Raw genomic sequence first — 144,179 nt, 5'->3', positions numbered from 1 at the left:
TGAACCCTTATATCAGCATTTCCTGTTGACGACACTTGAGTGCCTAGCGTCTCATGTTGAAAGGTTTGTGTATCATGAGAAATTACAGTATTATCTCAAATCTTTGCCACTTTGAATGGGTTTGGATTCCTGATCATATGAGGGGTACGTAACTCTTTGGCTACAAGATGTTATACTAGTGATAGTAAAAAGTGAGAGTGGGTGTCTGCTGCGAGAGAGGTTGTTAAATGGTCGATGAGGGAGAAGCTTCGATGGCTGACGTGCCGAATGCCGAGTGAATTTCTTTTGAGATGCTCCCTGGTGTAAGTAAGCATAGACAATGATTTTAAAATGATGTCATAGAGAGGCGATACATCTGGAAAAACATAACTGGAACATACAGGGTGGTGCTCGAAATATGTCACCATACTTTTGTGAATAAACACTTTACCGTCAAAACAAACTCAAAAGTACATGTACCACCACGAAAACCACTCTTCGAGAACTGTCGTAAATCAGCATATGATCAGTATGTCCACCATTTTGATTCCTAAGTTGCTTCACATGGACACTAATGTTAACAATAGCCCTACGGCATATGTCTTCCGTGATTTCGCTGCAAGCTTGAAGGATAAGGTGTTCCTGCTCCATTAAATCATGTGGGCGTTCCGGGAAGAGCTTTTGCTTTAGGTACCCCCAAAGAAAGAAGTCACATGACTTGAGGTCTGGACTACTGAGGGACCTAATTTTCCGTCATTAAAACGACCTGGAAATCTGAGTGAAGTGACACGTAGTCCAACACAGTGTTTGCATTACGTGGCCTTTCTCCATCTTGCATGAATCACTACGTGTTGAAGAGCAACACAGTAGTAAGAAGCTGCGGAATGAAGCTACTGTAGAACATGCTCAAATAATGCGCACTATCCACAGTTTCTTCAAAGGAAAAAAATATCCAATAAGTCTAAGACTAGAAATTATGATCCGCACTGTAGTCCTCGGAGCACTTGCAGATTTACAGTAGCCCAAAAGCGTACACTTTTGTTTGTTAATGGCACCGTTCAAAAAAAAAACACGCCTCGTCTGAAAACCCAACGTTCTTGAAAGTTTTTTCTCCATCCTCTGCTCATCAGGCAAGCATCAGTCTCTGCCGCTTGCGTTCTGCTGTGAGCTTCTGAGCAGAGGTCACTTTTAAGAATCCGTCTGGATATGCCCAGTTGGACTGCTGCCTTTCTGTGTGATTTGCCAGGGTTTCTTTGTAGAGCGACTCGTGCCACTTCAGTACTCTCCGGCGAACAAACGGTCTTCGGCAGAGGTCGCTTCGCTTCCAAAATTGATCCTTCCCGTACCCACTGCTCATACAGCCAGTGAATCTCTCTCTTGCAGGGGGCCCGCCGTGTGTCTAGCTGTTGTAGAAAGCGCCTCTGAGTCACAACAGGACTTCTCATTTCGTGAAAAAGTAACGCAACTGCCGATCGCTGCTACGTTATTAGCCGTCCATTGTCGGCCATGTTGTAAACATTACCTTTTAGCGACGGTATCGTAAATTATGCGTTATTTCGTAAGTAATTTGTTTTTAAAGTTCTATTGCTACTGCTATTGATATACTCAACGGGGTATCTAGTGCGACTAATAAACTATGTAAGAAACAACTGGTGACCCGTTTCGTGCGCCATTCCACACCCTGTGGCTATTATTTGCTGCAAGCGCTAATCACGAAGTATTGTAGTGTAAGTATTACTTCTGTTTAACAATGTCTACGTTTTAGTATCTAGGGCGAATTATCAGTCATGTGTTGACGAACTTAATTAGTACTCGTCACATTCTACTTTTAGCTAGAAGCATGTTAAAGGAAAAGTAAAGAGAAAATTTGTAACTTAAGTACTGTTTTTCTGAATCAGTTTCATCGTTTCTGACACTGGAAAGAAATAGTATAGTCTGATGTTTGTACGAATCACTTGCGGATTTACAATAGCTCAAAATATATATCGTAATATAATTTCAATTTATGATTTTTATTCATTTTCTAACAGTTCATTAAGTTTATCCTCACCGTTGGAATGCGCATTGTAATGTTAGTGCCCTGTCACACTTTGAAAAAATGTGTAGACAGTTGCATTTCTGTAAATATACGAAACTTCTCATTGGGAAAAGCAGTCTAAAATACATTCTAGGCCAATTAGCTGCACAGTGATCTATTTCAGGTACATGCAGTTCTACTTTTCACTTTATGCAGTTTAGTATTACATACTACAGAGTAGACCTGAGGGTCGGCTCTGCAGCTAAGAAACATTTGTAGTTTATAAACGAACTTTTTACGATTAAGTTAGGAATCTTATTCATTTGTAAAACCTTTATGCCGTTCAGCAGATAAATTTTCCAACAGTTTAAGTACATAATTCTTAGCCGCTGGGCTGTGATTGTTTGATGAGGAAGCCATTCTGTGTGCTGTTGATAGCCATTCTTTGTATTCAGTTTCATTCATAGATATTCAGGTAGAATTGAGAGCAATTGCTACCACACACATTGAAAGTAATTCACATAGTTAATGTTCGTGTCCAAAAGTATGGTTGTAAATCCTTGTATAGATGAGAAAACATGGGCGAAACTGTAATCGGAATATAAAAGTCACACAATCTGAATTAGAAGTTTTCTAGTTAGTAAGGTTTAACCTAATTTGTTACAAAGTGCCCTTTATGTGTGTTTAGCGTAGCGAACTGACAAGTACGTGTGCAGTGTGACATGATGCATCTGTGTAGTTTATAATGAAGAAACATGGGAGAAGTTGCGGCACACTATCTGCTTCTCTCGAATAGCACGAAGTGGACCTCCGAGCTTAACGGTCACACACGACGTACTGATCTCCGTCAGCTGTGTCACACGTTTTCAGCAGTAAGGCAGTGAATTGAATCTAGGAGACTGGCGCAAGCTCTAGTGATCAAGAACTTTATGTCACTGCCCCTCCTCCCCCTTCACCGGTCGGCAGCGAAACTTTCCTCTGACAACACGATTCGAACCGCACTGTTGTAGAATGGCATTAGTGGCATTAGCTAAGGAGACGTCAAACAAGCCTCAAAATAAACTACGTGATAAAATCAAAATAGCAGTTGCTTTGATACAAAGTATAAGGAATAGGGAATATTAAGACAGGTAAATTCGCCTACTATATAATTTAAAATTTTTTAATATGTTTGGACACAATACAAAATCTTAACTAAGTCGTTATATGGTGAAGATGCGCTGCCATTTGCACGCCGTGTATCGACTGTAGTTCGTCTAATGTTTTGAGACAATGAAGAATCGACTGTATCACGCTCAATTCATTTTCTGGCTACATGATAGACTAAATTAATAAAGAATAAGTGAAATGAAGCGTCAACACTTTCGGTATGGAGAAACATTTAAAATGATACAATTAATATTAAATTCTGTAGTTGCACGACGAAAGTAATACTGATCGGCTAACCAGTAATATCTCTCAGGGTGTGTGTGCGTTTGTGTGTTTGTGTTTATGTGTGTGTGTGTGTGTGTGTGTGTGTGTGTGAGCCTGTGTACATTTGCCGGCCGTATTTACATTTCCATGTGTTGCACAGCAGTCCACGCAAATCACGGCAGTTGCAAATTGATTTTCTAAATAAATAAAACTAATAACGCTTGTGACGGCCGTAAGCGACGCTATTATGATGTGCTTTCAATCCCGGATTAATGCGACTAACCGTATATCAGACTAGCTCCCGAGGCCAGTAAACGTAACGATTCCTGATTATTTTTAGTCCCGTCAATTTCGTTCAGTTGCCCAGGTTGCGTTCGGACAGTTTACAAAATTCATCACCTGCATATTTAATACTTGTATCTAGGTACCTTAATTGTCACCTTCATAACTTCCTACATGCAGATCAGATTGCCTTGTAATTGTACATCTTTACAAATTATAGCATTAGATTGGATCGAGATTTGATCTCAGAGTGGGATCGTGTGTGGGAAATGCTGTTAAAAACGAATCCATCCCATCGTGTACCGCTGAGGACATGACGAACTTTCAGCTTGAAAATAATGTTTCATTGCTTTTCCATATTCCAGAGCGCCTCTCCTGTATATTATGTCTGCGTTTTCTCCACCGTAAGAAAAGATTCGACTGTGCGTGCTCATTCCGGTACTTGCATGATACTATTTCCTTAAGATAATGTCTTTACTTTACGCAATGGTTAGTGTAGTTCAACAACTATTTTGACACTGATCCACAGTAACACTGTTGTTTGCATCAAATATTTCGTATTTGCATTGGCTTTTATACAGAGACAGCCAATTTTTCAGACTATCCCTTATTTGAAATTTCTGCCTTCTAGAGAGTGAACAGCGCTTCAGCAACGCTGGGATGGAGGGAAGGGAGGCGTGCCACGAAGTGTCAAATGCATGCCTCTATTTCCTCACGTATGGTTATCAATCATAATGCCACATGGTAAATCCATTCACTTCTGAGCATTCTTCATATGCTTTGTTTATTATTACAACGAGCCAGCACCAATAAAGAATTATTGTCTTAGATTTAAACTTCAATCTATGGTTTTCAGATGATGATTATTATGATTATGTTTATTGTTATTATGATTATTTTTATTATTATTATTATTATTATTATTATTATTAACAATATTATTGTTATTATTCAACCTCAGTTTAAGTTAATTTCAACCATGTAATCTGCAACGAATTGACGCATGGTGCATGGAATGGCAATTGAATCTCAATGTAGCCAAGTGTAATGTGCTGCGAATACATAGAAAGAAAGATCCTTTATCATTTAGCTACAATATAGCAGGTCAACAATTGGAACCAGTCAATTCCATAAATTATCTGGGAGTAGGCATTAGGAGTGATTTAAAATGGAATGATCATATAAAGATGATCGTTGGTAAAACAGATGCCAGACTGAGATTCACAGGAAGAATCCTAAGGAAATGCAATTCGAAAACAAAGGAAGTAGGTTACAGTACACTTGTTCGCCCACTGCTTGAATACTGCTCAGCAGTGTGGGATCCTTACCAGATAGGGTTGATAGAAGAGATAGAGAAGATTCAACGGAGAGCAGCGCGCTTCGTTACAGGCTCCTTTAGTAATCGCGAAAGCATTACGGAGATGATAGATAAACTCCAGTGGAAGACTCTGCAGGAGAGACGCACAGTAGCTCGGTACGGGCTTTTCTTGAAGTTTCGAGAACGTACCTTCACCGAGGAGTCAAGCAGTATATTGCTCCCTCCTACGTATATCTCGCGAAGAGACCATGAGGACAAAATCAGAGAGATTAGAGCCCACACAGAGGCATTCCGACAATCTTTCTTTCCACGAACAATGCGAGACTGGAATAGAAGGGAGAACCGGTAGAGGTACTCAAAGTACCGTCAGGTGGCTTGCCTAGTATGGATGTAGATGTAGATGTTATATTCAATGTCACTCTACATAGAAACTGCGGAAAGAAACCTGAAATTAATTAACGCCACAGCGATGGTCCGGAAGGTCTCGTTGATCAGCTGCAAAACTGTTAAGGATTGCTCGGCCGCCTGAATTAACAAAAATGATCGTTTACTTCCGTTTTGGAACTTTCGGAGACTGCCAGACTGCAGTAGACTACAGTTCACAAAAGAAACATGGGTGTCCGTCTGGTAGCGTAGAAAATTCACAGAAAACTAGTCACGAGTTAATAAACTTCTCAATGTAATGACTGTGTCTGCAGATTCGCCAAGGAGCACCCAAAAATCATTTCCGTAACATTCTATAGCAGCAGTCGTTGCCCACAATTTTATGTATGCCACTTAAAACGAATAGAAAGTGTTCTTTAGCTTTGACGTAAAATGCTGTGTGTACATAATTATTACAGTCGGCTGCAATGAGAATCTATCATAATTAACGTCCTAGAATAGCAAGTTAAATTCGTTACACTCTGATGGCTGCCACGATAATAAGCATAATTTCTCCACAAGACCATGGACGTCCTTTCGTCTTCACGTCTCACAAGCAACAACTATAATGCAGTCGTTGCACCTCTTAAGTACAAAACGGTGCTCTCTGCAGAGAAACGCAAGTCAGGCAATATCCACAGCGCACTTGCTGCCGCTTTACAGGCAATACCATACCAGTCAAGGCTTTCGCTGAATAATGTAAATTAGCGCCGTCCCGCAGCTCTTAATACGCAATACCGTAAGTAATGGTGTCTGAATAACGAATAAAGACAAATACATAGAAAGATGTATTACAAGTGGAAGGACAATATATTAACTTTACCTGTTTTTATTTTTATCACTCAGTAATGATAATTTACTTCACTATAGACCAGGAAGCTAAAATGAAAAATTGCATTTTATTTAATACTGATAGCGCAGCCCACATTATAATTCTTATATTATTCTTATGTGTTTACAGTACATAGTGCGAACAATCAAGCGCTTGGAATTTACAACTCTTCAATGAAATTTCTCACTTTGAAAATACTGTATGTGATATAACAAGCGATGTATATGTAAACATGGCCTTTTGCACAACGTGCTTTATGTTATTAAATGCTTTAGTTACTATATACCTTTTATAATATGCCGATTTTCATCCGCATGACGACTTGGCTTGAGCTCCAACTCAAAATGAACACGTTTCACAACAAAAAGGTTTCTAAGACCTGAAGATGACACCAAAGTCTGTCGAAACCTGTTGTGTTAAATAAAGAAACTTTTTTTACGATCTAGGCTGTTGAATGGTTTTACAACTTTTGAAGTAAGCGACTGGGTATCATTATTGCTTCTGTATATTTTTATTGTGATTTTACGGTACGCGCGGGGTATCCGCGTGGTCTTGGGCACCATGCCACGGTTCGCGCCGCTCCCCGTCGGACGTGCGAGTCCTCCCTCGGGCATGGGTGTGTGTGTTGTCCTTAGCGTAAATTAGTTTAAGCTAGATTAAGTAGTGTGTAAGCCTAGGGAGTGATGATGTCAGCAGTTTGGTCCCACACGAACTTACCACAAATTTCCAATTTTACGGTACACTAAGTTCGGCCCGTCTTAGCTGAGACACGCTTCAAAATACAGAGAGAACAATAATTAAAACGTTAATCAGCAACAAATATTAAAAAAGACACCAATCTGGTACATTTCTTGCTAAAGCCATTGGGACTAGATCAAGGGAGGTATGCTGACTGTCCCCCACACTGTTTTCAAATCACGCCATTGGAAAAGTACGGCATGGAGGCAGGCCCCCGTACGAAGTTCTCAAGGCCTGAGTTGCGTTTAAAACGCACAGTTTACAACACGAAAAGATTGCAGAGTATTGCTTTGAAGCCTGTGGACATGGAGGTCGTAAGAGATGGAGTACACCGTCGGATTACTCACAGACGGAGAAGAAATCCGGCCATTTTCCTGAAGTGATAGAAAGACGCTCGGTGTTTCTACGAAGGAGAATTTTATCCTCTTTTCTGTGAACACCGCCTTAACTGCTGCGTTATTGCTCTTGATGGCGTGGTCACGTAGCAAGCCATTACACCCCTGACACAAGAAAGAAATTGGTCTAATGAGGACATAGAAAGTGCCGTAAGCTGATTTCCCAGAAGCTTCACTCAGTGGGGGAAGGGTCAAAGTAAGAGAACACGTGTCTCAACTTTACTTGACCGTTTCTGGGGAAATCACGCTCAAAGTTTTCGAGGTACATTCAGTGTCTTAAATGGTTCAATCGAAGCCGTTTCACGATTTTCACGATTTTGCGCCCCGTATTACTATTTTCATTTCGGTTTTTCATTTATCAACAAATGTCCGTAGAAGTTTACTACACTGAAGTTCTCCAATTTATATTGAAACGACGTTGTCCTTATTCGTCGACTAATTGTATGTCTGATGAATGAACTTAAAAAAAAAAAAAAAAACAGTAAATTGATTAGAAATTTATTTGAATCGTTTTCGATGAAATTTCTGTAGTGTATCTTGAACCGTAAAAACTAATTGCAAGCGCCAGCTTTCGGAAAAATTATCCGTTTGCCGCGAAATTATTACCAACGGGTGAAATCTTCAGCAATGTTAACGACCTTTCTTTACCGAGAGAGATTCATACGAAGAAATGCCGCTGTGGTAAATCTGTCTTCGCGCGATGCTCATGATGTTAGGAATTTCTATGTTTCAGATGTTTCTACGACGCTACCACACAAAGAAATCCACCACATCTTCCGAAGAATAAACATACGAATGAAATGTAGGAATTAAATAAGAATTAATGTAAGAATGAAATACAGGGTGTTACAAACCTCTAGGACATGTCGAGGGGAGTGAGTACATGATATTTCGAATAGGAACCCATGTCCTGAAACGTACCGCTTATATACTACAATGGCTTCAATTCATATGTTTAACTAATCAACTTCTGCTTGAGGAATTGAATTAGGCGTGACGGAGTACAATTATTGTGTAACAGCTCGAAAGGAAACATAACGAAACATCCATTTATCACTGAAGCACATTTGTTCTTATTAACACTTAAACATTACGCCCTGATTATTATTTCAGAACAAAAAAGAGCCCAGCATACTGTGCATACAGAGAAGCACTGATGCATTACAACAGCGGCTCGATGTGGCGACCACTAACTTTGTTACAAGCAGTGTACCCAAGAAGCAAGTTCTGATACTTACTCTCAATCCAGCGTGGTGTCTCTTCTTCAATTCCTAGTGCAGAGCCCATAGCTCGAGCCGTCAGGTCTTCCTTCCTCTGTCTCTACAGGAGTCCCGTAAATTAAACTTTGCGTACTACCCCACAAGAAGTAGTCCATAGGAGTTAAATCCGGCGATCGCAGCGGAAACACTTTCACCATGTCGTCTGCTGAGATGTCTCCGAAGCGCAAGTGAGGAGTGAGGCGATGTACCACCATGCCGAAACCACGTTTCCTGACGGACATTCAGTGGCAAAATTTCCATGAGCGGATCCAATACATTTTATAGGAAGATCGAGTATGCAGAACCAGTTAGTTTGAGTGGAAGCAGACGTGGTCACGTTACACATCTGAACTGCAACTGTCGTAATACGGAAACGGTACGTTTACAAACATTGGTTCCTGCTCAAAGTATTATGTACTCACATCCCTCTATAAGTCCTAGAAGTATTTGACGTGAATTTCCGAACAACTTGTGTAATAATACGAGAATTTAAAAGACTGGTACTTCCGAAAATACCATACACGTACATATCAAACAATAAAAGTATTACACTTATTGCGAAACCCAGTTGTAATATTACAACGAAAATAATGCCATGAGTGAAATTACTGGGAAATCGGGTTATGGCACTTGTCCTGTTCTCTTTGTAAGTTTATTCGATGGCTCTCCTGACAGCTTGCACGTGGGCGACGGTGCCTGCTAGGCAGTTCGTGTTTTTTGGTGATAGCTCCGGTGTTATTTTCCTTGTTATTTTCTTTGAATACTACTAGCGCCGCCCAGTCAGAATACCTGTCGTCTGGTGTCACTGGGTGGCTGTAGCAAGGAGGCACTTACTGGAACTTATTCTGAAAGTGCCTCTGTTACAGCGGATGGTGTCTCAGGGGTATAAAAAAAGCATTAAAATTTTAATTTATTTAATTTATTTGTGTAGAGAAGAATAGGGCTCTTATGCTGAGCAAACACAGAATTATTACAGCCGTCGTTGTACGCTTGTGACAGATATTTTGCCGCTAAACAACTTGCCGCAGACCTTGCGCCGTGTGAAGCCGGCACGCCAGCGAATCGTCCGCGCCTCCTTCTAACCATAATTCATGCGCACCGTCAAGCGAACTTACGGAAACTTTTTTTCGTGTACCACGGTCTTTAGGGTGTTACAGGCAATAGGTGGACCTGTGAATGATACCTGATGTAAACCAATTACTTGAACCACGCTGGTAGTGCTCAGATCCATGATGAAAGTAATGGACCAACAAAGTCTTGTACCATCACCAATCAGCTCAATTTCAGTAAATTGTTGCTTAGTGCTGCACATAAATACAACAAATAGTATGAATACCTGTGTTAGCTCACATCATTTCCAATCCAAAATCTGTGATTGGCAGCACACGACTTCGATTTTACACAATGAATTGCTCAGCAGCAATTAGACCCTTTGTCAAACGATATGATCTCTGAATAGTAATCGAAACGTCCTCAGTCCCTGGTTTGAATCCAGCCAGTTATAAAGGCACATTTGCATGCCGAGCGTGAGTTTCCTCGGAAACGCGAAGTATTAATTAAATAAATAATCAGTGACAAATAAATAAAGCCTATGGCACACAACTGCAGCGCTGTGTCGCTGATAAAACAAAAGCACAATTACGTTACTCGTATGTTTGATTAAGAAAGGAGAGCTCTGATTGAAGTGGTGCGAGAAGCACGTATTTTATTTTATTGTCTGGCACACCGCCATATTTCATGTTATAGAAAATTACTGCGAGTTGCAACCACACTAGGCACTCGATTCTGTAAAGAATTTATATTTATAAAAGTAAGTAGGATTATGAACTGTAGGCTTATTCATTGAATATATCTGATTTAACTAACAGTGTAACTTTTTTATGTTTAGTAGACAATCACCTCTGTACGACGTTTTGGCATGGCTGGCAATTTATTGTATTATTGAGATTTAGATTATGAGTCCGCACCTACCGCAGCAGTCTTTGGAAACGATTTAACTACGAAGTCCGATTATTTCAATTTTATTTCACGGTCAACTACGAGTAACATTGCCTTTACGAAAAAGCCATTGTCAAGCGTCTGATACCGAATAATTATCCAGATAAGCAAATATCAATTACAATTACAATCACCATCATACAGAATAATTAACATTAAAATAATTAATATTTTATTTGATTTTATTTTATTTATTTTATATTGGCGACTGCGTGTCGGACTTGTTATTTTGTCATTTGTTACATTGTTCTCTTTGTTTCATGTAAAAAATCAACTTTCTGGACCTGGACGTCAATGTATGAGAGATAACAAAATTTGAAGACATTGCAATTCTGAAATTTTGCCGGAAGACGCAAAGAAGCTTCCAGCAAAATAAGGTAAGACGCAGCATCCTTGCATTGGCAGGCTTGACCAGACGTATAATTCAGTGTATTAGCTTTTCAGTAAATTCTGTAGTGTTTCTTTTCCGCATAACAGTTTCAGTGATAAATTTCATTCTCAGTACTTTTCCCTAAACAATAACGTATGCAACAATACCAATACACGAGTGTACAATATGGCCGACTTCTGTACGATACGTAGTAACATGGACAGCAGCCGTTACCAATAATCTCAAATTCAGTTTATATTTTTAAATTAATAGACAGCCATTGTTGCTACGAGCGATTCATGCTCAACTGCATTTTATTTTAAAATCAGTGTCAAATATTTTCTTGAAACATATTTCACGTGTGGCATGGTAATAACTAGAAAACAATACGCAAAAATGGAACAGCAAGGACGTACTATTCAGACGCAATCCGACTCGGACGTGAGACAAGTGTTAGAAAATGACTTTACGACAGCAACCGGTAGTGACGATTCATCAAACATTGACGCAAGTGTTGACGAAAATTTTGACAATAGGCCGTCCACCACAAAAATTTCAAAGTCTCAATCAGAGCCCATGTTAATGCATGACGTCACGTCTAATGACGCGGCGGGGGCAGAGACCTTGCAAACGGTAAACATTGCCGACATGTTACAAATGTTAATCAAACAGAACGCCGAAAACATGGCAACCTTAAAGACACAAAATGACGCAATTAAATCTGACCTCATAGCACTCAAGACAGGTAATGACACTTTATGTAAACGTGTGGAACTTATAGACGCCACACTGACCAAACAGATGACTGAACTCAGTACTAAATTTTCCCAGCTTAATACGAGACAAGAAAAGACTACAACTGACGTAGCACTTTTACAGACACAAATAAAAAACCTTAATGTCACGTGTGAAGTTCTTACTGAACAAATTCAAACATATCCTTCAGTACATGACAACCTTGAAAAACGAATTACTGACGTACAGAATAAATTTGACAATGTTGAACAACACCTGACTGACATCTTACAATCTGATGCCACGGCTCATTTTGAAAATATTAATAAAGAATTTAATGATTGGGTAGTGAACAAAGACAAACATTTTGATACATGCTTACGTGAAAATTTACCAACAATTGTGCACGACTCCGTAGCGCAATACATTACTAATAACAAACAGCTGATCAGTGACGCAGTACAATCCGTCACTGCACCCATGGGACAATTCACCGATCGACCACAGTCTGAATGTAACGAAAATATCAGTCAAAATGTACAGTTCAGAAACCAATATACATTCGAGTATGATACACACATTCCGCACACGACAAATACACAAGAACAAAACGCACCACGAATACAACACATACCACGATGTGCAAACACAAACACAAGCTATTATCATGGTAAACCACAGCAACATTATCGTAATTACTCGCCAGCTGGACATAGCAGTAATTACAGTGGGACAAATCCATATCATAATGCAAAGGAAGACGAAAGCTTAATGAAACACAGGCAATTTCAGATTTTTATCCCAGAAAAACGAACCATTCATCCGGTGATTTTTCTTAAATCTTTTAGTAACGCATTTCCACGCACTTGGAGTGACCGGAAAAAGATTTCATATATTGTCGGTTACATCCAAGGCGATGCAGCTGTCTGGGCATACAGTCAAGCTGACGTATGTACCACGTACAGTGAGTTTGAGCGTGCTTTTCTGAACAAATTCTGGTCGCAATCCGTCCAGGAGCGACTCAGAAGACAAATTTTAGAACCTGAAACTTTTAACAGTAAAAATGGCAACTTACGCAGATATTTTGAAAAATACTTGAACATGGGACACTTTTTAGACGAACCAGTCGCAACGCGTGATATACTCCGTGCGTTGAAGGCCAAATTGCCTTTCAACATTAAAGAAAAACTTCTACATATCCCGGATGACGATTCAGATTATTTTTTAACAGCTTTAGATTCGGTTGACATGTTACTTGAAGACCAGCGCTTCGCGCGGCAAAACAGCAGCCACAATGTTTACACTAGTGGTATGCAAAACATCCAGGCTTGCCAACACAATTCTGGCGCGCCCACAGTTGGATACGCGGTACAACAAAAACAGCAAACTCACATGCCGTCTCAGTACGGAAATCAAAATCAACACGCGTATTCCAATACAAACAATAGTTACAACAGTAATAACACTTCATGCGGCAATCCATACAAAAGGCACCGCGGTAATAACTACAACGGTAATAACGGATACAAAGGTAATAACAAAAACACAAACAGAAATAGAAATAATAATAACTACGAGCCAAGACAGCATCAAGGTTGGACTCGTAACGATCAGTACTTTCATTCAAACTCTGCTTTACCACAGCAGCCACCAGGACAAAATTGGAGCATACCTTACGACCGACAGGTAAGTTATAATGCGCAACAGCAACAACAACCGCAAAAGTTTGGAGATCATAATAGGCAATATCCGAATGTGAATATAATAGAAATGACACCTGATGCACAACCTCAATCTGTGTCAGTACCTAGTACAAATGCTAATCCAACAAGCTAGAAACAGTCACTACTTTGCCCCAGGTCGTGGCTGAAGAATTCTTGGGGGGCGGCTTCTATGTTAATCAGTTATTTGACACCACACTTGAACAACAGAATAATGATATGCCGAGTAATTCTAAACAAAAACTACCTGTTTTATTTATAAGATACAACCACAATAACAATATATCAGATGAACTTTTACAAGACAGTACACAATGTCGTTTAAACACAAATGAAATTGTTTTAGCATCCACTACTGGTGTAGTAGGTGGGATTCCAACTACTATTGTCCTAGATACAGGTGCAGCTGTGAGCGTTTTATCTTTTAATTTTTATAAAAAGATGTGTGAATTGGAACCTGTGCCTGAGTTTCCTGCCCAAAACTGTAAAATAACTACTGCACTAGGTAATAAGTCATGTAGGGTTACGAAGCAAGTTTTTGTAAACGTTAAAATAGGTAATGGAACCGTACAATGGCCATTCCTGGTTGTACAAAACCTTGTGACTAATTGCATATTAGGAATAGATATTATGAGCGAGAAGGACTGCATTATAGACTTCTCCAAAGGTAAATGTATTTTAAATGATAAAAGCAGGGTAATTATTATTGATTTGGACAGGAGAACTCTAAAGCATGACAAACACTGTACAGGGTACAAGGTTCAGTTAGTACTTGACAAAGACATTCAAGACATGCAAACACACTCATCTGACGCAGAGCTAATGGACTTGAAAACATTGCTTGATCATAAGATAAGTGAAGCTACAGCTCTCAGTGTACATGAACGTATAAAACTACAGGAAATGTTATCCAAATATTTACAAGTTTTTACCAAACGATTAGGTGTTATCAACACGTATGTGTACAAGATTGAAGTTAAGCCTCACAAGATCTTCTACCACAAGACATATAACGTACCGTTATCTCAACGACCTGCTGTGTGGCAAGAATTAAAACAAATGTTAGACTGGAAGGTCATTGAACCATCCACCTCACCTTACTGTAGTCCTCTACTTGTTGTCAAAAAATCAAATGGAAGCATTAGGTTAGTGTTAGACGCACGAGCTATTAATGAAATAATTTTACCGGTTCACACAAAACCTGAAAATTTAGAAGAGCAATTACAGAAATTTCTAGATGCAAAATATTTTTCCACAATAGATCTCGCTAATTCGTTTTGGCAGGTGGGTATCACTCCTGATTCTCGGAAATATACTGCATTTATGTTCGGGGGGCGAACCTATCAGTTTTGTGTTCTACCCTTCGGACTGAATGTCAGCTCTGGGGTATTCATTACAGCCCTGGATACCGTGCTTGGCGACGATTTAGTTGAGACAGTCACACACTATGTAGATGATATACTGATAGCTACACAGTCTTGGAATGAACACGTTGACACACTTCAAAGAATTTTAGAAAAATTTGCACAAGCTAGAGTCACAGCCAACCTAAGAAAATCAAAATTTGGTTGCAGTGAGATAAAATATTTAGGACATATCATTAATTCACAGGGCATACGTCCTGATCCCAGTAAATTAGATGCTATCGGAAACTTTCCTAGCCCTCGAACTAAAAAGCAGTTAAAATCATTCCTTGGGCTATGTTCATTTTTCAGACGTTTTTTGCCACAACCACTTTTGAACAGTAAACATCTGCTAAATCTACTCAGAAAGAATCAAGTTTGGATCTGGTCGGAACAGTGCCAGAATGACTTTAATACAATTAAACATGCTTTAGTGAATGCTAACATATTGAGCCATCCAGATTTCAATTTAGATTTTTGTATGACTTGTGACGCTTCACGTACTGGCTTGGGCTGTTGCTTATTTCAAGTTGTAAAGAATAAAGAAAAGGAACAGATAAGAATTATTGGGTTTGCAAGTCGTACTTTAACTGAATGTGAGCGTACATACTCGACTACTGAGTTAGAAACACTTTCCATAGTATGGGCATTCAAGAAATTCAATTATTATTTATTTGGAAAACATACAGTAATTTACACCGATCACCAGGCCCTGACATTTTTGTTAACTTGTAAACTTGTACATCCTAGACTATCACGATGGGCAGTTACACTTCAGAACTACTCTTTTGAAATTAAGTACATAAGAGGTAAGGACAACACCATTGCGGACACTTTGTCTAGACTTCCACAAGGTATGAATGATACCAACAGTGACTTAGAAAATATAAATGACTACAGGATTCTCTTAATGCAAGACAAGCAGTATCACCAATATTATATTGATATGTGCAGAAACATGGCTGAATTACAAAAATCTGATCCTCACTGGTATAAGATAATAACATTACTGGTAGAAAAACAAAATCATCCTTCGACTAAGTATTACAAGTTACACAATGATGTGTTATTTTATCGACGACATCCAAATGCTACTAACTGGTGTGTATGCATTCCCGAAGAGTCTGAACGTAATTTAATTTGGCACACACACTTAGTTTGGGGTCATTATGGGACGAAAAAGTGTTTGGCAAAGCTCAGCACATACTGTTATTTTAGCAATATGAGAAGAAAAATTTACAGGGAACTGAAAACATGTGTCATATGTCAAAAATCAAAACCTCAGAATTTATCCACAAAAACAGATTTACATTCTATTTTACCCAGTAAACCCCTGGAAATTCTGTGTACTGACATCAGTGGTCCGCATCCAGCAAGCTCTGGAGGCGTCAAATATATCTTAGCTTTTTACGATGTATTTTCTAAACATGTAAAACTTTATGCTTTAAAATCCGCCACTGCAAGTGCTATAATACGAAGATTCTCAAGTGATTACCTGACGCACGTGGGAAAACCTAAAGCAATTCTGTCAGATAATGCAGCATACTACTCTGGGTACAAATGGAGAAATTTCTTGAAGGACAATAACATTAAAAGTATATTTATTTCGAGGTTTAGTCCACAATGTAACGCGACTGAGAGACTTTTCCGAGAATTAAATCGATTCATGAGGACCTATATTTCATCAAAACATACTAATTGGGTGTCCTACCTAAGTCTTTTCGAAGACGTACACAATAACTTAAATATTTACGATACAAATTACACACCTAACGAGATCATGTTCAATTGCAACCAGAACGATCAGTGGATAGAACCATTACCTAAGTTGTCAGACAAGGAAATCACACCTGAACAGAAAATAAAAGAAGTATTGACTACATTGACACATCACGCACAAATACGAAACAAACATCACAGAAACATAATAAAAAGAAAACAAAAATTCGAGGTAGGAATGCTTGTACTACTTCGTACTCATCATAAATCTGTTGCACTCAAACGACGCAACGCTAAGTGGCGTCTGCTATATGAAGGACCTTATATAATTGTTAACATACCGCACCCTGGTGCGTATCTGTTACAACATCGTAGAACTAACAAAATTATTGGGCTATACGCACACCGAGATCTTAGAGCATTTCATGCTGAATAATGTCAAAGTCATACCCATCAAAACATTGCTAAGCAACTCGTTACAACACAGATAATAAGTAGTATAGAAATTTTCATTTCAGCGTTCCAGAGTCGCAGTTGAAGACAGAAGAACTTTTCTTTCAACGCCGCGGCTCCACCGAGAAGACTGAATATTAAAGTAAAGTTTATGATTACGTAGCAGTGAATGATATATTAATTTTTCACGGAACATTTGTGACTGTAGGTACCACTGACTTGGTATGACACCTGACGAACTGACAGACGTCATCTGTGAAGCGATCTTTTACTTTGAGAAATAGATTAGACGCACATCTCTCAACACGAAAAGCATCTACCAGTAGTCAAGGCCACACAGACACTCTACACACACGCACAAAACGCGAGGAATCGAACATTTTCTCTCTCTTACTATTTTGAATATTTATTGAGTAGTGAAAACGCCTGGTCTTGCCTACTGATGTAATGAATGTTGTGTCTAACCTATCTTAATTTCAGGTGACATCACAAAACCGATAAAGAGGACGTAAATATCTGCAATTCATGTAATCAAATGTGACACAATGTAATAACCTATAGCGATGTAATGATGATGTAAACATGTTTATGTGCAACTGTATTATGTTTATACTAAGAAAATATGTGACGTGTGTATGTATAATTACTTTTTTTTTTAACTGATGTATCATGTAAAAATTTGAACAAAACGAATGCCAAAAAGACATTGCATAGTGAACCTCTGTTCACGGACATTAACGAACATTACTAACTCTGCAACTACGCAGAAACCTATGTGAAGGAAACGGTTAATGCCATTCATTATGCATTGTACCTATGTAAACGCGATGAACGATTTCCTTGATTAATAACTACGAACATTTAGGTGAGCTATATTCAGCAAAAAACTGAAAATGTGAAGTGCTTAATTCGTGCATCGTCTAGTGACATTAACACAGTACCTAATTTCAAGATGTTAACTGGATTATATGGACACAAAGTGCCTGTCCAGAAAACAACACGACGGGTGGAAGAATTTTGGTTGGAACTTCAGGGAATGAAATGTTCTCGAAATGTGACGGACACTCTTACCTGGACTGTCCAAGGATCGACGCCAGCTATGTGCCGTCCGAGGTTCTGCAACCAAGCTTCCACGGAATGTAAAAAACGAACTGCACGTGGACCAATTACTCGACGGGTCACGTCTGATCTGTAATAAGCAATGCTTTTAGTCACAAAGAACTGCATCACAACGACTATAATGGAGATGAGAAATGGACACGCTTATGTATTAATCACGTTGTTATACAACGATGTTACTGTGATCAAAAAACTTAACCACGACGATACTAACCTGTAAAAAATTATTGTGCAGCAGATGAATATGAACTGTGATAACGACACGATGTGTATAGGTCAACGCACCTGAAACATACGGACATTTTTCTTTGAAGTATTTCAAAACAATACTATGTAACTAAGAACATTCAACAATCTAAGTTGTATTGTGTTATAACGAATATTGTAAATTTAAAACTAAGTTACCTGTCATGGAATGTAGTCTTCATATGTAATCTTGGTTGAATATTTTCTTGGTGCAACGACTGAGAGACGCGCGCACACGAACAATATGAACTGCAATACTGTGCCGCGTGATCTAACTGTACGCACTCTATCTGCCAACATAAGAACTTTTACGGCGCACCCGCGTCATTCAAAGTTTGTATATAATGTGTATAATGTAGGTGATGTAAATAGTTGTAGATAACTTAGATTTTCTTGTGCCTTTAGGTGAATTGCTCGCCTGCAGGTGTGTCCTTTCGCCTCGCAATTCAGGGGGCAATATAAAGGCACATTTGCATGCCGAGCGTGAGTTTCCTCGGAAACGCGAAATATTAATTAAATAAATAATCAGTGACAAATAAATAAAGCCTATGGCATACAACTGCAGCGCTGTGTCGCTGATAAAACAAAAGCACAATTACGTTACTCGTATGTTTGATTAAGAAAGGAGAGCTCTGGTTGAAGTGGTGCGAGAAGCACGTATTTTATTTTATTGTCTGGCACACCGCCATATTTCATGTTATAGAAAATTACTGCGAGTTGCAACCACACTAGGCACTCGATTCTGTAAAGAATTTATATTTATAAAAGTAAGTAGGATTATGAACTGTAGGCTTATTCATTGAATATATCTGATTTAACTAACAGTGTAACTTTTTTATGTTTAGTAGACAATCACCTCTGTACGACGTTTTGGCATGGCTGGCAATTTATTGTATTATTGAGATTTAGATTATGAGTCCGCACCTACCGCAGCAGTCTTTGGAAACGATTTAACTACGAAGTCCGATTATTTCAATTTTATTTCACGGTCAACTACGAGTAACATTGCCTTTACGAAAAAGCCATTGTCAAGCGTCTGATACCGAATAATTATCCAGATAAGCAAATATCAATTACAATTACAATCACCATCATACAGAATAATTAACATTAAAATAATTAATATTTTATTTGATTTTAATTTTATTTATTTTATACAGTGCTTAAATATTTAATTAAAAAAACATCTTCAATAGCAGCATAAGACTTCCGGTATAACCAGTCACCCTTCTTCTGCCAATGATCTGGAAAACCGCCCAAAAGAAGTGGAAGAATCAGCAATGAATAACGGTATGAGGATGCAGCAGGCAATGGAAATCACTGCATTAACGACACTGTGTGTATCCACAGGAAATGTGACCTGTAATTGAAAAAGCGTCATGATGATCTCTCCACTGGCAAAACATTCAAAATTAGTCCCCCATTCGGATCTCGGGGACAGGACAGTCACTCACGGGGGAGATGGCCGTGACCAAAATATGCAATAACGAACGACAGGAGAAGGTTTACCGGCACGACTGTAGGCCGTCAGAAGATTGAACGAGATCGGAAAGATTGAAAATCTTAAAAGGGAAATGCTAGGGCACAGTCTATTTATAGCGGGGGTCAGTGAAGTGAAATGCAAACAAGAAAAAGATTTCTGGTCAGACGAATATAAGGTAATACCAACAGCAGCAAAACTAGTACAACGGGAGTAAGATTCGTTATGATGAGGAAGGAAGGGCAGAGAGTGAGGTACTGTGAACAGTTCAGTGACAGTCATACGACTGGAAATCCACCCCAGAAACAATAGTTTAGATATACACTCATGTTCAGAAAAAAAAATCAGATCGCTTTGAACGACTAGATATAGAACGTTTATATCCACAGGAATGTATGTTAATATGTTCTGCAAAAACGATTAGCATTTCAGTCACCTCGGTTCACAATGAGTCCTGTTGCTTTGCAGACACATCCACCATGGGCCATTATAACTTTTTCCCTGCGTGATGGTACCGATTCATATAAGGCGCGAATGGCGTCCTGTGGTATACTCATCCAAGCTGCGTTCACCTGGTTCCCAATTTCATCGGTATTGCTTGGCATTGGGTCACAGCGCTGCACCCATCGTTTCACCATATCCCACGCATGTTCGTTTGGCGCCAAGTCTGCAGATCTGGCCAGCTAGGGAAAAAGGCTGATATCCTGTAACACCAAGAAGGCACGTGTTCGTGAAACAACAAGTGGTCGTGCATTGTCCAGTTGAAAAATGGTGTCTAGTGTGTGTGGAGAAGGGGTATGGCTATGGGTCGCAGGATGTTATTCACGTAGGTCACAGTGGTCACAGTGCCCTAGACACGCAGCAACTGTAATTTGTGATTGTATCCAATAGCACCCCACTCCATAACGCCTTGAGTGTGCTCTCTATGTCTTGCGCGAATGCAGTCACTGGGATGCCGCTCTCCCTGCCTGCGGCGTACGGAAATGCGGTCATCATTAAAACAAAAAAAAAAAAAACAGAACCTGGATTCGTCCGAAAACCATGCCATTCCTGTCCCCAGTGACGTAATTCCATACACCATTTGCCGTATAGCATGTATCTGCACATTCGTCAAAGGTAGGCGGAGAAGCGGACGATGGCACGTAACCTGTGCCGTAACAATCGGCGACCGGCTGTCACGCTGATAGTGTGCGATGTGTTGCACTGTTCCACTGTTACGCCAGAGCCGAGAAGGACGCAGATCTGTCCCGCAATGCCATTCGGATAAGGTGTTGATCTTCTCGGGGATTGTCTGCATAGTGTTATACAGCCTCCATGAACCATTCTGCACACTTCCGTTCCACTGCCGAAACACATCGTCCAATAAGAGCAGCTATTTCCTGGGTAGATGCATCACATTCTCTCATGCCAATAATACGCCCTCTTTCAAACTCGATGATTTGACGGGACGGTTCTCGCATACGTCTGCGAGGCATCCTGCGTGTCTTCCAAAGTCACACTGATACATTGGCTTCGGTTTATAGGGACAACGACAGCCTCAGACACATTTCATCAGTAGGTGGTGTTGCGCCCCGATATCGATGTTGACCTCGAATCCGTCGGCTGACGTGGTTCAAATGATAATCATTTCTGTCATTTTTGAGGTGCCATATCACGGATTGCGCGGCCCCTCCCGGCCGGAGGTTCGAGTCCTCCCTCGGACATCGGTGTGTGTTGTTCTTAGCATAAGTTAGTGTAAGTAGTGTGTAAGTCTATGGACCGATGACCTCAGCAGTTTGGTTTCTTAGAAATATATCCACATTTGAACATTTGAACATTTCTGCAGAGCATACTAATGTACATGTCTTGTGAATACGAACGTCCTATCTCTGGTCGTTCAGGATTTCTGTTTTTTTTTTTTTTAATCTTGAATGTACAAGTGACGTCGCAAGCGGAAGAACTGCGGAAAATAAGTGGTTTCGAACGAGCCACTCAGCACGTAAAGCAAGATGAAAAAGTAATAATCAATGGAAAGTGGAATCTCGTTGTAGGGGTCGGAATAGAAGAAAGAGTTGTGGGAGAATATGGGGTTGGTAATAGGAATAAGAGACGAGAAACAAATGTCAGTTGGTAATAGCGAATATTCTGTTGAAGAATCAAAAGAGAAGGAAGTATATGTGGAAAATGCCTGGAGACATGGGAAGGTCTAAATCATTTACACAAAGGTCAGACAAAGATTTCGACACCAGTTACTGTATTGTAAGGCGGAGCAGATATAGACTCAGATTACAATTCAGTAGTGATGAAAAGCAGACTGAAGCTTAAGAAAATTGTATGGAAGGATCATTGTCGACGGACCGGGATACTGAAGTAGTGTGGAAGGATAAGACATATTGGAGCTTCGCTAAAGATGTGGATACTGCATTAAGGAATAACACAGTAGGCAGTTCAGTTGAAGAGAAGTGGTCGTCTCTAAAAAGAGCAGTCACAGGTACTGGAAAGACGAATAGAGATATAATGAAGAAAACTGCGAAGAGACATTGAGCAGCAGAAAAAACAATTGATCGACGAAAGAACAAAGTACGAAAATGCTCAGAGGAAGACAGGAATACAGCAATAAAAATCGCTTATAAATTAAATAATTGAGGACGTAAACTGCAAGTGTTACATGTATTCGGTGTATGTCCTTTCGGATACGTCCAAAAGCACAATTTTGATCCAGCAGCCATTAAGAGTTACAACATTGACTGCGAGGGAGCATTTAGTGAAATCAATGGGGAAAACTGGAAATTTGTGCCTGACCAGGAGGCGTGCTATGATAGTCCGTACAGTTGCAATGACTACTGTATCAAGATTGTTCAGAGCATCTGCCTAGTAAGCAGGTGACACGCATCCCGGTCCGGCACAAATTTTCAACTTCCCCCGTTGATTTCAATCAGAGACCGGTCGCATTTGGTGTCTGTAATTCCTTTGTGCAGTTGTTACTATGAGGTGATAATATTGGCTGTTGGCACGGAATATGAATTCGTGGCGAACCACTTCACACGTCAGAAGACTGATAACTGAAAAAAATAGGAAGACCAGGGAAACTGCGCTGAAATGCGCACCATGACCCGCCGACGGTCAAGCGCTGAAATAGTTATTCGAGCTAGTGTGTAGAACCAGTGATACTGGCGACTTACCATCGCACTTTCGGAAAAACGTCAGCCACACATTTCCGAAAATAACTAAAGCTGATAAATCTGAGGACTGTATCGCAATCAGCTTAATAGATCATGCATCCAACTTGATGATGAGAATAATATATTCAAGAAAGGAAGAGTAAATTGAGGATGTATTAGATGACGATCAGTTCGGCAGTGGCGTTGGGATTCATAACGAAAACAAAAGTGCAGGAAAATCAAGACACCTTCATAGATTTATTTGATTTTCCCAAAAGCGTTTGGCAAGTTAAATTGAATTAAGATGTTCAAAACTCTGATAAAAACAGGAGTCAGTTATAGTGAAAGACGGGTAACACTCTGTGTAACGGTACAGATATTAGTCATATACCTTTTTTTTTTTCTTTGAGTCATTGGTGTTCTGACTGATGTGGCCGGCCACGAATTCCTCTCTTGTGTACACCTTTACATCTCAAATTAGGACTTTCAACGTACGTCCTCGGTTATTTGCTGCGTACATCTCAGTCTACATCTTCCTCTACAGATTTTCCCCGCTATATCTCCCTCTGGCGGCATGAAAGTTACTTCCTGATGTCTAAACAAATGTCCGACTGTCCTGTCCCTTCTTCTTGCCAGTGTTTTCCACATATTCCTTCCCTCGCCAATTCTACGGAGAATCTCATCATTCCCTATCTTATCGATCTACCTAATTTTCAACGTTCTTCTGTAGCACCACATTGCAAATGCTTCCATTCTCTTCTGTTCCTGTTTTCCCACAGTCCGCATCTTCCTATCATACCATTCTGTGTTCCAAGCGTACGTCTTCAGGAATGTCTTCTGAAACGAAGACCTATGTTTGATACTAGTAGATTTCTCTTCAGAAGAAATGCCCGTTTTTCCAGTGCTAGTCCACGTTTTATGTCCTTGCTCGGTCGGTCACGGGTAGCAGATCATCTGCTTCGTGATCATCAACCTTGATGTTAAGTTTCTCGCCGTTGTAATTTCTGCTACTACTCATTACTTTCGTCTTTCTTTGATTTATTCTCAGTCCATACTCTGTTATCGTTAGACCATATCATTCATCACATCCTGTAATTCGTCTTCTCTTTCACTCAGAAAAGCATTGTCATCAGCAAACCTTATCATCGATATCCTTTCACCTCGAATTTTAATCCCTCTCTTCTACCCTTCTTTTATTTGCGTCATCGCTTCTTCTATGTACAGATATAACAGTAGCGGAAAAGAACACATCCATATCTTACACCTTTTTAACCCCAACATTTCGTTCTTACTCTTCTAGTCTTATTATTCCCTCTTGGATTTCGTTCATGTTGTGTATCACCTGTTTCTCCCTATACCTTACTCCTCCCTCGGAATGTGTAATATCTTCCACCATTTGACGCTGTACAACGCTTTTTCCAGGTCAAGGAATCCTATGAAGGGATTTTGATTTTTCTTCAGTCTTCCTTCCATTATCAACCGCAGTGTCAGAACTGCCTCTCTAATGCCTTTAACTGTCCTAAAGCCATAATGATCGTCGTCTAACAAATCCTCAACTTTCTTTTCCATTCTTCTGTATATTATTCTTGTGAGCAACTTGGATGCATGAGTTGTGTAGCTGATTGTGCGATAATTCTCGCATCTGTCAACTCTTGTTGCCTTCGGATTTGTGTGGATGATATTTTTCCGAAAGTCAGATGGTATACCGACAGACTCGTACATTTTACACAGCACCGTTAAAAATCGTTTTGTTGCCACTTACCCCAGTGATTTTAGAAAATCTGATCTGACTTATTTGATTTTAAGTCTTCCATAGCTCCTGGAAATTGTGATTTTTGTTCGGGATCCACTGTCTGTTCCACTACGGTTCTTCTTTCTTCTTCTATCACATCATGAGATAAGTCGTCACCCTCACAAAGGCCCTCAATGTACTCTTTCCACCTATCCTCTCCCTCCCCTCCATTCAACAATAGAATTCCCACTGCACACTTAATAGTACCACTCCTACTTTTAATTTCACCGACGGTTGTTTTGAATTTTCTATAAGCTGAGCCATTCCTTCCGAAAACCATTTCTTTTTCGATTTCTTCGCATTTCTCGTGTAACCATTTCGACAAATTATTTCATTCCTATGTGATTTGTACTACCGTATTCCTGAATTACCCTCAACGTTTTTGCATTTCCTTCTTTCCTCGACCAGCTGCAATATTTTTACTGCTACCCTTGCTTTCTTCACTGTTATCTTCCTTGTACCTCTCCAACTTCCGTGCTTGTACTTTTTTTTAGAGATATCCATTCCCATTCAATTGAACTGCTTACTGGGCTCTTCATTACCACAGTGTCTATTCTTTTCATTTCTTATTTTATTTATTTATTTTTTGATTCATCAGTCTTCAGACTAGTTTAATGCGGCTGCCACAAATTCTTCTCGTGCGTCAACGTCTTCATCTCAGAAGTAGGACTTGTAACCTACGTCCTCACTTATTTTCTGGATGTAATTCTGTCTCGGTCTTCCTCTATAGTTTTTACCTTGTACTCCTCCCTCTAGTATCATTGAAGTTCTTCGCAGATGTTCTAACACATGTCCAGTCATCCAGTCGCTTCTTCTTGTCAGTGTTTTCCACATATTCCTTTCCTCTCCGATTCTGAGAAGAACCTCCTCATCCTTTACCTTACCAGTTCACCTAATTTGCAAAGTTCGTCTACAGCATCACATCTCAAATGATTCGAGTCTCTTCTGTTCTGCTTTTCCCACAATCCGTGTTTCACTATACAATGCTGTGCTCCAAACGTAATATCTCAGAAATTTCTTCCTCAAAGTAAGCCGTATATTTGATAGCAGTCAACGTCTCTTGGCCAGGAATGTCCTCTTTGACAGTCCTAGTCTGCTCTTTATATTGTCGTTGTCCATCCATCACGTCTTATTTTGCTGCCTATGTAGCAGAACACATTAATTTCATCCACGTCGTGATCACCAATCCTGATATTAAGTTTCTCGCTGTTCTCGTTTCTGCTACTCCTCATTAATTTCGTCTTTCTTCGATTTATTCTCTATCAGTATTCTGTAGTCATTATACTGTTCATTCTATTCGGTAGATCATGTAATTCTTCTTCACTTTCACTCAGAACAGCAATGTCATCAGCGATTATATCCTTGACATATTTTCAGCCTGAATTTTAATTCCGCTTTTATTTCCTTATTACTTCTTCGAAGTACAGACTGAGCAGTAGCGGCGAAAGACTACTCTCATTTTAATGCGAGTATTTCGCTTTTAACCTTCCAGTCTTATTATTCCCTCTTGGCTCTGGTACATGTTGTACATTACCCGTCTCTCCGCCATAGCTTATCTCTTCCTCAGACCAGCCTTTGTGGTGTGTTTACCTTACTTAAAGACAAACTTATCGTCTTGTAACAGATCCTAAATTTTCTTTTTCATTCTTCTATATATTATTCTTGTCAGCAACTTGGATGGATGAGCTGTTAAGCTGATTGTGCTATAATTCTCGCACTTGTTGGCTCTTGCTGTGTTCGGAATTCAGTGGATGGTATTTTTCCGAAAGTCATATGGTATGGCGCCAGACTTATACATTTTACACACCAACGTGAAAAGTCGTTTTGTTGCCACTTCCTCCAATGCTTTTAGAAATTCTGATGGAGTGTTATCTACCCCTTCTGCCTTATTTGATTTAGTGTCTTCAAAAGCTCTATTTGATTCTGCTTCTAATACTGGATGGCCTGTCTCTTCTATATCGACTCCTGTTTCTTCTTCTATCAATTCATCAGACGAGTATTCCCTCTCGCAGAGGCCTTCAGCTTACTTTTTCCACCTACCCGCTCTATCCTCTGCATTTAACAGTCTAATTCCCATTGTCCTCTTAATTTCACCACAGTTACTTTTAATTTCACCGATGATTGTTCTGACTTTTCTGTATGGAGAATCAGTTCTTCCGACAGTAATTTCTTTTTCGATTTCTTCACTTTTTCATGAAGCTATTTCGCCTAATCTGCCGTGCACTTTCGATTTAATTCAAGAGTGACTTGTATTTCTGTATTCCTGAATTTTCCTGAACGTTTTTGTACTTTCTTCTTTCAACGATCAACTGAAGTATTTCTCCTGTTACTCATGCTTACTTCGCAGTTACCTTTTTGCACCTGTATTTTTCTCCCAACCTCTGTGATTGCTCTTTTTAGAGATGTCCATTCGTCTTCAACTGAACTTCCTACTGAGTTAATTACCGCAGTATCTATAGTCTCGATTCCTTACCACTTTTGAATCCCATTTCTTTGATGAACATTGATTATTCCTGATTAGCCTCTTAAACTTCAGCCTACTCTTCATCACTTCTTAATTGTAGTCTGAGTCTATTTCTGATCCTGTATACACCTTACAATCCAGTGTTTCGGAATCTCCGTCTAACCATGATTAATCTAACTGAAATCTTGTTGTATCTTCCAGCCTTTCTCAAGTGTACCTGCTCCTCTTGTGATTCTTGAACATTCGCTACTAATATCTGAAGTGTGTTACAGACCTCAATTATTCTTCATCTTCTCTCATTCTTAGTATTAACCCCATACTTTCCCTGTAACCATTTCTTATACTCCTTCCCCCACTACAGCATTCCAACACCATAGACTATTAAGTTTCATATCCCTTTATGTAGTGAAAAACCATCATATCAATATCATCATATACTTTCTCCTTCATATATCTTCTCTATCTCTTACGATGTTGGCATGTATATCTCAACTGTCGTTGTCAGTATTGGTTTGCTATCGATTCTGATGAGAAAAGCTCTCACAGAGCTGTTCACAGCAACTCACTCTCTGGCCTACCTTCCTATTCCAACAGAATCCTACTCCCATTATACCATTTCCTATTGCTGTGGCATTACCCTATACTCATCTGTCACTGCTATTTTTAAGTTCAGTAGTTTCATATTCAGGTCCTACCTTTAGGTTCACATATCGGCACTATCAACCTTCGAAGAAAACCTCAGGCGAGCACACGTTGGGGGACAGTAATTCTCTACAAATCTCAGTCCAGCACGATACCAACAGCCATTGGCAAGCCCTGTAAAACTCCAATTGGATTCCGTCAGACCCTAGCTATTCGTTAGCAGACCCTTTATAGATAGTGTCGCGTTCTTCAATAATTCCGTTGCGACATCCAGTGGAACTGTGGCCACCGTCATACAATCTGCGCCCTCTGCCACGTAAAGCGGCGAGTAATTCTACAATGTCCCTTTGCATTTCCATGTGTTGGCCATTGTCTGTAATCAAGCTATGAACTAATGAACTAGTGGTCTCGTTCGCTTTTTACGCTCCAAGTTAATGTGGTATATTGAAGGCTGTTCCTGAGGTACCTTGTCATGAGTTCGCACCCTTTTTGTGGAACTATGGAACTGAAGGGTCACCAGGGCGACGCTCTGAGCCTTGGCTCGATTGATCAGCATCTGGCGATCTGATGAGGATGACCTAGTGGAACATTCTGGTATGACGGTATAATTAAAGTCGACTGTGTGTCGTCTCCACATGCAGCGTCCCTGCCATATGTCATCATACTTGGCACATTTGATCCACCAAGTTAATGGTAATTCAAAGTGAGCGCGACGCCCTCAGCTTGGTGCCACGTGGTTTCCACTGCATCGGTGCATACCTGTGAGGCGAGATGGTTGATGTTCACCTTCCAGGCGAGTCGACTTCTCCATATGCAGAGGAGACGGAGGGCAATAGCACATATATATGACATATGGTCGGTATGGTCGGTCGGCGAGTACGGAGGCCTATTCTTCCAGTGTTTTGCAGCAGAGACACAGTAGTACTGCTCCTGTAGTCGTCAAGGTGGGAGCCGTCGGGTATGGCTTCAAGTCACGGCTGTTAGTGATTCAGGTAACAACGGTACGTCAGGGACATCGTGGATCCTTAGGTGTTTACCTCTCATGCGACCCCATGGAGGTGTCAATTTCAGAAAGATCCCCACATGTGAAATCGTCTTGGACCTCAACTCTGTCCCAGTGCCAGTATCTGGAATATCAAGGTTCAGTATTACAACAGTTCTGGGGCCAGCTTGCCTCGGGAGAGGATACGAGTGTATATCTTCCCACCCTCCCTCAATCGAATTAGTTCATGCATCTAGGCCAAAAAGATGCAACATTTTACTGACAAGTACGCTCATGCTGCCAAGTTCTTTATGACATTTGACCCGATTACGTTATCACTGAAATAACATAGCATACTCTCTCGATGCGTGAAGTTTCATTTTCCTTCTTTCTCATCTTGTGGATCCTTCATTACTCCCTCTCTCTCTCTCTCTTTTCCTTTTTTCCAAACGGTGTACAATCAGTGGAACAATACTGCAATCGCAGCTCAAAATATGCGAATATGTTTCTGTTTATTTAAAAGACTGCCTAATCCTACATTCCTCAGTACCTTTAAAAATTTTCCCAGAAATCTTGACATGCGAACAGATTTGCGCTTTTTCTCTTTTCTACATGGACCACTCCCATAAGCCCCCGTAACAGTTATTGACTCACACCCACTACTCCATCGCTTATACCAATCCACGCCCAGGTGCCCTTTCTCACTCACTCATTGAGCCCATTTCATTGTCATTATCTCTTTGTGTCGGTCATTGATTCCTGTGACACACCCACAGTTCCCCTCGTTCTGTTCTACAACTACAGTCTCCTCTCCCTGTCACTGACTACATTTTACCTTCTCTTACTGCTAATATCTTATTTCTTCCTTCCTACTGCTGCTCTCTATTCTCACTGTCACTACCTCTCTCTTCGTCATTGTCATTGTCATACACTCTTCCTCTAATTATTACTGGCTCTCACCCACTTCCACTCTCTCTTTCTCTTTCTTCCTCTGCTGGTTTACTTTTTTTCTCTGCTGCAGCAGTGCATGTAACTCATTTGAAAAGAAATGTGTTGGGCAGAAAAATTTAGACGGTTTACTCATGTGAAACTGAAATGACACAAAACACCTGACACCGGATTTTAAGTGCAAAAATTTTTCATGTGGTTCAGTACTACAAGGAGCCCTAGATGATAACGGACACACTTCACAGCATATTTCTCCGTGCTATGTAACTTTATAAACTACGTATTAGCCTCACACCGGATTTTACGTGTACATGCAGGGTAAATTTGAACTCCTGTAACTCGGAAACTGATAAAGGTGTGAAAAAAATTTCACGTTCGTTCGAGAAAGGGATGTTAGAAATCCATCGTAACAATTTCATCCATATTCTACGCATGCCCGTCTTGGAATCCTCTGCTGGGTCTTGGTCCGCTGGTGGCATTGGAAACACAAAAAAATATGAAACTTCCTGGCAGATTAAAACTGTGTGCCGGACCGAGACTCGAACTCGGGTGCTTTGCCTTTCGTGGGCACTTGCACACAGTTTTAATCTGACAGGAAGTTTCATATCAGCGCACACTCCGCTGCAGAGTGAAAATCTCATTCTGGAGACAAAAAAAAAAAACTTTTTTTTTTTTTTTTTTTTTTTTTTTTTTTTTTTTTTTTTCGGGAGAATAGGGGGGTTCCGAGGAACCACCCATGAACTAACGATGAATCGTAAGTCCCATCGGGTCCATCGTAGACCAGACAAAATAAAAAAGAGCCAACCAATTTGCTCCGATTGGTGAAGCAGGAGGAAATCTGCAGTATTCATACTTTGACCCTGTACTGTAGGATAGTGACACTAAGATGACCCTTCAATTGGGTGTACAAATGGTCCCTAGCCGAAGGTCTATACGTAGCCCAAGGACGGTCTAAAGCACTTGACCTCGTCAGTCGCATGCATACCGATACGTGCAAGCTGGCCTACTACAGACGTAGATCCTCCACAACACACGGTACTTGCACTGCAAGGCGCCATCACAGGAGAGAGGCTAGCTCCCTCTGGAACAGGAGAAGACTCTGCTGGGCTTTGTGGTGGCGGTTAAGCGCGGAGCAGATCAAACAGCTGTCGCCGCTCCCGCTGCCTGCTGCCTGTGTACACAGATAACGATCTGTCCCGCGAGGGCTGATAAGCGGCGGCATCTGGGCGCGCCGGCCCTCGTGGGGCCGGGCTTACCGACAGCTCCGCAGCCCGCTGGGGGCCCTGCCTTCTGGTGGTGGTCCCTTGGTTCCGACGTCACGAGACTGATTCGTCTCGGCAGGCTCCTCTCTCCAGCAAGCAAACAAACTGCATCGTCTGCCGAACAGCCCTGCGCACGACCAACGTTTGCCTGTGTAAATGAAAGCCTTCTGCCGTCAGGGGGTGAGATATGGAATGGCGTCTCGCTGATTGCCTGAGAGTCAGCGTGGGACTCAGTTCTCATACATCCGCGTTTATCCTAAATATAGGAGGTCGTCCGAAACAACACGGTCTGTTGTTAGGTTGGTGTCCAAGTTCGCAACGTTTTTGTTTTGCGAATTGGTATTGAGTCTTTTGTTTGTAGTTTACTGTTGCTACTTGAGTTTACACATTATCATTTTGTCATTTGGAAATAGTAAGTGGACCTGTAGAGCTAGAAAAAGGGGTTGTAAGTGGAGAAATATTCTTATGAGTGTAATATAAGAATTACAGCAACGGAGGAACCAGAAATTTTGCTACGTATATGGGGATAACGCGATTGGACAGAGCACGGTTAACGAGGATCGTTTTGACATTAGTGAATCTCCAAGTTTAGGAAGACTTTCGGGATCTGATGAAAATCTTTTAAACGTATTGACCCACAATTATCCATGTCATTGCACTCGAGAACCACCAACTGTGATGAACTGTGATCATTCCACCATCGTGCGGCATTTGAATGCAATGGAGAAGGTTAAAAAACCCGCTGTATGGGTAATGCATCCTGTAAGTCAAAATCACAGAAATCAGCGGGTGTCCATACGTGCATCTCTGCTTGCTTGTCATCAGTTGACTCGTGAACAACACCGACCGTTCCTATCCTGTATAGTTGCTTGCGACGAGAAATGGTGTATTTATGCTAACATAAGGATAAGAAAGGAGTGGCTGAGCCTAAGCAAAGAAGCAACTTCCTGTACCAAGATCTGCGTGCATCCACGAAAGATAATCTTATGCATCTGGTGGCTTATTACGTATAGATGCCCCGAGGTGCAACCATCACTGTTGACATTTATTGTCAGCAACTGAGACGTCCCTGCAGACATAGTCCAAGAACAACGACCACAATTGCCTGCATCTCGTAGTCGTGCGGTAGCGTTCTCGCTTCCCACGCCCGGGTTCCCGGGTTCGATTCCGGGCGGGGTCAGGAATTTTCTCTGCCTCGTGATGGCTGGGTGTTGTGTGCTGTCCTTAGGTTAGTTAGGTTTAAGTAGTTCTAAGTTCTAGAGGACTGATGACCGTAGCAGTTACGTTCCATAGTGCTCAGAGCCATTTTTTTGAACGACCACAATTAACCTGATATTGCTCTCTGAGCTATTAACCTTCCTGTGTCACATTTTCACCTTTTCCGCATTCTAACCACCAACTTGAAGAAACTTCCTTTCCTGAAGAACTGGCGATCTAGAAGATACCGAGTAGAGTCGCCAAACAACAATCTTCTTTCTTATCATGAAGTTTCTTATTTGTGACGGGCGTAGTCTATCCCACTACGGCGGCTACTAAAACCTTGGAAAATACATGTTTTGTCCTTAAAACCTCGTCTAAGTCAAATATACTGATTCATCAAAAAGGAGGGGAGAAGTTGCTAACGTTCTTTCTTATGATTCTCACCCACTATGTGTGCAATGCCGCTCGAGCCAGCAGAAATGTTAGTTGTGTGGCCCACAAGTTTAGAAACATCTCTCTATTCTTATCACTAGCTTTGTTATTTAGGAAGAACATAATCTGTCCCTTTAAGACGACTACTAAAATCTTGTAAATTACCTGTTTTTTCATATAGCCTGCTTATAATTAAATACATTATCCATCAAAAAGGAGGGGAGAAAATGCTAATGTTCTCTCTTATTATTCTCGCCCACTATTTATGAAATGCCCCGAGAGGCACTATAAATACACTACTGGCCATTAAAATTGCTACACCACGAAGATGACGTGCGACAGGAAGAAGATGCTGTGATATGCAAATGATTAGCTTTTCAGAGCGTTCACACAAGGTTGGCGCCGGTGGCGACACCTACAACGTGCTGACATGAGGAAAGTTTCCAACCGATTTCTCATACACAAACAGCAGTTTACCGCCGTTGCCTGGTGAAACGTTGTTGTGATGCCTCGTATACGGAGGAGAAATGCGTACCATCACGTTTCCGACTTTGATAAAGGTCGGATTCTAGCCTATCGCGATAGCGGTTTATGGTATCGCGACTTTGCTGCTTGCGTTGGTCGAGATCCAATGACACAAGAATACGGAATCGGTGGGTTCAGGAGGGTAATACGGAACGGCGTGCTGGATCCCAACGGCCTCGTATCACTAGCAGTCGAAATGACAGGCGTCGTATCCGCACGGCGGTAACGGATCGTGCAGCCGCGTCCGATAACTGAGTCAACAGATGGGGACGTTTGCAAGACAACAACCATCTGCACGAACAGTTCGACGACGTTTGCAGCAGCATGGAATATCAGCTCGGAGACCATGGCTACGGTTACCATTGACGCTCCACCACAGACAGGAGCGCCTGCGATGGTGTACTCAACGACGAACCTGGGTGCACGAATAGCAAAACGTCATTTTTTCGGATGAATCCAGGTTCTGTTTACAGCATCATGATGGTCGCATCCGTGTTTGGCGACATCGCAGTGAACGCACATTGGAAGCGTGTATTCGTCATCGCCGTACTGGCGTATCACCCGGCGTGATGGTATGGGGTGCCATTGGTTAAACATCTCGGTCACCTCTTGTTCGCATTGACGGCACTTTGAACAGTGGACGTTACATTTCAGATGTGTTACGACCCGTAGCTCTATTCTTCATTAGATCCCTGCGAAACCCCACATTTCAGCAGGATAATCCACGACCGCATGTTCCAGGTCCGGTACGGGCCTTTGTGGATATAGAAAATGTTCGACTGCTGCCCTGGCCAGTACATTCTCCAGATATCTCACAAATTGAAAACGTCTGGTCAATGGTGGCCGAGCAACTGGCTCGTCACAACACGCCGGACACTACACTTGATGAACTGTGGTATCGTGTTGAACTACATACGCCATTCAAGCTCTTTTTGACTCAATGCCCAGGCGTATCAAGGCCGTTATTACGGACAGATGTGGTTGTTCTGGCTACTGTTTCTCAGGATCTATGCACCCAAATTGCGTGAAAATGTTATCACATGTCAGTTCTAGTATATACACTCATGGAAATTGAAATAAGTACACCGTGAATTCATTGTCCCAGGAAGGGGAAACTTTATTGACACATTCCTGGGGTCAGATACATCACATGATCACACTGACAGAACCACAGGCACATAAACACAGGCAACAGAGCATGCACAATGTCGGCACTAGTACAGTGTATATCCACCTTTCGCAGCAACGCAGGCTGCTATTCTCCCATGGAGACGATCGTAGAGATGCTGGATGTAGTCCTGTGGAACGGCTTGCCATGCCATTTCCACCTGGCGCCTCAGTTGGACCAGCGTTCGTGCTGGACGTGCAGACCGCGTGAGACGACGCTTCATCCAGTCCCAAACATGCTCAATGGGGGACAGATCCGGAGATCTTGCTGGCCAGGGTAGTTGACTTACACCTTCTAGAGCACGTTGGGTGGCACGGGATACATGCGGAGGTGCATTGTCCTGTTGGAACAGCAAGTTCCCTTGCCGGTCTAGGAATGGTAGAACGATGGGTTCGATGACGGTTTGGATGTACCGTGGACTATTCAGTGTCCCCTCGACGATCACCAGTGGTGTACGGCCAGTGTAGGAGATCGCTCCCCACACCATGATGCCGGGTGTTGGCCCTGTGTGCCTCGGTCGTATGCAGTCCTGATTGTGGCGCTCTCCTGCACGGCGCCAAACACGCATACGACCATCATTGGCACCAAGGCAGAAGCGACTCTCATCGCTGAAGACGACACGTCTCCATTCGTCCCTCCATTCACGCCTGTCACGACACCACTGGAGGCGGGCTGCACGATGTTGGGGCGTGAGCGGAAGACGGCCTAACGGTGTGCGGGACCATAGCCCAGCTTCATGGAGACGGTTGCGAATGGTCCTCGCCGATATCCCAGGAGCAACAGTGTCCCTAATTTGCTGGGAAGTGGCGGTGCGGTCCCCTACGGCACTGCGTAGGATCCTACGGTCTTGGCGTGCATCCGTGCGTCGCTGCGGTCCGGTCCCAGGTCGACGGGCACGTGCACCTTCCGCCGACCACTGGCGACAACTTCGATGTACTGTGGAGACCTCACGCCCCACGTGTTCAGCAATTCGGCGGTACGTCCACCCGGCCTCCCGCATGCCCACTATACGCCCTCGCTCAAAGTCCGTCAACTGCACATACGGTTCACGTCCACGCTGTCGCGGCATGCTACCAGTGTTAAAGACTGCGATGGAGCTCCGTATGCCACGGCAAACTGGCTGACACTGACGGCGGCGGTGCACAAATGCTGCGCAGCTAGCGCCATTCGACGGCCAACACCGCGGTTCCTGGTGTGTCCGCTGTGCCGTGCGTGTGATCATTGCTTGTACAGCCCTCTCGCAGTGTCCGGAGCAAGTATGGTGGGTCTGACACACCGGTGTCAATGTGTTCTTTTTTCCATTTCCAGGAGTGTATTTGTCAAATGAGTACCACCGTTTATCATCTGCATTTCTTCTTGGTGTAGCAATTTTAATGGCCAGTGGTGTATTATTTATTAGGTGCAGAAGTTTAGAAAACCTTCTTCTTTTAAGAGCACAGTGGCTATCGGAATGGCTTTGCTGTGATTACTTACTATTTCCACAGTGCAGTCGCCCGACATTGTTAGTGGAGAGAGAGCAATCTGATATTTCGATGCACATTAACTTTTTTGTAAAATCGTTACTAACCAAGATCGCATGTAGGAAAATAAATAATTATTTTCAACCGTTCCCAGTGTTCTTCATACCAGAATTAAAAAGCCCTCCCATAGGAGGTTCGAGTCCTCCCTCGGGCATGGGTGTGTATGTTGGTCTTCGCGTAAGTTAAATTAAGTTAATTTAAGTACTGTGTAAGTCTCGGGGCCGATGACGTCAGCAGTTTGGTCCCTTAGGAATTCACACACATTTTAACATTTAAGACAAGAGGGCACTTGGTCAGTTGGCTGTTGTTAATAGGCAACAGGCAAAGTGAAACTACTTTTTATATTCTGATATTAAAATGACCGGAAACAGTCGAAATTACAATGGAGAGCCAAAGAAACTGGTACACCTGCCCAATATCGTGTAGGACACACGCCCCTCCCTCCCCCGAGCACGTAGAGGTGCCGCAACAGGACGTAGCTTGGAGTCGACTAATGTTTAAGTAGTGATGGAGTGGATTCACACCATGAATCCTGTGCGACTCTTCGTAAATCCTTAATAGCACGAGGGGGTGGAGATCTCTTCTGAACAGAACGTTGCAAGGCAACCCAGGTATACTCAATAATGTTCATGTCTGGAGGGTTTGGTGGCCAGCGGAAGTACGTAAACTCAGAAGAGTGCTCCTGGAGCCTTTGTGTAGAAATTCTGGACGTGTGTGGTGTGGCATTGTCCTGATGGAATTTCCCAAGACCGTCGGAATGCGCAATTGGCATGAATGGATGCAGGCGATAAGACAGAATGCTTGTGTACGTGTCACCTGTCAGCGTCGTATCTAGACGTTTCATGGGTCTTGAAATCTGCAGTAATTTACAAAAGGGTTGCACTTTTGTCACGCTGAACGATTTTCTTCAGTCCTCCTAGGTCCCATTCTTGCATGATCTCCTTCCGGCCACCGCGATGTCTGAGATCTGTTGTTTTACCGGATTCCTGACATTCACTGTACACTCATATCAGTCGGCTCTCAGCCGTGGCAGCGTGCGGACGGCCCAGCGCCGGCCAGTGCTCCGCTGCAGGCGTTGTTTACTTCCGCGTCGTAGCTTTAAGGCTTGTGTCCGTCCACCGTGAACAACATGTCGAGCGCTTACCGCCGTGCGACCCTTAAAGTTTCCTTCCCAGCTGAACATGCGCGACCTCGTGCACATGAAGTTGAAAGGTTCATACGTGAAGAAGTTCGTTTAGATCCTAACCACGTTATCGGAATCCATTTTTCGATCATGAGTAGTGTCGTTTATATTAAAATGACAAACACCAAGGTGTGTGAAGATGTTATTCGCCGCCATGCCAATGGACTTAAATTCAAATACTCTGATGGTCACGTCGTAGCTGTAACACTTGAACTCGCAGAGTACGGTAAACGCACGATTAGGGTGTTTGAACTACCTTTTGAAGTGCCGGAGGACGAAGTTGTCTCTGCGTTACCACCATACGGTAACGTCATTGGTTACGTAGAGGAGAAATAGAAAACCTTCACGACCTACCACGTCCTTAATGTTGTGCGTCAGGTCAAAATTGAACTGAAAAAACGTATACCATCATATCTGTCAATTGGCGGGGTGCGAGCTATTGTCATGTACGACGGCCAACCCCGAACATGTGCGGGTTGTGGACAAGAATGCCACGTTAGATCCGCCTGCATGCGACGCCGCCTGATCCAGACGCCGGTCGGAGAGGAAGCGTCCCCAGCGGTGATCACTCAGATCCCTGTCACATATGCCAAGGTTGCCAAGGAAGGTAGCACCTCCCCACAGGGTCTTCCTGCTTCGTTGACGTCGTCTGGTCAGGTAGATGCAATCGCAACTGAGAATCCTTCTGAGGTGCCACAGACGCCAGATCCTGACCTGCCGAATCTTCGCAGCAATGTGACTGAAAATGCTACTGAGATGAACGTTGATCCGGGAGTGGTACCTACTTCTGCTTTCCTTCAGACTGGTCCGGAGTCAGACGAAAGCCACCCGCAATCAGACTCTGAACGACATGTTCGAAAACAAGGGACGGCACGAAAGAGAAAGAAACGTAGCCGTACACCCCCTGATGAATCCATTCTACAGATGGATACCAGGGATGCAGACCTGAAGATGGACAGCAAACCGCTCTTTGATGACCAAAAATCTGATGCGAACGACCCGCCACAGGCGACCACTGGCAACGACCACCCCTCCGTACTGGCACCGTCGCCCCCACAGGTCGACGTTGAAGTGAGCCTATCCGATGAGACGAAAACTACGTCTCCTCTCCACGTGGATGATGTGCACAGCCGATGCCCTACCGCAGACTCAGTCTCCTGGGCAGACGACGTGGAGATCGACGGGACTGGGGTGGACGGTGCTGATGATGGGGCGCCCCCATCGGTTGCCCCCGCGCCCGCAAACTCTCCACAATAGCAGCCTCTTCAGCGGACCGGCAAGATCGACGACCTATCGCTCCTGAAGAACCAGCCCCACCTGTGCCTGTGGGACTCCAACACAAGCATTATCGTGTCGCAACGATTAACCTCGCGACCATTCGTGCGCCCCATAAACTAGCGCTGCCCCGCGATATGATTTATGATGCGGACATAGATATTGCGCTTTTTCAGGAAGTGCATGTCGCCGATTTTTCACCACCACATGGCTTCACGGCGCATCTCTCTCCCGCTTCGGACACCGGTAGTGGTGTTGCCATCATCTTACGCGAAGGTCTTCCTGCCGAAGATGTCCTATACCTCACCAACGGCAGAGGTATGGCCCTTACTCTCTTTGGTGTACGCATCTTCAACATTTATGCGCCGTCGGGCTCCAGCTACCGTCGTGAACGCAATGCCTTCTTCGCGAATGAAGCTACACCCCTTTTTATGGGACCACACGATGACTGGGTCATGGGTGGAGACTTCAACTGCACCCAGCGACCTGAGGATCAATTGCCGCGTCACTCACCATGCGCAGCTCTGGAAACAGTCGTCACGCGGCTACAATCTGTTGACACGTGGAGACATGTTCACGGTGATCTTTTGGGCTTTACGTACTACACTGCGCATTCCTCTAGCCGACTGGATCGCATCTACATCTCGCGATCCCTAATTCAACACACTCGACAGGCTGAAATCTGGCCTGTTGCTTTTTCAGATCATGAGGCCTACTTCTGTGATGTTGTTCTCACAAGACAGGCAGTATGGCACGGACGTGGTTTTTGGAAACTGAACACGGCACTTCTTAATTCACCTGACTGTCGACTTCTAATAGAAGACACTTGGATCACATGTAATTGACGCCGACCCACGTATCCGTCTACCATATCCTGGTGGATTCAGTGTGCAACACCTGCTTTTCGAAAAACTTTGATCCGGTATGGCAAAGATGTTGTCGCCTGGAGGAAGAGCACTATGGACTTTTATTACAGGATCCTACGAGAATGCTCCACGATGCCAGCCTCCTCTGAGCGCCATACAAGGATGAACCATGCTAAGGCCCAAATCTCCAATCTCATGGTAAGGCATTTGGAAGGATCGATAGTAAGATATCGTACTGCTGATCGCATGCCTCATGAACATCCGTCGATGTACCATATCATCCAAGAACGCCAAAATCGACGCCGAAAATTGATTCACGTCCTAACAGATCAAGAAGGGCGTCGCTACGTAACCCAATCTGCAATAGGGAATGTGCTTCACGCCCACTACCAGCAGCTATACGCCGCAATTCCACATTCCCCAGAGTTGATCAAGGAAGTCACACAGCTCAACTTCGATAGTATCCCAGGAGATGCGTCAATTGACTTGATGTCAGAGGTGACTGATGAGGAAGTCCGCGATGCGATCCGGGCAGGAACCATCAATCGCTCCCCAGGACCAGACGGTCTTCCCCTCGAATTTTATCGCACCTTCCGTGATTTGTTAGAGTCCACCTTCACCTCCATCTGTCGGGAACTGATGTCTCCGGAAGTACCTGTGCCGGACGCTTTCATGGAAGGAATTATTATTCCTGTACATAAACCGCATGGTGGCAACAATATCAGTGATTATCGGCCCCTCACACTCCTTAACAGTGATATGAAAATCTTCACTCGCCTTTTGGCGGCACGACTTAAAAACGTTGCCCGATATGTTGTGTCGCCAGACCAAGCATCTTTGGGAGGGGATAATAATATCCGCACGGCTTTATGCCGCTACAGGGATATGATCGCCGTTACCCAGGCACAACGCCTCTCTGGGGCACTTGCGTCTTTGGACTTTAGTCAAGCTTTTGATAGGGTTGACCATTCGTTCCTTACGGCCGTTCTCCACCATATGGGTTTCCCAGACGCCGTTATCACGGTAGTGCTGCGCCTTCTGCGGGGTGCCTCGTCCAGGATTATGTACAATGGCAGACTCACTCCACCAATAAAAATAGGTCGATCCGTACATCAAGGTTGCCCTCTATCAGCAATTTTGTACGCCTTTTCCTTGGAATCCTTGCTATGTGGACTAAGACAACTTTTGGTAGCGTTGTCCATAGATCGCTACCGATTCTGTTGCACGACCTATGCTGACGATGTAGTCATCTGTTTACGAAATGCCGACGAGGTTCGAGCTGTTTTGACGTGGGTAGCGACTTATGGTGAGGCGTCGGGTAGCTCTTTAAACGTACGTAAGTCACAAGTTATGTTCATTGGCACGGGACTTCCCGTGGAGTGCGTTACACCTCTCACCACCGTTGATACCATTCGCTGTTTGGGAATATATTTTTCATCTGATCTCCGGCGTTCAGCCACCATCAACAGCCGACGCCTCCTTTTAATGATCAGAGCAGGTCTTATGGACCATCGCCTTCGATCCCTAGATATTCTCCAACGAGCTCGATATGTCAATATATATATCGCATCCCGAGTTCCCCATGTAGCACAAGTTCTACCTTTCCCGCTTACTGTGGCACGTCGCATGTTGGCAGCGATGGCATCTTTCGTCAGCTGTGAGCTGTTGTTCAAAGTTAACTATGCATCCCTTACTCTTCCCCGTGAACGAGGTGGGATAGGTCTGTTTCACGTGCCGGATAGAGCTCGCGCCCTATTTGTTAGCTCCCAGATGACGGTATGGACACGTTGCCCAACGAGCCTCACTGGTCTCCTCCTGTCGGCATATTCGCCGGTCTCACTGTCAGCCCCAGTGATGATCTCGGATGTTCCGGCCCAGTTCCATTATATACGGTACTTCTTTCTTGAACTCAGTTATCTACCCCTCACCTTACCAAGACCGCTTTTACTCAAGACAAAGGAAGTATACAATGTCCTCCAATTAGGTCGTCCACCTAACCCGATTGAACAAAAGTTCCCCCAGGTTGACTGGCGTCATGTATGGCGCGCGGTGTTCGCCTGTTACCTTGACACGAATGTTCAATCTGTCTGGTAATTAACTGTCAATGGTAAGCAAATCAACCAATTTCGCCTTCATCGTATCCACCTCGCCCAATCACCTCTATGTTCCACGTGTGGAGTGCCAGACAATGATGAACATCGGTTTGTTTGCGGACCGGCGGCGGGGGTTTGGCACTTGGTTCGACGTATTGTGGCTTTTCTAACGCGGGACATTCCGGATCGGATTACTCCCCTTTCATTATTAATTCCAGAACGTGACTATTTTCCTCGGACAAAGACCAATGCTGTGAATTGGATTCGCGGACATGCCATTCACTACCTATTTGGACAAACTGTAGACTCTGTACTCGATTTTTGGACATACCTCAATGACCGTCATTATGTCGTTGTCCGTCACCCAAAATACAGACAATTTTTCTCGAACTTCCTTGGGAGTGCTTTCCACGAGCCGCCTCGCAGCTGGAATGTGTTAAGCCAAGAGAGAAGAAGGTTTCCTGTTTGAACCAATGAACAATTCAACGGAACACATCAATTTCGAGAACTCAACATATTACCAGCGGGGCGCAGAAGGCCTCTGATCAAATACATAACAAAACTACACAAAACAAAATTAAAAAAATTAAAATAAAATTAAAAAAAAGGAAGATTTTGTTGTTTGTAAGGATAGCCCAAACCTTGATTTCCCATATTTCCCCTGGTATATAGGCAGCTCTCTGGAGTAGGTTTAGCCAGGAGCCAACGCCTGAAGTGGACCAGATTTTTTTGTTATAGGATGAAAAGTGGCGGTGGCACTTAGGTTTTTTTTTGTTAAGGGGCTTTCAAAATAAAAAAAGTGGTAATCGTCGTGAATTCCAAACGCATAGTCGCGTGTTCGCGTCCAACTATAAGTTTATTTTCTTTTTTTCTTTTTTATTTTTTATTTTTTACCACATTACGGTCTAAAAAAATAAAAAATAAAAAATAATTAAAAAATATAAAAACATTAAAAAAGCTGCTACCGTCGAGGCTTCAAAACTTTGCGCTGCGAGTTCGAAACCCGGTTGTTACTTTTATTTTCTCCCCTCACTCTGAGTTATCTACGAATGTTTACTTCAATTTAGGTTGAAACAGTGTTGTCGTTATTCGTCAATTGATTTACTGTGTAATGAGAGAAGTTAAAAAAAAATAAACGAATGGGAAAGTGATGTGAAGTGTTTGTGAATGTCCTTGCAACCTTACAGGTTGTAAGGAGGTTCAAAAATGTTTCACATTATTTTCTAATTCGTTTATTATTTTTTTAATTCATTAATTGCACGGAAGGTTGATTGACGAGTAGCGACAGCATTGTTTCAACATAAATTGAAAAAAAAAGCATTCGTAGATGGTTCTGATAGAGGAGGAGCAAAAAAAATTAAAAACAAATATGGTCTCGAACTCGGGAATCAAAGTTAAGAAGGAACGAAGATAGCCACTGAGGCACCGCTTCAATTGCATTCTCGGGCGGAAAAGTTATCTACTCTATAGTAACAGCGCGTTGATGACTTTGACCGTCGTTTCCTCGGAAACGGTCGAGTGTCTGAATCAGCGTATAGCACCTGGCGAGCTCCCCTCGTTCGTCGAGTCGCTTATTACAAAAAAAAAAAAAAAAAAAAAAAAAATGTAGCGTCTTTGATTCATAATCCAAACGTCTTCTGTCCCGGGTTCGATCCCCGCCACTGCCTAAATTTTGATAAATAATCAACATTGGCGGCCGAAGGCTTCCGGCATATGAAGTCAGCCTCATTCTGCCAACGGCCTTGTCAAAGAGGGCGGAGGAGCGGATAGAGGTTCAGGGCACTCTATTGTCCTAGGGGTGGGAAATTGCCCCTAAAGGCGGAAGAATCAGCAATGATCAACGACATGAGGATGCAGAAGGCAATGGAAACCACTGCATTAAAGACACGTAACGTGTATCCACAGGACATGTGGCCTGTAATTGAAGAAGTGTCATGATGATCTCTCCATTGGCAAAAGATTCCGTAATAGTCCCCCATTCGGATCTCCGGGAGGGGACTGCCAAGGGGGAGGTTACCATGAGGAAAAGACTGAATAATCGACGAAAGGATAACGTTCTACAAGTCGGGGCGTGGAATGTCAGAAGCTTGAACGTGGTAGGGAAACTATAAAATCTGAAAAGGGAAATGCAAAGGCTCAATCTAGATATAGTAGGGGTCAGTGAAGGGAAGTGGAAGGAAGACAAGGATTTCTGGTCAGATGAGTATCGGGTAATATCAACAGCAGCAGAAAATGATATAACAGGTGTAGGATTCGTTATGGATTGGAAGGTAGGACAGAGGGTGTGTTACTGTGAACAGTTCAGTGACCGGGTTGTTCTAATCAGAATCGACAGCAGACCAACACCGACAACGATAGTTCAGGTATACTTGCCGACGTCGCAAGCTGAAGATGAGCAGATAGAGAAAGTGTATGAGGATATTGAAAGAGTAATGCAGCATGTAAAGGGGAACGAAAATCTAATAGTCATGGGCGACTGGAATGCAGTTGTAGGGGAAGGAGCAGAAGAAAAGGTTACAGGAGAATATGGGCTTGGGACAATGAATGAAAGAGGAGAAAGACTAATTGAGTTCTGTAACAAGTTTCAGCTAGTAATAGCGAATACCCTGTTCAAGAATCACAAGAGGAAGAGGTATACTTGGAAAAGGCCGGGAGATACGGGAAGATTTCAATTAGATTACATGATGGTCAGACAGAGATTCCGAAATCAGATACTGGATTGTAAGGCGTACCCAGGAGCAGATATAGCCTCAGGTCACAATATAGTAGTGATGAAGAGTAGGCTGAAGTTCAAGACATTAGTCAGGAAGAATCAATACGCAAAGAAGTGGGATACGGAAGTACTAAGGAATGACGAGATACGTTTGAAGTTCTCTAACGCTATAGATACAGCAATAAGGAATAGCGCAGTAGGCAGTACAGTTGAAGAGGAATGGACATCTCTAAAAAGGGCCATCACAGAAGTTGGGAAGGAAAACATAGGTACAAAGTAGGTAGCTGCGAAGAAACCATGGGTAACAGAAGAAATACTTCAGTTGATTGATGAAAGGAGGAAGTACAAACATGCTCCGGGAAAGTCAGGAATACAGAAATACAAGTCGCTGAGGAATGAAATAAATAGGAAGTGCAGGGAAGCTAAGACGAAATGGCTGCAGGAAAAATGTGAAGACATCGAAAAAGATATGATTGTCGGAAGGACAGACTCAGCATACAGGAAAGTCAAAACAACCTTTGGTGACATTAAAAGCAACGGTGGTAACATTAAGAGTGCAATGGGAATTCCACTGTTAAATGTAGAGGAGAGAGCAGATAGGTGGGAAGAATACATTGAATGCCTCTATGAGGGTGAAGATTTATCTGATGTTGAAACGTCCCCTTTGAACATTTATACATGACTGTGCTTAAACTGACACACAATATTTTTAGCGCAACGTAATCTGACTTTCAGAAATCCCAACAAAAGAATGGCCCTGACTAAAATTAAACTATACCTTTCACAAATCACTTACCTCACAAAAATCTTCATTACTCGAACTACTGCAATACAGCGAGCGCCACTACTGCCAGCTAAATAAAAGATTCAAACTACGGAAGGCACTAACTACTGATAGGCATAGTTAACAAAATGAAAGATTTTGATAGAGAACAAACAATGTATTTACCTTAATAGTGTTGAAAAATCATAATATACATAGCAGTTCATAATATCCAGTATTACAAATTTCAAAACTCCGCCATCTCTCTCCCCACATCCACCACTGCTGGCGGCTCACCTCCAACTGCGCAACGCTACGCGCTGTTAACATCCAGCTGCCCCTCTACAATGGCAGACAACAATGCAAACTAGCCACAGACTGCACACAGCACAGCCAGTGATTTTCATACAGAGCGCTACGTGGCATTACCAATATAAAAATCTAAACAGCCTACTTACAATGTGATAGAAGAAGAAACAGGAGTCGATTTAGAAGAGATAGGGGATCCAGTATAAAAATCGGAATTTAAAAGAGCTTTGGAGGACTTACGGTCAAATAAGGCAGAAGGGATAGATAACATTCCATCAGAATTTCTAAAATCATTGGGGGAAGTGGCAACAAAACGACTATTCACGTTGGTGTGTAGAATGTATGAGTCTGGCGATATACCATCTGACTTTCGGAAAAGCATCATCCACACAATTCCGAAGACGGCAAGAGGTGACAAGTGCGAGAATTATCGCACAATCAGCTTTACAGCTCATGCATCGAAGCTGCTTACAAGAATAATATACAGAAGAATGGAAAAGAAAATTGAGAATGCGGTAGGGGACGATCACTTTGGCTTTAGAAAAAGTGAAGGGACGAGAGAGGCAATTCTGACGTTACGGCTAATAATGGAAGCAAGGCTAAAGAAAAATCAAGACACTTTCATAGGATTTGTCGACCTGGAAAAAGCGTTCGACAATATAAAATGGTGCAAGCTGTTCGAGATTCTGAAAAAAGTAGGGGTAAGCTATAGGGAGAGACGGGTCATATACAATATCTACAACAACCAAGAGGGAATAATAAGAGTGGACGATCAAGAACGAAGTGCTCGTATTAAGAAGGGTGTAAGACAAGGCTGTAGCCTTTCGCCCCTACTCTTCAATCTGTACATCGAGGAACAATGATGGAAATAAACGAAAGGTTCAGGAGTGGAATTAAAATACAAGGTGAAAGGATATCAGTGATACGATTCGCTAATGACATTGCTATCCTGAGTGAAAGTGAAGAAGAATTAAATGATCTGCTGAACGGAATGAACAGGCTAATGAGTACACAGTATGGTTTGAGAGTAAATCGGAGAAAGACGAAGGTAATGAGAAGTAGTAGAAATGAGAACAGCGAGAAACTTAACGTCAGGATTGATGGTCACGAAGTCAATGAAGTTAAGGAACTCTGCTACCTATGCAGTAAAATAACCAATGACGGACGGAGCGAGGAAGACATCAAAAGCAGACTCGCTATGGCAAAATAGGCATTTCTGGCTTAGAGAAGTCTACTAATATCATATACCGGTCTTAATTTGAGGAAGAAATTTCTGAGGATGTACGTCTGGAGTACATCATTGTATGGTAGTGAAACATGGACTGTGGGAAAACCGGAACAGAAGAGAATCGAAGCATTTGAGATGTGGTGCTATAGACGAATGTTGAAAATTAGGTAGACTGATAAGGTAAGGAATGAGGAGGTTCTACGCAGAATCGGAGAGGAAAGGAATATGTGGAAAACACTGATAAGGAGAAGGGACAGAATGATAGGACATCTGCTAAGACATGAGGGAATGACTTCCATGGTACTAGAGCGAGCTGTAGAGGGTAAAAACTGTAGAGGAAGACAGAGATTGGAATACGTCAAGCAAATAATTGAGGACGTAGGTTGCATGTGTTACTCTGAGATGAAGAGGTTAGCACAGGAAAGGAATTCGTGGCGGGCCGCATCAAACCAGTCAGTAGACTGATGACAAAAAAAAAAAGCTTAGAGAGCGAACGAAGACCTCAGCAGTTTGGTCCCATAACACTTTACCACAAATTTCCAATTTTTTTCCAATCAGTACTGCGCCGACTAAAACACCACGTTCAGATTCACTTCAGTCTTGATAACCTGCCATTTTAGCAGCCGTAAACCATCTGACAACTGAGTCAGACACTTGTCCTTTATAGGCGTTGCCGACCGCAGCGCCGTATTCTGCCTTTTTACATATTTTGTATTTGAGTACGCATGCATATAAAAGATTATTTGGCGCTTCAGTGTAGTTGTCTATTTTCCTACATGCGATCTCGTGAAATAAATATTTTACAAAAAATCAACAGTCACGCGTGGACCGGCCGCGGTTGCATAGTCTGCGGCAGTGAGATGCCTACGACTGAAATCTCGGTTTCTTTTGGCCTTTAATGCTACGTATCGATCCTCTTGCTGTGTGGTGATTCGTTTACAACCATCGAGATGCTTCCGCACATTTCTATCTTCAGCGGCCCTTTACAATCGCGAAATACCAAAAATACATCCATTACTGTGGCCACAGCAGGGACACTTTGACCTACTTCGAGCTGTCCAACTGCTCGTCCACCATCGTAAGCACTCAAATGATGCCTTGCAGACATGTTGCCGTACCACTAATCGGTTTCTCATCAACCTTCGTCAATTATCGTATGTCGAATGCATACAGATCGTACAGAGAGTTCGTGTACTGGCTTTGCTGCAGTTAACATGTCCTGCCCTGGCCGGCCGGTGTGGCCGTGCGGTTAAAGGCGCTTCAGTCTGGAACCGCGTGACCGCTACGGTCGCAGGTTCGAATGCTGCCTCGGGCATGGATGTGTGTGATGTCCTTAGGTTAGTTAGGTTTAATTAGTTCTAAGTTCTAGGCGACTGATGACCTCAGAAGTTAAGTCGCATAGTGCTCAGAGCCATTTTGTCCTGCCCTCTACGTTTACTTTTACTACTATTATCGTATGATCCGTAGGAACTATCCGTTGTTCCGTAGCAGTTGGCTGTTGTAACTTAGCAAGTGTCGCTTGTTCCTTAGCATCTTTCAATCAGCGTAAATAAATTGATTAGAGTGCAGATATGCAAGTGGCCCCATAGTGTGAGTCAAAACGTAAAATACAAAGACTGATATGACTTGAGGTCACACCACACTGGCCGCCAGAATGTAGCAAATTAAATTAAAAATGCTACATACATCGTAAACTTACGTTTATAAATATTATAATTCGCAGATCAAGAAAACAATAATTCCTCAGGGCCAATTTGTTTGGTCATAGAGATGAGTAAGTAATTAGGAAAACAGGGCAGGGGGAGGTATTAACCACTTCACTTCCTCAGTTGATGTAGTCAATGTTGTGTAGAAGTTTGTGAGGCGGTTGAGGTGCCGGCACGAAGTGTCGCTCTCCTCTGTTGTCGTGTGGCTACCAGTTGACATCCAGTAATCTTCACCTTAAAGGTTCTGTGGCGATCTGTACACTATACCTTGTTCCTTTTGTCTCTAGTTGACGGACCTCTCAGTTCCCCTTCAGGCAGATGCTACAGAGCTGTCGATGTGGTGCTACTGTCCACGCTCAAGGAGTATACTGTATGCAGCGATTTATCTCATCGAGGTGGTATCAACACAATATATGGAAGTTTAGGTCCGATGATGAATTCACTGTCGGATGTTTCAAGAATTCGACCACAAGAACGATCATCCGACATGGAACACTTCATAAAGCGATGATAGTCATCTGAATCAATGGAAAACCTGAGCCGATATAGTATGACAAGACTCCAGATGGCAAACTCAAAACACGATTTGTATGAAACAAAATGCAACGCTCATCACTTTGCGTGGTGCCTGACTGTTACGTGACGAAACACGTTTACTCAGTGCTCACTGTCCTCTAACTGATCGCTTTCACTGCTCGTTCTTCTCACGCTGATCATACCAGTTGTTTCTCAAGTCTTCCTCTCACTCTTCTTTTCACTAATCGATGCCTAAGTTTCCCTTTTTTGACTGTTTTGTCTATTTCTCTCATGATATCCTCCAGATCTTTGTGTTTCACATCATATTATCTTATTCATTGGTGGGCTCAGTTTGTATCTACATATAACTTCTTTGAACGACTGTAAAGCGCATTTCAGAGCGTATGTCCAACTGTGCCAGTTATTAGGACTTTTTCCCGTTCCATTCACGTAAGGAGTGCTGGAAATACAATTGTTTAAATGCCTCTGTGCGTACTGTAATTAATCTAACCTCCTCTTCACGATCCTTATGGGAGCAATTTGTGGGGGTTGTAATATATTACTAGAATCATAATTTAAAGCCGGTTCCTTAAACTTTCTTATTAGACCTTTTCAGAATAGTTTCTGTCTGTCTTCAAGAGACTGCCAGTTCATTCCCTTCGACATCTCAGTGACACCTTGGAGCGTGTCAAGCAAACCTGTGACCATTCGTGCTGCGCTTCACTCTGAACTTTCAATATCACTGCTAGTCCTCTTTGGTGCGGTCCCACACACTTGAGCAGTATTATAGGATGGGTCGCACGAGTTTTTTTTTATAAGCGATCTCCTTTGTAAACTGATACCATTTCCCCACTATTCCATCAAAAACCGATGGCTCCAACCTATTTGCGTCCCTATTGTTACACCTAGTTCTACATCTACATCTACATGAATACTCTGCAAATCACATTTAAGTGCTTGGAAGGGGGTTCATCGCACCACCTTACTTGTTTGATTTAACAAATTACAACTGTGACTCATTAATATTATATGTTATATGATATTGTGTTTTTCTCGTTTTGTGAAGTGAACATCATAACATTTTTGAAACTTTTAAGCAGGGTCTCAGTCACTGCACAGCTTTGAATTCTTACCAGTCTCTGAATATTTGTACAGCTTCATTGAGAGCTTCATTGAGACTGCACTTCGTTGTACATAACGGCATCATCTGCGAAAAGTCTGAGGTTACTGATAATATTGTTCTCAAGCATCAAGCGGGTTTCCCTGGGGTACACCAGAAGTTACCCCCCATCCAACAAAACACGCAACGTCTTTCCTACCAAGAAATCCGTATTTCTGTCACATATTTTTTCTGATAATCCACTTTTCATAGTAATCGTAGGTGTGGTACTGAATCAGTTGCCTTTAGGAGATGAAGCGAGTGCCTTGAACCATGGCTTTCAGGAGTCACGTGCGAAAGGTTCGAGTTGGGTTTCATACTATCTTTGTTTTACCGATAGCCATGCTAGCTGGCATGGAGGAGGTCGTACTTTTCGACATACCTCATTATGTTTGACCTCAGAACATGTTCTAAGATCCTGCAACAAATGCACGTCAAGGATGTTGGACAGTAGTTCTGTTGATCTCTTCTGTTACCCTTCTTGTAGACAATTGTGACCTGTTCTTTTTGGTTCGAGGGATCTACAGTAGATTATAGGTAACAAAGTGGCTTTTTCTCTAGGTCCCTTTTCCTTGATAGTCGCCTTCAGTCTTTTAGGGGCAGTTTCCCGCTCAAAGGTCAGGATTTTGCCGTAAACCATTGTCCACTCTTCCGCCCTCTTTTACAACATTGCTGAACATGGGTAACTCGTTGTAATAGATGTCTTCGGCCGCCATTGCTAACGATTATTATTGGAAATTTAACGAGCTGCCGAAATCGAACATGGAACCAAAGGCGTTTTCGATTATGAGCGAAAGACGCAATCCCTTCTCCATACTCTTTCCTCTCTTGAATTCTTCCTGTCTGTTGCTTCGTCATATCTCGTAAGCAACTCTGTGCGTCTGTGGCATTACATCTCACAAGCATCATCAATGAAAGTATTAGTTTCTTTTTAAATTAGTGCAGGGAGTTACCAGCCCCTGACCGAATACGCTGAGCTACCATGAAGCTACTGTATCCGCAGATGCAGCAGCAAGTGAGGTACCTCATACCCTGTAGACGATTTACCCACTCATTTTAAGGGACTTAAATTCCCAAGTAAGGATTCGTTGTCAATAAAAATAAAAGAAAGAGCTCAAAGTCAGACAGGGGCATTGTTGGGTTCACCAGTGTTTCAATACTTGCGTAGCAATTTCAGTATCTGTTATGGTTCCATAACTTAAGGAGATGCCACTACTCTTCATCAAGAAAGAGAAGGCTTTCACCGCCCTACAGTATTAATACAGTACGATTACCGAGATTTTTATAATGTCACTGAATAGATACTTGCGAAAGTCTTTCTCTAATTCTGGTTCATAGAATATTTCAGAGTTTGTGTTGGTAGTTGACAACTCAATGAAAATAATTATGATAAACGGCAGATATCTGAGCTACGCGGATGGTTGTCGATAATTGCGGCAGGTTACACTGAAAGGGTCTGAGATTACAGATTCGCTGAGCACTTCAAAGGCACTGTTACGTATCGCTTTAATCAGTAACCTGATGTTGCTACACGGATTACACATAATTAGTTTGCACAACAACATTATTGCAGTGCCGGCCTGCAGGCGGAGATTACAGAGCGAAAGCTTAGCCAAATGAAACGGTGCGGGGATTCCTGGAACAGCGACCCACGTATACTAAGTTCAAACCTATAAATGTCCTAAAAATTCTACGGAGTCAAATACCGTCCTGTTCAACATTTCTGCGGGGTACCTCAAGGAGAAAGTAGCTTGTTTTTACCCACGACGTTGTTGCGCAGATTCTTTATTCCTCACAAACACATAGCTATTGAGGCTGACACTACCATAAGCCGGAGCATAATCAAATATAAAACCCCCTTCCATTTTTCCGCAATAACGTCTGCCCCTTCACTTTTTTTAGGTCTACAGACATTTCGTACATCGTTTTGTTACTGTTTCTAAATAAAATTTAGAATACACAAGAGAATCATAGAAACCCGTTGCCCCGATGTAAATCTGTTTAAGATTGAATGAATTCACCACTCTCTCCCCTTGTGCTAGTTGAAGCTTTAATACGCTCTTTGGGAAGTACTCGTCTAGCGTAACTGGTATGTGGGGTAGTGTCCGCCAGAACCAGGAATCGGGAATCGAAATACGGCGTACCACACAGTTTATCATTACTTTGTTTATTTTTATTTCGAATAACCCTTCCATGTGGCACGATAAATCAACATTGTTTCTGTTTCTTTATTTTCAGCTGAAGATTCCTTCAGGCTCCCACATCTTTCATTCTTTGAGAATATTGTCCCTTTTATTTTTACGTCCATTTTCTTTTAGTTCCTAATTTTTTACTGTCCAGACAGCCTGCCTTTTCTGTTGATTCTTTCAAAAGTTCTGTTTCTTACAGTGTGAACGTCAAGACCACAATTTCGATATCTCTTCCTATTTCATTCAGTCATGTGATTTTGGATTTGGAATACTTCATTAACTAAAAAATTTGTTTAGTTATTCTGTTTCTTTAGTTATTCTGTTATTCATCCTGCATCAGTTTCCATATACTTTTACCTGCTTACTCCATCAATCTGTTAACTTTTCAGCTTTCAGATATGATTCTCTGCTGCTCTGGGTCCTAGTATTTCTCTAAGGAATCTTCTTTTATTGTAATTTTTTGAGTTCTTCTTGGGTACAGTTCAGTAGTTTCACTGCGTAGGGTTTGTACGATACCGAGCGAGCTGGCGCTGTGGTCAGCACATTGAACTCCAAATAACCGTCCAGCCATCCAGGTTTAAGTCTCCCATGATTTCTGTAAATCGCTCCGGCAATAAAGCTGTATAATTCATGTGAAAGGGCGTGGCCAATTTCCGTCCCTAGCTTTGAAATTCTCGGAGCTTCGTACACCGTCTCTAACGACCTTGATACTGATGGGATGTTAAACCCTAAGCTTCCAGCCTTTGGTATTTTTGGTCTGATCATTATTTCATAATGTTTCAGGATAAAGATATTTTAGTGTACATATTTATTGTAGGTTGGAAGATCATCTACATTTTATGTATTATAATCTCTATGGCTGTCATTTTTTTCACGTTGTTTGGTATCAATTCTCCTACATGTTCATTGTATGTCCTTCAGGTATTTTGTGTAAAATTTTTAGAACAGTTTCAATATTTTCTGCTTTATGTTGTTGGCTTTTTGGTGCAGTTAAAATGTGGACTGTTTGCTTTCGCAATTTCATGCGTGTTCTTTAATCCTGATTCCCAAATTCCTGTGTGTCTAATCGATATAAGTTTATTTCAATCATCACAAGAAAGTTTATAGACGCATAGATTTCAAAAAGTGGTGACATTATTTTTTGCCGAACTCATTTTGTTCTTCTAGCTATTATCCGTACGAAATGCTAAATTTGTTTTGTGTTTTTAAACAAGTTGTTCATCGTTTGCGGTATTTGGCCAGTGTACGGTGCTGTAAAATAAGTAGTTTTGTTTTTGTTTTTCTTCTCTTTTTTATGTTATTTCTTCACGTATGTTATCTGTTTTGGATTTTGTATGCTGCTCCAATAGTTTTTGCACTATTTTGGGGTTGAAGTAATTTCGTTGGGCAATATATTGTAGTTTTTATTTCATTTTGTGTCGCATTACTATGCAGAGGTAAATTTAAAATTATATTTATCATTGATTTCAAGTGTGTGTATTAATGTGAAGTTGGATGATAATAATTTTTATTTATGGTAAAATCTGTCGTGATAGCTTTTCCATATATTTCGAGTAGGTGTTGACTGTTTCTGTTGCTTATTTTTTGGTATAAAATGTGTATCGGTTTGTTTTGTTATATTTCCATTGCAAATTTTTTGTTAGGGCGCAAGCTGATTAGTTGTTGATGTTTCATTTATATGTTCTGGTCATCTCCATATACTTGTAACAATATGTCATCTACATATCTGTGGTAGTAGATAAGTTTGTTGAGAACTGAGCGAAGTGTATTGGTTCAAATGGCTCTAAGCACTATGGGACTTAACATCTGATGTCATCAGTCCCCTACACTTAGAACTATTTAAATCTAACTAACCTAAGGATATCAGTTACATCCATGCCCGAGGCAGGATTCGAACCTGTGACCGTAGCAGCAGCGCGGTTCCGGACTGAAGTGCCTAGAACCGCTCGGCCGAAGTGTATTGAAGAATTTCTCTTCCAACGTATGAATAAACATGTCTGCTGTGGTGCCTGTGAAAAATTTCACACTGCTACTCCATGTGATCGCGTATGAGTTTCATTTTCTAATTCAAAATTGTTTTGAGATAAAGTAAGTTGTAATAGATTTATTATTTGATAAGTTTCAATGACAGATACTTTTCTGTTGTGTAGGATGTTTCTCTTAATGGTTTCTATTGTTCCTGATAGTGGTATATTTTTATACAGATTGGTTACGTTAAACGGCATGAATTTTTCTGGTAGTCGGGTTTTTATGGGATTATTTTGGGTTAAATACTCTCGAGTTTCTTACTGTGTATATTTTGTTATACATGCTAGATTGTGGTTACAGGTTTATTTAGTTTTCTGCTGAAAAGATATGTTAAACATTGTGTTCAGTTAATTACTGGATGAATCATAATCGGTTCTTAATGTATTCTTGGTTTTGCATGTAAAGAGGAATTCGGGGATTCGTGACAATGAAATGATTTCTTATCTCTTTCTTTAAAGGTAGCATTAGAATTTTCAATTGTTTTCTTGACTTGCGTATTGAATTTATTGGTAAGGTAGTGCTTTATGTGTGTGATATTGTTATCCTGAAATAAATTTAGTACTTTTTCTACATAATCTCTATGTTCTATAGCGGCTACACTCTCCCCCCTGTCTGCCTCAAATGCTGTTGCGTTGTCTGTTACTAGTTTATTATCCATACTTTTGAGGGTACTTTGTTCAATACATGTATTGTTGTGGGACGTTTCCTGTTTTATTACTTTGAGTTTTGCTATGTTTTGCTCACGTATACACAATTTTGCCATGTCTATTGCTACTTTCGTTGTGGCTATCACGTGTTTAATAGTTATGTTATGTAGGCAGGAATTTTGTAGTCAAACTTAAAGAACACACTCAAAATTGAGAAAGCAACCAATCGAAAATTTACTTGCATTTAAAAATCCAACAACATAAAACAGAGAATTTGCCTTAAAAATTCTCCTAGTTTCTGAAATAGTCTACTTCAGATACTGTGTTGTTTACTTTAAGATTTTGAGGTACATTACCCATTTTTCTCTTAAGCTGTGTTTCTCAAATGTTATTTTTAATCCCATTTTTGTTCTTGACATTTTAGTTCTGTGATTTTCTCTTGTGCACTTACAAGCGAATCTCTAATAAAAGCCATCTAATCCGCAAATGTTTCTTCTATGGTTGTATTCAACTTTCTTCCTAGTTGCTTGCCTTTAGACTTTATGGCCTTCCCCATTCTCTAACCACTTTGTCTTATGCACAGTAGTCCATTTCCTTGCCTACTCAAACTTTTCTCACGGTTCGTCCATAAATCTTACTTTTGTTGTTGTGTTGTTTTAAGTTGCTTTAATTGTAACTGTTTTTTGTTGTCTAGTCCAAACTCTTTGAAGATATTAGTTATCTTACTTTTGTTGTTGTGTTGTTTTAAGTTGCTTTAATTGTAACTGTTTTTTGTTGTCTAGTCCAAACTCTTTTAAGATATTAGTTAATGTATTTCTATCAATGTAATGGTATGCTTGTTTAAAATCCGCAAATTTTCTCACGAATTTAATGTCTCTGAGTCTCCTAATTTCTGATATTTGCCTTAAGTGTACCTCATGTTCTACACACGATCTGCTCTTCCTGAACTCTCCTTGATACTCACCTAACGCTGAATCAAGTATTCTTTTTCCTCTGCTTATAAGTGTCTTCGACAGCATCTTATAGTTCACAGTCAAAAGAAATATTCGCCTGTAATTGCTAGGATCCGTTTCATCTTGCTTTTTTACGAAGGTGATGTACGACGGGCGTACAATAAGTACAAAACGTAAGGCAACACACTTTCTTCTGAAAGCAGGTTCGTTTTCTTCAGTATTTCAATACACTATATTGCGATGGCATTATGCAACCTTAACGGTACAGCATGTGAGACCCTCCTGGCAACACTCCACTCTTCGACGCCATAGCCAACGTCCTGTTGCATCAATAACCTCCCCACTACCGCCGTAGTGCATTCTTCATTGGGCCAAACAGATGGAAGTCGGAAGGTGTGAGATCCTAGATGTAGGGTGGATGAAGAACAGCCCAAAGACGTTTTGTGAGCTCCTCTCTGGTGCGCAGACTTGTGTGAGGCCAAGTGTTGTCATGGTAAAGAAGAAGTTCTGTTGCATTTTTGCGGCGACAAACACGCTGAAGTAGTTTCTTCAATTTCCTGTGGGTAGCACAATAGAATTTCGGATTAATTGATGCACCATGAAGGAGGAAATCAAACAGAATAACTCCTTCAGAGCCCCAGAAGACCGTCATCATGATTTTACAGTCTGAGAGTGCGGCTTTCAATATTTTAATCGGAGGAGAGGGGATATGGAGCCACGCCATTGACTGCCGTTTTATTGGCGGTTCAAAGTGATGAACCCATGTTTCATCACCTGGGGCGATGTTCGACGATCAGCCTCGTAACGCGCAAGCAATTCCGCACAGATGCTCCTCCGTTGGTCTTTATGGTCTTCTGTTAGACGCAGAGGAACCCTGAGGACACACACGTTGGAGCACCCTAACTGGTGGACGAGTGTGTCAGCACTGCCGTCAGAGACGTCCAGTTGAGAAATGTTGGTTTGTGATCCGTCGCCCACTTGGGAATGAGAGTGCTCGCGCGTTCCTGCATTGCAGGAGCCACAGCTGTGTGCGGACGGCCGGCACGCGGCGCGTGAATATGCTCGCCCCATTAATCACAATGCTTTTTTTCACTGCCAGATGTCCTTAGTCATTCTGCGAGTGCCTATGAATAACTGCAACGGTCTGGTATTCCGCAAAAAAATAAAAAAATAAAAACTCCCTCAATGATAACTCTCTCCTCGGAACGCACATAAGTCACAGACGATATTTTGAAGGCCACGTATAGCGGCGTCACCTATCGAAATTTCATGAAACCATCGGCGCTGATGCAGGAATGTTCCACGATACTTCACAAGAAATATTTCACTTTTCATCCGAAACTGGCCGAGAAAAGTTATGTGATGCGTTATTTGTTGAATGCCCATCGTATATAGAGGCAAATGTCCATCCCGCTTGCAGGGTATTTGTTCCCCGATTCCCTGACTATTCTTATTGGATATGCTGTCATGTTGTCACTGGAGTGTTTCCATAAGTCTGCAACTATATTGTCTTTCCCAGATGCTTTGTTATTTTTAGTTGACTTATGACGTTTTTTAATTATTTTCACTTCTTGTACCTTTGAGTGAAGTTCATCCGATGCTGTATTGTCAAAAACTGAAATTTTCGTATTCTGAGTCGCAGATGTGGTGGCACTGCGCCATCTCACTATGTCGCAACTGTTCGTGATTGGTTTGAAGTCGTGTTTTAAAAAAAGGTGGCGATTCGTGGAGCACATAAAATACACGGAAGTCATCGATAAAAGTTAAAAGTAGGCCACAGTATTTAAAACACTCCAGAACTAAGACACTTTAAAACCGCTACATAGACACTCGGTGAAGAATAAAAGCTGGCAAGAGAGACCTACCAAGCGAGGGGAGGCCTGAGAGTATGGAAAAAGAGGGGAAAATAAAATGCTGCAGGGAAGGGGGAGAAGGGATTGGATGAAAAGAAAGGGGAGTCAGGGGACGCACTAAGGGGCAGGAGATGGGCGCGGTGGACGATGGAGAGGGAAGGTAAGTCAGGAGGAAGCACACAGACACAGAAGGGATGCACTGAAAATTAGGGGTGGAGGAGGGAGCAAAAACGCTCAGGAAAAGGGAAGTGGAATGGAGAGGAATACCAGAGGAGGGGGAGAGGGGAAGGAGGGATTAGAGTTGGTAGAGAGTAGATAAGGCGAAGCTCATCAACCATGAGGAATAGGTGCTAGAAATTGCGTTGCGAGAGGGGGTGGAGGATGTGGAGAAGGAGAGAGGATGGGAAATCAGGATAAGGGCATGGCAATGGGCTGAAGTAGAGAGGACAGAATACATCACGGGGTGGGGGACTCAAGTCTGCAGATGATGTACAGGGTGTGCATGTATTCAAGGAAAAGGAGATGATGTGGGAAGTGGATGAGGTTGTAGAGGATTCTTATGGGGCACGGGAGGTCGATATGGAAGGCGAGGCGAAGTGCATGCCGTTGGAGATTTTGGAGGGCTTTATAGAATCTGAGAAAGGGGGAAGTCTAGGCGCCGGCCAGAGTGGCCGTGTAGTTCTGGGCGCTACATTCTGGAACCGAGCGATCGCTACGGTCGCAGGTTCGAATCCTGCCTCGGGCATAGATGTGTGTGATGTCCTTAGGTTAGTTAGGTTTAATTAGTTCTACATTCTAGGCGACTGATGACCTCAGAAGGTAAGTCACATAGTGCTCACAGCCATTTGAACCATTTTTGAAGTCTAGGCAACGCTGGTATAACAAAGGATGTCATGGATCAAGGATTTGTATATGTGATGGATGGGAGAAGGATGCAGCCCCCAAGTTCGGTTGGACAGGAGTTTCAGTAGGTGGAGTCTATTGTAGGTTTTGCATTGAGTCATAAGGAGATGGGGAGTCCAGATGAGGTGATAGTCAAGGGTGAGACCGAGGTACTTCAGTGTACGAGTGAGGTGGATAGGACAACCATAAATGGTGAGGTAAAAATCGTAGAGCCAGACCAGGTGGTATGACCTGCAATGATCACCTATGTCTTGGAAGTGTTGATGCGAAGGAGCCAGTGGTTGCATCCGGCAATGAACTGGTCGAGATGAGTTTAAATGGTACATTGGCACCGTTGAAGGGTAAAATAAAGCGCCAAGAAGCCAGTGTCAGCAAATTGGAGGAGGTGAACAGGCAGGTGGGTCTGGACGTATCTGCAGTTTACACAAGATAGATAGGAGGAGAAAGGACGAGTCTTGGGGCAAGCCAGCTGTGGGACAGGAATTATGGGAGGTGGTATTGTGGACAGTGACATAGGAGAGACGACAAGAGGGGAAGGAAGCAACGAGATGGACGAAACTGATGACGAGAACATACATCTGATGTTTAGAGAGGAGCCTGGAATTCCAGATACTGTGGTAGGCATTCTGGAGGTCGAGCGGAACAAAGACAGTGGAGCAACAGAAGTTGGAGGAAAACAAGATTAGTAAGGTTAAGCAGCACGTGATTCACTGAGAAGAAGTGCTGGAAGCCATGCTGGGTAAGGGGAAGGAGGTGGTGGTGATTAAGGTGGTGATGGATACGGCCAGAGAGGATGCACTCGACGACCTTACTAAACACGGAGGTGAGGCAGATGAGATGATAGGAAGAGGTGTCAGATGGGGGTTTGTTAAGTTTAGGGAACAGACGGACATGGGAAGTCTTCCACAGTTCAGTGGAGAGGAGGACATTATACAGGGTCACAAGGAAATCAGGAAGGAGGGGGGGATTCTTTGAGTTAGCAGTAGGTGACACAATTGTGACCAGGGGTGGTGTTGCGTTTGGATTAGAGGATGAGTTTGATATCATGTGCAGTAATGGTAGTGGTTATGTCTGAGGGATGTAACTGATCCAAGTAGCAGAGACTGGGGGCAAGGGGCAGGGCAGCTGTATCAGTGCATTCAAGGACTGTGGTGAAGAGGGAGTAATCAAAATGGGGATCATCTGGAATGGAGAAGACCTCAGAAAGGTCGGAAGGAAAATGTATAACCTTACTGAGATTTTCAGGGAAGGTGCAGTTGTCATGGAGAAGGGAGTAATGCAGGATGGGATGGCTACTGGTAAATGGTGGAAGGAGACCAGTGTTTGAAGGAGTTGACAGTGAGAGTGAAGTTGAGGTGTGTAGATGTTTGCTGTTAGGAGGCTTCAGATGTGTTGTTGTAATTGCCATTGGCAGAGGACTGTATCCCAGTCACAGGTGCAGAGGAAAGAGTAGTAGAGCCTGCTGGGATTCAAGGAGAAGAAGAATGGCCTGAGAAGGAAGAGGATAGATTGGTAGGAACGTGGGCCTCCATGGATACTGCGATGGTCTTGTGGAGGAAGAGGGAGACATGGGGGATGTCAGTGGGATGGTGAAAGGCAAATGGGCGGCTTTTGACCTATGAGGCAATGGATTCCTGGTAGTCATCCCAGTCAGCACAGCAGTAATCATAGACTGAGGAGCAGTGGGGTGAGAAGTGGGAGGAGGGCAATGGAGGGGGCGATGGGCTGAGGAGATGGTGAGAAGAACTGGGAGGTGGTCGCTACCAATGAGACTAGGACGTATGCGATGATACGACCATGGAACTTGGGGGAAGTGGGCTAAGGTGCTGTCAACATTGGAGATGAAGTCATAGGGGAGAAGAGTTGTGGGATGGACATAGATAGTGGCACAGGCGATGGTGAGGGAGGCAAAAAAGACGCTGAGGATAAGGTGTATGGTAGGATCATTGAGCACAGGTTGTGGCATGATAGGATATGCTTGAGGTGGCCAGTAGCGAGCCTACCTAATGCGAGGGGAAGGGGGCTGTTGATGTTGTGAATGAGATAAGGAGAGGTGCGGACAACATGGTGAGGTTGGAGGAAAGTTTTGTTAAGGAGGAAGGGGACGAGCCTGGTGCTGGAAGAGGTATTCATTGGGAGGGAGGGAGCGAATGTTTAGGCATTGGAGACCATACTGCTAGCAAGCCAAAAGGTGGGAAGGGAGTAGAGAAAGGAGGTGAGAGAGGCTTAAACGAGGGTGTCTAGGAGGGTAAAAGTCAAGTGGGCCTAGTTGTGGGAGTATGTAGCACAGGTATTCAAATGTAAGGCACAGTGGGTGACAAGGAAGATCTGCTGGAGGGTGTGGAGGTGTCAGAAGAGGTGGATATTCTGCAGGGCGATAGTCAGGAATCAGATGTTGTCTTTGGCCTATGGATCAGAAAGATAAGTCCAGAGTTGCTGGAGATAAGACAGGGCAAGCATATTTCAAGGGTAGCGTGGGCATCCATCTCCGCCATTACTTCCACCTACATGACCACAGTGTTGAGTTCTGTGATCATGGCAGCGAGGGCTGGTGGACAATGTGGCATTGGGGCTGATGGGGAGAGGAGGAGGTAAGGAAAAGTGTGAATGATACATGTAGGCCAAAGGCTACACAGAGAAGTTTCCAGAGGAGACAAGTGTGAAAGGAGGGAGAGACTAGGATTTTATAATGACAGAGACTCTGTGGGGAATAAGTTGAGCAATGGGGGCACTGGAGATGCACTTGTGGGTTTCAAGGATGAGGGTGTGGGCATTTAGGATAAGAGTTGGAAAAAATAAAGTTATGCTGGACAGGGCTGTGGATGTGGGAGGAGTGTAGTGTCCATAGGAGAATGAGAAGGAAGAGGGGCAGACAGTGGTTTTTTGGAGGAGGCCTGGAGGCGAGGTTGCCACTTGGGCACTAGGGTGGTTTTGGGAGAGGGTGGCCTGGGAGGAGGGGTGAGTGAGTGGTTTGTTTGGTGGGAATGGAGGGTGGGTACTCTGTGGTGGCGACTGTGGCATGGCAGGTGGTGACACAGTTGATTGAAGCTGAGGTGGTCGTAGCAGCATGAATGAGGAGTGGAGGAAAGTCTTCCCGAAGCGTGATAGCAGCAGGAGGGGGCAGGAGCAGGAGCAAGTAGATAAGGAGGAAGAGGAGGAGAAGGAAGAGCAACAGCATGAGCAGGTAGATGAGCAGGATATGGCTGGGGGTACAGAGGAGGGGAGGAGATAAAAGGGGAGGGGACACTGAGGAGGGGAGGTGGAGTAGACAGAGGAAGCCTGGAGAAGGTACTCCAGCAGGCAACGGTGGGTGTAGTGGGAAGGGGAGGTGTTTATATATGATAGTGTTAGTGGGGTTGTTGCTGAAGTGGGGAAACAGAACAAAGATGGGGTTGGCGGCGGCGCCAGCGAGCACCAGGTGGCTGCAGCAGCGAGCACCGGGACGCAGGTGGTGGCCAGCACTGGGCGACAGATGGCGGACAGACAGACGGAGTGACAGAAGCAGCATTAGATGGCGACGTATGGCGATGGATGGCAGCAGCAGACAGCAGTAGCAGATGGTGAAGGGGTAGGGGTTCTTCCAAAACTTCGATGTCGCCCTGTGTGTAACCCAGGCGACAGAATCTTCCTATTTGGAAGATGTCGGACTCCAACCCACAGGATTTGGACACTCAAGTTCCTGCCGTCGGCTTTATAACAAAAACTGGCGTGGAAACGCATGTGCATTGGCGGCCATTACAGGTGTGTCCTCTATCGAAATCCGCGCTCCCTGCCAATTCTGTTCTATTTGTGGCACGCAGGCGCATACGTAAAGGTGAAACTAAATGTCCGCCTTCTCTCAGAATGCGCCCTCGCGTCTCTAAAACCAGTCAGAAAACGCCAGATGTGTTATTACGAATAAGCTGTTTTCTCTCAGGAGAAAGCCATTCGATACAATTTTGTGCTAAACGTATTTCCACAGATTCTTTAATTACTGAATCCCAAAAATCTGTAGCTGAGGCCAAGATTTTTGTGGCAGATAAATTCAAGGATTGTCCTGTAGTAATATAATGCTCAGCTACGCCGATTTACTGGGCTCCATAGGGCGAGTGTGGCTCTCAAGTTCAATACACCTTTCATGTGCTGTGCGTATCATCTCACCTATGTAAGCTTTACCACATTAGCCATGAATTTTGTAGATACTGCCATTCAGCAGATCCAGACCGTCTTTTACTGATCGGAGAAGGGCACTAATCTTTGCTGGTATATGGAAAGTTACTTTAAATTGATGTTTCCTTAGGATCCTGCCTACTTTAGATGAAAGATTGCCAACGTTTGCCTGGCCAAAAACAGCTCCTTATCTTCCTGATGTTGTGAGTGGTCACGTTTCTTCCTCCTTTGCGCTGTGCTAATCTCATGTGCAGAGTAATTATTATCTTTGAACACTGACTGTAGATGTTCTAACTCATTTGTAATGCTGCCTCCATTAAACAACATGATCCCAGCACACCAACGTTCTAAGGATGCCGGTAGTATGTGAAGAGTGATGGCAACTCAAGGCTTGCAGGTAAAGGTCCGCATGTATGGGCTTACGGTAGAAAGGGCTCTGAGCACTATGGGACTCAACATCTTAGGTCATAAGTCCCCTAGAACTTAGAACTACTTAAACCTAACTAACCTAAGGACATCCACACACCCATGCCCGAGGCAGGGACGCTCGATAGAGGACGCTCTTGTGACAGCTACCAATGCGTATGTGTTTCCGCGCCAATTTTTGCTATAAAGCCGACGCTGGTAACTTGCAGTCTCCAGTGCGAACACTCACATGAAGATGGCTGGATGGTTGCCAGCCGTATTCTGGTGGCAAGAAGTCACCATAATAAGGCTGCAATCCCGAAAGTTCATCGAATACTCAGTACACCGTGAAAACTTCAAGAAACACATCAGATACTTCTTCGGGGAGGCTACAGCATTAGATATCCTGAGGCTGGACAAGGCACGCAATAAGCGAGCGAGATTGTTAAGTCCTCTGCGATTTTGCTGGAATCAGACATTTATCCATGCCGCCTCTGTGAACTTCATTACACGAAAGGCGAGACTAGCATTAGTGAAGGAGAGGGCCCAGTTTATGCACTGTGAACTGGACGCCATATCGAAACAGATGTTTCATCTACACACGGAGGTTGCATCCAGCCTGCCATCACTTTCCTGAGGATGGGTCGACAGCATGACTTGGGCATAATCGGACTGGGTCCATAAGGAGTCTACAAAAGACAGTTTTCGAAGTTCGCCAAGCTGTCAGCAATATTACTGCTAGAAGATCTTTTCAACGGTTTGCGGTATACTTAACGGATAAGGTTTTGGATAACGTAACACTATCTGTGCTTGTGAAAGGCTTAAACTTCCCTCCTACGCCGAGAACCCTGCTTCTGACTGATTTTATTAGTGCTGTTGAGGAAGATGTTAGACCTCTTCCCAGTTATGCTGCAGAAGAAATAAAACGTGAAACATGTCGTGCACTGACAAAACTCCACCTCAGAAGAGCAACATTTCTGCCATGGAAAGGGCTATGAGAGATCCTTAGACGGTGGTCTTACCAGCACATAAGGGAAACGCCACCGTGCTGTAGCTATGTGAGGTGTGAGAACAGAAAATTTAAAATTTGCAGAGAGAACCAATGTATCAGAAGACTGACAAAGACCCCATAGTGAAACTGGAAAGGAAGACATCATCACTACTGAATTCTTCTACTGTTCCACAAGAAGTAGCCAGTAGACTAAGACATCATAGTTCTGTGCCATCCACATTATATGGCCTTCCAAAGGTTGATAAAAAACAGGTTCCATTACAGCCGATCGTCTGTAACATCGATGCCTCCACGTATTATTTGGTGATACATCTAGCCTCTCTACTGAGAGTTTTATGGGGAAGAGTGTGCATCATGTTTGCAGCTCAGCTGAGCGAGCGAGAATGGAGTGAAGTCACTAGTAGCAGGGTAGTAGGGGTGTCAGCGCAATTTTGGTATCAAATTGATAAGAAAATTAATTAAATTGATCAATTAATCACCTTCATCCCAGCTGGCAGCCCAGGTAATCAAAGCCAATACATGCTACCACATCTGATTTAAAGTGCTTCTCTATCCTAATTACACTCTGAAATTCTCATGAAAAAGTCAGTACTCATAATAAAGTGGTCATAAATCAAAACATGTACTGGGGAAAGTGGTCATCACAAAAGATTGCAGAGGGGGCGGTAGTTGAATGTGCATTCCTTTCTATGTATGGCCAGCAATTAGCGAAATTATAGGCACTGTTATCTTCCCTCATCCCTCCATCTCCCTGGCTCTCACCTTCCCTCCATGTAAAGTGAGGACACAGGGCTTTTCAAACACTCTAAACTTTTGCACACCTCACGCATGTTGTGTAGCCTACCATCCTATGGCTGCTGATAGAGTAGCGCCCAGAAAACCTAGAGGCAATGGTCCAAGCAATGATCATTCACCAACAAAAAAGAATGTAAAGTCAGCTAAACAATGAAAGATTATCTAGGGGCATAGGGGCACCCCAAGTGCATCTTGTTTATTCATTTAAAGTGTAATGGCATTACCCCCCCCCCATGCCACCCTTGGCTGTGGCAGAGGTGTGACGGTGACCTCATACACACAGGAATGAGGGCCACCCCAAGGGCACCTTGTTTGTTCATCTGAAATGCAGTGGCACTGCAACCCCCCTCCCCCCATGCTGCCCCTGGTTGGGGCACAGCCACAATGGCGACCTCACACACACAGGTCTGACCCCACACTGTCCCTGCAAGTGCCCACCACTTTGAATGTGAGAACACTACACTGTAACATTTCTATTTAACATCAATACATCTGTTAGAATCGAGCATCTATTAAAAAGGAAAACGCAATCAGTACGAGAGTAAATAACCTGTTTCCACTAAAATAGGCGCTGTCCACCTTCTATTAGTGTTGTGAGCAAAATCTTTATAAAACTTCCTGGTAGATTAAAACTGTGTGCCCGACCGAGACTCGAACTCGGGACCTTTGCCTTCCGCGGGCAAGTGCTCTACCATCTGAGCTACCGAAGCACGACTCACGCCCGGTACTCACAGCTTTACTTCTGCCAGTACCTCGTCTCCTACCTTCCAAACTTTACAGAAACTCTCCGCGAACCTTGCAGAACTAGCACTCCTGAAAGAAAGGATATTGCGGAGACATGGCTTAGCCACAGCCTGGGGGATGTTTCCAGAATGAGATTTTCACTCTGCAGCGGAGTGTGCGCTGATATGAAACTTCCTGGCAGATTAAAATTGTGTGCCCGACCGAGACTCGGCAAAGGTCCCGAGTTCGAGTCTCGGTCGGGCACACAGTTTTAATCTGCCAGGAAGTTTCATATCAGCGCACACTCCGCTGCAGAGTGAAAATCTCATTCTGAAAATCATTATAGTTTTTACCCTTGACTGCCAGATACTATTCACATCTCATTATTTAGCGACTTCCAATAAAGTGAGAAAAAAAATTAAAGCACCCTTACGATTACAGATGACCAGACTGCAGAGGCCAGTACATGTCCACCCTCCATAAAACACGGAAAAGATCTTCCACTATGTTGCTGCGGAAACTACCGATCACCACAGAATGCCGTCGTATTTGAAAAACATCACTGGAGTAAAGAAAAAGCGAGAATTTAAACTGAGAATTGAAAACATGTGTTAAATAATTTCTGTCAGCTTAATGGACAAGTTACACAACCTGAGAGTGTCTCTCACATTCAGTCAGTATCTGTAAATAAACTGTTATGCATGTGTCTATTACAGACATTTCTGATAGTGAAAGAATATTACAGAATACAGCCTTTCAATCAATATGGTCACATCTCAGAAAAAAACACAATCATTTTACTTTCAACAACAACAAGCTATAATTTTAAGAGGACATTGCTGTAATGTATTCTATGGCAGGTCACATTTTACCAGTGCAGTGCTATATCACACTGGCATTTGCAAAACAAATTATGAGATTCTGTCTAGTAATAGAACCTCCTATTCGATTTTATCACGTCTCTCTCTTCCGATACATCGAAAAACAAATACTGTCTGTATGTTGACATCAAGCATATTACATAAAGAAGTAGCACTATATTCGAGCAGGTGGTCAGTGGTCGAAGTTGCTTGCACAGCGTGCATAATGTTTTGTGGACTGTAATGGAGGAAGACCATATCCAACATACTATCAATCACAAGAGTAGGTTCCAGTATTGTTCCTTCATAAGCAGTTACTGCACAGTTCTTTCTGCTATAACACATCCAAGTAGTGTATGACTACAGCTTTGTACACTACTATACACTCTGTTTTTCTACCATGACTTCAGGGTCTGTGTCAGTTGCTAAGCCGACATGAACATGTTTTGATCCACTGGAGCTCACAGAAAGCTGAACATCACATGGTGTAAACTATGCAGCTCCCACAACTAACAGGTTTGTAGAAATAAAAAATAAAGGCAATATTTCACATTTACAAAAACGAAGAAGACATCGCAACATATGGAAACTGGAAGAGTTTGCGACACTGTAGCGCGTTTACAATAGCTATGTGAACGTGATAACCTATACAGTAAATCTCATCTTCCACAGCAATGGTGTACTGGATGTCTCAGTTTCCTTTTCAAATAGTATTGTTTCCTCAATTTGCAATCATGTGCATTGTTACTCTTCCACTATTGACCATCACCAGAAGGTGCTGTTCACAACATGCATGAAGTAGTGTTATCTTACTGGTGAGAAAAAGAAAACATGTGAAGGGTATCACAGCTTATGAAAATTGGACAAATCTGCTGCATTGAGGTATGCTTCCAAACAACTGACTGCACTTAATCCCATGTTCCATAGCCCCAAGTAGCAGATATCCAGTGGCTGCCAAGGCTCTCTCCTTCTCAGCCAAGTGGTGTCAGTAATCATTATGTTTGTAATCAACAGCATATCAGTTGCTGTACGGGATGGGAAAGATGCCACTGATAAGGGTCGATGTACTGTGAAATGCACCACAGTTGACAGCATGATCAATTTTAGCAATAGTACCAGTTGTTCCGTAATTTTAACACCAGCCAATGATTGCTTCCCAATTTCTGTATAATCGCTAAATCACCTCTCCACTACTTTGCAAGAACCATATACAAATTACGAATGCGGATGCATAGCTGTGCAGTATGGCCATTCGGCCATATACACCATATAGTAGATTGAGAATTCAGATTGATGGCTGTGCAGTACATCTACTTGGCCGTATACACCAAAATATACCTGTTGTTCCGGAATGTCAACAACAGCCAATCACACAGCAGAATCCTTCCCAATTTCTGGATCGTCACTAAATCACACCTCCACAACTTTGCAAATAACATATACTAGATTGCAAATGCAGATGAAGATACATGTCCATTTGGCCATATACACCAAAGTATACCACACATCATCTTATAACGATGCAATTAAGTCATTTACATATTTACACCAAATCTAGCATACTGCAGAAATTATGATTACGACTGGCCATCTTTTCCTTTGTGGACATGCTCGCTGAGTATTCACACATTCATAGGATAATGTTGGAAATCGACAGATTGTTCCCACATTGTCCTTGATCAGTCCTCCCTGCAACGTGGTCGCCAATTTAATCTGTAACTGACCAGAAGCATAATGGTCCTACACCCACTTTATTCCACATCTCGTGAAGGAACACGGTGAACTGCTGTTCAGATAAGATTGTTCCCCACCAATCTTACACGCAGCACTAATACAAATGCAACAGATCTCTACAGATAAGTGAATGTGGACCTGGTTAGCGCCTCTTATCGGCATATAGTAGACACGAAAGTGCGGTGCTAGTATAATGGACAGTTAAGAAGAAATGTGTGCTTTGTACATGAAGGAGCTCCAGATGAGTGGAATTTGAAACATTTCAAAGTAAATCAACTGTGATATCAAGTGGTCGTGCGGTTCTAGGCGCTGCAGTCTGGAACCTCGAGACCGCTACAGTCGCAGGTTTGAATCCTGCCTCGGGCATGGATGTGTGTGATCTCCTTAGGTCAGTTAGGTTTAACTAGTTCTAAGTTCTAGGGGATTAATGACCTCAGAAGTTGAGTCCCATGGTGCTCAGACCCATTTGAAACTTTTTTTTTCTGTGATATCAGTTCTGAAGTATTATCCCACTGTCTGGATTCTGTACCAGGAAGGCACTGGTGTGAAAGAAATGACCATAGAGTGATAAACACACAATTATATGATTACATGGTTCTGCAGATAAAAATGCTTTATTGTTGTTTCTGAAATATTAGTTCTGCAGAATGCAATACACTTAATATGCGAATGCAGGATATATTTGTTCTACATCACACATACAACCACCCTTTAAATTTCCTACCCGAAACTCTACTGCGACAAACTTCATAATGATCAAACTACTTCGATCTGCACTATTCTGGTGTTCTAGTAAGTCATTGTCAGTCTCTCTGGCTGCTTATAAACCAAAAACAATAAAGTGAGGCGACTGCTGTTTTGTCTCTTAGTAAATTAATGGAGCTTATACAGCTTATTAAGTTGGAAATGTCTTACCCTCAGTCACACTTCCACATCAGTCATGCTTATCATTAGTAGTAGTGCCGGTTTTTATGGATGCAGCTATGTGTCACTAGGAAAACTGACTTGAATATTTTCGATAGCTGATACATTGAGGTACCACCTTCGCCCTGCTGCACGAAAGTGTACACGAAGAGAAAGACATTTCTTACAAGCGAGTAAGCAAAATATGAATTTGAACCACAAATTTTCGCCACTGACAGCTATACACACCTACATATAGAGACTATGCATGCATATTACCAATCGTGAAGTCTCGAAGCCTCTATTTCAACTGCTTGTGCATTATTTTAGACTGTGCTACAGCCCTGCACACAGTGAATAACTCTTCACAAAACTATTCTGTTGGGGATGTAAGCACATTTAGATTCATCCTGCTAAAGAGCATAACATCCTCGATGTAAGCTACATTACCAATATTTCGTAACACTATTGTCGAGATTCTCCATCAGTAACAACAAACCAAGGAAACCTGCTGCATCTATCACCCCCCTCCCCCCTTCTATACTCTTAAAGATCCATGGTGGAAGTTCATGATCATGCCAATTCCGCTATTTTGTGTGCTAGATGTCCACTGGAAGGCTGGAGACTGTCTTTCGTGATTATTATTTTTATGTACAAGATAGAACGGCACATTATTAGGATGGTATAGTATAGCACTCTACTCGAATGTTCCCAGTCACTCACAACCAAATATTCTACAGATGTAATGCATTTGCTCCATTTTTGTGTGTTTACCCATGAATGTGTTGCAAATGGCTTCAACAAACCCGACCAAGTTTTCCCCCTAGTATATCCGCAGCACTTAATGGTGACTGGTGGATGATCTATGCCTGGGATAGCGTTAGAAGGTGTATCCACTAGCCAGAGGACTGGGAGAGGTTTATTGCAGCCAGCCATGACACTAGCATGTAGAATATATGGTTATGAGTGACGGTGTATGCGAGTACAGTGCCATACTACGCTGTCTGACTAATGTGCTATTCTATCTTGTACATAAAAGTAGTATTCACGAAGACTGTCTCCCTCCATCCAATGGACATCTAGCACACAAAACTGTGGAACTGGGGTGATCACATGTCGTCACCGTGAATCTTTAACAGTACAAAAGGAGTTGTGATAGGTGTAGCAGGATGCCTGCGCTTTTTGTAATTACTGTAGATTCTTGACAATATTGTTACGAAATACTGGCAATAGAACTTGCATCGAAGATGTTATGCTCTTTAGAAGGATGAATTCATATGTGCTTACATCCCCCACAGAATAGTTTTGTGAAGAGTTTTTCACTGTGTGCAGGGCTGTAGCACTGTAAAAAATAACGTACAAGTGGTTGAAATCGAGACTTCGCGATTGGTAATATGCATGTATAGGCACTATGTGTATTTGTATAGAGCTGTCAGTGGTGGACAGTTGCGGTTCAAATGCAAAATTTACTAACTGTTCGTCTAAAATTTTCGTTTCCATCGGTGCATACACTGTAGGTACAGGAGGGACAACTCCCATATTCCACGATGCTAAGTGCAATCGACACATTGTCAACTAATAAATAATACTAGGTTAAAAAAATATACAGCTGTTTATAGATGTCGTGACATGGTTGTGGGGATGTATTAGAATGTGTAAACAAAAGTAGCGAAGATCATCTGGTAAGCAAAAGGAGCATGTACTTATGGGGAAAAATATCAGAGCAGTAGCAGAATCACACATGTCGAATTCCAGTCGCAGATCCCTACATGGTAGAATGGGAGTCAGATGAACATGTAGAACTGTGCTACACTTAGGGTTTACATAAAGTGCATCACTTTATGGGTCTGCAGATAATTTATCTGATGTGTCATAGCGGTACAAGGATTTGAAACTTCCCGGCAGATTAAAACCGCATGCTGGACTGAGACTAGGCCTCGAGACCTTTGTCTTTCATGGCAAAGAGTTCTACCGACTGAGCTACACAAGCATGACTCATCACCCATTCTCACAGCTTCAGTTCTGCCAGTGCCTCATCTCCTACTTTCCAAACTTCACAGAAGCTCTTCTGCCAACTTTATAGAACTAGCACTTCTGGAAGAAAATCTGTACATGCTTTCGCTGATCAGCTATTAATAGGCTCTGAGTAACCAAACCACTGGGATAGTTTGTGATCTCTCAAAGGGTTTTGACTGGGTAACTCACGAAATTCTTCTACATAAGCTCAAGAATTGTGGTATGAGTGGGACAGTGAACAAATGGTTTGATTCCTGTTTAACTGTAAGAATGCAGAAGGTTGAATGTAACACTACAGATCATCTGAAAAAATCAGCAGAGTCCTCTAACTGGGGAGGTATCAGAAATGGTATCCCACAGGGTTGAGCCTTGGGTCCCTTATTGTCCTTAATATATATTAATGAATGTCATTCTCTTTCCAGTCTGTATTTGTGAAGATGCAAAGCTAGCTCTTTTCGCTAATGATACATTTATAGTAATCACACCCACAAACAAGAATCAGCTGAGGAAATTGTAAATAATGTCTTTTGCAAAATTATTAAGCTGTTCTCTGCAAATGAACTTTCACTAATTTTTCAGAAAATACAGTACATACAATTCTGTACAGTAAATGGCATAACACCATTGATAAATATGAACTTTGAACAGAAGTCTGCTACTGAGGAAGAATATTAAAAATTTCTGAGAGCATGCATTGACGAGAAAATCAGTGGAAGAAACACACAGATAACCTTCTGAAGCAGCTAGGTTCAGCTACTTACGCTATTAGGGTTGTTGCAAATTTTGGTGATAAACATACCAGTAAATTACGCTTCTATGCCTATTTTCATTCATTGCTTTTATTTGGCATTGACGTTTTGGGGTAATTCACCACTAAGAGAGAAAGTATTCATTGCACAAAAGCGTGGAATCAGAATAATAGCTGGAGCCCTCACAAGATAACGTTGCAGACAGTTATTTATTGAACTCAGGATATTCACAGTACTTTCAGCAATACATATATTCACTTATGGAATTTTGTATTAATGACATATCCCAATTCAGAAATAATAGTGAAGTGCATAGCTAGAACAGTAGAGGAAAGGATGATCTTTTCTATTCTGGACTAAATCTGACTGACAGAAAGAGCTGAATTATGCTGCCACAAAAATCTTTGGTCATTTGCCAAATAGCATTAAAATACTTACAGCTAACCAAAATTTAAAAATAGATTAAAACAATTTCTGAATGACAACTCCGTCTACTTAAAAGGTGAATTTTTAGATATGAGGTAGTACCTGTAAAAGAAAACTAATTATATTATGTCAAGAAAACTTATGTTAAACCGACACATTCCACATAATTATAAAATACTATATTCATGATCTATGAAACAAGTATTAATGTAATGTAATGTAACAGGCCGTGATGATCAAATAGCTTACAAAACTAAAAAGCAAGAATCTGCTGCTATTGCGGATGATTGTCTTCTGTATGATATAAATTTGATAGACAGGTCGTTAGTAGGGAGTGAAGGAGTAAAAATGTCAAATATAAGCACACAAACGGTATTCACTTTCGATATACCGAAAGAGAGAGGCATGGTAAAACATTGTCGGAGGTTCTGTTACAAGACAGGCTCTCAAGATTTATTTCGTAAACGGTGGTGTGATGTAGCATCACACTGGTAAAATGAGACCTGCCATACTGTGCAAACCAGCAACGTCCTCTTCAATTATAACTTGTTGTTGATGAATGTGAAATGATTGTGTTTTTTCCGACATGCGACCAAATGGAGTAAAAGCCTGTATTCTGTAATGTTATTTCACTTGTCAGAAAAGTTTGTAATGGGCATGTCCATGACAGTTTATTTACAGACACTGATTTAAACGTGAGAGATGCTTCCAGGTCATTTAATTTGTCCCTCAAGCGGAAAGAAATTGCTTAACATAGAAGTTTTTTCATCTGAGTTTAAATTCTCGCTTTTTCTTTACTCCAGTGACGGTTTCGAAATAGCGAGGGCATTCTGCAGTGATCGGTAGTTTTCGCAGCAAAGCAGTGGAAGCTTTTCTCTCCTGATTTTACACAGGGTGGACATGTAAAGGCCCTGTAGGCTGGTCATCTGTAATCGGCGGTGGTGCTGTAGATTTTTCACTTCATTGACTGTCTCAAAATAATGAGATGCGAATTGCATCCTGCAGGTAATCATAATATCTAATTCGAATTTGTTCATAAAACTAAAAGAAAATGGACTGCGCCTATTTTCGTGGAACCAGGGCATTTATTATCACCAGGATTGTGTTTTCCTTTTTAACAGATGCTTAATTATAGGAGATGTATTGATGTTAAACACAATTGTTACAATGAAGTCACATTCAGAATGGTGAGTACTTGTGGGGGCGGTGTGAGGACAGTCCAGTATGTGTGAGGTCACAGGGGCAACTGTACCTCAAGCAGAGGGCGGCATGTGGGGAGGTGACGCTACGTTTCAGATGAACAAAAAAGGTGCACTTGGGGCTGCCCTCATTTACCCAATATTGTTTAGTTGGCTTTACATCATTTTGTGTTAGCAAAAGGTCGATGCTTGGACTGTCACCTCAAGGTGAGCTAGGTGCTGCTTGTCCACTGGCAGGAGGACGGTAGGCCACAGAAAAACCGTGACGCACACAGTTGCAGTTGACCATTTGAAAAAGACTGCATCATAGGTTGAAGGGGAGAGGGAGGATGAGGGATGTGGGGAGGTGGGAGTGCCTATAATTTCTCTAGTTTCCAGCTGTTCATTGAGGAGAATGCACGTTCAACTGCCGGCCCCTCTGCAATCTTTTGGCATGACAATTTTCCCCAGTATATGTATGGCATTATGACATATTGATTACGAGCACTGGTTTCTTTTCACGAAAATTTTGATGTGTAATTAGAACTGTGTTTCATTACGAGTACTGGTTTCTTTTCACGACAATTTTGATGTGTAATTAGAACTGTGAAGCATTTTCCATCAGTTGTGGTGGTGCGTATTGGCTTCAGTTAAGACAGCTGGAGTGGCCGAGCGGTTCTAGGCGCTACAGTCTGGAACCGCGGGATTGCTCCGGTCGCAGGTTTGAATCCTGCCTCGTGAACGGATGTGTGTGATGTCCTTAGGTTAGTTAGGTTTAATTAGTTCAAAGTTCTAGGCGACTGATGACCTCAGAAGTTAAGTCCCACAGTGCTCAGAGCCATTTGAACCTTTTTTTTCCTTCAGGTACCTGCGTTGCAGGGTGATTGTCGAATAGGCGTCTATGGCGATCACTGACATCAAACAGCGATAGACACAGTTCTCAGCTGTGTATTTACAAGTAATACACTTATTAAACACCTCTATCTCCAACACCAGCATCTTGTCAGTTGAATACAATTCCCTCCAAAAATAAAGGTACTACCGTCCAGTGCTTGTAGGTGAAGGGTAGAGTCTGAATACGTGTGCCACTAGTTTCGAGTGGTAATGTGAATTTTTTTCCTAGCAGGATAACGCCAGTTGTATAACATAGTCAATTTTTAGTTGTATTGCGATTTTAGGCACTCCTTTTGCCGTGGTATGCATTTAGTTGTAAAATTAGGACCGATTTTTATGATTATATACGTAATTAGGACCTATCTTTACTTTAGTTTCCCAACCAGAATAAATACAGTACGCTATCCTAATCATCCTCTTTTGCATCTCGACAGTTTCCATGTGTTAGGGGAGTGCACTTGAGCTCTCCATCCTAAAATGCCTTTATTCAAGTCCCAAAAAGAGCACCACCATTTTTAATTTCACGCGCATTGCCAGGGGGGAGGGGACGTGGTATGTCAGCACAGCACTGGGACAAATAAATTCCCACCAAAATTCGAAATTTCCGCCATAATTCGAAATTTCCGGGATAATTCGTAATTCTGGTCTATAGGGGGAGTGGGAGAGGGCTGGGGAGTGGGAGGGGGATGGAGTGGGGACACTCGTGCAGGTTGTGGAAAGCACATGACATCATCTGGGGGTGGGGGTGGGTGTGGTGTTGGGGTTCAGGATGGGGTTAGGTGTGGGTTTAATTAATTGATCAATTTAATAAATTTTCATATCAAAATTGCGCTCGTGCTGCCATCTCCTTACTACTTATATCTACACAAAGATCACAAGATACCTTATTGTTTTTTGTGGAGGATATTTTTGTAACAATCACTTCTTCACCTTAGTATTTTTCAGTTTGGAATGGTGTGCATGACGAAAGACTAGATATCGAAGGTAGACATTCTTTAGATATTCCGTATGAGAACCCATTCAGGGCGATTGTGCTCAAGGTTATCAAATTCCAAAAGAGACTGTCCATATATGCAGACAGATGAGTGTATAGAAATTTAACCAAATTCTTTGTTCGATTTTACATGATCAGAAGTACACTGAACATTCTTTCATAGATAGAAATAGTTTACAATTTTTTTGAGATGTCCAAACAAGGTGGTCGATAAATTTTTAACAATGGGCTGGAAGCCGTCCACGAACGTGGAGTCACACTGCCTGCTCCACCGCCTACCATCATGGCATAAATGGTCTGAGGATGGTCACACTCTGGCCAAAACCGGTAACCATTACAAATAAATATTTTGTTGCGGTCAAGACGTTTTTCATTCATTTTGAAGTATTTTAGCCAGGCCCATGTTTTTCTCCACGAGAATTGTTCTAACAAATTGCGTTTCCAATAATCTATAGGACGATAATGACAAGTATTTTGCTATGTCCCTAAAAACTGTGATACCAAAGCAGCTATGAATATGGAATGAACTAATGCTACTGAAGAGCAATACTATCGTGCATCGGTCGTTAATGTTTGCAGTAAAACCTCTCCAACATCATTACAAATCCTCTAAGTATGCGGTAAAAATCCTCTAAGTATGTTGCACAAAACAACGATACGACCTCACGTACACGATGATTACTTCTGAACAGATGTGGAAGTTTGTTGTAGTGCCAATTCCGTTGTTCATCTGAGTACACTTCCAGAATAATTTTAAGTTAATCTTCGCTTCAGATAATAATGATCATTTCATTAACATTTTGAAAGTCAGGTGAAAGTCCAAAGGTACTTCGTCACATGGGTAATGGAAAACCAGAATACGATACCACCAATCACTTATACTTCTGACATGTGGATTCAGTGTTTCTCTTTTGTAAGGAAGCCGTGATATTGTTAAGCTTTTACTCCAGTCTTGAAACAAATGTATGTTGGTCCTGTACCTCACTTCAATCTTATGTCAACGCACACAAGGGAACAGAAGTCTTAACTGATTTCAGCGAATTCGATGAATAGAGTTTGGAGCTATTAAGAGATATATCATTTATTCACGGATATGTACGTATGTTCTATGAATTTTATGTACCAAATTGAACGTCAAGGGATGTAATAGTAACATGGATGCATGAATTAGGATGCCATCGATACACGTCGATTGTAAGTCGTTTGTAAATCAAGGCTGTGGACGTTGGTATAGTTCTTGTGACTGTTGTGTCATCCGTTCATAGGTCTTCGTAATTGAATTCCATTGAAAAGGTGCTACTTATAGGTTACGGATCAGGAACCAACGCTATTATTTCCCAACGACATTAGAACATCAGAACATTATCATGCTACAGCTCGATGATCACTGGTAGAGAAAGAACATATAAATTTCCTCGTAAGCAGTATCTGACAAGACGTATCTCTCTAATTTTGCAACTAGGCGACGTACGCGTTGTAACACTGGTGTAGAACTCTGGGTCTCACCATTGCGTTCTGGCTCTACTTGTAATCTGTCTTAATAGAAAACTCTACGAACATTGAAGGCTGTGCAGAGTATTTCCTATCTGTACATTGTAATGTCAATTTACAATTGGCTCGTTTCATTTATACCGTTTAGGAGGTAGTGTTCGTGATGCTATTTGATAAAAATGGGAAATTGTAACTAAATTTTGTAAAGCGGCTGCTCTAAGAGTATTTGGTGAACTACAAGTACAATCAAAAAAATTAAATCCTGATTTAGTAAAACTGTGCTTTAATATAAACAAATTTGCGACCCGAGCAAACAAATCTGACTTCGCTAACGTAAAAGGAAATTAAATGAGTTGCTCTCACTTATAAAACACGGAACTTAATAAATGGCAGCATAGCATGAATAATTAAACATCAGTGACTGTGAAAACTACTCGTAGGGTCCTATCAAAATTCCTAAAGTGTAATAGCGAACAACTTATAGCTGATCACCGTGCAATGAGGATCGAGTCCCCTTTTGTAATTACAATAGTCAAATATGAAAAGTGAATAACTAGTACCTACACATCTCAAAATCATTTGAGTAATGTACAGTTCGAAAGATTTGAAAAGTCAGAACTACACTATCCAGTTACATTAGTGTAACCTCCGGCTAAAAGCATGAATAACCACCTTTTGCAGCTCGGATATGCAGTAAAAGAGTCAACAAGGTTTTGGAAGGTATGGATAGGGATATGGAGCCCGGATATGCAGTAAGAGAGTCAAAAAGGTTTTGGAAGGTATGGATAGGGATATGCAGCCCGGATATGCAGTAAGAGAGTCCGCAAGGTTTTGGAAGGTATGGATAGGGATATGCAGCACGGGTATGCAGTAAGAGAGTCAACAAGGGTTTGGAAGGTATGGATAGGGACATGGAGCCATGCCGACTCCAGTGCAGTGGCCATCTGCGCTAGGTTCCACGATTGAGAATTCGTGAAGCGAATATCCACATCTAGGTGGTCCTACAGATTCTCGATTGGATTTAAATCCTGGATGACTATTGGCCACGTGATTACGGTAATCACGTCATGGTTTTTTTCTACCATGTATGTGCACAGTGAGCTGTGTGACAAATTGCATTGTCCTACTGGAAGATGCCATCGTAACGAAAAAAAAAAGGAACTGCATGTAGAGGTATAAATGATCCCCAAGGATAGACGCATACTTGTGTTTATCCACTGTGCCTTCCAGAATGATGAGATCACTCAGGGAATGTCATGAAACATTCTCCAGCCTTAACGCTCCTTCCAGTTTGCAAGCTGTTTGCTTACAAGGGCCAACGGTTATCTGTGACGCATTTAAAAAGGCCAGTGGACTTCCAGTTGTGGTGTTGGCGGGCCAATTCCAGCCTCCGTCGCCTATGAACAGCAGTCAGCATGGTTGACAAACCATGTGACCTCCGCGGAGGCCCATACGCAGCAACGTTCGCTGCTTTCGTTGGGAAGACACTGTTGGTAGCCCTTTGATTCATCTGGACTGTCAGTTGCTCAACAGGTGCACATGTACTCGCCCGAAAGCATCTCTGCAGCTATTGATCTCCAGAGTGATCTATGGCCCGTGGTGCAACACAGTTGCCCCTACGCCGGTTTCGGATAGAGCACTGTACACTTTTAGCAAGACGGCACGCGAACGGTTTATCAACTTAGCCATATCGAAAATGCTTCCGCCGTTGGCCCGAAAGCCAATTATCATGCCTAACTGAACTTTCGAAAAATTGCTCCTTTTCTGCATTACGACAACGTCTACAATTTTTCCGACTGCGCTGTTTTTCTCCCCCCCCCCCCCACCTACCCACACACACCACGCTTTACATACTCTCCGCTGCTAGTGCTGCCACCCACGTAAGTTCGTTGTCAGCAAACACATAGGCGGTGATAACATTAATGAGACTGGAGCGTGTACAAGGCATATCAGCGTGACACTCTCTGTAATGTAGTTTGTGGGATACGAACACACACTTTATACACTCCTGGAAATGGAAAAAAGAACACATTGACACCGGTGTGTCAGACCCACCATACTTGCTCCGGACACTGCGAGAGGGCTGTACAAGCAATGATCACACGCACGGCACAGCGGACACACCAGGAACCGCGGTGTTGGCCGTCGAATGGCGCTAGCTGCGCAGCATTTGTGCACCCCCGCCGTCAGTGTCAGCCAGTTTGCCGTGGCATACGGAGCTCCATCGCAGTCTTTAACACTGGTAGCATGCCGCGACAGCGTGGACGTGAACCGTATGTGCAGTTGACGGACTTTGAGCGAGGGCGTATAGTGGGCATGCGGGAGGCCGGGTGGACGTACCGCCGAATTGCTGAACACGTGGGGCGTGAGGTCTCCACAGTACATCGATGTTGTCGCCAGTGGTCGGCGGAAGGTGCACGTGCCCGTCGACCTGGGACCGGACCGCAGCGACGCACGGATGCACGCCAAGACCGTAGGATCCTACGCAGTGCCCTAGGGGACCGCACCGCCACTTCCCAGCAAATTAGGGACACTGTTGCTCCTGGGGTATCGGCGAGGACCATTCGCAACCGTCTCCATGAAGCTGGGCTACGGTCCCGCACACCGTTAGGCCGTCTTCCGCTCACGCCCCAACATCGTGCAGCCCGCCTCCAGTGGTGTCGCGACAGGCGTGAATGGAGGGACGAATGGAGACGTGTCGTCTTCAGCGATGAGAGGCGCTTCTGCCTTGGTGCCAATGATGGTCGTATGCGTGTTTGGCGCCATGCAGGTGAGCGCCACAATCAGGACTACATACGACCGAGGCACACAGGGCCAACACCCGGCATCATGGTGTGGGGAGCGATCTCCTACACTGGCCGTACACCACTGGTGATCGTCGAGGGGACACTGAATAGTGCACGGTACATCCAAACCGTCATCGAACCCATCGTTCTACCATCCCTAGACCGGCAAGGGAACTTGCTGTTACAACAGGACAATGCACGTCCGCATGTATCCCGTGCCACCCAACGTGCTCTAGAAGGTGTAAGTCAACTAACTACCCTGGCCAGCAAGATCTCCGGATCTGTCCCCCATTGAGCATGTTTGGGACTGGATGAAGCGTCGTCTCACGCGGTCTGCACGTCCAGCACGAACGCTGGTCCAACTGAGGCGCCAGGTGGAAATGGCATGGCAAGCCGTTCCACAGGACTACATCCAGCATCTCTACGATCGTCTCCATGGGAGAATAGCAGCCTGCATTGCTGCGAAAGGTGGATATACACTGTACTAGTGCCGACATTGTGCATGCTCTGTTGCCTGTGTCTATGTGCCTGTGGTTCTGTCAGTGTGATAATGTGATGTATCTGACCCCAGGAATGTGTCAATAAAGTTTCCCCTTCCTGGGACAATGAATTCACGGTGTTCTTATTTCAATTTCCAGCTACAGTATTTGTTCATTTATTCGTTAAGACCTACCGTCACAGCTGAAATTCATATAAAGAAGTTAAAATATTTGGTAAGGTTGGACAGTACCTCGCAACATGTGAACACGAAACTGCGGTAGACAAAGCCCACTCCAAAACGAAGCTTGGAACATTGAACGATGCTGTGTGTATAGTTCGAGAAATGAACATATTCACTGGTCCTTGCTCACTCTGTGAGTATGAGTCACCTAGACACATATCAGTACACTGGACGAATTTCTTTTTGTATAGCCAAACGTCTATTCCATTCCTGGAAACCAACGCGCATATTTCATCGAACACCCCTGCGTTATCCGACGCCTGGTGAAACGAACTGACGCCCTTACTCGACTGCAAAGATATAAAGTTTCTCGCGCATCTGTGTGTCCTGTTAATATTTTTCGAGTGGAACATTGCAGTATTTCCCAGAGCTCGGTCTGCATCTGCACCTGTCGTTTACAAAAACCATTAGTTCCAATTTACCCCTCATTAATGGTACACGTTAATGCTAAGACACGGACATAGATGAATACGCCTTACGAATCATTCACAAATCTGTTTCCTACATAAATTCTAAAACGTTTCCTTACATGACATTGAAGATAAAGGAATTTGATAATTTATCTGAATGTGTGGACTCGTTAGTTTAGCTCTCTTAGGAACACGAACGAGGCAGAGTTTGAGGTATGACTTCCCTCACATCGACTGCAACACAGCGATTATAACTAAGATTTTCTCTGATTGATCGAATGGAAAATCACGTCATGTGAGAAGCTATCACGTGAGGTGAAATTCCGAATCAGTAAACAGTCACAACAGCGCACAGTCAGATATAGTATCAGCTTTACTACGATATATGGCGGACGAGACAAGACTTCACGACCACGTTTTACAGCGTGAACAGGTCACATATGCTACAGCAACCCACCAGTTTGGTTTGACTCTGAACGCGGGTAACTGCTCGAATGTTGGAGCTCCGTAATTTTCGGTCTACATTATGAAAATGTAACGATTATAAATCTGAAGACTGGACTATACTGACGTGAAACAGGTAGTAGCGAATAACTCACCTTCATACAGCTGTGCAGTTTTGGAAGCACCTTATCATTCTTGATTTTCTTAATTGTTATAATTCTTCTGATATTTAATTGGTTATTGAGTGTTAAGTATTTTGCATAGTTATTAGAAACACTAAAAGTTTTGATGGGAAAACTCGATAACGACTTATGTACGCTTGTACAATATTGTGTGGTATTTCACAGAGTAAACTCTTCGAATCGTTCTATGTTCGCTGCATTCAAAACAGTGGCTAATCGGTAAGCGAACGTAATTCATCCTGTAGTTACCCAAAAGCCCATCCAATGTTCCGATGCTCACTGCAGTAGCTCCAAAACATTATTTAACCCTTTATGAAAACGAATCACCTTTCGTCTTCAGATGTCAGAGACTCCATCATAACCCACTATAAAATAAGCATGTCAGTGTTGAGGGACAACAATGATGTTCACTTTTCGACCAACTGCATTCAGATGTCGAGATTACACAAGGAGTAATTGGCCCAGGCTTTACTGACTGCTCGGAAAACGATCTCCATCCGTCAGTATTTTGCAATTTAAAACCATAACGCCACTGCCTGACTTTTTTGGAGCCAACGACCCTCTTTACCCGAGGTTTTAACTTCAGTTTTTCCCGCAGACAAAGATTATATCGACGCATATGGTCTCTTGCTATATTTTCCAAAGAGGAAATTGGCGCAACTGATACACCAGTGCCTTTCTTCTACTTCTAGCTATTGACATGTTCATTCTTTTCAACAGCAGTATCATTGTCTATCCAAATACACAAGACGATAAAATTGACGTGGACTCACACGTTCGATAACGGCCGAAACAGGTAAATGCCTATGTTAAATAGCTGCTGTGACTGAAGTAACTGATCGCCTATAGGTTTTAATATTTATTATTTATTAAAAGATTGTCTTACTTAAATTGAGACATACTGATTAGTTATTAATGTGTGTTCACGCAAGGTTTTAATTTTTCTCATCTATTCCGCTTTTACGGCCTCCAGCCTATTTGAACCATTTACAAATGAATCCATTACCGGAGAAAATATTGCAGAGAGATTTATATCTTGTTTCAGCCATTACGCCTATGAATTTCCGTGGCTTACCTAAAAGCTCTGGATGAACGCCCAAATCACTTCTGTCTGGGCTATCTGACTCTAATTCATGGATACGCCGTTTGGATTATCGATTCGTACTGATGTTCAGTTGTCGACAGGAACTTCGAATGGTATCCACTTCCGCCGTTATTCACTTCATCGTTTAGGAAATCTTGTAACACTATACAGTCCATCGTTTTCTCAGTTATTGTGATGCTATAGGGATGGAAGCTGTTCCTCGGCGGTTGTGATATGAGCTCTTAAATCACTTCCTAGTCTCCATCACGGAGTCACAGTTCCCCATAAGTCGTAAATGATATGTCGCTTTTTGTTTTCCGAAGATTCAGACATGTTTACAAGTCAAGTGCGAGATAGAAAAGCCTGGAGTTACGATTTGAGTGATTATCTAAATATCGGCCGTTATTTAAGAAGATAAAAGAAACTTTTGAATTGTGGTGCTAGAGAAGAATGCTGAATATCAAATTGACAGATCAAACAACAAACGAAGAATGAAAAATGAAACTGAGTAAAACATAAACTTGTCGTATAACTGGACTGAAAGAAGAATTCGGTTGATAAGGCATGTCTTCATACATCAAGGGATCGTTAGTTTGTTAATACAGGAAAGTGAAGTGGTTACAGATTGTAGAAAGCGACCAGTGCTGAGTACAGTAAGGTGAATGAAACAAGTGTATGTTGCGGTACTTATGCACAGGTGAATAGGCTCAAACAGATTAGAATAGAGTTGCATCAGACGTGCCAGAGCATAACAACTATTACAACAGTATCATTTTTCTCTTTCCTCTCACCAGTGTACACAAGGCATCCTCAATTCGCCGCTACTTGGAGACTGCGGAGTTGTTATTGATGCTCATCCTTAATCTCCGACAAAAACAGCCTGCTATTGCGGATATCTTTGCGGTGCCGGAGGAATTCAAGGAGTTGTTCACACTATATAAAAACCACTCGTACTTATTATCAGACAGCCGCTTAGTATACACTCACATTCTCACATTGGAATATGTTGTCTCCCTTACTTGTCTTGTGACAGCCATGGCGAGAGCACCAGCAGCAGCGAGTACTGTTTGTATAAAGCGTTTATTTTGCATTTTGTTTACGACCTTCCACTAAGGAAGGGATTCTATTTGTGTTTATCTGCTCTGCATAGTAACTAACAGTTCTTGATAAAACTTTACGTAGTTTTCGTGTTAGATTTCTTAGTGTTTTCTTGATCGTTTAGAACAGAAAGCGCTCTAAAACCGTCTTTGTTTGTTTCGCGGCCGTTAGCCACTAGTCACTTGAATCAGCAGTTGTCTTGTGACAGCCAGAGCGAGAGCACCAGCAGCAGCGAGTAGTGTTTGTATAAAGCGTTTTTGTACTTATTTGCTGCGCTTAGCTTTTAAATAGTTTTTCTGGGAAAACCTAGCGTAGTTTTCGCGTCTCGTATTTCAGTGAGTGTTTCTTGATTATCAGAGTAGCTCATCAGAAGATTATCTTGGGAATTTATCACCGTATAGGGTAGGGTAAACATAGTCATGTGTAGGGACTGTGGTTGTTGTGAGCGGACGCAAGGAGAATTGGCCACTCTTCGGGGGCAGGTGGAGGCTTTGTCTGTTAGGCTCATCGAGCTCGAGGCGCAGGCGTCGGCTCGTAGTGGCGTTGGGGCAACTGTGGTGAGACCTATGCCTACTTCGGTGGCCTTGGAATCACATGGAGCCCCTGATGTCGCTGCGTCTTCCGGCAGTGAGCATCTTACCGGTCAGCCATCACTCCAGGGTGAATGGCGGACAGTGGTGGGCTCGCGCGTGCCTGGCCGAAAGGCGAAGGTGGGATCTGGCCGCGTGGCAGCTGCCTTACCCCTTTCCAACAGGTACGGGGTGCTTCCTAGTGGTGATGACATCGTTTCCGAGCCACCACAGGATGCCTCGCCTGTTGGGCCAGTGGCCGATTCTCCGGCAAGGTCCCGACAGTCACAGAGGGCGGGCCTATTAGTTATAGGGAGCTCCAACGTTAGGCGGGTTATGGAGCCCCTCAGGAAAATAGCGGGTAGGTCGGGGAAGAATGCCAGTGTGCACTCGGTGTGCTTGCCGGGGGGTCTCGTCCGTAATGTGGAGGAGGCCCTTCCGGCAGCTATTGAACGCACTGGGTGTGACCGGCTGCAGATAGTAGTACATGTCGGAACGAATGACGCCTGCCGCTTGGGTTCTGAGGCCATCCTTGGTTCCTTCCGGCGGCTGGCTGATTTGGTGAAGACAACCAGCATCGCACGCGGAGTGCAAGCTGAGCTTAATATCTGCAGCATAGTGCCCAGAGTCGATCGCGGTCCTCTGGTTTGGAGCCGTGTGGAGGGTCTAAACCAGAGGCTCAGACGACTCTGCGACTATAATGGTTGCAAATTCATCGACCTCCGTTATTGGGTGGAGATCTGTAGGGCCCCCCTAGACAGGTCAGGCGTGCACTACACACCGGAAGCAGCTACTAGGGTAGCAGAGTACGTGTGGCGTGCACACGGGGGTTTTTTAGGTTAGAGGGACCCCCCCTTGGGCGAAACGATAAAATACCTGACGGCTTACCAGAGAGGACATTATCATCGTTGATAAAGAACGTCCGTCCTCAGAGACCAAAAACAGGAAAAGTTAACGTAATATTGGTAAACTGCAGGAGTATCCAGGGCAAGGTTCCTGAATTAGTATCTCTTATTGAAGGAAATAGTGCGCATATAGTATTAGGAACGGAAAGTTGGTTAAAACCGGAAGTGAACAGTAACGAAATCCTAGACACAGAATGGAATATATACCGCAAGGATAGGATAAACGCCAATGGTGGAGGAGTATTTATAGCAGTAAAGAATTCAATAATATCCAGTGAAGTTATTAGCGAATGCGAATGTGAAATAATCTGGGTTAAGCTAAGTATCAAAGGTGGGTCAGATATGATAGTCGGATGCTTCTATAGACCACCTGCATCAGCAACCGTAGTAGTTGAGCGGCTCAGAGAGAACCTGCAGAACGTCGTGAAGAAGTTTCGTGATCATACTATTGTAATAGGGGGAGACTTCAATCTACCAGGTATAGAATGGGATAGTCACACAATCAGAACTGGAGCCAGGGACAGAGACTCTTGTGACATTATCCTGACTGCCTTGTCCGAGAATTACTTCGAGCAAATAGTTAGAGAACCAACTCGTGAAGCTAACGTTTTAGACCTCATAGCAACAAATAGACCGGAACTTTTCGACTCCGTGAATGTAGAAGAGGGTATCAGTGATCATAAGTCAGTGGTTGCATCAATGACTACAAGTGTAATAAGAAATGCCAAGAAAGGAAGGAAAATATATTTGCTTAACAAGAGTGATAGGGCACAAATCGCAGAATATCTGAGTGACCACCATCAAACGTTCATTTCTGAGGAAGAGGATGTGGAACAAAAATGGAAAAAATTCAGAAACATCGTCCAGTACGCCTTAGATAAGTTCGTACCGACTAAGGTCCAAAGCGAGGGGAAAGATCCACCGTGGTATAACAATCATGTACGAAAGGTACTACGGAAACAAAGAAAGCTTCATCATAGGTTTAAGAGTAGTCGAATCATAGCTGATAAGGAAAAGCTGAACGAAGCGAAAAAGAGCGTAAAGAGAGCAATGAGAGAAGCATTCAACGAATTCGAACATAAAACATTGGCAAACAATCTAAACAAGAACCCTAAAAAGTTTTGGTCATATGTAAAATCGGTAAGCGGATCTAAATCCCCTATTCAGTCACTCGTTGACCACGATGGCACCGAAACAGAGGACGACCGAAGAAAGGCAGAAATACTGAATTCAGTGTTCCGAAACTGTTTCACTGCGGAAAATCGTAACACGGTCCCTGACTTCAGCCGTCGCACGGACGCCAAAATGGAAAATATTGAAATAAACGATATCGGAATTGAAAAACAACTGCTATCACTTAGTAGCGGAAAAGCATCCGGACCAGACGAGATACCCTTAAGATTCTACAGTGATTATGCTAAAGAACTTGCCCCCTTTCTATCAGCAATTTATCGTAGATCGCTGGAAGAACGTAAAGTACCTAGCGACTGGAAGAAAGCGCAGGTCGTTCCCATTTTCAAGAAGGGTCATAAATCAGATGCGAATAATTATAGGCCTATTTCGCTTACGTCAATCTGTTGTAGAATAATGGAACATGTTTTGTGTTCTCGTATTATGACGTTCTTAGATAATACAAATCTCCTTCATCATAACCAACATGGATTCCGCAAACAGAGATCATGTGAAACTCAGCTCGCCCTATTTGCCCAAGAAATTCACAGTGCCGTAGACACTGGCGAGCAGATTGATGCCGTATTCCTGGACTTCAGGAAGGCATTTGATACGGTTCCGCACTTACGATTAGTGAAAAAAATACGAGCTTACGGAATATCGGACCAGGTTTGTGATTGGATTCAGGATTTCCTAGAAGAAAGAACACAACATGTCATTCTTAACGGTTCAAAATCTGCAGATGTAGAGGTAATTTCGGGAGTACCGCAAGGAAGCGTGATAGGACCTTTATTGTTTACAATATACATAAATGACTTAGTTGACAACATCGGTAGCTCCGTGAGGCTATTTGCAGATGACACGGTTGTCTACAAGAAAGTAGCAACATCAGAAGACTCGTACGTACTCCAGGAAGACCTGCAGAGGATTAATGCATGGTGCGACAGCTGGCAGCTTTCCCTTAACGTAGATAAATGTAATATAATGCGCATACATAGGGGCAGAAATCCATTCCAGTACGATTATGCCATAGGTGGTAAATCATTGGAAGCGGTAACGACCGTAAAATACTTAGGAGTTACTATCCGGTGCGATCTGAAGTGGAATGATCACATAAAACAAATAGTGGGAAAAGCAGGCGCCGGGTTGAGATTCATAGGAAGAATTCTAAGAAAATGTGACTCATCGACGAAAGAAGTAGCTTACAAAACGCTTGTTCGTCCGATTCTTGAGTATTGCTCATCAGTATGGGACCCTTACCAGGTTGGATTAATAGAAGAGATAGACATGATCCAGCGAAAAGCAGCGCGATTCGTCATGGGGACATTTAGTCAGCGCGAGAGCGTTACGGAGATGCTGAACAAGCTCCAGTGGCGGACACTTCAAGAAAGGCGTTACGCAATACGGAGAGGTTTATTATCGAAATTACGAGAGAGCACATTCCGGGAAGAGATGGGCAACATATTACTACCGCCCACATATATCTCGCGTAATGATCACAACGAAAAGATCCGAGAAATTAGAGCAAATACGGAGACTTACAAGCAGTCGTTCTTCCCACGCACAATTCGTGAATGGAACAGGGAAGGGGGGATCAGATAGTGGTACAATAAGTACCCTCCGCCACACACCGTAAGGTGGCTCGCGGAGTATAGATGTAGATGTAGATGTAGATGTACTCTTTCGAATATTACTCAACACGAAGCGATTCAGGAAGTACCAAAGAAGGTTGCTCTTCTTCATTTCGTGCGAGATGGCAAGAAAACGAAATATTCCTAAAATGTCTAATTCTGCTCGTGATTCTAGCTTTTATGTGGCAAATGTACATTAATTGTTATTTAATATTCTGCACAATAGACGAGCTTTCTCAGTTGACAGCTCGAGTAAAACACAGCTCCCGCCGCGTATTTCTACAATCATCCCAGTATATTAAACAGTAAAAATGACTTGCTGCTGAGGAATCGTAGTTCAATGGGCGTAACTATAGGGTGTAACAAAAAGGATGACCAAACATTCAGGAAACATTCCTCACTTGTAAAAGAAGAAAATATGTAGGTTTTCATGTTAGGGCTCAGTTTCTACAACTGTTCAAAATATTAGCCATCTACTATGAAACAAAGCCTCATACATAAAAAGCACGTCTGCACTGAAGTTAGCTGTGACACACTGTCGAATGAACCATTCACAGAAGTTCACCCATGGAGGAAAATAAGCTGCTGTTAGTGCTTGCATACGCTGTACAAGGTATGGATACAGCACTGTCTCATGTAGCACTGCCCAGACAGTCATGTGATCACCATTACTAGTTACAGTAAATTATATCACACAACGACTATGGTTGTTTTCAACTGAACGAAGAAGCTATTCCTTGAGTTTAGATGTCCTCGTACTTCAGTATGTAGCGGCACCGCCGTTTAAGATAGGAAGAAGTTAGATTCGGTGCAATATTTCTAAGTGCACAAGTTACAGCCAGGCATGAGCCTGTTGGCAGCAAGTTACACTACCAGCCGTTGTGAAGTAGAATGGAGGCCACAGGGCCATGGGCCCACTGGAAAGAGTAAATGCAACGGTTTGCATGGCCATGGCGCAAGTTACAGGCAGAAGGGGTATGTGCCTCGGAGTGGCGCGTTAGCAAAACAGAGGTGCCCAGCTGTGTATAAATAGGCGCCGGTTAACTAACAGGACATTCAAGTGTGACAGCTCTCCTGGACGGCAGGGCGTTGTCACACCACCAGATACATGCAGCAGCAGATGGGGCGCCAGTGTTTCAGTCCATGGCAGGGCGCTGGTTTGTCCCTCTGAGGCCAATGCGGGGTCTGCAGTCAACCAGGAGTGGGCCACTTCTCAGCTAGCTACTGCGGGCAGTCTTGTTGGCTCCCAACACTGCCGGAGGCATCCCAAGGTGAGGGCCACAGATTCGGAATCAAGATTTCGGGATTTTGTTGTTGCCACTATCTTAGCCATGCTGGCAACGAAGCAAGCTGCAGACCGCCTTGCAGCTCCCCGCGAGTGGTGCTGAGGTGGTAGGGACAGAGACTGCTGAGTCGACTGCCAGCGCATCCTGACGTCGTCACAACACCCTGGCCGTACAAGACCGACACAGCAGGGCGTTGCACGGGTCGCTGAGGCAGCCATTCAGCGCCAAGCCGTTTTGCAGACAGCAGAGTGGTGTCCTCAGCATTACGGGACCCAGTGACGCAGACTGAGAGGAATGGGGGCACTCTAGCTGGAAATAATAAATCACTTGGGAAACTCGGTCGACTTTTAATACGGCGCATCCTGAGAGTTCCCACAATCGCCCAACATCCATCTACAAGTAGGTTTAAACGTCCTATGCTCCCTAAGACGTCAGTCGGTTGCCTCAAATGGTCACCTGCTGGGGCCATGTCGTTCTGGAAACCTCTTGCGGTACATATGTTGAGCACTATGATCATTACCATCTGCTAATTCATACAGCGAATAGACATATGCCAACTCCGCATTTGAGTACACTTACATTACAATGCACTGGAAGCCAAATCTGTGACAAAGACTGAATAGTTGATGCTAGCTGCTCGATGACAGTAGAGCAATGAAGTTGGTCGCCTGTAACACAAGGAATGAAATGAGTTACAAGTAAGTATTACTTTGTTCTATTAGAACAATGAATACTGGTTGTGAAGCTATTAGTTACAACTTATAGTACATTCTAGCCAAACTTGCGTCATTTTGAAAAACATATTTTGAACGTTTCATGTTATGCTGTTTCTGTGTGATTAATGTGATTATGAAGAGAAATAGAAAATGAGCTCTATCATCGAAATAAAGAGAATCCGAACCCATGTCCATATACACTGATGAACCAAACAAACTGGTACACCTGCCTAATATCATGCAGGGCCCCTACGAGCACACAGAAGTGCCACAACACGACGTGGCATAGATTCGACTAACGTCTGAAGTGTATATTGGAGAGAACTGATGCCATGAGTCCGCAGGGCTATCCATAAATCCTTAAGAGTACGAGAGGTGGAGATCTCTTCGGAACAGCAAGTTGCAAGGCATCTCAGATATGCTCAATAATGTTCATGTCTGGGGAGTTTGGTAGACAGCGGAAGTGCTTAAACTCAGAAGAGTGTTCCTGGAGTCACTGTGTATCAATTCTAGACGTGTGGGGTGTCTCATTGTCCTACTGGAGTTGCCCAAGTCCGCCGAAATCCATAGTGGACATGAATAGATACAGGTGACCAGACAGGATGCTTACATACATATCACCTGCCAGAGTCGTGTCTAGACCTTTCCCGACTCTATGTCACTCCAACTGCACACGCCCCACACCATTACAGAGCTTCCTCCAGCTTGAAAAGTCCACTACTGACATGCGGGGTCCATCGATTCATGAGGTTGCCTCCATATTCGTACACGTCCATCCGGTCGATACAATTTGACACGAGACTCGTCCGACCAGACAACACGTTTCCAGTCATCAATAGTGTCAATGGCGGGCCCAGGCGAGACATAGCTAAAGCTTTGTGTCATGAAGTGATCAAGAGTACACGAGTGGGCCTTCGGCTCCGAAAGACCACGTCGATGGTGTTTCGTTGAATGGTTCGCATGCTGACAGTTGTTGTTGTCCCAGCATTGATATCTGCAGCAATTAGCGGAAGGGTTGCACTTCTGTCACGTTGAACGATTCTCTTCAATCGTAGCTGGTGCCGTTCTTGCAAGATCTCTTTCCAGCCTCAGAGATGTCGGAGATCCGATGTTTGACCGGATTCCTGATATTCACGGTACACTCGTGAAATGATTGTACGGGAAAATCCCCACGGAGATACTGTATCCCATCGCTCGTGCGCCGACTATAACGCCACGTTCAAACTCACTTAAATGTTGTTAGCAGTAACCGATCTAACAACTGCGCCAGACACCTGTTGTCTTAGATACACGTTGCCGATCGCAGCGCCTTATTCTGCCTCTTTACATACCTCTTTATTTGAATACGCATGCCTATACCAGTCTCTTTTGCGCTTCAATGCAACGCATTTTATTTCTCTATGTGTGAGGAATGTTTCCCGAGGATTTTACCATACGTCTTTGCTACATCCTGCAGAACTGCCTTTTAAGTAGATCCTACAGCGGCATTGTGTCACGACGCCGCTTCCATGGTTACTCGTCTGCTGCCTCCTCAGTCAGCTAGTTGACAATTTTGTTCCAGGCAGCCAATCAAGAGCAGCATTAATTTAAACAAATTTAATTATGGAGCTCGGTGTTCATAGTGACTTAAAATATTTACTGCAGTTGTGAAATGACTCACTCTGCAGCATTTATGCGGAATTCTTGAATGGAGCCACAACTGTCTGACTTGCGTGTAACTTCTATTTTATTACGCCGGTTATGCCTACCGCACGTGGTTAAGCACAGCCATTAACATGCAATAATTAACCAAGACCCACAAAAAATTGCCAGTGATATGCACCCTGTGTTGTAAGCCCTCGTTACCAGTTTTGCAAAAGCCTCATCGCTACTGCACTACATGTAGGCCGAGTTTGTGAGTTCGTGAAACAGCTTCTGGTGCAGTACACCGATAAGACAATTTCTCGCTGCCACTGTTTCACAGCTATGCCCCAGGGTCACGTAACGTGATAGGACAACGAAGGTTCTACAACACTCCAACCAATTAGTAACAAAGAATCGCAAATGAGACCGCGCAGAGTCGCCGCACGATTTGAGGCGCCATGTCACGTATTGCGCGGCCTCTTCCGCCGGAGGTTCGAGTCCTGCATCGGGCATCGTTGTGTGTGTTGCTCGTAGCATAAGTTAGGTTAAGGCAGTTTAAGTAGTGTGTAAGTCCAGGGACCGATAGCCTGAGAAGTTTGGTTCCATAGGGATTCACACACATTTGAACATTTGAACACAAATGAGTTAAAAAATTTACTTATCCTTGTGGCTAGTTGAATATTGATGTCTGCAACATTGTTTGTATTATAACACAAAAAAGACCCTAATAGCTAAGTACAAATAGTCGTAAGTAAACTTCACAGCACATACCAAATGCAATTTACAACAGGTGTCCCCCTTCACTTCTAAGAGTTCACTAAACGACTTTCCCCGTTTAAGTCAGCCATGGACGATGATCTACAAGCAAGTGGGCGAGAGCTGCTCTTCTATCTTCCGAGTAGGCTTCTGTCCGTTGTCGTCCGACTGGCTGATTGTACTCGGCCGACAATTGGCCGAGCCGAGTTCGATATCCTCATCCTCAGCGCCGCCCGTGGGGCTGGTGGAACCAGCACTGGCACCAGCTCGCACCTTTGCACCTGTGGTGCTTTTTCCCTGGCTGTGTTGTGTTCGGACGTCACAAAGCACTCGAAGATGCCTTCTGCCTATTACGACGATATTTCTGCATAGTTCTGTGTTCTCTGAGATCAATTTTCTACATAGAAATAAATCATTTACAGTAAAAAAAGATTTACATTTTGAAATGCTTGGTGCGTGGTTTCTAACGTTTTTAATCTATGCTAGAAGGACGTTTTAATACCAAGAGGCACTGTCCGCAAGCAATAACAAGATGCTGACACCAGGTATAATATTCACTGATGCTGTTTTTGCTACCCTGTCGTCATTTGACCAGCAGTACCTGTATTATTTGAAGCTCAGTTCCCTATTCCCCACACATTTTTAGCCCGCTCATCTCGCTTCAAAGACTCTGTAGTATTTCTAGAACATTCAGAGACCAAACATTCGTCGCTTCGACATGCACAACAGTAGCGCCATTCTTTGCCTTGATAACCCTTCGTGGGAAGTACCCTGCCGGATATATGAACAGGGGACATTTGGAAGGGAAGTGATCATCCTGAGATTATTTCAGAAGTATGCGTGTCCTGTGGATAAGTCTCTGACACAGTTGTATCCGTTGGCTCCTGCATTGTCATTTCTTTCATTAATTGATTCTTTCAGCATTAGGGGCAGTTCGCATAATAAAGACTTGAAGGTGAGATTTCGTAGACTTTGCCGGCGTAATAACTACTGATAATCTTCACGGGTTTTCAGCCGGATCATGTCGTCGTCAAGACACACACTTTTAATATCATATTTCCTTAAAATTCTTGAAATTTTGGATGACATACTCCCCGCAAAGGGTAAATAAGCAACAGCCATTTATGACGAGGAGCATCTGAAAGAAGAACTTGATCATTTGAAAAACGTTTTTAAACAGATTGGATATATGGAACATCAAATATGCCGTGCTCTTCAGTTTGGTCCGTCATGCGAGCCAATAGAGGATACTTTTGAAGCTGTTGCTTATTTACCCTCTGCGGGAAGTAAATCATCCTAAATTTCAAGAATTTTCAGAAAATATGATATCAAAAGTGTTTTTACGCCGGCGGCCAGCATTAGAGCCCTTCATGGCTCAGTCAAAGATAATTTGGGCTTGAGGAAGCCCGGGGTTTATGACAGTCCGTGTCACTGTGGAAGGAAGTATATTAGTCAAACTATTCGAACTATTCAGGACCGGTATGTGGAACATCATCGGCACACTCAGTTGTTCCAGCCTGAGAAGTCGGCAGTGGCGGATCATTGCCTCAACGAAGGACACAGGATGATGTATGACAAGACACAATTGATCTCTCCTGCTTCTCGCTATTGGGAATGTGTTGTTAAAGAAGCCATTGAAATTAGATTGTCAAGTAATATTATTAACAGGGATAAAGGCTTTCCTCTAAGTGAGACATGGAATCCGATTTTGTCCAACATTAAACAACAATGGTCGTCTTTTCGATCATTGGATTCTTCTAACTAGTGCTGTTGCGATTTATCGTTTCTGCCGTCCTCTCCCACCGGAGCGCTGCGTGTCTACTTGCCGCCAGGAGGCGCTACCCATCATCTCGCGCACGCGCGGTGCTCTGTCCGTAGTGCATAAAGGTTTTCGTCGTTGTGGCTGGAATAAGATGGTTTCCGCCTGCTCCCCCTCCCTGATGATGTCCTCCTCCCCTCCATCTACCCCTCCTATCAACTTTGATCCTCCCCCCACTTCCTGTGTCCTTTCCTTTAGGCACCCTCCCACCCTTCTCTTTCCTTTTCCCCCGTCCCCTCCCTCCACCCCTCTTCCCCCAGGCTTCCCCTCCCCCTTCCTCCCTCCCCATATCTCCCATGCCCCTGGCGTCTCTGCTCTCCCCTCTCCCTCTCCCACTCCCCTTCCTCCTCCTCCTCTCTTGGCAGGTCCCCGGACTCGCACACACTCAGTGAACATTCGCGCGCCAGAGATCTTCGCCATCAGTGTCTCGTGTGTGTGCCATCGTTTGTGTTTAGTGTTTGTTCGCCGTCACACCACCACTGTTCATGTGTGCCGTTGCCATCATCCATGTTATGTGCGCCGTGTCAACTAGTGTTCGTGATGTTTCTCGTCCAGTGTGAACGGCTCCATGTTTTTTTTGTTTTTTAGTGTCTACATTTTTTTGCCCGCCATTTTGATTGTATTCTCTGTGCCACCTATATGTACTACGTATTGTCAAACTCAAGGCTGAAGAGCGGCGTACTGTGCTGCTGACAGCCCGCCTTTGTATAAGGTGTTTCAAATCACAATAAAGAAAAAAAAATGGCTGGAATTCAGTTCCGACGAGGCAGTGCACGAGCATTAACTCACCTGAAGATGGCGGCCAGCTGGTTCACCGAAATATTGTGTCATGACGACGACATGATCCGGCTGCAAATCCGTGAAGAATATCACTTAAAGGTGACTTTTAACCACTTCTTTGCTCTTCCATTAGCAGAATGATAAGTAAGTGTTCGGTTGACAACATAATGAAAGGCACATCTTCGAAGCCCCATGCCGCTCATTGCAAGACATATTTGAAATTTGGTTCAAAGGTGCCAATAACCTTCCCTTGAAATTGTGCAAAAGCTCGGCGCCCTGTGACGTCATCGTCGGGTATGGCGGCGCTTCAAACAGCAAGGTGTCGGCTCATGTGAAAAAAAGGCCCCAGCTTGGAAGTTCATGCGAAATGTAAGGTGGGTTAACGATACCATATTGGTACTATAACTTTCATCTCAATTCTGCCAGGCCACCGTAGACGTGTAACATCATAGGAAGGTCAACACAACCTCTCTTACCCAAATTTAACCCCTTGTTCTTACTCCTCTACGATGGAAGTCAGAAGCGCGACGGCCACCATTGTAATCACTCGGTTTTCTTATGAGTGGCCGAGAAAAACATTTCAGACACAACGCCGTTCTGAATCGAAATGAAAAATCCTCATGGGATGCATAAAGGTCCGACTGAAACCACCCATTTCCTTGGCGCTTCGATTCCCACACATTTCGCGACCTAAAACGAAAGTTTGCAATGCGATGAGCAAAAGGACGACGTTCTTGACAGCCTTTGACACCCAAAAGACGGTTCAACCCATCATTGGCCAGCAATACTAGAGAACTTGATCACCCTCCTTTGGAATGTCGTGTGAGTGCAATTTTTGCTCTGGTGTACAAGGTGGAACCACTGAAGATCGCCCAAAGCCATTCGAATAATTTGAACTTGATCCGAAGTAGTAAAGGATGTTGATGGTTTTTATGCTCTCCTGTTTCGCGACCTACTGTGTCGCGATCGCGATAGATAAGGGTTCTTCTGTTGTGTTCCTTATCTCTGTTTTAGTCAATCGCTTTGAAATTCTCAGCAATCTCCTGTTCATTTGAACTTATGTAGATGTCATTTCGTTAAATATCTGTCTTTCTACAATTTCTTCCGTTTTATTCTGTAGCTCATAACCTATAATTTATGGTCAGAATCCACGTTTGCCCTTTGCAAATGTTTTGCTGTTTAAAAGCTCGTTCCGAAATGTATTATGTTTTCTGCTGCAAGCTTACTGTGCCTCGAGATATCTTCCATTTATACATTTTTCTTCCATGTTTTTTAAACAAAGTGTCATCGATGATTAAATCATGGTTTGTTTAAAATTATAACCAGTGGCTTTCTCTTTCATTCCTTTTCCCCTGACCAACTTGTTCTGCCGGCCGGGGTGGCCGAGCGGTTCTAGGCACTACAGCCTGGAAACGGCGACCACTACTGTCGCAGGTTCGAATCCTGCCTCGGACATGGATGTGTGTGGCGCCCATAGCTTAGTTAGGTTTAAGTAGTTGTACGTTCTAGGGGGCTGAAGACCTCAGAAGTTAAGTCCCATAGTGCTCATAGCCATTTGAACCATTTTGAACGAGCTTGTCCTACCGTTTTCTTCTCTTCCTTTTCGTACTATCGAACTCCAGTCGCCCATCACAATGAAATTTATCTGTGAATATAAATTTCCGTCATTACACCTATAGTCTTCTCTCCTTGCTTTAATGAAAGATTATTTGTCCTCCCTTTAAAAAAGTAGTGCTTCCAGTATCGTAACACATAAAAGTAACTTGCCTTGACAAATACAGAATGATACTCAATCGTTTAGACACCATCATGTGCTTCGAAACCATGAAAATTATGAGTGTAGACATATGAGTACAGAAATGCGCCCGGGTTTCCGGGTTCGATTCCCGGCGGGGTCAGGGATTTTCTCTGCCTCGTGATGGCTGGGTGTTGTGTGCTGTCCTTAGGTGAGTTAGGTTTAAGTAGTTCTACGTTCTAGGGGACTGATGACCGTAGTAGTTAAGTCCCATAGTGATCAGAGCCATTTGAACCATTTGAACAGAAATGCACAGCTGACTGCTAGCGGGAGCAAACAAAGCACCATCAACAGTTCCAGCGGAAAACGTGAAGACTATGAATTGCTGTATCATCTACTGCCAATGAAGTCGTCAGACGCCAGTATGGAAGCCCCCGTCGTTTCCAACTCTTAATGATAGCTTTTCCAAACCATACCTGAAACTTTCCCTTCATTCTCTCTTCAGTCGCTCTCCCGCGTCTGTCCTTTCTTTTTATAGTTTATCACTGTTCCGACTGGTTTAGAGACGCGCCACGACTTGCTCCTCTGCACCAATCTATTCTCAGGCTAGAACTAACACTCAACCTCCTAAACTATTTTCGAGATGTAGTCCTATCTCTGTCTTCACCCCATAGTTTTTGCTCATTAATGGTCAGCACATAAGTCATTCTCTGATGTCTTAGCACACTTCCTACCAGACTGTCCTCTGACATAATCCTTTACTCGCCGATACTGCGATATTGCACGGAAGCTTTTCATTTTCTTTTCAGTCCCTTACATTTCCAGCATCTTTCTACATCATCAACATCTCACTTCCCTTAACAGACATCTACATATATATTTACAGTGCAGTTTCGTTTCCATGCAAACGAATGAATTTTCCCTGCATATACAGCATTTGATCCAAAGGGTCCAAATAGCCCAGTCGCAGAAAGAAACACTCGCGACTTCCAAAGTGCTATCAGTATTCCAGCTACCACAATGACTGTGCACAGGGAATTAAAAAAATGGGGTACAATGTTGGAGCAGCTCCTCATGAGCCACACACATCGTAGGCAGTGCTAATTGATGCTTGAGGTGGTATATAGAGCGACGCTAGAAAATAGTGATTTATAGTAATTAATCATGCTGTACCTGGTGGCAATCCGATGGAAGAATTTGGTTTGGTCTAGGACTGTAGACTGTTTCCTGCCATCATGTGTAGTGCCAACAGTGAAACACGGAGCATGTTGTCTTGCGGTGTGGGTGTGTTTTTCGTGGTTCGGGCCTGACTCCTTATTGCGGTTGAGAAAATTCTGTATGCAGATGGATGTTAACACCAGCTATGAGGTAGTGGTTTGTGGATAGGGACATTTCTGAAATAGGCTATCCTACCTAGAGTCCCGATCTGAGCCCAACACAAGACCTTTGGGATGGGTTAGAACGTCGACTTCGCTCCAGGCCGCTGCGTCCTACGTCAGCTTCCCTGGTTTCGGCTCATGAGGAAGACTGTACTGTCTTTCCTCCACAGACATTTAGAAACGTGTCCTCAGCAGAGTTCTAGCTCTCATAAAGGCCAAGGGCAGACACGCTCTATCTTAACGTTCACTAATAGATGGCCAGATACTTTTGGTCAGGGTGTTAAAAAAAGTGTAGAATACTTTGAGAGGTGGTAGTACTCATCGAAACAAGAAAAATAAGTCCAATAAACATGGGTATGGAAACGCATGCTTTCCAAGATAAAGACGTGTTTATAGGAAGGGTCGTGCGATGTTTGGTCACGAATATCAGCACAGTTGTTTCATTGGCGCTCCGTCAAATGTGTCGACAAGGTATTATTATGTCTTAGTCACAGCAACGTCGATCGGATAGTATGCAGTCAGTTGTGTGGCTCGAATCGTGTTGCAGGCGACTTTAGTTTCCGTCGTGTTTGCTTGCCTCATTAGACAGTTCTGTCAACCCTATGTACGTATAATGCTGTTTTACCTTCTCCCGAATGCGGATTCACTTATGTGTTTACTGTTAGCAAGGGAAGCCTACTACTCGACAAGTGAAATGGCGGATCTGATATTCTGCTATGGTTTATCAAATGGGCGTAGCCTCTGAGCCCGTGGCATCTACGCTGAAAAAAATCCACAGCCCAGAGTGCCCTCTTATAAGCTGTTCGGCTCACTTTTTCAGCGTCTGAGGGACACAGGTACCCCTGCAGCTCGGTAGACTGACAGTGGAAGGCCGCGTACGCCTGACATGGAGGAGTGTGCGCTACGTTTGGAGGAACAATCCCCTGGGACCAGTGAGCGACGACTAGTAGCTGCAGACGGCCGGTGTGGACGTGCGGTTCTAGGCGCTACAGTCTGGAACCGCGTGGCCGCTACGGTCGCAGGTTCGAATCCAGCCTCGGGCATGGATGTGTGTGATGTCCTTAGGTTAGTTAGGTTTAAGTAGTTCTAAGTTCTAGGGGACTGATGACCACAGTATTTAAGTCCCATAGTGCTCAGAGCCATTTGAACCATTTGAAGTAGTAGCTGCAGAAGGCCTTCCTATTTTGCGAAGGTCGAGGGGGGGGGGAGAGGTGGGGGCGCTATCTCATGAACAATGCTGTACCCATGTCATCTACATCGCGTTCAGGCTATAAGGCCATAGGATCTTCAAGGTAGATGGCGGTTCTGTAAATAGCTGTTGCAGACTGTGCCGCAGATCCACTGCTCACATCCAATATTTTATTCATTGAAGAGTCAGGGTTCATAAGTGACGGTGTTGCGAATTTCCATAACCCACATTTATGGGCAAATGTAAACCATCAAGCAATTCAGGAAACAGGGTACCAATGTCGATTCTCAATCAATATTTGGGGAGGCTTACTTGGCGACAGATTAATAGGGCCATACATGCAACCACAAAGGTTAACTCGGGGAGGGGAGGAGGGCATTATTTCGACTTAATCGTTAATGTATAACCTACCTTGCTGAAGGTGTACCATTGCAGCAACAAATATCAATGTGGTTCACACATGCAGGCGCACTAGCACGCTTTCTTCACAATATGCGCGAGCATCTGGCGCAAACACTTCGCAGGGGCTGCATACCTTGGCCTGCTCGATCCCCAAACCTGAATCCCCTAGATTTATGGTTTTGGGGACTCATGAAAGAATTGGTCTACGGCACGCCAATCGATGAACGAGGACAATACAGGGCAGCGTCCTCTATACGTGCCAGCAGGTACAACAACCGGAAATGCATCATTCCTTACGTCACAGATAGGAGGTGCATTGCATTAATGGACGTCATGTAGAACACCTCCTGCCAACACTTGTTTATCGCAGAAAGTACCCATATTTATTGGACTTACCTGAGAAAGTATGTATTTTCGAACCCCCATTTATTGGACTTATTTTTCTTGTTTCGATGACTACCACCACCTCTCAAAGTACTCTAAACTTCTTTTTGAACACCCTGTTCATTCGGTGAGCCCACTGTACTTACGTAATGGTAATAACATCATTTCTTTGATATTCCATTTGCGTTTTGACAGAGGGAAAATTGAGTTTCGCAATAATTACGCCCTGCTGTAACGGGAACTGAACTCTTGTCCTCCACATATCAGCCAGCAATGGCGAATACCTGGGCTGCAGTAGAGTTACGAGCTCACGTACGACGTGAAACAATCAATATGCTTTTTTTTAAAGAAACTGATCCTGCATTTCTCTCCTTAGTCATTTTGAACACAAACGCTCTCCTCACAGCGACGCTGACCTGCGATGAAGACGGTTCTTTCTTTTTTTTTCCCCTGTCGCTTTTCCTCCTCATGTAATTCCGATTGCCTGCCAGCTAGTTTGCCCACAAAATACGAGCCCATTTAGCGCGCCATAACGGCCGCCACATGAAGACGGCCGCTCCCGGATCCGCGCGGCGTGGATTTAACGGCCTGGTGGCCAGAGCCCCGCCCCCCCCCCCCCCCCCCCCGGCCGCCATCCAACGTTAATCGATGGACGCGACGCGCCGCGGCTCGGCGAGACAGACGAGCTGGAAAAAGCCGTCGTTCCCAGAATTAAAGCGGCGGGCTGAAGAACCGGCGCCAGGCCGGAAAATGTTGTTTACAACGTCCAGCACCGACTGCGCCACATCAGCTGCCCGAGTGGTAGCCGAGGGCGAGGCTCTTAATTTTTTTCCCCCCGTGAGAGGGTGGCGTGCGAGAGATGCAAGATGGAGGAAATGTGGCGTGCCATCAGTGTCACCGCATTACTGCGAGTGCTGCGTGACCTTCAAATCCCTCGAGGATCCCACACTCCCACCCGCTGCTTCCAGCTCCCTTCCCCTACCACTGCTCATCACCCAAGGAACGTGTCACCCGGTGTGTGTATTAAGGGCTCGCTGTAATATCTCTTTATTTTATTAGTATTTGCTCTTTAAAAACCATTTAGACTTACTGGTATAGCTTAAAGCGCAGTTCGATAGCTTGCGGTAAAGCAAGATGAGGCCGAACTATATCGGTTTAGCAAATGAACGTAGCCTGTGAGCCCGTGCCGTCTATGCTGAAGGCGCGGCTTTTTAACAATAGTAGTTTTCGTACACTGCCCAGCCTGAGTGCGATTTTAGGCGTTTCTCTGATTCGCTGAAATACACTACTGGCCATTAAAATTGCTATACCAAGAAGAAATGCAGATGATAAACGGGTATTCATTGGACAAATATATTATACTAGAACTGACATGTCATTACATTTTCACGCAATTTGGGTGCATAAATCCTGAGAAATCAGTACCCAGAACAACCACCTCTGGCTTTAATTACGGCCTTGATACGCCTGGGCATCGATTCAAACAGAGCTTGGATGGCATGTAAAGGTACAGCTGCACATGCAGCTTCAACACGATACCACAGTTCATCAAGAGTAGTGACTGGCGTATTGCGACGAGCCAGCATTTCTGCCACCGTTGATCAGACGTTTTCAATTGGTGACAGATCTGGAGAAAGTGCAGCAGTCGAACATTTTCTGCATCCAGAAAGGCCCGTACAGGACCTGCAACATGCGATCGTGCATTATCCTGCTTAAATGTAGTGTTTCGCAAGGATCGAGTGAAGGGTAGAGCCACGGGTTGTAACACATCTGAAATGTAACGTCCACTGTTCAAAGTGCCGTCAATGCGAACATGAAATACCCGAGACGTGTAACCAATGGTACCCCATACCATCACGCCGGGTGATACGCCAGTATGGTGATGACGAATACACGCTCCCAATGTGCGTTCACCGCGATGTCGCCAAACACGTATGCGACCATCATGATGCTGTTAACAGAACGTGGATTCATCCGAAAAAAAGACGTTTTGCCGTTCGAGAACCCAGGTTCGTCGTTGAGTACACCATCGCAGGCTCTCTCGTCTGTGATGCAGCGTCAAGGGTAACCGCAGCCATGGTCTCCGAGCTGATAGTCCATGCTGCTGCAAACGTCGTCGAACTGTTCGTGTAGATGGTTGTTGTCTTGCAAACGGCTCAGGGATCGAGACGTGGCTGCACGATCCGTTACAGCCATGCGGATAAGATGCCTGTCATCTCGACTGCTAGTGATACGATGCCGTTGGGATCTAGCACGGCATTCCGTATTACCCTGCTGAGCCCACCGATTCCATATTCCGCTAACAGTCATTGGATCTTGACCAGAGCAGCAATGTCGCGATACGATAAACCGCAATCGTGATAGGCTACAATCCGACCTTTATCAAAGTCGGAAACGTGATGGTACGCATTTATCCTCCTTACACGAGACATCACAACAACGTTTCACCGGGCAACGCCTCTCAACTGCTGTTTGTGTATGAGAAATCGGTTGGAAACTTTCCTCATGTAAGCACGTTGTAGGTGTCGCCACCGGCGCCAACCTTGTGTGAATGCTCTGAAACGCTAATCATTTGCATCTTCTTCCTGTCGGCTGAATTTTAATTCTGTAGCACGTCATCTTCGTGGTGTAGCAGTTTTAATGGCCAGTAGTGTAAATGCTGGATTACCCTCAAATCAGCACTGCAAAGGGTACAATACACAAACATGCTGCCAGAGAAAAATTAGTATATCCTTTTGAAGATATCTAATTCATTCAAAAAAAATTTGTTTTAACAGTGCATGAGGAGTACATTAAATGATCACATTTTCAGATCAATAGCACAATGTTCTATGATACCAGGTATCGACACCTGTATTAGCTACGTGGTATAGACTCTACGGGAAGCATTGCAGGCATCGAGTCGTTCGTACGGATGACGAACATATGTTATTCTAAGCCTGCTCGACTTGTTCACTGAATTGTGTAAGAGCCGTATATCCGACATGTGTTCGATGGAGACAAGCCTGGTATTCGTGCCGCCTGGGGAGGTCGCTGCACGTCTTGCAGAACACGTTGAGTTTCACAGGCGAGCATTATCTTATTCGAACAACACATGGCCTTCTGGTCGCAAGAACAGGAAAAGAACAGGTCTAACAAAATTCTGTACGTACCGAGCGCTGGTTAGTGTCTCCTCCAAAACACTAGGGTGAACGAGAGTTATAGCTTATCGCGCCCCAGACCATGAGCCCTGGGATGGGACCGGTTTGTCTTGGACGAATGCATTTTATGAGACAGCGCACACTGGACCTATGTTGTATGCACAAATGAGCATCACTTTAGTGTCGTCAGAATCTGCTTTCTTCCCTGAACACGACAGGGTGCCATTGTATCTTCCAAGTGATGCTCCGTCAGCACCAGTTGAACCTTGCACGTCGATGCTGTGGCGTGAGTGGAAGACGGGCTAGAGGTCTGCGTGCCCGTTATCCCACTGCTAATAACCGGTTCGCAACAGTTCGCGTTGACACGTCTGGGCTCACAAGGCATCATATCTATTCCGTCGCAGCTGTACGATCTGCCACTGCTGCCCTTACAATAAAACGATTCTGGCGGCCATCTGTCTGCACTGATGTCTGCAGTCTTGTGTGCCGTTGTGAGATTGTTCAGTGACCACAGGTCCCAGCACCGTTGCAGAAATGACACTCTGCACCCAACTTGTTTTGCAGTTCTCCGAAAGGACCATCCCGTCACTCGAAACGCCACAATTTGACCCATTCCAAACTCGCCCAGTTGGATGTACAAAGCACGAGTGCATCTCCGTGACATACACTCCTGGAAATGGAAAAAAGAACACATTGACACCGGTGTTTCAGACCCACCATACTTGCTCCGGACACTGCGAGAGGGCTGTACAAGCAATGATCACACGCACGGCACAGCGGACACACCAGGAACCGCGGTGTTGGCCGTCGAATGGCGCTAGCTGCGCAGCATTTGTGCACCGCCGCCGTCAGTGTCAGCCAGTTTGCCGTGGCATACGGAGCTTCATCGCAGTCTTTAACACTGGTAGCATGCCGCGACAGCGTGGACGTGAACCGTATGTGCAGTTGACGGACTTTGAGCGAGGGCGTATAGTGGGCATGCGGGAGGCCGGGTGGACGTACCGCCGAATTGCTCAACACGTGGGGCGTGAGGTCTCCACAGTACATCGATGTTGTCGCCATTGGTCGGCGGAAGGTGCACGTGCCCGTCGACCTGGGACCGGACCGCAGCGACGCACGGATGCACGCCAAGACCGTAGGATCCTACGCAGTGCCGTAGGGGATCGCACCGCCACTTCCCAGCAAATTAGGGACACTGTTGCTCCTGGGGTATCGGCGAGGACCATTCGCAACCGTCTCCATCAAGCTGGGCTACGGTCCCGCACACCGTTAGGCCGTCTTCCGCTCACGCCCCAACATCGTGCAGCCCGCCTCCAGTGGTGTCGCGACAGGCGTGAATGGAGGGACGAATGGAGACGTGTCGTCTTCAGCGATGAGAGTCGCTTCTGCCTTGGTGCCAATGATGGTCGTATGCGTGTTTGGCGCCGTGCAGGTGAGCGCCACAATCAGGACTGCATACGACCGAGGCACACAGGGCCAACACCCGGCATCATGGTGTGGGGAGCGATCTCCTACACTGGCCGTACACCACTGGTGATCGTCGAGGGGACACTGAATAGTGCACGGTACATCCAAACCGTCATCGAACCCATCGTTCTACCATTCCTAGACCGGCAAGGGAACTTGCTGTTCCAACAGGACAATGCACGTCCGCATGTATCCCGTGCCACCCAACGTGCTCTAGAAGGTGTAAGTCAACTACCCTGGCCAGCAAGATCTCCGGATCTGTCCCCCATTGAGCATGTTTGGGACTGGATGAAGCGTTGTCTCACGCGGTCTGCACGTCCAGCACGAATGCTGGTCCAACTGAGGCGCCAGGTGGAAATGGCATGGCAAGCCGTTGCACAGGACTACATCCAGCATCTCTACGATCGTCTCCATGGGAGAATAGCAGCCTACATTGCTGCGAAAGGTGGATATACACTGTACTAGTGCCGACATTGTGCATGCTCTGTTGCCTGTGTCTATGTGCCTGTGGTTCTGTCAGTGTGATCATGTGATGTATCTGACCCCAGGAATGTGTCAATAAAGTTTCCCCTTCCTGGGACAATGAATTCACGGTGTTCTTATTTCAATTTCCAGGAGTGTAGCTGACTGCTTGCTTTCCACGTTTACACCACACTGAGCCCTCTGGCTACGTGCATTCCTTATTAAAGGGCAAAGACAGATAGCGCTCTAGTAGCTATGCCATTACGCTTCGTATTGGTGGATGACGCTGAAACCATTATCAGTATATACTATACCCCAGGTGGCATATGCCATCATCGTATTAAAATCGACGTCGTTTACCAGGTGTACTAACTTTCTTTCTTTCACTGTAGTTAAAATATGGTAACACCAACAACCAAATTTATATGATTCCCAGACAGTGGTGTACACGACGTCCCTCCTACATTTTGAACCTATGAGTCACCATAGGTAGGGCGCCAAGCCTTAAAGTTAAATCACATAGTCTATCTAAATCCTAAATACTGCTTACACGTAAGACAGGATGAAGGACAGGAAAAACAGATTGTTAAAAAAATTTCCCGTAAGTAATAATTTCACAAGATTTTTTATGGCGCCAAACCAAAGAATTACTAAAACAAATGAAATGAAACGGCTGCTTTAGAATGACCACATTGAGAAAATTATCGGACAGTCTTTGGGGCTCAGAAACATGACACCTCTTTCGAAAAGTTTGCTCGTTAATACATGTGCTGTGATTATCGGGATAGACCAGCAAAAACTTAAATTAAATAATAAAACATGGCGGAAGTTCGAAGGCTCGAATCAGTGACAGCTTATAATACTAGCCCTATTTTAATAATTTTATCCTCTTCGTAGTTGCTTCATTTTCCATGTCCCCTACGGGCAGCAAGAGGACAGTCAGTGCTACTGATATTCTGCTTTTCAACCAAATGGTTTCAAAACACAGATCGAAACAATATAATTGAAACATTACACATTTAGAATTTTTAATAAGACGATATGCACTGATGGTATTAAAAGAGAACCACAGCGCAGAAAGGGGGGAATATCCTGAAAGGAAACATTGTCCATTCAGTGAAATTGGGAGGATCTATGCTGAGAAATTGTTGATTAATAAGAGAGATATTTGAAGATTCTGCAGCGTTATGCGGCGTCGATATAGAAAAGGAATGGAGAGTGGGGGCGGGGTGGTTTTAATGTGATAACATGAGTGTAGATGGGGGACTGAATGTGAGGAAACAGAAACAGGAAATGCAGTGCAGACTAGGCTATGGTATGGTGAGGAAAGGTGTGATGAATGTTGGATTGGGGAGTACAGGAATGGGATTAGGTAGAAAAAGAACAGAAAAGTTAGAATAAGAGGTTGAACTATAGTGGCCCTTGTCATTGTCTCGGAAAGGATGCCGGTTTAAGTTTCGTTGGCAGAATACTTGGAGCATGTGCAGTTGTAGGACTGATGGAGTGTGCTGCTGTATATCACATTAGTGACTTACAGGATAAACAGTGGGGTGATTAAGGTTTACAGGTAGTATAGGATATAAATAGGTATTTAGCGTCTGTGAGCAATGGAGAAATTTGATGACCTATGGGGCGATGGGTAAACAGATGTGGAAGGTACGGTAGAGTGTATATCGTTCAAGGTCTTAGAGAGTCTTAAACGAGTGCATATATATGGAAAATTAGTGCAGAAGAATTTGTAAGTGTGGAGGGTAGTGGCAGGGAGCAGACTAGTGTTTGGCTGGCTAAGATTTCAAGTAGTTTCAGTCTTCTTCTTCTTCTTCTTTAGTGTACGTACATCATTACAGGTTTCAGTTGGAGGCTCTCCATTGTGTCTTCTTATCAGCATCTTCCCTCATGTATTTATATGTTTGTCTATATCTGATCTCATCGATCAGTGCAGTTCTCTTCCTACCTGTTCCTCTCATTCTTACACTTCTCGCTCTGTAATTCTTTGATGCAGATAAAATCGTCAGCCAACCATTTTTTCATGTTTTTGATTACGTCACATGATCTGTCTTCCCTGTTATACCCATTACTTTTTCATTCAGAAGTCTATCAGACCACTTCACCTTAAGCATTGCCCTCCATAGCCAGATTTCAAAGCTTTCTAAATATGTTTCCTCTTTTTCTTCAAATGTCCATGATTCACTCATTGCTGTATAGCACTGCTGTTCAGATATAACACTTAGGAAACCTTTTCTACAGCTTCAAAGTAATTTTTCTGGTTGTTGGTTGGTTGGTTGGTTGGTTCTTTTGGGGAAGGAGACCAGACAGCGTGGTCATCGGTCTCATCCGATTAGGAAAGGATGGGGAAGGAAGTCGGCCGTGCCCTTTCAGAGGAACCATCCCAGCATTTGCCTGGAGTGATTTAGGGAAATCACGGAAAACCTAAATCAGGAGGGCCGGACGCGGGATTGAACCGTCGTCCTCCCGAATGCGAGTCCAGTGTCTAACCACTGCGCCACCTCGCTCGGTGTTTCTGGTTGTTATATGTATCATCAGTACAGTTTCCGATCCACGGCATTAAACTTCCCAGATGTGTGAAGGATTTTCTTCATCTACCTTTGTCTCCGTAGTAGAATGTGTGGAATGTATTTATCTTCATTCCATATTCTTCGTCACTTCTGGTAATGTACTTCAAAAAAAATCGTTCAAAAGGCTCTGAGCACTATGGGACTTAACAACTATGGTCATCAGTCCCCTAGAACTTAGAACTACTTAAACTTAACTAACCTAAGGACATCACACAACACCCAGTCATCACGAGGCAGAGAAAATCCCTGACCCTGCCGGGAATCGAACCCGGGAACCCGGGTGTGGGAAGTGAGAACGCTACCGCACGACCACGAGATGCGGACTAGTGTACTTCGATATTTGCTGCAACTCCTCTTCTTATTTCGCCAGAAATACTTGATCATTAACGTATTTTATAGTCTTTAGCGTCGCTTCCTCAATTGTATTTTTGTTGAACTACACTCCTGGAAATTGAAACAAGAACACCGTGAATTCATTGTCCCAGGAAGGGGAAACTTTATTGACACATTTCTGGGGTCAGATACATCACATGATCACACTGACAGAACCACAGGCACATAGACACAGGCAACAGAGCATGCACAATGTCGGCACTAGTACAGTGTATATCCACCTTTCGCAGCAATGCAGGCTGCTATTCTCCCATGGAGACGATCGTAGAGATGCTGGATGTAGTCCTGTGGAACGGCTTGCTATGCCATCTCCACCTGGCGCCTCAGTTGGACCAGCATTCGTGCTGGACGTACAGACCGCGTGAGACGACGCTTCATCCAGTCCCAAACATGCTCAATGGGGGACAGATCAGGAGATCTTGCTGGCCAGGGTAGTTGTCTTACACCTTCTAGAGCACGTTGGATGGCACGGGATACATGCGGACGTGCATTGTCCTGTTGGAACAGCAAGTTCCCTTGCCGGTCTAGGAATGGTAGAACGATGGGTTCGATGACGGTTTGGATGTACCGTGCACTATTCAGTGTCCCCTCGACGATCACCAGTGGTGTACGGCCAGTGTAGGAGATCGCTCCCCACACCATGATGCCGGGTGTTGGCCCTGTGTGCCTCGGTCGTATGCAGTCCTGATTGTGGCGCTCACCTGCACGGCGCCAAACACGCATACGACCATCATTGGCACCAAGGCAGAAGCGACTCTCATCGCTGAAGACGACACGTCTCCATTCGTCCCTCCATTCACGCCTGTCGCGACACCACTGGAGGCGGGCTGCACGATGTTGGGGCGTGAGTGGAAGACGGCCTAACGGTGTGCGGGACCGTAGCCCAGCTTCATGGAGACGGTTGCGAATGGTCCTCGCCGATACCCCAGGAGCAACAGTGTCCCTAATTTGCTGGGAAGTGGCGGTGCGGTCCCCTACGGCACTGCGTAGGATCCTACGGTCTTGGCGTGCATCCGTGCGTCGCTGCGGTCCGGTCCCAGGTCGACGGGCACGTGCACCTTCCGCCGACCACTGGCGACAACATCGATGTACTGTGGAGACCTCACGCCCCACGTGTTGAGCAATTCGGCGGTACGTCCACCCGGCCTCCCGCATGCCCACTATACGCCCTCGCTCAAAGTCCGTCAACTGCACATACGGTTCACGTCCACGCTGTCGCGACATGCTACCAGTGTTAAAGACTGCGATGGAGCTCCGTATGCCACGGCAAACTGGCTGACACTGACGGCGGCGGTGCACAAATGCTGCGCAGCTAGCGCCATTCGACGGCCAACACCGCGGTTCCTGGTGTGTCCGCTGTGCCGTGCGTGTGATCATTGCTTGTACAGCCCTCTCGCAGTGTCCGGAGGAAGTATGGTGGGTCTGACACACCTGTGTCAATGTGTTCTTTTTTCCATTTCCAGGAGTGTATTAGTAGGGAGATTTCTGTTTTAGTTACCACGCGACCATTAGTCCCTAACATTATACTACGTGTCCACTAGGGTTTCTTCGCTCTATCGTACAAGCTGCATAAAAAATACCAGCAGTGAGTTTCAAGTATCCCTACCCTTTGGTAGCTAAATTTGCAATGTAAAGCCCAATGCACAAGGCAGCAGAATATATCGTAAGTTGTGTTTACCGGGAATATAAGACACGGTCGAAAGCACTATATCAACTTTGTTATGAGAGGAAGAAGAGTGATGAAATCGTAAGGCCTAAACATCATTTCTAAATAGTGAACAAATTCGTCTTGAAGTCGCTGTCGCTACGCTTTGAGATTGCGCGTCAGTGCATTCCGTACCGCTGACGGGCCAGGGCCGGACTCTGCCTCCGACCGCCGCTTTACTCTTACGGCTGGCGGACCTCTTACACATCTGTCCCAGCCAACGCAGGCCACAAAAAGTTAGAAAAGGTGAAAAAATACTTGTATTCACAAATTTATGTACAGTGGTTGCAGGGAGTGCCACGAGTAACATACCTAAAACCTAACCGGTAAGCTGTGTGCGTTGGGGTGAGGGAACATTTAAAGGGCATTTTTTTTTTTTTGATAATTCAAAAATCGTGGCTACCAGTGAAAATGTTGTCAGTACTGAATTAAACTGCATTTGATTTCTTACAAAACAGATCTAATTCACTTTATATCCAGCATTAACAGAGTTCACACATTGAGGGGAATGAAAACATGGCAAATTATTAAAAACAGTGTTTTAAAGGTAAGTCAGTTCGCCGAATTGTTGACATGCACTTATCTCCTTCCTAGGTAAGCAAACTGCAGATGGTGTTGGCGAAGTCCCGACTCTCCGTACTCCACCACGTCAAGAGGAGTTACTGCAAGCTGTCACACAAAGCTATACCAACCGTTCCACATTTCGTTTTGTGGATCACTGGCGACGCAATTCACACACGCCTCAAGGGTGTGCGCTACTAATAACACCGACACGAAAAACGCATACGGACGGATTCTACGCAAATCTCAGCACACTGTGTGGTCGACGTAGCGTTCTTCCAGGAAAGGCGACTTCCGCTTCCACTAGTGCTGCTGGCTTCTCAGTTTACAGACTAACTGTACCTCCTGAGCATTTCCTGTGCCACTTCTTTTACGTGAACCGACAACTTGATTACAATGAGCTCCTGCTTATATAGTGGTGTTGTTTTCAGTTCATTAATTGAGTAATTATTTATAGTTGTAAAGCGAGCTTTTATGTAAAATACATTCCCAAAAGCAATGGCTGAGAGGCGTTTAATTTGTAAATGTGATGTTGTCAATGACCTGTGTAGTGTTGGGAAAGGGATAATATTGTGTTAATGGAGAGCTTTTCCAAAGCTACTCTTTGACCTTATTAATAAACCATTACTCAGATGAGGATAAGCAGTCCATTTGAATACTAATGCTACAGGAAAGAATGCGTACAATTAAATCTATCACCAATGATTGCAAAAGTAAGTTTCGTTTAATTCTGTACAGTACTGAGGCGTTGTAGTATTTTTCTGCAATTTGAGATCCAGCCAGCTTTGTAAACGCACAGAGCTCCAAGTGGAGCATGATACATATGCCATAAGAATATTTCTTTTGAAAGCCAGCATTCAGTAAGGTATATCCGGAGAACTGAGCGCAGTTTTTCGGCAGATGCTGAGTCCCCTGATGTCGCCGTGCGAACGGCAGACCAAGGTAGTACATTGTAAACCTTTAGTGTGTGAGGAATTTAAACAAATGTCCTTTACAAACGGTAAGGTCTGCAAAGAGATGAGGAAACCATGATGCATGGCACGTAGCGGTTGGGAGCCAGAGGGGACTGCAGGTGTAGATGTTTAAATTTTTTAAGGTGGTCCATGGTTGGCTCATTATAGTTAATTTTGTAGCGGTGTTGGAGGCTGGCAAGTGTGGATGTGCTACCGTTTCCATTGGACAAAACTTGAAACCACATGTAGAGTGGAACAGAATTTCTGTCTATTGCCCCACGGCAAGAGAAAGCTGAGCAGTATTGGTTAAACACCGCAGTTTCGTTATGAGAAAGGAAATTGTTGCAACCGTTATATACTATACATTGGTCAGAAATCGGAAAGTATACTGCTGTTCGCTACTGAGATTCTGGCGCTACCACAGCCGGCTAGATTTTGTGGAGGAGAGAAAGGACCCTACTTCTCAGGATACTGTATAGTACACTTCGTCTTAGACGTTCAAGGAGAGGTATACTTTAGTGCCGCAGAGAGAGACTTGTCTTCGCTTTAGAGCTGTTCGTGAATGCCAGGCTTGAACTTGGAATTCTCAGCCACTACAGCAGCCATCCTCTGCAGCTAAGTATCAGAGGAATGGCAGGCAAGGGTCACATATGCGTACGTTATGACTAAGGGACCGCGAAATTATTTGAAATTATTTGTTTCACGTCAGAGTTTCGTCTTTTTGAATTAATTCGTAGAGACAGGTAGTTGCACTCATCTTGCACTTAGGGCAGAAAACTGGTGCTTGTACGTACTTTTCTTGGTCTTTCCGTCGGGCGATAAACTTATTCAGCAGTCTTATTTAGTAAACACAGTCGTGGTCGCATATGAGTTGTTACTTTTTATTTTTAGACGATCGATTTCTATTTTCTACAGAGATCATCATCACATCTACGTTACTTGACGACAATAGGAATTGCTGGCGTGGAGCAGGCCCATCCGTTCTGGCACGGAGAACACGGCTCAGTCAGGTTAATGTGTCTACCAATAAACGTGTATTCACGAAATTCCCTCCTACCACCGTAAAAAAACATTGCCACAATAAGATTTCTTTTCCTTCTAGTTTTCCATCGTTGACAGGAATAATCGCTGTCCTTTGGGTTTCCTTAGGCACGTCAAGACACCAAATTACATTTGAACGTAACAATCTTCTGGATTGTTATGTCAAGTCATATTTCTTCTACGCAATCGGCGATTCGATCCTCTGCTGGAATCTTCTTCAGTGTCTTGTGGTATCCACGGTTGACTGAAAACATCAAAGATCAGTGTCGCGTTCTCTAATGATTGGGAATTTTCCTTCGTTTATGTTGGGGATGGGATTATTTGGTAAAATTCCTGCAGCTGCCATAGGTCATTCTATCGTAAGTGTAAGTTCGTGCGATAATGCTGAGAAAGTGAGGTTATTGGCTTAAACTCTTGTGGTTACCATTTTAGTCAATAACGAACGCCATCTCATGAGCATTAGCGCGGGAAACTTCTCTTATTATCCAATGTCGATGGCCCACCAATGGTAGCCACAGGAATTTCACCCAGTAATTCCATTTCTCCACCGTAAGCACGTGAAAAATCCGTCTCTAAGAGAGTACTTGAGACTGGTCTTTTACAGTGCTGAGTCAACCGTGGACACGACAAAATCCTGAAGAGGATCCCAGCAGAGGATTCGAAACGTCGATTGTATAGAAGAAGTATGACGTGCCCGAACAACCCAGCAGATTATACCTTCAGTGAAACGGCTACGGGAGCCTGCAGACTTACACACTTTTGTCTTCCCGTGGGCAGACTACCCTCCTTCCACACAACAACATGAGTGTCGGAAGTGACTCAGTGCAGTACGCAACATGTCCAGCTAGAAAGCTAACAACAGCTTTAGTGACAAGCAGTAAATGCAACGAATTGTATATCAAGGAAAATAAATACGAATCAAAGGTAATGTTAACGTAAAATACTTGTCAGTCCACTACATCCACTTCACCTTGGCTTATCTCGATAAGTACGACATGATTCATAGGCATATCACATCTGTCAGCGTTGGTGAAGATGGCCATCCGTGAACCTCCAACTTGACTACATCGCAGCTCTTTCACTCTTCCCTTATCTACAGGAAAGAATATCTTCCCACACACGTGCCACACAACACCACACGTACACAGATGTACATCATATACAGTCATATACATCTACATACGTACATACCTACTTACATTCACATGCGCTCTTACTTACATCAAATTATGTACATGATAAACATTCATAAACAACTCGTACATATATACATTAATACATTCATAAACAACTCGTACATATATACATTAATAAATACATTCATAAATACATACATACATATAAGCGCTTCTGTGCATAAAATTATAATTTTGTGAACTGCGACAGATAATACTGATGCAGAAATAAGTTAATATAAAGCCAGACTCCCACTTCCCACCCCATCATTCAGTGAGTCTTTTAATTGTGATGCGAATACCAGAACTGCGAGTCCTGTTCCTGATTGCCATCCCTTCTGCCTCAATTCCAGCCATCTAGCATTTTAGCTGAGAAGAACCGCTTCCCATAAATGAGCCGGATATAAAACACTCCGCGTAAATCCTTAGAGAAGAGAAAGAAAATTACAACAAAACAATTTATTTTGCAGTCACATATGTCGCAAATCATCGGCCTTACTCTGAATACATATAAAAAACCATCAGGGCATTCATATATTTTTACCGGAATTAAATTAATAACTTTTTATCCACCGGTTCTGACCTAGTTTCTTGGGACGTTTCACTCTCTTGTAAGCCAAATAACGCAAAATGTAAATCCTTTCCAGATATTCCGTATCTGAACCTTGCCTGGTATTTGGCGGCAATATCCTTGATTATATGTTGGGTCACTATTCTAATAGTTTTGTCTACAATGGACAAAAATATGTAAATACCAAAAACAGCACATTACCACGTCTAATACGGCATGGAAAACCGTTGTCAACGACTTCTAGTCGCCTCGGAATGGATGAATACGGGTCCTGTTTGGTTTTCAAGGGATTGTTGTACCATTCTGCCTGCAAAATAGTGGAAGTTCAGGTAAGGGTGATGGAGATGGATAGCGATGGCGCACCTACCTCTACAAAAAAAGACTACAAAGGTTGAAGAATACTGAGATCTGGTGCGTTTGGTGGCCAAGGGACATGCGACAATTTATCCTCGTGCTCACAAAACCATTCCTGGACGATGCGTGCAGGGGCAGTGTCACCTTGAAACACAGCATCGCCATTAGGGAACAAATATTTAACACCTGGGTAGGTCTGATCGACAAAGTGGTCACATAATGCTGGCAATAATGCGGTCTTCCAGAGTAACAGTGGGCCTATGGAATACTACGACATCGCTGTACAAATCATCAGCGAACCCCCGCCATGTTTCACTCGTGGCCAGAAGTTGAAAATAAAGCGCAAGGAGATTCATCCGACCAAATAGCTGCCTTCCAATACTCCATAGTCCAGGTTTCGTAGCTTCGGCATCACATTTTCCTGTTACGGGCATCTACAGCACTGATGAAGTGGTTTCAGAATTCCAATTTGTCCTGCAGCTCTCTGTTTATAGGACTCCCTTTGATTTGGTTTGAAAAGTTCTCGGAATGGAATAGAAAAAAGTACTTACATCACTGAAACTTTTTTATTTTTCAATGTAGTCTCCTTGTAGATTAATGCACTTGGTCTAACAATGTTCCAGTGCCTTGATCCCATCTCGAAAACGAGTTTCCTCCAGGCCTGCAAAATAGTTGTCAACTCCGGCTATCACTTCATCGTTTGAAGTGAATCTTCGTCCACCTAGAAAAATTTTCAGCTTTGGGATGAGATGGAAGTCTGACGGAGCCATATGAGGTGAATAAGGCGGTTGTGGCAACAATTCATAGCATAGTTCGCGTAATTTTGCCAGGGCGACGGCACACGTGTGCAGGCACGCATTGTCTTGATGGAAGATAACTTTCTTCTTTGCTAAACCTAACCTTTTATTGCGTATCTTTTGTTGCAATTTGTCCAGGAGGCTAGCATAGTATTCTCCAGTAATTGTTTGCCCAGTGGGGAGATAATCTACAAACAGAATCCCCTTCGCATCCCAGAACACTGATGTCATCACTTTTCCCGCCGAAGGAATTGACTTTGATTTTCTTTGGTGGTGGAGAATCTGCATGTTTTCACTGCTTTGACTGCTGTTTTGTCTCTGGGGTGTAGTAAAGCACCCAATTTTCGTCTGTGGTCACAAACCAGCGCAAAAAATCTTGTTCGTTTCTCCTAAAACGGGCCAAACATTGTTCCGATAGGTTCATTCTCAAACGCTTTTGAACCAGCGTCAAGAGTCGTGGCACTGATCTTGCAGGTAATTTTTTTCATTTCTAATTCTTCAGTTAAAATGTGATATACTCTTTCAGATGACGTCTGGCAAGCGTGAGCAATTTCACACACTTTCAGTCAGCGATTCTCCGTGACCGTTTTGTGCACTTTTGGAATGATTTCTAGAGTAGTGACATATGTGGGCCGACCACTGTGCGGATCATCATTTATGCACTTCCGACCAAGATTAAATTCATTTGTCCACTTGGCAACAGTTGAATATGGAGGAGCAGAGTCCCCCAGCGTATTCTGGAAATCGGCATGAATGTCCTTTGCTTTCACACCTTTCTTTACGAAGTGCTTAATCACTGTTCAAATCTCGATTTTTTCCACATTCGCAAATCACTACGCAGGACAACAACACAGCCACGTCACCGCCACAGCTCTCTTCCAAGAGCACTGACGTGGCACATGTTTGCAGGCAACAGTTCTATAAATATCACGTGAACAGCTCGTTGCGCTAGCGCTGACCTCTAGTGGTGATTCCGAGAACTTTTCAAACAACCCTCGTATTTTGCTGCTGACACAGTTCGCCAATGAAACATTCAGTTTTGCTGTGACTTTTTCAGCTGTCGTCCTCTTATATTTCGTGACAATCCTCTTCACCGACCATCTGTCATCATCATTCAACAGACGCTTGCGTCCACGCTGTGAGTACGCGGATGACGTTCTTCCTCTTTCCTTGCAGCTGTGCAAGTCTTCAATACGGTGCCTCTTGAAACACCAAGCGCTTTGGCTACCTGTGTTCACAGAAGCACCCACCCACCATATGACGTCCAGTGCGCGGGCGCTGTCCCTGGTCAAACATAACAGCTTAGCTAGCATTTGCGTTTATGTTCCAGGATGCGTGTTTTGATATTTATGTTCAGCCCTTGAAACTAGAGAATTAAAAGCATAAAAATAAAATATCGTCGTGCAGGAGGGCGACTTTTAAAGTGGAGTCTTCACAGGTCGATATGGTTCACTAACTTAATGGAGACTTCGGAAGATAAACGCCTCTTCACTCCAATGCATCCAAAAATTCTTTGTAATTTGCTGCTTAGGTCTATATTCATTAATCAGGTTTGCTATTCATACTTGTGCGCCATCTATTAGCTTTGTTGTGAGTCGCCTTCAGTGAGAATGGGAGCGTTTCGTCATTCCCCATAGTCTGCCGCTGAGAGCGGCTCAAAATGTACGAGTACGATTTGTAGGCGCTCTCTCCACTGTGACTGTAGCTTCCGACTACCTCCGGAGGCATTGTTTCGGGAACCAACGATTCTTTCACACCAACCTTTCTACCAAGCCGCACGTTGAGCAATACAAATGTTCTCACTACTTCTTTCTGAAGGAGAAACCAACGGGTCTTACGCGTAGCGATGGCGGCCCAAAGCCGTGCAATTTCTCTGCTGGCCGCATGAAATGTTTGGACGTTGTTGCTATGTTACGTAGAATGCAACATTTGCCAGTGACTCTTCATATTTCAAACCAAAAGTGGCTCGTTATTCCATTGCTGAACAGCTGCCAGTGACGGCTTAGTCGTTGCAAAAGGGGAAAGAATCGACTAATTAACTAGCTTGCCTGTGATGAATGCCTCATTACCGCCGAGTAAGCCACTCTAATTGGTATTTAAATTACTAAAACCACAAAAGGTCACTGTTAATATCTGATGCTTTAATGAAAATCAGGTCTTCTACACGAGAATGTGCGGGCCACCGTAGAAGGGGAAATGAGTTTTTTCCATGAAATTTCGGAGCTTCACCTGTAGTGAGGATGCCGCAAGCAATTACCTTCTGCCATTGTACTCGCTGTTAGTAGCGAACAAGTAGACTTGGGCTATTGCCGTGAACGACAGGAAGCCAGCAGGTAGTGGCGAAGTTACGGCAGCTTAGCAAGGCTGCTACCCCTATGGACTGTAAAAATCCATAACCAGCGTTTGTCCAGTTTATCATAAAGTTTTCAAGATCTGTGGAAATATCTCAGATGAGAACCGTATGAGAACCACAGTTAATTTGAGTGTCTGGCTCTAACACTGTGGGGTCTGCGAGAGTCTTGTGACAGGGAGCTGCCGCTGACTGAGAGTTGTGACTGTTTCAAAAGTTTGTTTCAGTCAGTTTCAGCGACTTTTCTACAGCACCAGATGCTTCTGATTCCACACTGTTATTTTGACAGGGTCAAATGAGAGTTCAAGTAACATTCTCCTGATCCAGTTGCAAGACATGATCCCGCTCTTCACGTGCTCTAGAACACCGAGGCAGTATTTCATCGCAATTTGATGTGTCGAAAGTCTCCTCTATACTTCAAGGAACCAATTAGTTCAAGTTCAAATGGTTCTGATTCGCTTTCTTTTCGTTTTCGGCAATACTGGCTTCTAAAATGTTTCAACGTCTCTCGTGATAAAAACAGGAAATAACGCATATTTAATTTCACACGATAGAACAACAACCATTGGATCATAAAACAACAAACGTCAAACATACAAATAATCCACCCATGGTTCCTCTCCCACTGGTCACCTTCGTCTGCGGTCGCCGGCAGTTAGCTGTGAGATGAGGCGCTGCCGGTTTCTCCAGCAACAGCACGGCAGCCGCGTGCCGTTCAGTTGGCGCCTGACAAGTCTGAAGTGTCTCGTAAATTTTACCTCCTGACACCGTCCACAGGCGCCGCTTATACAGCAGCCGGACAAGTGTCAAACGGCCCTAAGCAACGACACTGATTACAATTACATAACTGCGTCCACAGCCCATAGCGGCTGTTTGGCGTCTTTCATCGCTATCGAGGATAATTTGAAGGCTGTTGTTGTTAGGAGACATAGTCCTCAAATCCACACTATTTGATCAAAAGTATCCGGACACCACTGCTCAATGCGGAACTGACTGCTAGATGTCACCATAACAGCAGACGGAAAGAACTGTCAGTAGAGAAAAAACCGCTGAACGGGTCGATCTGGATGTTTCAGTGACTTCAAACGTGAACCAGTCATTGGATGTCACGTGAGGAACAACCTCATCTTCGATATTTCAATCCTCCAAAGGCTTTCCGAGATTTGGTGACGTCATCGTGAAGTAGAAATGTGAAGGAACAACCCCAGCCAAACCAAGACCAGGCAGACCACCTGATCTGACTAAAAGGGGCCATAGGGCCTTGGTAGAGATGGTTATAAAAATCGCATATCAACGGATGGAATCGCTCCTGAGTTCCAAAGTGCTACCAATAGTCCATATAGCACCAAGAATAAAAAAGAATGAGGTACAATCGTCGAGTAGTTTCACATGAACCACACGTATCTGCAGTGAACGCTAAGCTTCGCTTGAGGTCGTGTGAAGAGCGGTGGCCCTGCACAGTGCATGAATGGAACCTGAGGAATAGCGCCTCGTGTCCTGCCCATTCAGGGAGATTACAGCGGTGACTGAACATGCAGTGTCAGTCAAGCGCAAGACAGGTGGCGTCAGATGGCTCGAGTGTCCGCAGTTTCTATGCCATATGGTAGAGGTCACTAGCTGACGGACACTGTTCGAGCTGCAATCAAAATAGTGTTCATTATATTTCCGGTTTTGTTTGTTCAATTTTCTTATTGTTTATTAATTACTACTGTTATTGTGTGTGGCTGTGAGAGTGAAAGAAGGTGCGAATGTAAAATACTGTTTCATGCGAAGTTTTTATACTATACATTGAAGTAACAGGTCACGTGAGGGGTGTTCGAGAATGACGTGTGTGTTAGTCATTCGTACGGGGGAATTTATTACAGATTATTTATTATAAATTATTTGTCAGTTTGGGGTACCGGGGAAAAAAGATTATGATTTCGATAAAATAATTTTGCTAAAAGGGAATAGTTGTAGTAAGGGCATATTTATGGTGACTCAGTGAGGAAGACTGACTGGTTCTTTATACGATATATGTGCGGGATCGAGCGGGATGGATGCTGCTCTCCGATTGGCGGTGATTTTCTTCTGTCAATCAGAAATTAGCATGTTCGCGAGTATTTTGAGAACTAGAAACCACTTTTGTGTAGAGAGTAGAGTAGATTTGGGGCTTGGACTCATAGTGATGAGACCAGTTGATACGTTCTTTATTCAAAATCATTAATATTGTGGCATTTAGGTACTAAAGTGTTTGTGAAGTGCGGTGAAGTGTGGAAGAGAATTCGAGCTGAAGCAGAGGGTGAAATTCAGTACTTTTGGAGACATTTAAAATACACTACTGGCCATTAAAATTGCTACACCAAGAAGAAATGCAAATATTATACTAGAACTGACATGTGATTACATTTTCACGCAATTTGGGTGCATAGATCCTGAGAAATCAGTACCCAGAACAATTACCTCTGGCCGTAATAACGGCCTTGTTACGCCTGGGCAATGAGTCAAACAGAGCTTGGATGGCGTGTACAGGTACAGCTGCCCATGCAGCTTCAACACGATACCACAGTTCATCAAGACTAGTGACTGGCGTAATGTGACGAGCCAGTTGTTCGGCCACAATTGACCAGACGTTTTCCGTTGGTGAGATATCTGGAGAATGTGCTGGCCAGGGCAGCAGTCGAACATTTTCTGTATCAAGAAAGGCCCGTACAGGACCTGCAACATGCTGTCGTGCATTATCCTGCTGAGATGTAGGGTTTCGCAGGGATCGAATGAAGGGTAGAGCCACGGATCGTAACACATCTGAAATGTAATGTCCACTGTTCAAAGCGCAGTCAATGCGAACAAGAGGTGACCGGTACGTGTAACCAATGGCAACTCATACCATCACTCCGGATGATACACCAGTACGGCGATGACGAATACACGCTTCCAATGTGCGTTCACCGCGATGTCGCCAACACGGCTGCGACCATCATGATGCTGTAAACAGAATCTGGATTCATCCGAAAGAAAGACGTTTTGCCTTTCGTGCACCCAGGTTCGTCGTTGAGTAGACCCCATAGCAGGCGCTCCTGTCTGTGATGCAGCGTCAAGGGTAATCGCAGCCATGGTCTCCGAACCGATAATCCATGCTGCTGCAAACGTCTTCGAACTGTTCGTGCAGATGGTTGTTGTCTTGCAAACGACCCCAGCTGTTGACTCAGGGATTGAGACGTGGCTGCACGATCCGTTACAGCCATGCGGATAAGATACCTGTCATCTCGACTGCTAGTGATACGAGGCCGTTGGGATCCAGCACGGCGTTTCGTACTACCCTCCTGAACCCACCGATTCCATATTCTGCTAACAGTCATTGGATCTCGACCAACGCGAGCAGCAATGTCGTCATACGATAAACCGCAATCGCGATGGGCTACAATCCGAACTTTATCAAAGTCGGAAACGTGATGGTACGCATTTCACCTCCTTACACGAGACATGACAACAATGTTTCACCAGGCAACGCCGGTCAACTGCTGTTTGTGTATGAGAAATCGGTTGGAAACTTTCCTCATGTCAGCACGTTGTAGGTGTCGCAACCGGCGCCAACCTTGTGTGAATGCTCTGAAAAACTAATCATTTGCATATCACAGCATCTTCTTCCTGTCAGTTAAATTTCGCGTCCGTAGCACGGCATCTTCGTGGTGTAGCAATTTTAATGGCCAGTAGTTTTTCTTTTTTTTTTAATCTTATGGGACTTAACTGCTATGGTCATCAGTCACTAAGCTTACACACTACTTAACCTAAATTGTCCTAAGGACAAACACACACACCCATGCCCGTGGGAGGACTCCAACCTCCACCGGGACCATGGCCAATAGTGTATCTAAACAACATGTGGCGTGTTGCTTTCTTGCAAAGTAAAGCAATTTGTGCCATGATACTGAACGAACAATTCTAAAAGAAACAATCCGATTGTAAACTTTCTGTGAAAGATACCTCACAATTACCATAAAGTGGCTATGGTTATAAGTGAGGTGTATTTGTCGACTTTTCAGACTTTGTACAGCTTAGTGTCAAACTTGGTAGTAACTGGTGTATGCAAGCTTGTCGTAATAGAGTGAAATATTACGCACATAAATACTTCCATTTAACTATTCCTTCCACCGATAAAACAGTTTAAGCACGACTCGAAGTTACGATGTGTACAGCTGTTTTCTTCTACAGCTTTTTCCAGCTGAGAACTGCATGTCATAACTTCATGTAAGAAGAAGTTCACCACCGGGTGAGTGTAAGTTTACAATGCACTTCGCCGCCGCAAACCAGGTGATTTTGAGTGATGAATCATGCTATAGCCTGTAAGTCTGCCGGAAGCGTTTGTGTCTGGCGAATGCCTCGAGAACGCTACCATCATAGTACGAAGGATATGGTGTTTCAGTGTGGTTGAGTTTCTCCTTGTTAGCGTGTGCTCATCATTTTGAGTCTAAGAAAACGCTTAATGCAGAAGACTATGAACACATTCTACGGGGCTGTATACCACATACAATGCAGGGACAGTTCGGAGACGATGATTATTTGTATCAACCAGAGAAGACACCCTGTTATGAAGCAATATCTGTGAGACAGTGTATTGTGAACAATAACATCCCTGAAATGGACTGGCCTGCCACGGTTCCGACGTGAACCATGTGGAACACATTTGTGAGGAGTTCGAACGTCGACTTCGCTCGAAACCCCAACGACCAACATCATTACCTTCCATGATTACTGCTCGTGAGGAATAATGGGCTCCCATTCCTCCATAGACATTCACACACCTCACTGAATGTGTCCCCAGCAGAGTTCACGTTTGGATGAAGAGTAGACACACACGATATTAATATCCACTAATAGCGTTACGGATACTTTTGATCGTATAGTGTATTGTCGAACCCTGCGGTCAACATTTAGGTGACGTGTACATGCTTTTATTCGATAACGCTCGATCAAAATCCGTTGACCATGTGAACACCTTCTCCCAGGTAGAAGTAATCGACTAAATGTAAGGCCATGCTGTAGCCAGACATCAAGCTGAGTTACCACGTCTGAAGACAGTTTACAATGCAGAGATTTATCACAGAAACCTTCCTCATGTAGTGAATCAAATCAAGAGGGCTGCCGCCCAATTATAGAATAGGTTCAAACAGCAGCTTATCGACCACCTTGTAACCGGCATCCAAATATACCGCGTGGAACAAAACAGTATTACTGGTAAATGTTACCTTCCAGCAAATTTTGATTTCACACTTGAGCCAATATTTCCTCTTTCGAATGTCTTAAGGTTTTGTTACTGCTTTGTTTTTATGACAGTTTTAGTTTTAGATTCATAAGAGTCATTTTTTCAGTTCCTACTATCCTTGAATTGGATCCCAAAAATTTTCGCAGATATGCAGGTGGTGTAAAGACGTTCTTGAGCACTTTATAACAATAATCAGAAGTATTGATTGCTGTGAAACATAGTCAAAAGTAAAAGATGTGAATCATTATCACAATACAAAATTATCTTCTCGAAGTTCGCGGCATTATTGTGGAAAACTTAAGAACAAATTTGCAACTTAAAATTCTGCCCATCCATCGCTGGCCACTACTTTCTCCCATCATACGGGCAGCTTACGAATTCCGCAGTGAAAGAACAGGGCTTCTTTAGAAGAGATCCAGGAATGTATACTATTTTGCACTTGCTCACATGACGGAATTTCTGGTCAGCCACGACGTGTGCCATTGATAGAAAAGGATGGTACGCAGAGGGAGCAATGTTCGGAGAATATGGCGGGTGGGGTACGACTTCCAATTTTAGAGTTTCCAGGTATGTTTTGACGGATTTTGCGATATAGAGCCGAGCACTGTCATGCTGCACAATCACCTTTTCATACCAATCGCTATATTCTGGCCGTTTTGTCTTGCAGTATTCGGATCGAACGCATCAGCTGCTTTCGATAACGATATCCTGTGACTGTTTCCATCGGTTTCAGTAGCTTCAAAACGCTTCCATCGTCATGCCGATTTTCCACGTCGAAATCATGTTTCATGAAGCGTTGATACCATTCTCTACACGTTTGGCCACTAATAGGTGCCTCACCTATGGTCTTACCCGGCACCGTATGGGCCTCAGCCGTAGATTTCTTCATATTAAAGCAGACACTTAAAACTTCCTGAAAATGAAGATAATATGGGCACTTAAGTTGACAACGGAGAAAACCTTTGTGATGCTTTCTCAACCGACGAATGCTTTGATGGCGTTTTGTTTACAAATGCCTGAGGTTATTGTACGATACTTACGACCTACCACCTGCATCCGCACATGCCGCCCTGCCATTTATTGCAAGACGGGGGAAGAAAAGTTCTATACCTAATAACATTGGAAAATAAGAAAATTGCGTACGAAATGTCTTACTTCTGCTGTAAATATGTGTGTGCAAAATACCATAAAATTACACTATTTTTCTTAAGCCCTCAGTCTCCCGATTGGTTTCATGCAGACCGCCACGAATTCCTCCCCAGTGACAACCATTTCATCTCATAGTAGCAATTGCAGCCTACGTACTCAATTATTTCTGCATGTATTCCAACCTCTGCCTTCCTCTGCAGCTTTTGCAATCTACAGCACCGTCTAATACCGTGGCAGTCATTCCCTGATATCTTAATAGATGTCTTATCATTCTGTCCCTTCTCCATGTCAGTGTTTTCCATTTATTCCTTTCTTCTCCGATTCTGCGCAGAACCTCCTCATTCCTTACCTTATCAGTCCACCTAACTTTCAACATTCTTCTGTAGCACCACGCCTCAATGGCTTAGATTCTCTTCTGGTTTTCTCACAGTCCATGCCTCGCTACCATAAAATTCTGTACTCCAAACGCACATAATCAGAGATTACTTCTTCACGTTAACACCTATGTTTGATACTACTAGGCTTCCCTTGGCCTTTTTCGCCAGTGCCAGACTGCTTTTCACGCCCTCCTTGGCTCAGTCCGTCATAGGTTATTTTGCTTGCTGGATAGCAGAATTCCTTACATTCGTCTACGTGCTGAACCCCAATTGTAGTGTAAAGTTTCTCGTTGTACTCATTTCTGCCACTTCAAATTACTTTGGTCTTTCTTCGATTTAGTCTCATTCTACACTCTGCAGTCATGAGACTTTTCGTTCCATGCAACACATCCTGCTGTTCTTTTTCTCTTTTACTGACGACAGCAAAGTCATCAACGAATCCTATCATTGATATCCTTTCATCCAGAATTTTAATCGCAGTCTTGAACTTTTATTTCCCTCATTGTTTCCTCGATGTATAAATTGAACAGTAGGGGTGAAAGACTGCATCTCTATCTTACACCCTGTTTAAACCAAGCACTAGATTTTTGATCTTCCAGTCTTACTATTCCAATTTGATTGTACATCTCCCAACTTTCCTCAAAGCTTACACCGATTTCTTTCACTATTCCGAACAGCTAGCCGAACGCTTTTTCATGGGCGACAAATTCGATGAACGTGTCTTGATTTTTCTTCAGTCTTGCTTACATTATAAACCGTAACGTCAGAACTACCTCTCTGGTGCCTTTACTTTTCCTAAAGCCAAAATTTTCCTAAACCGGTTGTAGCATTTTCGTCATCCGATACATCCTCAATTTTGTTTTCCATTCTTCTGAATATTATCCTTATCAGCAACATGGATGCAAGAGCTGTTAAGCTGATTGTGTCATAATTCTCTTACTTATCGGCTCAGGCCATCTCCGGAATTGGGTGGTTGATGTTTTTTTTATAGATATCGGATGGTATATCGCCAGTTTCATAGAATCGATACACTAACGTGAATAGTGTTTTTTTTTTTTTTGCACTTCCCCCAACGATTTTAGAAATTCTGATGGAATGTTATCTATCTTTTCTGCTTTATTCGGTCTTCAGTCATCCAAAGCACTTTTAAAATTTGATTCCAATACTGAATCACCTAAATCTTCCCTATTGACCCCTGTTTCTCCTTCCATCAAGTCACCAGATAAGTCCATCCCCTCATAGTGTCATTCGATATACTTTTTCCGCTCTCTCTTCTGCATTTAACAGTGGAATACCCAGTGAACTCTTAACGGTATTACTATTGTTTTTCATTTCACCGAAAGTCGTTTTGACTTTCCTGTATGCTGGATCTATCCTTCCAACAACCATTTCCTTTTCGATGTCTTCACATTTCTAATGCAGCAATTTTGTCTTAGCTTCCTTGCAATTCCTATTTATTTCGTACCTACGTGACTTGTATTTCTGTATTCCTGAATTTCTCTGAACATTTTTGTTCTTCCTTCTTTCGCCGATCAGCTGAAGTATTTTATCTTCTATCCATGGTTTCTTCGCGGGTGTCTTCCTCGTAACTGCAGTTTTTTTTTTTTTAGCTTCTAAGATTGCCCGCTTTAGAGTTATCAATTCCTCTTCAACTGTACTACCTACTGTGCTATTTATCTTCGCAACGTCTTTAGCCTCAGAGAACTTCTAACGTATCTCTTCATTTCATTGTACTTTCGTATCCCACTTCTTTAAGCATTTATTTTTTCTGACTAGTCTCTTAAACTTCAAGCTATTCCCACTAAAGTGTGATCTGAGACTATATCTGCTCCTGGGTACGCCTTAAAATCCAGTATCTGATTTCGGGATCTCTGTCGACCACAATGTAACATAACTGAAATCTTCCCCTATCTCCCGGCCGTTTGCAAGTATAACTCCTCCTCCTCCTCCTGTGATCCTTGAACAGAGTATTCGATATTACTAACTGATATGTATTGCGAAACTCAATTAACCTTTCTCCTATCTCGTTCCTACTACCATGCCCCTATTTTCCCGCAATCATTTGTTCTGTAACTTCCCCTACAACCGCATTCCAATCCCCCATACATATTAGATTGTCATCTTCCTTTACGTTCTGAGCTACCAGTTCACTATTTTCATTTACTATCTCTATCTCTTCACCTTGTTTGCGGTGTCGGCATGTAGGCCTATACCCTAACAATTAATGTCGATTCTCTCGAGAGTAGCCCTATCATTGAATTGCTCACAGTAATTCATTCTCCGTCCTATCTTCATATTCATAACGAAACCTACTCCCGTTATATCATTTTCTGCTGCTGTTGATATGACACTATACTCGTCTGACCAAAAATCCTTGTCATCCTTCCGTTTCACTACACTGACCTTTACTATATCTTCATTAAGCCTCAGCATTCCCCTTTCAGATTTTCTAGTATCCCCACCACGTTCAGTTTTCTGACCGTCAACGCCCATCTGGAAGAACATTTTTCTTTCGTTGGTTATTCAGTCTTTTTCTAATGGTCATCTGCCCCTTGGCAGTCCTATTCCGGAAATTCGGATGGAGGACTATTCCGGAATCTTCTGCCAATTGATTGGTCAGCATGACACTTTTTCATAAAGAGGCCACGTGTGTCTGTAATTTTGTCTTTAATGCAGTGGTTTCCATTGGCTTCTGGATCCTAGTTCCATTGATTATTGCTGATTCTTCCGCGTTTAGGAGCTGTTTCCCTTGCTTTTCCGCCCTCTTTGTTGACAAGGCCGTTGGCTGAGTGATGTTAGAAGTCTTCGGCTGCCTTTGCTGATGACTTTTATTCAAAATTTAAGCCGCTTCGTGGTCTGAACCCGGAACCGAGGACATTTCGATTACGAATCACGGCTGCGAAATGGCGAGCTTCGTCTCAGGCGAATGTGGTACAATGGTCAAGGAGCATCTCAAAAGATGCACATTTCCGTAGTCAACGCAAAGCGACGATTGAGGTGGTGCAGAGAACGGTCGCGCTGGACAGTGTATGACTGGAACAAGTGACTTGGAATGTTGAAACACTGTACACCCTGTGGCAATCCGACGGACAGATTTCAGTATTTCGAATGATTGGAGGGCGTTAACTGCCGTTAGTGTGATTCCAACAGTGACATGAGCCAACAGAGGAGACGATTTTACGGTATGAGTGTGTTTTTCATGGTAAGGTTGCAATCCTCTAACTACGCTAAAGAACAAAGTATATGCACACATTCTGAAGCATTCTATACTGCATACTGTGGAGGAATTTATTGTTGCAGTATGACAAAGCATCTAACCAGTGAAACGTGAAGGTGGATTAGCAATGAGAAATTTTGTCTGAATTTGGGTTCATACATTTCGCCTAAGCTGTGCTCATCTAGCTTAGCGAATATGCCGATGCATATAGAATGGAAAGTTCCGTGGAGCAACAGGATCCTGTCCCTTGTAATTCTCGATGAGATACAATTTCACGTTCGGACGCTTATAAAAGTGCAAAAATTCCGAGTAATTTCGGTCCGCTGGACAGATGTCGCACCGAATGATTGCCTGCAACCGTCCGAGCTATTGTTTCAGCTGTTTTATGGAGGAGTCGCCAGATGTGCTAAATTCGAAATATGAGCCTGGTAAAATGAACACAGACCTAAAAACTGATCCATTTCCACCACGCTGATTGCTCACACCTTTGTGCGATCTCTAACACATTATCTCCCTCGAGTCGTTCAAATTCTAGCAAGATATCAAAGCCAAGAATCCTGACTAGGCACACATCACGTTTATCTTTATCTCTGAGGGAAGTCAACCAGCGTCTCTTGATTACCAAATTTTTTGTTGTTGTTGCAAGTGTTCATCAAACATTTAGAAGGTGATAATAATATCTCCAATACAGATTAACTAAAATAAATGTTCCTTCACGAGAAATTTATTTAAGAATTTTACGTAGGTCGAAATAATGTTTCGTCTCGAATGGTACCCCGTAGGAAACTTTTTCTTGTATAATTGTACTCCGAAATACGTCACAAGGTGTATTTCGAGAGTGTGTCGTGTATGGACCATGGTGGATGGTACGCGCCAAGAAAGGGTGTCGGTACGTACGAGCCAAATGCTCTAAGTACAGTGGACGATACGCAAGCCGTATGTAAGCTTAATCATTGAGAGCCTCTCGTAGCCACGGTATTTAGGTGTTCTGACCATGGTCACTGCCATAGTCTCCGGTAATATAATACCGTCTCAAGAGGAAAGTTGTCGATGACCGTCATTTAAATGAAGAGGGATCCACCCGCAGGAAAACAGTTATGGTGGGGCAGGCTGGTAACTGCAAGAAAATAATAGCTGTGTCATAACATAGACACAACGTCCAGTCACCACTGGGTAACAACATCAGCATCGTACACCACAACGCTGACGTAACATTGCCAAGAATTTCTGAATTCCATAAACAGTTTCAGTAAACATTAGATAGTATGCCGGCATCCAGTGGGATTCAGAGAAACAGAGGAGCAGTTGACTGACGTCATTCAGCGATTCTTGCCCCATACATAGCCACTGTCCGTCAGAATGGCTTAAGGTATGAAGATGATCTTGAGATGATGGAAACCGACCACCTTTCATAAAATGTGCCTTGCGATCTAGACTGATTTAATTATTTTCAAAGAATTCAGAGAGGCCTGCCACATTTACTATAGGCGGGATGATGGCGAAAGGGCTTTTTTTCACCATCAAAGTTACAAAGTCACATCCAAAACCTATATAACACGTTGAGAGATACAGTTTCATATATTGTGTCGATGACGTCCTGTCGGATAGTTTTATAAAAATTAAAGTTTAAAATAGGATAAGCGTTTTAATAGCTATACATTGTACCAAGTACTATAAGGCAGGGGTGGGCAATAGTTATGTCCAGGGGGTCACTTTGCAAAAGCAGAGATTAGCGGAGGGCCGCACCGTATAAAATTATTCGATACATTAGTTATCTTTTGCATTTCAGAAAAGGTATAAATTGTTACATAAATTCTCACTGTCTCTGTGGGCAACACAAAAATGATTAACGGGCCGCATGCGGTTCGCGGGCCGCTATTTGTCCACAAAAGCTATAAGGAGATCGGTTACGTACGCTATACACGTGGACGATTTCTGTTTGCAAATGTGTAGAATTAATTTATAAGGTCTACAACTTTGCTTCCGTCGTTTTGCAATAGACGGAAATAGTGGAAAATAGTGGTGGAAGTCGTTCGTAGTAAGTGTCATACAGCAAGCTTAGGCATTTGAGAACATAACGCCATCAAAAAATCTGTCGATTTTTGATTGCATCGTAAATTTATTCTCCACTGAATACGTAAACTTATTAGCCCAATTCTCGTCATCTGCGGTGGGTTTTAACTTTCTGCTTTGATATGAAGAAATCTGCGGCTGTGGCTCATGAAAAACTGGGTAAGACCTATGATGAGACGACTTTTAGTGTCAGAACTTCGCAGAAAATGTTTTCCATCCTTCAAGAATGGTAATTTTGACGTTGAAGACCGGCATGGTTGTGAAAGAGAGAAAGCTTTCTATACTAGTGCAACCGACGGGAACAATCACAAGAGATCGTTATCGAGAGCAATTGATGTGTTCGAGCCGAGCACTGAAAGACAAACGGCCACACCATAGCGACAGACATCCAAAAATGATTTTGCAGCATGACATTGCACGACCCCACGTCGAAAATCCCATCAAAACATACCTGGAGACGTTGAAATGGGAAGTTCAACCACACCCGCTGCATTCTCCAGATATTCCTCCCTCTGACTGCCACCTTTCTCGATCTATAACACACGAACTAGCTGACTAGCACTTGTGGTCTAATGAACAAGTGCAAAACTGGATCGATTTATAGTTCCCCTCAAAAGATGCCCAGTTTATACACTGAGGGATTCGCATGCTGCCCTAAAGCTTGGAGAAAGCAGTGCCCAACGATGGCCAATACTTTGAATCGTAACTTTTTGTAGGTTTTTCACAATAAAGTCTCGAACTTCGAGAAAAAACAGCAGAAGCAAAGTTGTAGACCTTGTAAGTTTTTAAAAAACTTTTTTGAGTTATTGTGTGAGGAAACTTTGTTTCACTGCCACACATCTGAAGTAGCTGGAAAGCATTTTCTCTTAAAGCACTCAGCTATTCAAAACACATTAGCCATAGTATTTGCAGAGCAAAAATGTTAAAAATTTTTGCAATTCTAGATCGACTATAATTTTAGGATGTATGCTTCAGCCAGAGCGATGTAATTAGAAATTTCTGTTTCAGGTGTCATGTCCATTGTACTCGTAGCATTTAGAACTAACCCCATACCGAACCTTCGTGCCGGTCTTTTCGAGTCATCAGTGACTACTGAACATGAACTCCTCGAGGCACAACAAGCTCACAAAATTTACTTACTTGTATGCCACACAAAATCTTCTGAGAACGTCTGAAAATGGTCAGTAACTGAGCGAGACTGGTAACGACAAAAATAAATGTTCCTTGCGGTCGAGAGTGTTTATGTCCATTGTGGAGAAACAAAAAAAGAGCCATAACATTGCTCATGCAGTTTCCAAGAGAGTGGATTAGTTCAAATGGTTCAAATGGCTCTGAGCACTATGGGACTTAACATCTGTGGTCATTAGTCCCCTAGAACTTAGAACTACTTAAACCTAACTAACCTAAGGACATCACACACATCCATGCCCGAGGCAGGATTCGAACCTGCGACCGTAGCGGTCTCGCGGTTCCAGACTGAAGCGCCTAGAACCGCACGGCCACACCGGCCGGCGAAGCTATGCATCACGCAGTGCAGGGATAATTGAGTGCCACTTTGTTAGGTCCAGATCAGATGCTGAAGGCGTTGCTGAAAGCGCAGAAAGAATTCTCGGAAGGAGTGCGTCATGTTGTGCCTCCAGTGAAGCGGAATTTAGCGTTATTCTATCGCATGTCTAAAGTGAGATTAATTACGGATCAGGCGAGTATACTCGTAGAAGTGCAAATACCAGTGGTGGGTATCAATTCGCGATACCAGTGTTATACAGTACACCCATATCCATTAGAGAGTGGATTGTTAACAGCTGTCAGTGGGTGATAAGGCACTTTTGGATTCGTTCGAAGGGTTTTTTTTTACAAATGAGAGGCACAAATCTGGTTTTACTGAATTCGTAAGAGACCTGAAACCATCTTAGAATTTTTGTAATATTATAAATAACCACAACGATTTAATAATAATGTATACTGATAGCTGTAAACAGGTACACACTTTGCCGTTCTGTAGCATTACCTCACGTTTTCCGCGATTACCGTTTAGGTACCATTTTAGCTACCTTAGATCCTACTTTGCACTGGAGCAGACGAGGCTTAATTGAAGGCATTAATTTTTCATCTGCTTCGATTCCCTTTGAGCTGCACTACCCCTACAACTGCAGATGATCCCAAATGTAAACGGATTCGTTTTTCACGTGCAACAGATGAACTATATCTCATTAAACTGTGTACAGGCGCGTTAGAATTCGGGGAAATGTGGTTACAGATGTGTCAGGAGGCCTGTATAGATCAAACTGCGACACAATTTGCAGTGGTGTGAAAGAGCCAAGCAAGTGCCTGGCAAGGTGTGACTGACGGTGAAATTAAATTATCTGCAGCCAGTGAATGCAACCAACTGGTTTACCTAATACTGCTTACCACGAAAGGATGAAGTCAGCCTGATTCATCCCCAAATAAGACACTATTCATTAGGTGATTGCTTGAAAATTAATGGAAGAAATCATACACTTGGTAGCGCTCCTCATGTGAAAATAGATGTACTTCTCATTTTCACAGATATCGTTTCATATTTTGACAAGAGAACGGGAACAAAACTGAACGCCATCTATTTTGGCATACGACAAAATGAAAATTTTCAATCATTTCCAGCCAAAGCTTTTATGCTTGAAGTATGCCTTGCATACCTAGTTGAGTATCTGGCTGGAAATGTTATACTTAGTACAAGTGGAAACTGTTAATACAATATCCCTTTCATCACAGTCATCTCAGAGTGAGCACCAGAAACCTTGTTACCATGAAAACAAATACATTGTCATCAAATCAATCGTCCTCATTTGTTGACGATCATTTCTTTTAGGGTCATATTTTCAACCGGCTGTCTGCGTCTTCAAAGCCACTCGTAATTTTCTACTAGCGATCATAGTTTTGAGGGCACTTTTTTGGTGTACACTACCACCGTTAAAAATCTGAATATGTGCACTCAAAAGCATTTTACCACTGTTGTCAGTCAATACTCAGCACCACGCGTTTATACTGACAGAGTCTTGTTTCTAATCTATTGTTTTAGGTTTTTTGTATATGGTGATGAATCCAGATTGAAGTTTTAATGTCATTGTATTCTAAACTATCCGTATAAGCAATTGCACATCCAGAGTATTTTAAATAACCTATTTTTACCATCAATTCACTTTTAGTGTGAGTTGTTTCACTTGTACTGAAACAGTTGGAACTATAACCGTTCCTTTCGAAACATCATCTGTCACGCTCAATACTCATAAATACAAAATGAAGCGATTATTTTAACATTCAGCTACACAAATTCTGTTGGAATACGGTAGTCAATTGAGATATCATCAGGACAGGAAGGTTGCAACTATAACCTGAATATCGTTGACTGGCGGTAGATGAAAAATTCAGGAGAGCCGAACGCTGATAGAATTTGCAAATCGCGATTCATCATTTAATAAGTTAGCAACAGAGGTCACAGGTTCGAGAGACGGTTTTCCAATACTGCGTCAGTGCCGCGGTGCCGCATCGCTTGCGTTATAAGCGGGGCAAGTGGGACACGGGGCAATGTCTTCCTTCCAACGTAGCACTCGCTTTAATCAGTCTGCAGATATTGCCGAACGTGCTAAGAATAACAGGGAGCAGTCTAGGCGAGAGACCTGTTCTGCCGGCTAAAAGCTATTATCGAAAATATCGAAGTATCTGAAATATTGAAAGAGGCCGCCAATGTGATACTATAGAAGATATATTTCGCCTGCCAAGAAAGTGAAGCGTAAGTTTCAGAATTTCGGGAGTTTGCCAACAGATTTTCTTCAAATGGAAAGTCCTGAGGTTGGTAGAGCAACTAGAATACGCAAAGCTTCATTGAAGCTAATTTGTCTGATTTCTTGCAGTGAGTAGAACACATATAAAATGGAAATATTTACTCCGTGAAACATTCATATGTACCGGGGATGAAAGCATTAAATCACTTTCTGTATGTAAATTTAAAATATATGTTTCAATCTCATGCTGTAAGATAAAAATTTTATATTTTGCCTATCATCTCACATTTTGCCATCACAAATTAATATTTATTATATTTATTGGGCTTTAATTACGAAACCAATTATCAGTTATCGATGATTATGCACTATGTCCTTAACAGTTTTCTTGCCATTAACGTTTGTACATAACTGATCTTTTCTTAAGGGAATTACTTTCTAATAAATTTCTGCACTCGGTCTTGCACCACATGTGTGAAATATACTATGTTTTTAGTTTCGCATCTCTGTCTTGGCGAACAACGAGTAAACAGAGCGGCCGTGAGAAGCAGTCAGTCGTAGCTAGAGACTGCTGTAGTATAGTCATCTGCTGGAGTACCGAACAATCAGTTAATTTTAAGGACTCAAGTAGTGTACGATGTTGAATGGAGGCGTCAGTTTAGTGTTTTTACAGTCGTCGTAACTACGTAACTGCCACGGATGCAAGATAGTTTGGCGCTGAAGTTGCTGGCACTACAAGTCCAGTAAGCATTACGGCGCAGAAATGCAATACAGGGAGCAGCGGCTACTTCTTTAAATAGCAGACACGGAGAAACTGTAAAATATTTTCTTGTCTCTGCTTACAGATCTGTAGCTCTGTTGAAGGGCAGGAACCTATCTTTCAATACACTTTCGGCAATACATTTCTGTTGGCAATATATTTAAGTGAGGAACGTTGGAAGGTCACAGGTTAGTGTAAGCGAGAGGAAAAGCATTGCAAATGTCAAATGCTGGCACATTAATAACAGGTGCAACTGCCAAAAAGTTGAAAGAAACCACGTAAAAGTGCACACGTCGTGTTTCAAAGATACTGGATGTCAGTTTGTGGGATGAAGTTCCATGCCTGTTGCAATTGCGCGGTCAATACGGGGATGGTTATTGCTGGTTGTGGATGACGCTAGAGTTGTCGCACCACGATGTCCCACATATGTGCTCGGTTGGAGACAGATCTGGTGATCGGGCGGACCAAGGCAACATGTCGAAACTCTGCAGAGCATGTTGGGCTACAACAGCGGTATGTGGGAGAGCGTTATCCTGTCGAAAAACACCCCCTGGAATGAAACTTCCTGGCAGATTAAAACTGTGTGCCCGACCGAGACTCGAACTCGGGACCTTCGCCTTTCGCGGGCAAGTGCTCTACCATCTGAGCTACCGAAGCATGACTCACGCCCGGTCCTCACAGCTTTACTTCTGCCAGTATCTCGTCTCCTACCTTCCAAACTTTACAGAAGCTCTCCTGCGAACCTTGCAGAACTAGCACTCCTGAAAGAAAGGATACTGCGGAGACATGGCTTAGCCAGAACCTGGGGGATGTTTCCAGAATGAGATTTTCACTCTGCAGCGGAGTGTGCGCTGATATGAAACTTCCAGGCAGATTAAAACTGTGTGCCCGACCGAGACTCGAACTCGGGACCCACGCCTTTCGCGGGCAAGTGCTCTACCATCTGAGCTACCGAAGCACGACTTACGCCCGGTCCTCACAGCTTTACTTCTGCCAGTATCTCGTCTTCTACCTTGAAAACTTTACAGAAGCACTCCTGAGTTCTCCCGAGTTCGAGTCTCGGTCGGGCACACAGTTTTAATCTGCCAGGAAGTTTCACATCAGCGCACACTCCGCCGCAGAGTGAAAATCTCATTCTGGAAACCCCCTGGAATGCTTTTCATGGATGGCAGTATAACACGTCGAATCAACAGACTGACTACAAATTCGCAACCAGGCTCCGTGGGATAATAACGAGAGTGATACTGTTGTCATAAAAATCGCCACCCAGATCATAACACCAGACATAGGCCCAGCAGTGTGCTTAGGTCGCACACAAAAAAAATGGTTCAGATGGCTCTGAGCACTACGGGACTTCACTGCAGTGGTTATCAGTCCCCTAGAATTTACAACTACTTCAACCTAACTAATCTAAAGACAACACACACATCCATGCCCGAGGCAGGATTCCAACCTGCGACCGTAACGGCCGCGTGGTTCCGGACTGTAGCGCCTAGAACCGCTCGGCCAATCTGGTCGGCGGTCGCATACATGTTGGTTGCAGGCGCTCATTTGACCTCCTCCTAACCACAATACGATCATCACTGACGGCAAGGCTTTCATTAGCGAAGATTATGGACCTCCATTCCGCCCGCCAATGCGTTCTCGTTTGACGCCACTGAAGCGGAAACGGCGGTGGCTTGGGTGCCTTAAAATGTACGCCACGGGGCTGCTAGTTCGGAGCTATCTTTGAAGTTACCGATTTGTAACATTTCGTTGTGTCACTGTGGTGCTAACGGTTGCTCGAATTGCTGCTGTAGAAGCAGTACGTTGCGCCACAGCCACATGCCGGATAGGACGATCTTGTCTCGATAGTGCCTCTTGGCCGTCCGGAGCGCGTTCTTCCTGCGACCTTATCTTCCCGTTACTACCACGCCAGCAATAATGTAAAATGGCTACGTTCCTGCTCAGGCCATTCTGCAATGTCGCGGAAGGAACATCCAGGTTCTCGTGGCTCTATTACACCACTCCGTCCAAACTCAGTTTTCTGTTGTTAATGGTGTTTTCGTCGTCTTAAAGGCGTTCTAAACCAACATCTACTTACTATATCCAGTCTCAACGTTTAAACCAAACCTGATTAGCTACTAGTATCACTCTTAAGTGACTCGAGTGAAATTTGAACAAGCATAATCTTTCAGGTGCTGAAAGGTGCTGAAACGTTCGTTTATCCCGCACGACTCCATCTTGATGCTGTGACTTTTTTCGTCAGTGTAGGTAAGTAAATAACATTTCCGCATTCGGCCCTCGGCCTGTTCCAACAGGTTGACTGCTGCCTACGAGACAGCTGGAGGCGAGATCTATGGTGGTGCGAGACGTGTCCAGAATGCCGTCTATCCTTCCAGCTTTTATTTCAGATAGATAAATCATGAATACAGCACCCGTAGTCCACATCAGCAAATATAAGAAAAAAAAGAACATTTTCTTCTCTGATTAGCAATCAAAAGGTCCTCGGCCGCAGGTTCGAAACTCGCCACAGCTTAAATTCTGATTAATAATCAGGCTTGGCGATCAAAGACTTCCAGCGTAAGAAGTCACCCTCATTCTGCCAGCGGCCTCCTCAAAGAGGGCGGAGGAGCTCACAAACATTCTGGGCACTCTCTTGTCCTAGGGGTGGGAAACTGCCCCTAAAGGTGGAAGAATCAGCAATGATCAACGGCGTGAGGATGCAGTAGACAATGGAAACCACTGCATTAAAGACACATAACGTGTGTTCACAGGACATGTGACCTGTAATTGAAAAAGTGTAATGATGATCTCTCCATTGGCAAAAGATTCCGTAGTAGTCCCCCATCCGGATCTCCAGAAGGGGACTACCAAGGGGGAGCGAACCATGAGCACAAGATTGAATAATCGAAGAAAGATAACGTTCTACGAGTTTGAGCGTGGAATGTCAAGAGCTTCAATGTGGTAGGGAAGCTAGAAAATCTGAAAAGGGAAATGCAAATGGTCAATCTAGATACAGTAGGGGTCAAGTCAGTAAAGTGAAATGGAATGTATACAGGGATTTCTGGCCAGATGAGTGTAGCATAATGTCAACAGAAAATGGCATAGCAGGAGTAGGATTCGATGTGAATAAGAAGGCAGCGCAGTGAGTGTGTTACTGTGAGCAGTTCAGTGATAGAGTTGTTCTTATCGGAATCGAGAGCAAACCAACACCGACAACGATAGTCCAGGTATACATACCGACGTCGCAAGCTGAAGATAAAGAGACAGAGAAAGTATATGAGGATATTGAAAGGGTAATATAATACACAAAGGGAGACGAAAATCTAATAGTTTGGGAAACTGGATTGCAGTTTAGAGAAAAGAGTAGAAGAAAAGGTTACAGGAGAATGTGGGCTTGGGACAAGGGGAATGAGAGAGGAGAAAGACTAACTGAGCTCTGTAACAAATGTCACCTACTAATAGTGAATACTCTGTTCAACAATTACAAGAGGAGGAGGTATACTGAGAAAAGACCGGGTGATATGGGAAGATTATAGTTAGATTATATCATGGTCAGACAAAGAGTCCTAAATCAGATTCTGGATTGTAAGCAGTACCTGGGATCAGATACAGACTCTGAACACAATGTAGTAGTCATGAAGACAGGTTAAAGTTTAAGAGATTACTCAGGAAGAATCAATGCGCAAAGAAGTGCGATACGGAAATACTAATGAATTACGAGAAACGTTTGAAGTTCTCCTAGGCTGTAGATGCAGCAATAAAGAATAGTCCAGTAGGTCGTACAGTTGTATAGGAATGGACATCTCTAAAAACGGAAATGACGGAAGATGAAAAAGAAACACAAACACAAAGAAGTTAACTGTGAAGGAAGCATGTGTAACAGGAATCATGCTTCAGCTGATAGATGAAATGAAGGACCTACAAAAATATTCAGGGAAATTCAGGAAGACAGAAATACAACTTGCTACGAAATGAAATAATTAGTAAAGGAAAGCTGCATGAATAATATGAGAAAATCGAAAAAGATTTGATAGTCGGAAGTGCTGACTCAGCACATAGGAAAGTCATAACAACCTCCGGTGAAATTAAAAGGAAAAACATTAAGAGTATAAAGGGAATTCCAACGCTAAATGCGGATGAGAGAGCGGATAGGTGGAAAGAGTACACTAAAGGTATCTACGAGGAGGGAGATTTGTGTGATGTGATATAAAAAGAAACAAGAGTCGATTTGGAAGAGATAGAGTATCCAATATTATAATCAGAATATAAGAGGACTTAAAAAAAATAGGGCATAAGCGATAGATAACATTGGATCAGAATTTCTAAAATCAGTGGGAGAAGTGGCAGCATAACAACTATTCATGTTGTTGTGTAGAGTTTATGAGTCCGGCTACATACCATCAGACTTTCGGAAAAATATCATCCACACAATTTCGAAGACTTCAAGAGCTGACAAGTGCGACAATTATCGCACAAACAGTGTAACAGCTCATACATCCAAGTTACTGACAAGAATGGAAAAGAAAATTGAAGATGTGTTACATGAAGATCAGTTTGGCTTTAGGAAAGATAAACGCACCAGAGAGGCAGTTCTGACGTTGCGGTTGATAGTGGAAGCAAGACTAAAGAAAAATAAAGTCACGTTCATAGGATTTGTCGACTTTGAAAAAGTGTTCGACAGTGTAAACTGTGCAAGATATTCGAAATTCCGAGAAAAATGTGGGTAAGCTATAGGTAGAGAAGCGTAATACACAATATGTACAACAGCCAAGAGGGAATAATAGGAGTAGATACCCAAAAACTAGGTGCTCGTATTAAAAAGGGTGTGCGACAAGGATGCGGTATTTCACCCTACTGTTTAATATGCACATCTAAATAAAATAAAGGTTCAGGAGTGAGATTAAAATTCAAGGCGAAATGATATCAATTACACAATTTGTTGATCACACTGCTATCCGAGTGAAAGTGAAGACCAATTACACCATCTGCTGAATAGAACGGACAGTCAATTGAGTACAGAATATGAACTGAGAGTAAATCGAAGAAAGATGAAAGTGATGAGAAGTGGCAGACATGAGAACAGTGCCAGAAGACTGCTGACTGAAAAAAATAAACAAATAAATAAATAAAATAAAGTAAAACGATGAGTCGTGATGCCAACGCAGATGACAAAGCAGCTCGTCATTTGGCCTCACAAGGGCTGATTGGACACCGTACCAATTAAGTGAAAAATAGATAATGGCAGTACAAATCTCTATGTAGTTTACTTAACGGAAATAGAAACTAAATGCATTCACACACAGAATAAGTGCTTAGTTAATTTCTAAATGCAAACTGTTGTTATCTGGTTTCTGAACAACAACTACTAAAGTTCATGGTTAATGAATTTGTTTATTAACATCTTGCTACATTAACGCAAAAAGCTGTTAATAGTTGATATGATTTATCTTTGAATAAGTCCAATTAAGTTAGAGGAGGAAGTAGAGAAACAAATCTGTACTTGTTTATTTCATTTTTCGCTAAAGAGAATTGGTAGAATTTCTTGAAGAAGTGTGTTAGTAATTTTGAGTGAAACTAAAAAAGCAGTTTCCAATATTTGGCCATTTAGGTTTGGTGACTATTTTCTTTACATGAGAGAATGTTTTTCTTTTCAGACGGGAAATGCGGAAGTTATGTAAGATACCTTGTATATTTCAAAGTCATTTGAGTAATGACTAAGGTAAGGAGTGTGGTGTGTGTATCAAGTGTTATGCTGATACGAGTCAACGTAACATCTTAAAAGGCGCCTGTTAGTCGGCTCACATTATATTTTAGCTTTCCTGTGAACTGTGATTTTTTCTTACTTCTATCTTGCAACAAACAGTTTCAGTATGCGAGGATTGATTGAAACTTTGGCACAAAATCGTTGCTTAATCACTGCATCAGAGTTAAATCTTTGGCGAGTCGTTTTGCTCTAAGCCCGTAACATTCGTTGGAGGGTTTCAAGCCATATGGCCTCCTCGTTCGAAGACAGAGAGTTAGGGTTCCGTCTCCACCTCTTGTCTCGTTCCGATCGGAAGCTGGAGAGCTACTCTCGAGGTCGCACTGTTTCCTCGCGAAGTCACATTATTTGATGGAGAGCCATGTGGTTGAAAAGCCATTACTACAGGGTGTTTCAAAAATGACCGGTATATTTGAAACGGCAATAAAAACTAAACGAGCAGCGATAGAAATGCACCGTTTGTTGCAATATGCTTGGGACAACAGTACATTTTCAGGCAGACAAACTTTCGAAATTGCAGTAGTTACAATTTTCAACAACAGATGGCGCTGCGGTCTGGGAAACTCTATAGTACGATATTTTCCACATATCCACCATGCGTAGCAATAATATGGCGTAGTCTCTGAATGAAATTACCCGAAACCTTTGACAACGTGTCTGGCGGCCTGGCTTCACATGCAGATGAGATGTACTGCTTCAGCTGTTCAATTTTTTCTGGATTCTGGCGGTACACCTGGTCTTTCAAGTGTCCCCACATAAAGAAGTCACAGGGGTTCATGTCTGGCGAATAGGGAGGCCAATCCACGCCGCCTCCTGTATGTTTCGGATAGCCCAAAGCAATCACACGATCATCGAAATATTCATTCAGGAAATTAAAGACGTCGGCCGTGCGATGTGGCCGGGCACCATCTTGCATAAACCACGAGGTGTTCGCAGTGTCGTCTAAGGCAGTTTGTACCGCCACAAATTCACGAAGAATGTCCAGATAGCGTAATGCAGTAATCGTTTCGGATCTGAAAAATGGGCCAATGATTCCTTTGGAAGAAATGGCGGCCCAGACCAGTACTTTTTGAGGATGCAGGGACGATGGGACTGCAACATGGGGCTTTTCGGTTCCCCATATGCGCCAGTTCTGTTTATTGACGAAGCCGTCCAGGTAAAAATAAGCTTCGTCAGTAAACCAAATGCTGCCCACATGCATATCGCCGTCATCAATCCTGTGCACTATATCGTTGGCGAATGTCTCTTGTGCAGCAATGGTAGCGGCGCTGAGGGGTTGCCGCGTTTGAATTTTGTATGGATAGAGGTGTAAACTCTGGCGCATGAGACGATACGTGGACGTTGGCGTCATTTGGACCGCAGCTGCAACACAGCGAACTGAAACCCGAGGCCGCTGTTGGATCACCTGCTGCACTAGCTGCGTGTTGCCCTCTGTGGTTGCCGTACGCGGTCGCCCTACCTTTCCAGCACGTTCATCCGTCACGTTCCCAGTCCGTTGAAATTTTTCAAACAGATTCTTTATTTTATCGCTTTTCGGTCCTTTGGTTACATTAAACCTCCGTTGAAAACTTCGTCTTGTTGCAACAACACTGTGTTCTAGGCGGTGGAATTCCAACACCAGAAAAATCCTCTGTTCTAAGAATAAACCGTGTTGTCTACAGCACACTTGCACGTTGTGAACAGCACACGCTTACAGCAGAAAGACGACGTACAGAATGGCGCACCCACAGACTACGTTATCTTTTATATCTTTCACATCACTTGCAGCGCCATCTGTTGTTGAAAATTGTAACTACTGTAATTTCGAAAGTTTGTCCGCCTGAAAATGTACTGTTGTCCCAAGCATATTGCAACAAACGGTGTATTTCTATCGCTGCTCGTTTAGTTTTTATTGCCGTTTCAAATATACCGGTCATTTTTTAAACACCCTGTATATACAAGATGCCTGATCAAATCAATCCATTTTATATTCAGTACTGAAGTAAAGTTTTCTGTGTGACGTTTAGGAGACTTTGTTTGCTATTATCGGTCCAAACGCAAGTACTTGTGTCCACCTCGTTTACGTTTCCGATGAGACAGTGTTAGTTTGTAAGGAGTGTAGGTCCCTATGGGGTCAGTTGTCTTCAAACACCAGTATATTTATCACTGATGTCACGTGATGTGAGCTGATTTCTCAGGATGATATTGCACTGTGTACTTGCGTTATTTGAATGTACCTCACTAGTGAGCTACCATCTTGTCATGTTACTGAAGTCAAGTACACTATTCATACTCATTTTAATATGCCGTCGTTCAACTTCAGTGAAGGCAATAGAAATCTAGGTACGACAAGACATTATACTAGATTTAGTTTCAGGATCTGAGCAGTTCCTTTAGCATTTGTTTTCTGTGCAGGTGGAAAGAACACAACCAAAGAGAAGTTATTCTAGCAATATGATGTCAGGTATGTATAATCGTATGTAGTCAGGCCTATTTAGACTTGAGACAGATGATATGAAACACTGCAGTTGCCATAGAGTGCATGGGTAGATCCATTAATAATGATCGTTTAAGATAATGGTGTCGTCCATAATTTGTTGTTGATATATGACTTGTTATTGTTGTAGTAAGAATTATTGTCATTAAATGAAACAACAAGTTCACTGTTACCAGTCACCGTTTTATTTATTTCCACGACGCGTTTCGAAGGTTTAAACCTCCATCATCAGGTGGATTTACATTAGTAAGTATTACATTTGTGTGTGTGTTGTGTTACGATTTTTGGAGGAACTTGTGGCACTGCCTAGTGGAGAAACGAAACGCTATTTCAGAATATTTTTGACGAAAAATTAAACTGATATCTAATGGTAAACATTAAATATGTAAACTACAGTACCTTCAGTGATCACAGGTTCCTTTTGCTGTCGTAACACATCACATGTAAACAAATATGGCGTCTGGAATCAGCCGGGTGCAAGGTTCGTATAGCAGAAGTGAAGACATAATCGCAAAGTGCAAAGAATATACATCATAACAATATTATTACAGAATAATTGCTTTAAGCATTTAGCGGTGTTTGTTTATGTGTGTGTACTTCAGGTGGTATATAAATCCAATTCTGACAAGTTAAAACAGCAAACTTTCGTACTCGTTTATACAATCACGTGAAATGTTAAAATGGCTTAAACTTCATACTTATTGATAACAATTAGGTGAAATGTTACAGACTATAATTACAATGATCATATTGGCTACAACAGTAAAATCATACATACATTACACTCTTTGATTGGGGTTAATAAACAGATGTGAAGTGAGGGGCTGGAGGCAGAAGGAGAGGTAGAGAGAGAAAAAAAGGGTGTGTGTGTGTGTGTGTGTGTGTGTGTGTGTGTGTGTGTGTGTGAGTGAAAGGGAGAGGGAGAGAGAGAGAGAGAGAGGGGGGGGGGAGAGGGAGGGAGAGGGAGCGAGAGAGAGAGAGAGAGAGAGAGAGAGAGAGAGAGGGAGGGAGAGAGGAAAGAGTGATTATATGAGAGGAAACATTTACATGGCAAGGAGTCTTAAGATTGCATGTTGGATATATTAGCTGCCTAAAAGTTGGGGTAATACATTGGTTAATGCTATAAAATATGCAGATAGGTATACATTTGTGCCAGTAGTTGATGTACATACAGTTTTAAGATGACAAGGGGCACAAGTTGTTGGTGTGATGAATTATCTGTGAATGAGGTCAATCTCTTGTAGTCTTGGCAGCTGTCAATATTTATGGTAAATATTAGGTGTGTGTGTGTGTGTGTGTGTGTGTGTGTGTATGTGTGTGCATTTTTACGAGTGTAGGCAGTTGCTGAAAACGGAGATGATACTATTGTAAATATTGTCATTTTTGTCATTTAAGATAGATTCTGGTTGTTCCATTTGATGTTTGTATATTTGGAGTGTTTCAAGGATGTCTAGTTTTTTGCCTTTTGGTTGGATGTGTAAGATGCTAATACTTGTGTTGTTAACATGGTGTTTTGTTTCATGCAGGTGGGTAGCTATTGCTGATGTGTGATATTTGTTTTTTAGTGCTGCCATGTGTTCCTTGAACCTAATCTCAAATGATCTGCCTGTCTGGCCTATGTAGAAGCAGTCACAGTCCAAACATTCAATTTTGTACACATCTGTGTGATGGAGTGGGTGTCGTGTGCCGATGTTGTGGGGTAACTTCTGTCCAATCTTGTTGTCTGTTGTAAAAGATATGCTTATGCCTTTCCGTTTGAAGACATTGGCAATCTGGTATGAAATGTTACCCAGAAAGGGGATTGTATGGAAGATGTTATTTTCTTTTTGTTTTTTGTGTTGTGATTCCTTTGCCATTATTGAGTGTTTTAGGGTGTCTACTATGGAGCTGTTATAACCATTTTCAATCGCTGCTTGTTTTATTATTTCAATTTCTTGATCACATTTATCTTCTGAGAGTGGTAGTTGGATAGCTCTATTAATCATGTACCGGAATGCTGCCATTTTGTGTGCTGTGGTGTGGCAAGAGGAGTTGTGGATTGTGGTATGTGTTGTGGTTGGCTTCCAATAAATTTCA

This window comes from Schistocerca cancellata, chromosome 1 (genome assembly GCF_023864275.1).
Source record: "Schistocerca cancellata isolate TAMUIC-IGC-003103 chromosome 1, iqSchCanc2.1, whole genome shotgun sequence".
In the NCBI taxonomy this organism is placed as follows: Eukaryota; Metazoa; Arthropoda; class Insecta; order Orthoptera; family Acrididae; genus Schistocerca; species Schistocerca cancellata.
Note: the sequence above shows the minus strand (reverse complement) of the source record.